The 144,179-nt window shown below is 40.0% G+C and overlaps 2 protein-coding genes and 2 long non-coding RNA genes across 6 annotated transcripts; 2 read left to right on the forward strand and 2 right to left on the reverse strand.

Moving 5' to 3' along the window:
• Window positions 1-25,934: 25,934 nt before the first annotated feature.
• Window positions 25,935-28,532, reverse strand: LOC113016239 (uncharacterized). The gene is made up of 3 exons (XR_013906937.1): window positions 28,185-28,532; window positions 27,786-27,834; window positions 25,935-26,321 (listed from the first exon to the last, which is right to left on the reverse strand). It is a non-coding gene; the product is annotated as an uncharacterized LOC113016239 (long non-coding RNA).
• Window positions 28,533-37,112: 8,580 nt separating this feature from the next.
• On the forward strand, window positions 37,113-51,271 carry LOC113015817 (mitotic spindle assembly checkpoint protein MAD2A). 2 transcript variants are annotated; one of them, XM_080299770.1, is made up of 6 exons: window positions 37,113-37,353; window positions 43,298-43,363; window positions 47,313-47,459; window positions 49,174-49,294; window positions 50,565-50,668; window positions 50,742-51,271. In XM_080299770.1, exons 1-6 carry the CDS (start codon window positions 37,197-37,199, stop codon window positions 50,912-50,914), a joined length of 768 nt encoding a protein of 255 aa, XP_080155896.1. In that variant the 5' UTR covers window positions 37,113-37,196; the 3' UTR covers window positions 50,915-51,271. The 2 variants fall into 2 exon arrangements, with proteins under 2 accessions (XP_080155896.1, XP_026013952.1); XM_026158167.2 differs by lacking the exons at window positions 37,113-37,353; window positions 43,298-43,363 and adding an exon at window positions 46,648-46,841.
• Window positions 51,272-51,513: 242 nt separating this feature from the next.
• pde5ab (phosphodiesterase 5A, cGMP-specific, b) lies at window positions 51,514-119,524 on the reverse strand. 2 transcript variants are annotated; one of them, XM_026158134.2, is made up of 22 exons: window positions 118,899-119,524; window positions 115,134-115,656; window positions 114,151-114,324; window positions 108,583-108,672; window positions 107,815-107,886; window positions 107,415-107,504; window positions 107,184-107,321; window positions 94,246-94,328; window positions 80,715-80,823; window positions 80,551-80,635; window positions 79,423-79,598; window positions 74,405-74,464; window positions 71,997-72,143; window positions 68,783-68,908; window positions 67,706-67,800; window positions 67,525-67,612; window positions 60,139-60,239; window positions 59,369-59,446; window positions 58,916-58,979; window positions 55,513-55,587; window positions 54,606-54,689; window positions 51,514-54,491 (listed from the first exon to the last, which is right to left on the reverse strand). In XM_026158134.2, exons 1-22 carry the CDS (start codon window positions 118,994-118,996, stop codon window positions 54,372-54,374), a joined length of 2,676 nt encoding a protein of 891 aa, XP_026013919.1. In that variant the 5' UTR covers window positions 118,997-119,524; the 3' UTR covers window positions 51,514-54,371. The 2 variants fall into 2 exon arrangements, with proteins under 2 accessions (XP_026013919.1, XP_026013930.1); XM_026158145.2 differs by having other exon boundaries at window positions 74,414-74,464; window positions 118,899-119,515.
• A 3,444-nt stretch (window positions 119,525-122,968) lies between these two features.
• LOC145426214 (uncharacterized) lies at window positions 122,969-126,974 on the forward strand. Its single transcript, XR_013906938.1, has 2 exons — window positions 122,969-126,397; window positions 126,506-126,974. It is a non-coding gene; the product is annotated as an uncharacterized LOC145426214 (long non-coding RNA).
• The last annotated feature ends 17,205 nt before the right edge of the window (window positions 126,975-144,179 follow it).

Genomic DNA, 144,179 nt, shown 5'->3' on the forward strand with positions numbered 1-144,179 from the left:
GCAGGGATCAGCTGACACAGATCCCTTGCACAGGCTGGTTAGTTATTTAGTGGTTTCAGCTTAGTTTATTTGATCTAAGACTTCAGTGCACGTTCACAAAGATCAGCTGAAACAGATCGCTGGCACAGATCCCTTGCACAGGCTGGTTAGTTATTTAAATGGTTTCAGGTTAGTTTATTTGATCTAAGACTTCAGTGCATGGTCGCAAAGATCAGCTGACACAGATCCCTGACACACGCTGGTTAGTTATTTAATGGTTTCAACTTAGTTTATTTTCTCTAAAACTTCAGTGCACAGTTGCAGGGATCAGCTGACACAGATCGCTGGTTAGTTATTTAATGGTTTCAGCTTTGTTTATTTGATCTACAACTTCAGTCCACGTTCGCAGGGATCAGCTGACACAGATCTCTGGCACAGGCTGGTTGGTTATTTAATGGTTTCAGCTTAGTTTATTTGATCTAAAACTTCAGTGCACGGTTGCAGGGATCAGCTGACACAGATCTCTGGCACAGCCTGGTTGGTTATTTAATGGTTTCAGCTTAGTTTATTTGATCTAAAACTTCAGTGCACGGTTGTAGGGATCAGCTGACACAGATCGCTGGCACAGGCTGGTTAGTTATTTAATTGTTTCAGCTTACTTTATTTTCTGTAAAACTTCAGTCCACGTTCGCAGGGATCAGCTGACACAGATCTCTGGCACAGGCTGGTTAGTTATTTAGTGGTTTCAGCTTAGTTTATTTGATCTAAGACTTCAGTGCACGTTCACAAAGATCAGCTGAAACAGATCGCTGGCACAGATCCCTTGCACAGGCTGGTTAGTTATTTAATGGTTTCAACTTAGTTTATTTTATCTTAAACTTCAGTGCACGGTCGCAGGGATCCGCTGACACAGATCGCTGGTTAGTTATTTAATGGTTTCAGCTTAGTTTATTTTATCTAAAACTTCAGTGCACGGTCGCAGGGATCAGCTGACACAGATCGCTGGTTAGTTATTTAATGGTTTCGGTTTGGTTTATTTTATCTAAAACTTCAGTGCACGGTTGCAGGGATCAGCTGACACAGATCGCTGGCACAGGCTGGTTAGTTATTTAATGGTTTCAGCTTAGTTTATCTAAAACTTCAGTGCACGGTTGCAGGGATCAGATGAAACAGATCGCTGGCACAGGCTGGCTAGTTATTTAATGGTTTCAGCTTAGTTTATCTAAAACTTCAGTGCACGGTTGCAGGGATCAGCTGACACAGATCCCTGGCACAGGCTGGTTAGTTATTTAATTGTTTCAGCTTACTTTATTTTCTGTAAAACTTCAGTGCACAGTTGCAGGGATCAGCTGACACAGATCGCTGGTTAGTTATTTAATGGTTTCAGCTTAGTTTATTTGATCTAAAACTTCAGTCCACGTTCTCAGGGATCAGCTGACACAGATCTCTGGCACAGGCTGGTTGGTTATTTAATGGTTTCAGCTTAGTTTATTTGATCTAAAACTTCAGTGCACGGTTGCAGGGATCAGCTGACACAGATCGCTGGCACAGGCTGGTTAGTTATTTAATGGTTTCAGCTTAGTTTATTTGATCTAAGACGTAAGTGCACGGTTGCAGGGATCAGCTGACACAGATCGCTGGCACAGGCTGGTTAGTTATTTAATGGTTTCAGCTTAGTTTATTTGATCTAAAACTTCAGTGCACGGTTGCAGGGATCAGCTGACACAGATCGCTGGCACAGGCTGGTTAGTTATTTAATGGTTTCAGCTTAGTTTATCTAAAACTTCAGTGCACGGTTGCAGGGATCAGCTGAAACAGATCGCTGGTACAGGCTGGTTAGTTATTTAATGGTTTCAGCCAAGTTTATCTAAAACTTCAGTGCACGGTTGCAGGGATCAGCTGACACAGATCCCTGGCACAGGCTGGCTAGTTATTTAATGGTTTCAGCTTAGTTTATCTAAAACTTCAGTGCACGGTTGCAGGGATCAGCTGACACAGATCGCTGGCACAGGCTGGTTAGTTATTTAATGGTTTCAGCTTAGTTTATCTAAAACTTCAGTGCACGGTTGCAGGGATCAGCTGACACAGATCGCTGGTTAGTTATTTAATGGTTTCAGCTTTGTTTATTTGATCTACAACTTCAGTCCACGTTCGCAGGGATCAGCTGACACAGATCTCTGGCACAGGCTGGTTGGTTATTTAATGGTTTCAGCTTAGTTTATTTGATCTAAAACTTCAGTGCACGGTTGCAGGGATCAGCTGACACAGATCGCTCGCACAGGCTGGTTGGTTATTTAATGGTTTCAGGTTAGTTTATTTGATCTAAGACTTCAGTGCACGTTCGCAAAGATCAGCTGAAACAGATCGCTGGCACAGATCCCTTGCACAGGCTGGTTAGTTATTTAATGGTTTCAACTTAGTTTATTTTATCTTAAACTTCAGTGCACGGTCGCAGGGATCCGCTGACACAGATCGCTGGTTAGTTATTTAATGGTTTCAGCTTAGTTTATTTTATCTAAAACTTCAGTGCACGGTCGCAGGGATCAGCTGACACAGATCGCTGGTTAGTTATTTAATGGTTTCAGCTTTGTTTATTTGATCTAAGACGTAAGTGCACGGTTGCAGGGATCAGCTGACACAGATCGCTGGCACAGGCTGGTTAGTTATTTAATGGTTTCAACTTAGTTTATCTAAAACTTCAGTGCATGGTTGCAGGAATCAGCTGACACAGATCGCTGGCACAGGCTGGTTAGTTATTTAATGGTTTTGGTTTGGTTTATTTTATCTAAAACTTCAGTGCACGGTTGCAGGGATCCGCTGACACAGATCGCTGGCACAGGCTGGTTAGTTATTTAATGGTTTCAGCTTAGTTTATCTAAAACTTCAGTGCACGGTTGCAGGGATCAGCTGACACAGATCCCTTGCACAGGCTGGTTAGTTATTTAATGGTTTCAGCTTAGTTTATTTGATCTAAAACTTCAGTGCATGGTCGCAAAGATCAGCTGACACAGATCCCTGACACACGCTGGTTAGTTATTTAATGGTTTCAACTTAGTTTATTTTATCTAAAACTTCAGTGCACGGTCGCAGGGATCCGCTGACACAGATCGCTGGCACAGGCTGGTTAGTTATTTAATGGTTTCAGCTTAGTTTATTTGATCTAAAACTTCAGTGCACGGTTGCAGGGATCAGCTGACACAGATCGCTGTCACAGGCTGGTTAGTTATTTAAATGGTTTCAGGTTAGTTTATTTGATCTAAGACTTCAGTGCATGGTCGCAAAGATCAGCTGACACAGATCCCTGGTTAGTTATTTAATGGTTTCAGCTTTGTTTATTTGATCTACAACTTCAGTCCACGTTCGCAGGGATCAGCTGACACAGATCTCTGGCACAGCCTGGTTGGTTATTTAATGGTTTCAGCTTAGTTTATTTGATCTAAAACTTCAGTGCATGGTCGCAAAGATCAGTTGACACAGATCCCTGGCACAGGCTGGTTAGTTATTTAATTGTTTCAGCTTACTTTATTTTCTGTAAAACTTCAGTGCACAGTTGCAGGGATCAGCTAACACAGATCCCTGACACACACTGGTTAGTTATTTAATGGTTTCAACTTAGTTTATTTGATCTAAAACTTCAGTACACGTTCGCAGGGATCAGCTGAAACAGATCGCTGGCACAGATCCCTTGCACAGGCTGGTTAGTTATTTAATGGTTTTAACTTAGTTTATTTGATCTAAAACTTCAGTGCACGGTTGCAGGGATCAGCTGACACAGATCGTTGGCACAGGCTGGTTAGTTATTTAATGGTTTCAACTTAGTTTATTTTCTCTAAAAATTCAGTGCACGGTTGCAGGGATCAGTTGACACAGAGCGCTGGCACAGGCTGGTTAGTTATTTAATGGTTTCAGCTTAGTTTATTTGATCTAAGACTTCAGTGCACGTTCGCAAAGATCAGCTGAAACAGATCGCTGGCACAGGCTGGTTAGTTATTTAATGGTTTCAACTTACTTTATTTTATCTAAAACTTCAGTGCACGGTCGCAGGGATCAACTAACACAGATCCCTGACACACGCTGGTTAGTTATTTAATGGTTTCAACTTAGTTAATTTTATCTAAAACTTCAGTGCACGTTTGCAAGGATCAGCTGACACAGATCGCTGGCACAGGCTGGTTAGTTATTTAATGGTTTCAGCTTAGTTTATTTTATCTAAAACTTCAGTGCACGTTTGCAAGGATCAGCTGACACAGATCGCTGGCACAGGCTGGTTAGTTATTTAATGGTTTCAGCTTAGTTTATTTTATCTAAAACTTCAGTGCACGGTTGCAGGGATCAGCTGACACAGATCGCTGGCACAGGCTGGTTAGTTATTTAATGGTTTCAGCTTAGTTTATTTTATCTAAAACTTCAGTCCACGTTCGCAGGGATCAGCTGACACAGATCGCTGGCACAGGCTGGTTAGTTATTTAATGGTTTCAGCTTAGTTTATTTTATCTAAAACTTCAGTGCACGGTTGCAGGGATCAGCTGACACAGATCGCTGGCACAGGCTGGTTAGTTATTTAATGGTTTCAGCTTAGTTTATTTTATCTAAAACTTCAGTGCACGGTTGCAGGGATCAGCTGACACAGATCGCTGGCACAGGCTGGTTAGTTATTTTGTCGTTTCAGCTTAGTTTATTTTGATCTAAGACTTCAGTCCACGTTCGCAGGGATCAGCTGAAACAGATCGCTGGCACAGGCTGGTCAGTTATTTAATGGTTTCAACTTAGTTTTTTTGATCTAAAACTTCAGTGCACAGTCGCAGGGATCAGCTGAAACAGATCGCTGGCACAGGCTGGTCAGTTATTTAATGGTTTCAGCTTAGTTTATCTAAAACTTCAGTGCACGGTTGCAGGGATCAGCTGACACAGATCGCTGGCACAGGCTGGTTAGTTATTTAATGGTTTCAACTTAGTTTATTTGATCTAAAACTTCAGTGCACGGTTGCAGGGATCAGCTGACACAGATCGCTGGCACAGGCTGGTTAGTTATTTAATAGTTTCAACTTAGTTTATTTGATCTAAAACTTCAGTGCACGGTTGCAGGGATCAGCTGACACAGATCGCTGGCACAGGCTGGTTAGTTATTTAATGGTTTCAGCTTAGTTTATCTAAAACTTCAGTGCACGGTTGCAGGAATCAGCTGACACAGATCGCTGGCACATGCTGGTTAGTTATTTAATGGTTTCGGTGTGGTTTATTTTATCTAAAACTTCAGTGCACGGTTGCAGGGATCAGCTGACACAGATCGCTGGCACAGGCTGGTTAGTTATTTAATGGTTTCAGCTTAGTTTATCTAAAACTTCAGTGCACGGTTGCAGGGATCAGCTGACACAGATCGCTGGTACAGGCTGGTTAGTTATTTAATGGTTTCAGCCAAGTTTATCTAAAACTTCAGTGCACGGTTGCAGGGATCAGATGACAAAGATAGCTGGCACAGGCTGGTTAGTTATTTAATCGTTTAGGTTTGGTTTATTTAATCTAAAACTTCAGTGCACGGTTGCAGGGATCAGCTGACACAGATCGCTGGCACAGGCTGGTTAGTTATTTAATTGTTTCAGCTTAGTTTATCTAAAACTTCAGTCCACGTTCGCAGGGATCAGCTGACACAGATCGTTGGCACAGGCTGGTTAGTTATTTAATGGTTTCAACTTAGTTTATCTAAAACTTCAGTCCACGGTTGCAGGAATCAGCTGACACAGATCGCTGGCACAGGCTGGTTAGTTAATTAATGGTTTCGGTTTGGTTTATTTTATCTAAAACTTCAGTGCACGGTTGCAGGGATCAGCTGACACAGATCGCTGGCACAGGCTGGCTAGTTATTTAATGGTTTCAGCTTAGTTTATCTAAAACTTCAGTGCACGGTTGCAGAGATCAGCTGACACAGATCCCTGGCACAGGCTGGTTAGTTATTTAATGGTTTCAGCTTAGTTTATCTAAAACTTCAGTGCACGGTTGCAGGGATCAGCTGACACAGATCCCTGGCACAGGCTGGTTAGTTATTTAATGGTTTTAACTTAGTTTATTTGATCTAAAACTTCAGTGCACGATTGCAGGGATCAGCTGAAACAGAACGCTGGTACAGGCTGGTTAGTTATTTAATGGTTTCAGCCAAGTTTATCTAAAACTTCAGTGTGCGGTTGCAGGGATCAGCTGACACAGATCGCTGGCACAGGCTGGTTAGTTATTTAATGGTTTCAACTTAGTTTATTTTATCTAAAACTTCAGTGCACGGTCGCAGGGATCCGCTGACAGAGATCGCTGGCACAGGCTGGTTAGTTATTTAATGGTTTCAGCTTAGTTTATTTGATCTAAGACTTCAGTGCATGGTCGCAAAGATCAGCTGACACAGATCCCTGGCACAGGCTGGTTAGTTATTTAATGGTTTCAACTTAGTTTATTTTCTCTAAAACTTCAGTGCACGGTTGCAGGGATCAGCTAACACAGATCCCTGACACACGCTGGTTAGTTATTTAATGGTTTCAGCTTAGTTTATCTAAAACTTCAGTGCACGGTTGCAGGGATCAGCTGACACAGATCGCTGGTACAGGCTGGTTAGTTATTTAATGGTTTCAGCCAAGTTTATCTAAAACTTCAGTGCACGGTTGCAGGGATCAGATGACAAAGATAGCTGGCACAGGCTGGTTAGTTATTTAATGGTTTCAGCTTAGTTTATCTAAAACTTCAGTTCACGGTTGCAGGGATCAGCTGACACAGATCGCTGGCACAGGCTGGTTAGTTATTTAATGGTTTCAGCTTTGGTTTATTTAATCTAAGACTTCAGTGCACGGTTGCAGGGATCAGCTGACACAGAATCGCTGGTACAGACTGGTTAGTTATTTAATGGTTTCAGCTTAGTTTATCTAAAACTTCAGTGCACGGTTGCAGGGATCAGCTGACACAGATCGCTGGCACAGGCTGGTTAGTTATTTAATGGTTTAGGTTTGGTTTATTTAATCTAAAACTTCAGTGCACGGTTGCAGGGATCAGCTGACACAGATCGCTGGCACAGGCTGGTTAGTTATTTAATGGTTTAGGTTTGGTTTATTTGATCTAAAACTTCAGTCCACGTTCGCAGGGATCAGCTGACACAGATCGCTGGCACAGGCTGGTTAGTTATTTAATTGTTTCAGCTTAGTTTATCTAAAACTTCAGTGCACGGTTGCAGGGATCAGCTGACACAGATCGTTGGCACAGGCTGGTTAGTTATTTAATGGTTTCAACTTAGTTTATCTAAAACTTCAGTGCACGGTTGCAGGAATCAGCTGAAACAGATCGCTGGTACAGGCTGGTTAGTTATTTAATGGTTTCGGTTTGGTTTATTTTATCTAAAACTTCAGTGCATGGTTGCAGGGATCAGCTGACACAGATCCCTGGCACAGGCTGGTTAGTTATTTAATGGTTTTAACTTAGTTTATTTGATCTAAAACTTCAGTGCACGATTGCAGGGATCAGCTGAAACAGAACGCTGGTACAGGCTGGTTAGTTATTTAATGGTTTCAGCTTAGTTTATCTAAAACTTCAGTGCACGGTTGCAGGGATCAGCTGACACAGATCCCTGGCACAGGCTGGTTAGTTATTTAATGGTTTTAACTTAGTTTATTTGATCTAAAACTTTAGTGCACGATTGCAGGGATCAGCTGAAACAGAACGCTGGTACAGGCTGGTTAGTTATTTAATGGTTTCAGCCAAGTTTATCTAAAACTTCAGTGCGCGGTTGCAGGGATCAGCTGATACAGATCCCTGGCACAGGCTGGTTAGTTATTTAATGGTTTCAGCTTAGTTTATCTAAAACTTCAGTGCACGGTTGCAGGGATCAGCTGACACAGATCGCTGGCACAGGCTGGTTAGTTATTTAATGGTTTCAACTTAGTTTATTTGATCTAAAACTTCAGTGCACGGTTGCAGGGATCAGCTGACACAGATCGCTGGCACAGGCTGGTTAGTTATTTAATAGTTTCAACTTAGTTTATTTGATCTAAAACTTCAGTGCACGGTTGCAGGGATCAGCTGACACAGATCGCTGGCACAGGCTGGTTAGTTATTTAATGGTTTCAGCTTAGTTTATCTAAAACTTCAGTGCACGGTTGCAGGAATCAGCTGACACAGATCGCTGGCACATGCTGGTTAGTTATTTAATGGTGTCGGTTTGGTTTATTTTATCTAAAACTTCAGTGCACGGTTGCAGGGATCAGCTGACACAGATCGCTGGCACAGGCTGGTTAGTTATTTAATGGTTTCAGCTTAGTTTATCTAAAACTTCAGTGCACGGTTGCAGGGATCAGCTGACACAGATCGCTGGTACAGGCTGGTTAGTTATTTAATGGTTTCAGCCAAGTTTATCTAAAACTTCAGTGCACGGTTGCAGGGATCAGATGACAAAGATAGCTGGCACAGGCTGGTTAGTTATTTAATGGTTTCAGCTTAGTTTATCTAAAACTTCAGTTCACGGTTGCAGGGATCAGCTGACACAGATCGCTGGCACAGGCTGGTTAGTTATTTAATGGTTTAGGTTTGGTTTATTTAATCTAAAACTTCAGTGCACGGTTGCAGGGATCAGCTGACACAGAATCGCTGGTACAGACTGGTTAGTTATTTAATGGTTTCAGCTTAGTTTATCTAAAACTTCAGTGCACGGTTGCAGGGATCAGCTGACACAGATCGCTGGCACAGGCTGGTTAGTTATATAATGGTTTAGGTTTGGTTTATTTAATCTAAAACTTCAGTGCACGGTTGCAGGGATCAGCTGACACAGATCGCTGGCACAGGCTGGTTAGTTATTTAATTGTTTCAGCTTAGTTTATCTAAAACTTCAGTCCACGTTCGCAGGGATCAGCTGACACAGATCGTTGGCACAGGCTGGTTAGTTATTTAATGGTTTCAACTTAGTTTATCTAAAACTTCAGTCCACGGTTGCAGGAATCAGCTGACACAGATCGCTGGCACAGGCTGGTTAGTTAATTAATGGTTTCGGTTTGGTTTATTTTATCTAAAACTTCAGTGCACGGTTGCAGGGATCAGCTGACACAGATCGCTGGCACAGGCTGGCTAGTTATTTAATGGTTTCAGCTTAGTTTATCTAAAACTTCAGTGCACGGTTGCAGAGATCAGCTGACACAGATCCCTGGCACAGGCTGGTTAGTTATTTAATGGTTTCAGCTTAGTTTATCTAAAACTTCAGTGCACGGTTGCAGGGATCAGCTGACACAGATCCCTGGCACAGGCTGGTTAGTTATTTAATGGTTTTAACTTAGTTTATTTGATCTAAAACTTCAGTGCACGATTGCAGGGATCAGCTGAAACAGAACGCTGGTACAGGCTGGTTAGTTATTTAATGGTTTCAGCCAAGTTTATCTAAAACTTCAGTGCGCGGTTGCAGGGATCAGCTGACACAGATCGCTGGCACAGGCTGGTTAGTTATTTAATGGTTTCAACTTAGTTTATTTTATCTAAAACTTCAGTGCACGGTCGCAGGGATCCGCTGACACAGATCGCTGGCACAGGCTGGTTAGTTATTTAATGGTTTCAGCTTAGTTTATTTGATCTAAGACTTCAGTGCATGGTCGCAAAGATCAGCTGACACAGATCCCTGGCACAGGCTGGTTAGTTATTTAATGGTTTCAACTTAGTTTATTTTCTCTAAAACTTCAGTGCACGGTTGCAGGGATCAGCTAACACAGATCCCTGACACACGCTGGTTAGTTATTTAATGGTTTCAACTTAGTTTATTTTCTCTAAAACTTCAGTGCACGGTTGCAGGGATCAGCTGACACAGATCGCTGGCACAGGCTGGTTAGTTATTTAATGGTTTCAGGTTAGTTTATTTGATCTAAAACTTCAGTCCACGTTCGCAGGGATCAGCTGACACAGATCTCTGGCACAGCCTGGTTGGTTATTTAATGGTTTCAGGTTAGTTTATTTGATCTAAGACTTCAGTGCACGTTCGCAAAGATCAGCTGAAACAGATCGCTGGCACAGATCCCTTGCACAGGCTGGTTAGTTATTTAATGGTTTCAACTTAGTTTATTTTATCTTAAACTTCAGTGCACGGTCGCAGGGATCCGCTGACACAGATCGCTGGTTAGTTATTTAATGGTTTCAGCTTAGTTTATTTTATCTAAAACTTCAGTGCACGGTCGCAGGGATCCGCTGACACAGATCGCTGGTTAGTTATTTAATGGTTTCAGCTTAGTTTATTTGATCTAAAACTTCAGTGCACGGTTGCAGGAATCAGCTGACACAGATCGCTGGCACAGGCTGGTTAGTTATTTAATGGTTTCAGCTTAGTTTATTTGATCTAAAACTTCAGTGCACGGTTGCAGGGATCAGCTGACACAGATCGCTGTCACAGGCTGGTTAGTTATTTAAATGGTTTCAACTTAGTTTATCATAAAAAACTTCAGTGCACGGTTGCAGGAATCAGCTGAAACAGATCGCTGGCACAGGCTGGTTAGTTATTTAATGATTTCAACTTAGTTTATTTGATCTAAAACTTCAGTGCACGGTCGCAGTGATCAGCTGACACAGATCGCTGGCACAGGCTGGTTAGTTATTTAATGGTTTCAGCTTAGTTTATTTGATCTAAGACGTAAGTGCACGGTTGCCGGGATCAGCTGACACAGATCGCTGGCACAGGCTGGTTAGTTATTTAATGGTTTCAGCTTAGTTTATTTGATCTAAAACTTCAGTGCACGGTTGCAGGGATCAGCTGACACAGATCGCTCGCACAGGCTGGTTAGTTATTTAATGGTTTCAGCTTAGTTTATCTAAAACTTCAGTGCACGGTCGCAGGGATCAGCTGACACAGATCGCTGGCACAGGCTGGTTAGTTATTTAATGGTTTCAGCTTACTTTATTTTCTGTAAAACTTCAGTGCACAGTTGCAGGGATCAGCTAACACAGATCCCTGACACACGCTGGTTAGTTATTTAATGGTTTCAACTTAGTTTATTTTCTCTAAAAATTCAGTGCACGGTTGCAGGGATCAGTTGACAAAGATTCCTGGCACAGGCTGGTTAGTTATTTAATGGTTTCAACTTAGTTTATTTTCTCTAAAACTTCAGTGCACGGTTGCAGGGATCAGCTGACACAGACCGCTGGCACAGGCTGGTTAGTTATTTAGTGGTTTCAGCTTAGTTTATTTTATCTTAAACTTCAGTGCACGGTTGCAGGGATCAGCTGACACAGATCGCTGGCACAGGCTGGTTAGTTATTTAATGGTTTCAGCTTAGTTTATTTGATCTAAAACTTCAGTGCACGGTTGCAGGGATCAGCTGACACAGATCGCTGGCACAGGCTGGTTAGTTATTTAATTGTTTCAGCTTAGTTTATCTAAAACTTCAGTGCACGGTTGCAGGGATCAGCTGACACAGATCGCTGGCACAGGCTGGCTAGTTATTTAATGGTTTCAGCTTAGTTTATCTAAAACTTCAGTGCACGGTTGCAGAGATCAGCTGACACAGATCCCTGGCACAGGCTGGTTAGTTATTTAATGGTTTTAACTTAGTTTATTTGATCTAAAACTTCAGTGCACGATTGCAGGGATCAGCTGAAACAGATCGCTGGTACAGGCTGGTTAGTTATTTAATGGTTTCAGCCAAGTTTATCTAAAACTTCAGTGCACGCTTGCAGGGATCAGCTGACACAGATCGCTGTCACAGGCTGGTTAGTTATTTAAATGGTTTCAGGTTAGTTTATTTGATCTAAGACTTCAGTGCATGGTCGCAAAGATCAGCTGACACAGATCGCTGGCACAGGCTGGTTAGTTATTTAATGGTTTCAACTTAGTTTATTTGATCTAAAACTTCAGTGCACGGTCGCAGTGATCAGCTGACACAGATCGCTGGTTAGTTATTTAATGGTTTCAGCTTTTTTTATTTGTTCTACAACTTCAGTCCACGTTCGCAGGGATCAGCTGACACAGATCTCTGGCACAGCCTGGTTGGTTATTTAATGGTTTCAGCTTAGTTTATTTGATCTAAAACTTCAGTGCACGGTTGCAGGGATCAGCTGACACAGATCGCTCGCACAGGCTGGTTAGTTATTTAATGGTTTCAGGTTAGTTTATTTGATCTAAGACTTCAGTGCATGGTCGCAAAGATCAGCTGACACAGATCCCTGGCACAGGCTGGTTAGTTATTTAATTGTTTCAGCTTACTTTATTTTCTGTAAAACTTCAGTGCACAGTTGCAGGGATCAGCTAACACAGATCCCTGACACACGCTGGTTAGTTATTTAATGGTTTCAACTTAGTTTATTTTCTCTAAAAATTCAGTGCACGGTTGCAGGGATCAGTTGACAAAGATTCCTGGCACAGGCTGGTTAGTTATTTAATGGTTTCAACTTAGTTTATTTTCCCTAAAACTTCAGTCCACGGTTGCAGGGATCAGCTGACACAGATCGCTGGCACAGGCTGGTTAGTTGTTTAGTGGTTTCAGCTTAGTTTATTTGATCTAAAACTTCAGTGCACGGTTGCAGGGATCAGCTGACACAGATCGCTCGCACAGGCTGTTTGGTTATTTAATGGTTTCAGGTTAGTTTATTTGATCTAAGACTTCAGTGCACGGTCGCAGGGATCAGCTGACACAGATCGCTGGTTAGTTATTTAATGGTTTCAGCTTTGTTTATTTGATCTAAAACTTCAGTCCACGTCAGTGGCGTGTCTAGAAAATTTTTGTTGGGGGGGCCAGGTAGGGGCACAGATTTGGAGAAGGGTGGCAGATTTAATTGGCAGATAATGTTTAAAAAAAAAATTCTACCAACCCTTAACCATAATTCAATAATCCTATAAACCTAATAACCAAATGCACTTTTAACTCTTATTAGAATGAGATTTTAACCACTACGGTGCAAAGTTTTTAGATACTGCGTTGATAAAGTACAAGAGATACAATCAGTGCTTTGTCAGTGCTTACTCAGCATTCAAGGACAGCAATATTTGCATAGTATTTTTACTGACATATAGTGCACATATGTTTTTGGCAAAAACATTTTTGAAAATTAAAATACGAACATTTGTAACAAACAATTGACAAATTAGCCAATGCCAATGCAAAACTTTATCTGCCTGTTAAAAAAAGAAGATAATCTTCTCACAAACTGGTGTTTGATTTTGAAACAGGAAAAAAGTGGGGAAACAAATGAAAAGACTAATATTTGAATCAAACCTGAAAGCAAGTAAATACTTTCTATGCTGCCTTATGGTAAACTTTGGTAATATTGATAAAGAACAACACTGGCTGATGATAAAATACAGTCAGCTGGCATGGTGACACTGCCAGTATTAACCTGCAGGGCTGGACTGGGACAAAAAAATTGGGCATTTTTACTACAGACCGGCCCACCAGGTATTAAAGCCATAAAGCCTTTGAATGAAAACAAATGCTGTTGTGACAGTGATGTACAGTCTTGTTGGTATATGTATGATTTCTATACATTTTACGTCAGATAAAAACTTTGGTTGTAAGATTTAGATAATTATTTAATAAAAACTAGGTATTTTAAATGAGAATAAGAAAGAAAAGTATTTCTTTGTGCCCACCTTTCCCTGTTAATGCCCTACCTGGCCCCCTGGCAAAACTTTGCTAGACCCGCCCCTGCACAGTTACCAGCTGTCAGCTACATAAAAAAGGATCCTGGTGTTATTTATCTCTCAGAAACAGTTCATAACTTCAACTCATTCATGTCACCTAAAAGGTAAACCTGTTTCTCCATCACCTGTTCAGCTCTGATGGTTCAGTAAGGACATCTCCTGGTTTCATCTTCATGTTTCCCTCTCACCACATATCTAAACAGACATCATGACCAGCAGCTTTACAGCTGTGGCTCCAGCAAACATCAGCTGATACTAGAAATTAATATTAAATACATTCTAACAACAGCTGATCAAGCTTAAACGTGCTGCTGTTGTTTAGCGCAATATCCGCTGGTTTCCTCTTTCTGGCGCAAAGTGGGCGATAAACAAACAAGAGAGAAAAGCCGATCAGCTGATCATTGATCAGTTTCATGATTGAAGTAGCAACAGGAGAGGGAGGGGGGAGAATGAGAGAAGAAGAGGCAGCTGTGCAGCATAAAGACAGAATAAATCCAGCTTTGTGTCTTTTTTCCATTCTAGCTAAAGTCCGGGACAAACTGCGTCTCTTCTCAGCTCAATACGAAACGTGTAATATTTTCTCTGAATGAGGGACCATTCCATTTTTAAGGAGCCGTTGGCAACTCTACTAACCTTATGAATAAAATAAAGTTCACTATCAGTAACATCATAGCACCCACCCAGCTGTATAGAAACTCTGTCAAACTGGCTAGAACGCAGTATGAGTTATTGCAACTGACAGTAAAAAGTCAGCAACATGAAAATAAACTCCACCTAAACTTGGTTTATATCTGACCCAGATAGACTGCAGGTCATAACTTCTTACCTGAAGTTCAGTTCACCTGACACTCGGACTGGCGGCTGCTTCGGGTCTCTCCTCCTGCCTCCCCTTCCCTCATCCACCTGCTGGCCTCTGTGGAAGCCCCGTCATAGCCACCACCAAACAACGGAGTTATTTCTACACATCGACCTGCATCTGGCCAATCCACCACCTCTCATTGTTCATGCCATTACAAAAAAAATAAGTCACTGGGGATATGCCCGGTATGCCCGATGGCCAGTCCAGCTATGTTAACCTGCAACCAAATCTGCAGCTCCATACAGCAATGTTACGACTTAGATTATATCTTATAACTCATAACTCTTATGTTAGCTGCCCTCAGTAGCATACTGTCTGAAATATTCCACAGCTGCAATAATTCTTTAAGTGTTATTTTTTTCCTTGGTATTCTAATTTCACCGAAGTTTACTAAATTCAACAAACTTGATATTACTTACCGGGACATTTATTCTGTCCTCATTTTTTTTCACCGAAAAATTGTTTCCTGCAGTGCCGTCTTTCGCGCTTGGCTCTCCTACCTTTGGTAACGTGATGCTGCATTCACTTACACTCGGATATCTGAGCGTCACCGTGAAAACATAATCGGACATTTGATATTTGATTGAATTTTATTGTTTTGCCTTTGGGGTGGCACCTGGGGTGGCCAGTCTGGTTTGGGGGGTGGCCTGTGCCCCCCCCACGCCACCCCGCTGGACACGCCATTGGTCCACGTTCGCAGGGATCAGCTGACACAGATCGCTGGCACAGGCTGGTTAGTTATTTAATGGTTTAGGTTTGGTTTATTTAATCTAAAACTTCAGTGCACGGTTGCAGGGATCAGCTGACACAGATCGCTGGCACAGGCTGGTTAGTTATTTAATGGTTTAGGTTTGGTTTATTTGATCTAAAACTTCAGTCCACGTTCGCAGGGATCAGCTGACACAGATCGCTGGCACAGGCTGGTTAGTTATTTAATTGTTTCTGCTTAGTTTATCTAAAACTTCAGTGCACGGTTGCAGGGATCAGCTGACACAGATCGTTGGCACAGGCTGGTTAGTTATTTAATGGTTTCAACTTAGTTTATCTAAAACTTCAGTGCACGGTTGCAGGAATCAGCTGACACAGATCGCTGGCACAGGCTGGTTAGTTATTTAATGGTTTCGGTTTGGTTTATTTTATCTAAAACTTCAGTGCACGGTTGCAGGGATCAGCTGACACAGATCGCTGGCAAAGGCTGGTTAGTTATTTAATGGTTTCAGCTTAGTTTATCTAAAACTTCAGTGCACGGTTGCAGGGATCAGCTGAAACAGATCGCTGGCACAGGCTGGCTAGTTATTTAATGGTTTTAACTTAGTTTATTTGATCTAAAACTTCAGTGCACGATTGCAGGGATCAGCTGAAACAGATCGCTGGTACAGGCTGGTTAGTTATTTAATGGTTTCAGCTTAGTTTATTTGATCTAAGACTTCAGTGCATGGTCGCAAAGATCAGCTGACACAGATCCCTGGCACAGGCTGGTTAGTTATTTAATGGTTTCAACTTAGTTTATTTTCTATAAAACTTCAGTGCACGGTTGCAGGGATCAGCTGACACAGATCGCTGGCACAGGCTGGTTAGTTATTTAGTGGTTTCAGCTTAGTTTATTTGATCTAAAACTTCAGTGCACGGTCGCAGTGATCAGCTGACACAGATCGCTGGTTAGTTATTTAATGGTTTCAACTTAGTTTATTTTCTCTAAAACTTCAGTGCACGGTTGCAGGGATCAGCTGACACAGATCGCTGGCACAGGCTGGTTAGTTATTTAATGGTTTCAGGTTAGTTTATTTGATCTAAAACTTCAGTCCACGTTCGCAGGGATCAGCTGACACAGATCTCTGGCACAGGCTGTTTGGTTATTTAATGGTTTCAGGTTAGTTTATTTGATCTAAGACTTCAGTGCACGTTCGCAAAGATCAGCTGAAACAGATCGCTGGCACAGATCCCTTGCACAGGCTGGTTAGTTATTTAATGGTTTCAACTTAGTTTATTTTATCTTAAACTTCAGTGCACGGTCGCAGGGATCCGCTGACACAGATCGCTGGTTAGTTATTTAATGGTTTCAGCTTAGTTTATTTTATCTAAAACTTCAGTGCACGGTCGCAGGGATCAGCTGACACAGATCGCTGGTTAGTTATTTAATGGTTTCAGCTTTGTTTATTTGATCTAAAACTTCAGTCAACGTTCGCAGGGATCCTCTGACACAGATCGCTGGCACAGGCTGGTTAGTTATTTAATGGTTTCAACTTAGTTTATTTGATCTAAAACTTCAGTCCACGTTCGCAGGGATCAGCTGACACAGATCGCTGGCACAGGCTGGTTAGTTATTTAATAGTTTCAACTTAGTTTATTTGATCTAAAACTTCAGTCCACGTTCGCAGGGATCCTCTGACACAGATCGCTGGCACAGGCTGGTTAGTTATTTAATGGTTTCAGCTTAGTTTATTTGATCTAAAACTTCAGTCCACGTTCGCAGGGATCCGCTGACACAGATCGCTGGTACAGGCTGGTTAGTTATTTAATGGTTTCAGCCAAGTTTATCTAAAACTTCAGTGCACGGTTGCAGGGATCAGATGACAAAGATAGCTGGCACAGGCTGGTTAGTTATTTAATGGTTTCAGCTTAGTTTATCTAAAACTTCAGTGCACGGTTGCAGGGATCAGCTGACACAGATCGCTGGCACAGGCTGGTTAGTTATTTAATGGTTTAGGTTTGGTTTATTTAATCTAAAACTTCAGTGCACGGTTGCAGGGATCTCTGACACAGAATCGCTGGTACAGACTGGTTAGTTATTTAATGGTTTCAGCTTAGTTTATTTTATCTAAAACTTCAGTGCACTGTTGCAGGGATCCGCTGACACAGATCGCTGGCACAGGCTGGTTAGTTATTTAATGGTTTCAACTTAGTTTATTTGATCTAAAACTTCAGTGCACGGTCGCAGGGATCCGCTGACACAGATCGCTGGCACAGGCTGGTTAGTTATTTAATGGTTTCAACTTAGTTTATTTTCTCTAAAACTTCAGTGCACGGTCGCAGGGATCCGCTGACACAGATTGCTGGCACAGGCTGGTTAGTTATTTAATGGTTTCAACTTAGTTTATTTTCTCTAAAACTTCAGTGCACGGTCGCAGGGATCAGCTGACACAGATCGCTGGCACAGGCTGGTTAGTTATTTAATGGTTTCAGCTTAGTTTATCTAAAACTTCAGTGCACGGTTGCAGGGATCAGCTAACACAGATTCCTGACACACGCTGGTTAGTTATTTAATGGTTTCAACTTAGTTAATTTTATCTAAAACTTCAGTGCACGGTTGCAGGGATCAGCTGACACAGATCCCTGGCACTGGCTGGTTAGTTATTTAATGGTTTTAACTTAGTTTATTTTCTCTAAAACTTCAGTGCACGGTTGCAGGGATCAGCTAACACAGATTCCTGACACACGCTGGTTAGTTATTTAATGGTTTCAGCTTAGTTTATCTAAAACTTCAGTGCACGGTCGCAGGGATCAGCTAACACAGATTCCTGACACACGCTGGTTAGTTATTTAATGGTTTCAGCTTAGTTTATTTGATCTAAAACTTCAGTCCACGTTCGCAGGGATCAGCTGACAAAGATCGCTGGTTAGTTATTTAATGGTTTCAGCTTTGTTTATTTGATCTAAAACTTCAGTCCACGTTCGCAGGGATCAGCTGACAAAGATCGCTGGCACAGGCTGGTTAGTTATTTAATGGTTTAGGTTCGGTTTATTTAATCTAAAACTTCAGTGCACGGTCGCAGAGATCAGCTAACACAGATTCCTGACACACGCTGGTTAGTTATTTAATGGTTTCAACTTAGTTAATTTTATCTAAAACTTCAGTGCACGGTTGCAGGGATCAGCTGACACAGATCGCTGGCACAGGCTGGTTAGTTATTTAATGGTTTAGGTTCGGTTTATTTAATCTAAAACTTCAGTGCACGGTCGCAGAGATCAGCTAACACAGATTCCTGACACACGCTGGTTAGTTATTTAATGGTTTCAACTTAGTTAATTTTATCTAAAACTTCAGTGCACGGTTGCAGGGATCAGCTGACACAGATCGCTGGCACAGGTTGGTTAGTTATTTAATGGTTTCAACTTTGTTTATTTGATCTAAAACTTCAGTCCACGTTCGCAGGGATCCGCTGACACAGATCGCTGGTTAGTTATTTAATGGTTTCAGCTTTGTTTATTTGATCTAAAACTTCAGTCCACGTTCGCAGGGATCAGCTGACACAGATCGCTGGCATAGGCTGGTTAGTTATTTAATGGTTTCAGCTTAGTTTATCTAAAACTTCAGTGCACGGTCGCTGGGATCCGCTGACACAGATCGCTGGCACAGGCTGGTTAGTTATTTAATGGTTTCAGCTTAGTTTATCTAAAACTTCAGTGCACGGTTGCAGGGATCAGCTGACACAGATCGCTGGCACAGGCTGGTTAGTTATTTAATGGTTTCAGCTTAGTTTATTTTCTCTAAAACTTCAGTGCACGGTTGCAGGGATCAGCTGACACAGATCGCTGGTACAGGCTGGTTAGTTATTTAATGGTTTTAACTTAGTTTATTTTCTCTAAAACTTCAGTGCACGGTTGCAGGGATCAGCTAACACAGATTCCTGACACACGCTGGTTAGTTATTTAATGGATTCAACTTAGTTAATTTTATCTAAAACTTCAGTGCACGGTTGCAGGGATCAGCTGACACAGATCCCTGGTACAGGCTGGTTAGTTATTTAGTGGTTTCAGCTTAGTTTATTTGATCTAAGACTTCAGTGCACGTTCGCAGAGATCAGCTGACACAGATCGCTGGCACAGGCTGGTTAGTTATTTAATGGTTTCAGGTTAGTTTATCTAAAACTTCAGTGCACGGTCGCAGGGATCCGCTGACACAGATCGCTGGCACAGATCCCTTGCACAGGCTGGTTAGTTATTTAATGGTTTCAGCTTAGTTTATTTTATCTAAAACTTCAGTGCACGGTCGCAGAGATCAGCTAACACAGATTCCTGACACACGCTGGTTAGTTATTTAATGGTTTCAACTTAGTTAATTTTATCTAAAACTTCAGTGCACGGTTGCAGGGATTAGCTGACACAGATCGCTGGCACAGGCTGGTTAGTTATTTAATGGTTTAGGTTTGGTTTATTTAATCTAAAACTTCAGTGCACGGTCGCAGAGATCAGCTAACACAGATTCCTGACACACGCTGGTTAGTTATTTAGTGGTTTCAGCTTAGTTTATTTGATCTAAAACTTCAGTCCACGTTCGCAGGGATCCACTGACACAGATCGCTGGCACAGGCTGGTTAGTTATTTAATGGTTTCAGCTTAGTTTATTTTATCTAAAACTTTAGTGCACGGTTGCAGGGATCCGCTGACACAGATCGCTGGCACAGGCTGGTTAGTTATTTAATGGTTTCAGCTTAGTTTATTTTATCTAAAACTTCAGTGCACGGTCGCAGGGATCCGCTGACACAGATCGCTGGCACAGGCTGGTTAGTTATTTAATGGTTTCAGCTTAGTTTATTTGATCTAAGACTTCAGTCCACGTTCGCAGGGATCCACTGACACAGATCGCTGGCACAGGCTGGTTAGTTATTTAATGGTTTCAGCTTAGTTTATTTTATCTAAAACTTTAGTGCACGGTTGCAGGGATCCGCTGACACAGATCGCTGGCACAGGCTGGTTAGTTATTTAATGGTTTCAGCTTAGTTTATCTAAAACTTCAGTGCACGGTCGCAGGGATCAGCTAACACAGATTCCTGACACACGCTGGTTAGTTATTTAATGGTTTCAGCTTAGTTTATTTGATCTAAAACTTCAGTGCACGGTTGCAGGGATCAGCTGACACAGATCGCTGGCACAGGCTGGTTAGTTATTTAATGGTTTAGGTTCGGTTTATTTAATCTAAAACTTCAGTGCACGGTCGCAGAGATCAGCTAACACAGATTCCTGACACACGCTGGTTAGTTATTTAATGGTTTCAACTTAGTTAATTTTATCTAAAACTTCAGTGCACGGTTGCAGGGATCAGCTGACACAGATCGCTGGTTAGTTATTTAATGGTTTCAACTTTGTTTATTTGATCTAAAATTTCAGTCCACGTTCGCAGGGATCCGCTGACACAGATCGCTGGCACAGGCTGGTTAGTTATTTAATGGTTTCAGCTTAGTTTATCTAAAACTTCAGTGCACGGTTGCAGGGATCAGCTGACACAGATCGCTGGCACAGGCTGGTTAGTTATTTAATGGTTTCAGCTTAGTTTATCTAAAACTTCAGTGCACGGTTGCAGGGATCCGCTGACACAGATCGCTGGCACAGGCTGGTTAGTTATTTAATGGTTTCAGCTTAGTTTATTTGATCTAAAACTTCAGTCCACGTTCGCAGGGATCAGCTGACACAGATCGCTGGCACAGGCTGGTTAGTTATTTAATGGTTTCAGCTTAGTTTATCTAAAACTTCAGTGCACGGTTGCAGGGATCAGCTGACACAGATCGCTGGCACAGGCTGGTTAGTTATTTAATGGTTTCAGCTTAGTTAATTTTCTCTAGAACTTCAGTGCACGGTTGCAGGGATCAGCTGACACAGATCGCTGGCACAGGCTGGTTAGTTATTTAATGGTTTTAACTTAGTTTATTTTCTCTAAAACTTCAGTGCACGGTTGCAGGGATCAGCTGACACAGATCCCTGGCACAGGCTTGTTAGTTATTTAATGGTTTCAGCTTAGTTTATTTTCTCTAAAACTTCAGTGCACGGTTGCAGGGATCAGCTGACACAGATCGCTGGCACAGGCTGGTTAGTTATTTAATGGTTTCAACTTAGTTTATCTAAAACTTCAGTGCACGGTCGCAGGGATCCGCTGACACAGATCGCTGGTTAGTTATTTAATGGTTTTAACTTAGTTTATTTTCTCTAAAACTTCAGTGCACGGTTGCAGGGATCAGCTGACACAGATCGCTGGCACAGGCTGGTTAGTTATTTAATGGTTTCAACTTAGTTTATCTAAAACTTCAGTGCACGGTCGCAGGGATCCGCTGACACAGACCGCTGGTTAGTTATTTAATGGTTTCAGCTTAGTTTACTTTATCTAAAACTTCAGTGCACGGTTGCAGTGATCAGCTGACACAGATCGCTGGCACAGGCTGGTTAGTTTTTTAATGGTTTCAGCTTAGTTTAATTCATCTAAATCTTCAGTGCACGGTTGCAGGGATCAGCTGACACAGATCGCTGGCACAGGCTGGTTAGTTATTTAATGGTTTCAGCTTAGTTTATTTGATCTAAGACTTCAGTGCACGGTCGCAGGGATCAGCTGAAACAGATCGCTGGCACAGGCTGGTTAGTTATTTAATGGTTTCAGCTTAGTTTATTTGATCTAAAACTTCAGTGCACTGTTGCAGGGATCAGCTGACACAGATCGCTGGCACAGGCTGGTTAGTTATTTAATGGTTTCAGCTTAGTTTATTTGATCTAAGACTTCAGTGCACGGTCGCAGGGATCAGCTGAAACAGATCGCTGGCACAGGCTGGTTAGTTATTTAATGGTTTCAGCTTAGTTTATTTGATCTAAAACTTCAGTGCACTGTTGCAGGGATCAGCTGACACAGATCGCTGGCACAGGCTGGTTAGTTATTTAATGGTTTCAGCTTAGTTTATCTGAAACTTCAGTGCACAGTTGCAGGGATCAGCTGACACAGATCCCTGGCACAGGCTGGTTAGTTATTTAATGGTTTCAGCTTAGTTTATTTGATCTAAAACTTCAGTGCACTGTTGCAGGGATCAGCTGACACAGATCGCTGGCACAGGCTGGTTAGTTATTTAATGGTTTCAACTTAGTTTATTTTCTCTAAAACTTCAGTGCACGGTCGCAGGGATCAGCTTACACAGATCGCTGGTACAGGCTGGTTAGTTATTTAATGGTTTTAACTTAGTTAATTTTATCTAAAACTTCAGTGCACGGTTGCAGGGATCAGCTGACACAGATCCCTGGCACAGGCTGGTTAGTTATTTAATGGTTTCAGCTTAGTTTATTTTCTCTAAAACTTCAGTGCACGGTCGCAGGGATCAGCTGACACAGATCGCTGGTACAGGCTGGTTAGTTATTTAATGGTTTTAACTTAGTTTATTTTCTGTAAAACTTCAGTGCACGTTTGCAGGGATTAGCTGACACAGATCGCTGGCACAGGCTGGTTAGTTATTTAGTGGTTTCAGCTTAGTTTATTTGATCTAAGACTTCAGTGCACGTTCGCAAAGATCAGCTGAAAAAGATCGCTGGCACAGATCCCTTGCACAGGCTGGTTAGTTATTTAATAGTTTCAGCTTAGTTTATTTTGTCTAAAACTTTTGTGCACTGTCGCATGGATCAGAAGTCAGGGGGAGTTGCAGTGACGCGCCCGTGAGCTCCGCCGGCCCCCAGCTGCGCCTGAGTGACCGAGCCCCAGGCCGAGAGGCCGGGGGCACCCCACCTCCAAAGGGGCCCGAGCGAGCCCCAGGCCCCGACAAGCGGCCGCCAAGGAGTGAGCCGGTGTGTACCCGGACGCCCACCCCCAGACACAAAGAACCACCAACACACCGACACCTGAGGGAGTCCGCCACCGGCAGGGGAAGTGGTGGTGGGTGGAGATAGGCCTCCAAACCTTGGAGGGCCTGAGGTGTCCCCAGAGAGGTGGCATCTGATACCCAACCTGACATATAGACACAGACATACAGGCACACACAGACAGAAACATCCATTCCCACCCTCATGCTCTCATCAGAAAGCTTTAATGAGCAGCTGGATTTGTCCCGCATTAACTGGCTGGACACAGAGGACATCCAAATGCAGCTGATTGAACTAAAGAGCTCGACTCTGTGGGGGTCGAAGTTTGCAGAACTACGAACGCAGCTGGAATCCACAGCTGTGTGTGTTCATGGAGCTGCATTTTCACCTGCTTGACATCACTACCTGACAAGCTTAACTGTCTTTAGAACATTGCAGAGGCCTCATTGACAGTATTTGGCTCTACATATCTGTGTGAGCAGATTTTCTCTCACATGAAGAGTGTCCTTAGGCAGCCGTCTGAATGCTGGACACTCGGAGACCTGTGTCTCTGAGTGGGAGACCAGAGATCACATTAACATGTGTATCTCTGTATTAACCAACATGCCATATTGGCTCAGTTTATTTTTCTTATCATTATTGTGAGGAGACCATAAATAGCATTTGCATTTTCTGCTGTACAGTTCATTTGCTGTTATAGATTTCTTGTTATGGATAAAAAGTGTATTTTTTTGTTTCAAAATAGCTGATAACTATTCGCTGATAGCTGCAAGTGTGACAGGTTGAAGGACTACTGCATATGCTGTTCAGTTAATACAAATTCATATCAGTTGATATGAGGACGAAAATAATGTAAATATGGTAAGAAAATGGTTAAGAGTTTATTATTTTTCATGTTATATTAATTGCTTTCATGTTACTTAAGAGAACTACAATCTATACATCAGTGATTGGCTAGTAAGCCTTTTCTGGGATCGATTAGTAGTGTCTCTATTCTCCACTAGAGGGCTTTCGCGCGTTCTCCTCACTGCAATAAACTACTGCATGAGAGACGCAAGTCATAATCACTCTCGTAATTCTTTCCCCCCTGTTTTCAGGGGTGTAACACCAACATCTACGAACAAATATAGTTCTATAAAGTTGTTTTATATAGTGTGTGACTGTTAATATAAAGCATTATTAAATTTATTGCTAATACATCATATGGCACATTGACTTCTGAGAAAATTTTAGATGGCTTTTAGATAGTGTCAATAGGAAAATTGTACTTAGTAGTCAGTATAATCTTTTAATGATATAAGTTTGCATATGGTAGAATACTGCATGTAATCATTTGTGTTTAGAAGTATATAGTTGGTGGCATATTGAAAGAATGTCTGTAACATTCCAGGGTGTTCACACCCACATCCTAGGAGTATGGGAGAGGTCGTACCTTGTCTTATTGTTTTACGGTAGAATTAACGTAGCTATATCTGTCTTAGTCTAAGTGCCTTTTGGTTTGATGAACTGCTGGACTTCGAGACCAGCAGGTGTAGGGAAGTCATTTATGGGGTCACACTCTGACCCACCACACACACTACACACACCACACACACGTACAGCTCCACATTTCAATGTATGGAACAAACGCCCACTGAAGCATATAAATAAAGACCGGGGCAGTTTCTCAGTGCGAGTCTGTTCTGGAGACTGCCCTTGCTAGCAAGAAGTTCTGTGTGTTTCTCTTCTCTGAGTCTTTACTGAAGAAGTGTTTTAGAGTATATTTCTTAACAGATAGAAAGGTTGCCGACCCCTGATCTAGCCAAAACCAATCAATAAACAGCATCACTGTGCCTATCCTCAGCTATCGATATTATGACAAACCAATTCAAGGGACTCATCTAAGCTTTGCAATCCCATCTGTTAACACATACCCACTAGACATATAATACACCATGCATCCTTCTACTTGCCCATTCATCTAAGCATCCACCGATCTGCTCCAGCTCGGTAATCATACGAATAATAGCCCCTGTGTTGTTTCCATGGCAGTTATGAGATTGATGTTGTAATATTCAGAGAGTATGCTTTCATGTACGAGCACAATCTTCAATCATATTTAGGCATCCATGTTTGTGGTTTGGGACGTTCGTGGCTTACAGTAAACGTCTGAACAGAAACAGCTGTAAGGATATCTGGCACCTGTAACACACTAATTCCACTGGTACAGTTTTAAGACCTTTGCACTTCTTGAGGCCATCCTTCAGCAGAAAATTAGGTGTTACTACAATAAACACGCATGGTTTCACCTGAGGAATGCAAATCTTTTCTCCCAGGCTGAGGTGTGCCGAGAGATCTGCAACACCAAACTTCAGAGCTTGAAAAGCCAGTTATCAGGCTGTGAGTGTTGACTCGAGTCAGGTTTAATGAAAAAAAAAAAAGAATTAGAGCATCTTCATTTGGAGCAGAGCACAGACAGTGCAAGGGGAAAATGTAAACATTTGGTTCAGTTAGTTGTCTGATAATTAATTTGTCAGCACCTCATCCAGAATTGCAGCACAAAATCCTCTAGTCAAACAAAATCCTCACAATTCTGCCAAGTTGCAGAGAGTGAAGCTTTGATCAGTGCATCTGAAAACTCTATCAAAAGAAGCAATAACTAAGACACATGAGACATGCACTTAGAAAAGAAAGAAAATATCTCCCTGTCATTGGCTTTCATTTGAAAATGAAATTAGAATGACAACATGTTAATATGCTTGCAAATTATTTTAATGGGTTGATAAACATTTGTGGAAGTGCCGATGTAGGGCAGGATGCTTCCTACACCTGTGGCATGCACTTGTGTTTCTGTAAATGAATTGCTTGGACGAAGCGTTTTCCACAGTTATTACAGGGGAATGGTTTTTCTCCTGTGTGAATACGCTGGTGCATTTTCAAGTTCCCTAAGTGAGAGAACCTTTTTCCACACTCATCACAGGGGAATGGTTTTTCTCCTGTGTGGGTGTATTGGTGTCTTTTCAAAGGACTTCGGTGAGTGAAGGTCTTTCCACACTCTTCACAGAGGAATGGTTTTTTTCCACTGTGCCCAAACTGATGCACCTGAAGATGAACTAACTGGGCAAAGCTCTGGCCACACTGATCACAAGAATAGGGTTTTTGTCCAGTGTGCAGACGCTGATGGACCTTCAAACTTAATAGTGTTTTGAACATTTTCCCACACTGCTCACAGAGGTATCGTTTGGTGTGAACTTTTGTGCGCAGATCCAGCTGTTCTTCAGTTGAATCTACCCCCTTCTTATGGTGAGGTCTTCTTTGCATTTTCCCGGTCTGTATATAAAGAGAAAGAAGAGATGGACAGAGTAACAACAATCTACAACCATTTGATCTGATAGACTTCCTCCTTACAAAGACTGAGGTGTTGTGAAAAAGTGGAAATGGGAAATTACTGAAGAGTTGTTGTGTCCTTCTTTCATAAACTCCTCCCGCCAGGTGAGGGATGAAAAACGTGTTTGTAGTCAGAAGATGTTTTGATGCAGTCAGCATGCTCATTACCCCAACAATATTTTGCATATTAATTATACATGTTTTTTACCCATTTATATGTAACTTAAACAGGCTATTTACAAGTAAGCAAAGTAATCCTGTTCACACGTCACCAAATGCAAACACAAACCCACTATTCAACAACGGAAACTCTGTGCTTCCCCATCTGATTCCATAATTGGAGTCAGCAGGGAAACTGCAATTTTAGTGAAAGGTAAGTAAAAATATATCCTGGCTGTACCTGTAATGCCAAAAATGCTAAATTAACTGTTCCCCTGGCCCCTTTGGGAACATTTTTATGTCACTGTGAAGTTTACCTTTCACCTTCACATAAGATAAGATAAGATAAACCTTTATTAGTCCCACACATAGGAAATTTGTTTGTTCACAGCAGAAAGTGGACAGTAAAAAGTTAAGAGCAGCAAAGTCTACTCTTCATTCTATCAGAAACAGTTATCACAGCTCGTACATTTTCTTTTTACACATATATGTAAGCACTGAGCCAAATTTAGTAATGCCAACACATTAAAAGAACAACATTTGTCTCTTATGTATGATACATCTATATATACACTGTAACAGATACTTGTCTTTGAGTGAAGATTTAAGGTGATATAAATAAATAACTGCAACTTGAATCTTTACTGAAGCTCAGTATTTGACACAGAGTTCAAACTCACTGCTGTAATAACTAATAATGATTAATATAATAACTATAATATTGGCCATATTATAGTTACATTACCAAAGTGAGATGATTTTAGTCTCATGAACAACACTATCTAATTGTTATTTACTAGCTAATCTTAAAATGACTGTTCAGTACAGAAATGAAGCCCAACAATCATGTTTGTACAGTCCTGTGGTCTCAGCCTCAGATTCTTATCAAATCACACAGAGCTCATGTAGAAACAAATGTACAAAATATGTTCTCCTTCATTTCTGTCAAACAAAGCTGTATGAAACGTTTCCAAGCCTCGCACTTCCGGCCTTAACGGTCTTTGAGTACGCGGACCTTGAGGACCGTTAAGGCTGCGTACTTTAAAGCTGCAGACCCCGAATTGGGATACAGCCTTAACGTCGTTTTCCTTCGCTATTTAAATTCACAAGCACTACATAATCTCATAGTGCCACCTACCTGGCATTCCTCGGGATCAGCAGTTAATTTTCATGAGGCAATTTTAGGTGGGTTACACTTGGAATGCCATGTCTCTTCCTTATCTAATGTGTCACGTTAAAGTGACTTACCTCTGCCACTGTGAGCATTTGGCTGCTGGTGTTACTCAGTGAATCAGCTCTGACAAACATAAAGATAATAAGTTTAGAGAAAAATTATCCAAATACTGCCTTAAAAACAACAATGATGTTAAGACTTCTCATCCAAGCACATAAATGAAAAACAACATATGTACCTTTAAAATTTAGCTTGAAAATATGATTAAATACTTTAAAGTAGCAATAAGAAAGATAATCAAGTTAGATACTACAAATTTACAGACATTTCGTCTCGTGTTTGTGCCTAGTTTTAAAGATAAACTGGACCTGAAACATGAATTCAATTGAAAATAACACAATTAAAAGGAAAAAAAAACACTGAATGTCCTTTGATTTACTAAAACTACCACTGACCACCAGTTTTTTTCTTACCCTTGGCATGTGAGGGACATTTGTTTTGGTCCTGCTTAATGCTTGCCTTCACTGAACTCTGAGAGATGCACCAATGGTTCCCATGGTATCCAAAGCTGACTCCACTTCATAAGGTTCCAGAAGTGAATTTAAAAATCAACACCAAGTATTTAATGAACCACAAATCCCAGCAGGATAACAACCACTGGTGTTTTTTCCTCCAAACTTTATTTATTCAAAGTCATAAACAAAACAAAATAATAACTAACAACGAAATCAAAAATGACATAAAAGAAATAAAACCCACTCAAACTCATTATTGAACAAAATCAGTTACATTTACATTTCATCTTGTCAGAATATAATACACACAGCATATTAAATTCAACAAGATGAAGTTGTTCATAGTGTATTTGTATTGAGTATTACATAAGATGTATGTAGTTTAAACTCAACTTAAACTCTAACAGATCAACAGATCATGCATTTATAACAGCTCTCCACACAGCCCTTTCTCTAGCATTTTATTTTCATTCATTTTCACTTTCATTAGCAGATGTAAAGAGGGTTTTTTTATATATATATCTTATTAAAAGCCCCTCTGATATGTTATATATATCTATAAAAAAAAATCTGTCTCGCTCATGTCTGCAGTAGGCTCACTTAGCATAGGGGGTCTAGCCTCAGGACCCTTACTGGATACAGACATCCCAGGCGGGAATGAAACTTGCGATCCTCGGCTCCAAAGGCCTGTAGATATATATATATATATATATATATATATATATATATATATATATATATATATATATATATATATATATATATATATATATAAAGATTGACCGCCCACAGGGGCGAGCGGGGAAAGAAAAAAAATAAAATAAAATAAAATTATATATATATATATATAATTTTATTTATTTATTTTTTCTTTCCCCGCTCGCCCCTGTGGGCGGTCAATCTTATATACATATATATATATATATATATATATATATATATATATATATATATATATATATATATATATATATATATATATATAATTTTATTTATTTATTTATTTTTTCTTTCCCCGCTCGCCCCTGTGGGCGGTCAATCTTTCAAGCTCGAGTCCTCTACCAGAGGCCTGGGAGCTTGAGGGTCCTGCACAGTATCTTAGCTGTTCCTAGGACTGCGCTCTTCTGGACAGAGATCTCCGATGTTGTTATATATATATATATATATATATATATATATATTGTCGAGAAAAACATCTTATTTTACTGTCACTATATATCATGCATAAAGCACCGTCATTATTTCATCATTACTTCATTAGTCTGCATCACTTATCATCAGTTTATCATGTATCATTTATCATTTATTTCAGAGCACGCAGGATAAAACCTATTCTAGAAGTAATACTCTATGATGTGGCGAAAACACCAGCAGAAGCTGTGGGTCCAGTCAGGCCCCAGTAAAGTCATATGAGGACACGGTGAACTTTTGTTGGCCGGAAATGGACACTCTCACACAACTACACATTCTACACACTATTGGTTAAGTTCCCAGAAACCCGGAGTGGAAACATCTGGAACATGTTGTTGTTCTTAGCCATAGAAGGACATAGAAGTGAGAACTGACTGATACTTATCATGTGACTTGACGTCATCATTGCAATAAAAACCTAGTGAAGAGACTGTTCGGGGGAGATCGGCTCCAAAAGGCTTGTGATGCTCATCTTCCCCATATGTACATATGTATAATAAAAATCACTATTTTGACATCTACTGAGAGACCATGCAGTCGTTTTGTCTCCTCCTCAAAAACTCGAATCATGACAATATATATATATATATATATATATATATATATATATATATATATATATATATATATGTGTGTGTGTGTGTGTGTGTGTGTATATAACACCCAGCACGCCCCTGTGGGTGGTTTATCCTTCAAGCTCGGGTCCTCTAACAGAGGCCTGGGAGCTTGAGGGTCCTGCGCAGTATCTTAGCTGTTCCTAGGACTGCGCTCTTCTGGACAGAGATCTCTGATGTTGTTCCCGGGATCTGCCACTCGCCTAGCTTGGGAGTCACCGCACCTAGTGCTCCGATTACCATGGGGACCACTGTTACCTTCACCCTCCACATCCTCTCGAGCTCTTCTCTGAGCCCTTGGTATTTCTCCAGCTTCTCGTGTTCCTTCTTCCTGATATTGCTGTCATTCGGAACCGCTACATCGATCACTACAGCCGTCTTCTTCTGTTTGTCTACCACCATTATGTCCGGTTGGTTAGCCACCATCGTTTTGTCTGTCTGTATCTGGAAGTCTCACAGGATCTTTGCTTGGTCATTCTCCACCACCCTTGGGGGCATCTCCCATTTTGACCTTGGGACTTCCAGGTTATACTCGGCACAGATGTTCCTGTACACTATGCCGGTCACTTGGTTATGGCGTTCCATGTATGCCTTGCCTGCTAGCATCTTGCACCCTGCTGTTATGTGCTGGATTGTCTCTGGGGCATCTTTACACAGCCTATACCTGGGGTCTTGCCTGGTGTGATAGACACCAGCCTCTATGGATCTTGTACTCAGAGCTTGTTCAACATCTGCCAGAAAATGCTGAGGATTTTCTATGAGTCTGTGGTAGCCAGTGCGATCCTCTATGCTGTTGCATTCTGGGGGAGCAGGCTGAGGGTCGCAGATGCCAACAGACTTAATAAACTGATCCGTAAGGCCAGCAATGTTGTGGGGATGGAGCTGGACTCCCTCAAGGTGGTGTCGGAGAGGCGGATGCTGTCCAAGATAAAGACAATGTTGGATAACACCTCCCACCCACTCCATGACATGTTGGTCAGTCACAGGAGCTCGTTCAGTGAGAGACTGAGATTACCGAAAAGCACCACTGAACGACACAGGAAATCATTCCTGCCTGTGGCCATCTCCCTGTACAACGCATCCACTTAACACACTGTTTGCTGCTACAACTACACATGTTTCTTTTCCAAATATTTATTTATAAGTGACTTATGTATGTATGTATGTATATATATGTATATATTGTACTATTCTTAGTTAGCGTATTGTCTGTCTTGTCTTAATGTGGGTTTAAAATGGAGCACTGTAACAAAAAATAATTTCCCCCAGGGATCAATAAAGTATTCTGATTCTGATTCTGATTGTTCTCGTGCTGCCATGATTAGTGCCTGTGTGCTGTCTTTCAGTCCAGCTTTGTCCAGCCACTGGTAGGATTTCTGGATATCAGCCACCTCCTCTATCTGCCGGTGGTACATACCGTGCAGGGCCCTGTCCTTCCATGATGGTTCCTTGTCTCCCTCCTCTTTCTTGGGTTTCTGCTGCCTGAGGTATTCACTGAGCACTCGGTCAGTTGGGGCCATCTTCCCAATGTATTCTTGGATGTTCGTTGTCTCATCCTGGACTGTGGTGCTGACACTCACCAGTCCCCGGCCCCCTTCCTTCCGCTTAGCGTACAGCCTCAGGGTGCTGGACTTGGGGTGAAACCCTCCATGCATGGTAAGGAGCTTTCTTGTCTTTATGTCAGTGGCTTCTATCTCCTCCTTTGGCCAGCCTATTACCCCAGCAGGGTACCTGATCACGGGCAGGGTGTAGGTGTTGATGGCCCGGATCTTGTTCTGACCGTTCAGCTGACTCCTCAGGACTTGCCTGACCCTCTGCAGGTACTTGGTGGTTGCAGCCTTTCTAGCGGCCTCTTCATGGTTCCCATTCGCCTGCGGGATCCCCAGGTACTTGTAACTGTCCTCTATGTCTGCAATGTTGCCTTCTGGTAGTTCAATCCCCTCAGTTCTGACTACCTTCCCTCTCTTTGTTACCATTCGACTACACTTCTCCAGTCCGAACGACATTCCAATGTCATTGCTGTATAGCCTGGTAGTGTGGATCAGTGAATCGATGTCTTGTTCACTCTTGGCATACAGCTTGATGTCATCCACGTACAGGAGGTGGCTGACAACTGCTCCGTTCCGTAGTCGGTATCCGTAACCAGTCTTGTTAATGATCTCACTGAGGGGGTTCAGGCCTATGCAGAACAGCAGTGGGGACAGAGCATCTCCTTGGTAGATCCCGCACTTGATGGTGACTTGTGCTATGGGCTTGGAGTTGGCCTCTAGTGTTGTACGCCACATACCCATTGAGTTCCTGATGAAGGCTCTTAGGGTCCTGTTGATCTTGTACAATTCTAAGCATTCCAGTATCCAGCTGTGGGGCATTGAGTCATAGGCCTTCTTGTAATCAATCCAGGCAGTGCACAGGTTGGTCAGTCTGGTCTTGCAGTCTCGGCTGACTGTTCTGTCTACCAGTAGCTGGTGTTTTGCGCCTCTGGTATTCTTGCCAATCCAAGGCCTCAGGTATGGACAGTTTGCTGTATTTCTTATGCACTTTCTTTGCCGCACCCTTCTGCAACTCCGTTAGTTGGCTAACCTCCCTCCGTGCTACTTTGATTTTGCTCTCTAGCCTCCTTCTCCATGGAGGGTACTGCCCCTTGTGGCTGTTCAACTTGTAGCCAAGCATCTCACTGATCACTGCTGCCGTATTGTAGATCAGCTTGTTAGTGTCGGTAATCGTGGTTGTAGGTATAGTCCGTAGTGCTGCATTAACATCATCTAGCAGACCTTCTGAGGGTACTTCACGTAATCTTGGTAACCGGCTACAGGGGATCCAGGTTTCAAGCTGTATATATAAATCTATCTATATCTATATATATATATATATCTATATATATCTATATATATATCTATATATATCTATATATATATATATCTAGATGGATAGATGGATGGATGGATGGATGGATGTGTGTATATATATGCACATACATATTTCTGACAAAGGACCCACACAGGATTTCTGTGCTAGTGAAAGTTTTTATTTTGCTTGAACAGCAGTTTCTCCTGTGTTTCAGCACAGGTAACTCTATGAGCTTTTACTTCCCTAGCTGCTCGACTCACATTCCTCTCTTGTCTGTTTTTGTCATCACTGTATATAGAGGAGAGAGAGTCATTAGTCCCAGTACACACACCTCTGTCCTCACCTCGACGCCTGTGGATTAGGTTTGTTCCAACACTCGGCCAGATTGGACTTTAACAATTTTGGAGGCAGTTGCAGTTTTTGTGGTGTGGCAGGTCATACTTTCCTGCTGTGGAAAGCTGTGAGGGGGCGAGCTTAATTTGGAACAATGTCTGGTTGAGTTTTAGCCAAAAAAGAGAGTTTTTCTAATTCTCTTTTGGGATGGTTGAGGGGACGACTTGGACACAGTAAAGAGCTTCAACTCCATTATTTTGGGCTGCAGCTGGTAGTCCTTGTTTTACTTGTTAGCCTTGGTGAGCATGGCTTACCCATTTTGCTATTTGCTGCAGGTTCTACAACTCACAGCACAGATCCTCTTTGAAGTAGGGTCTCTGAGTGAATGATACCGAGCACAGCTAAAATCTGGCTAACAAGCCAGCTATTACGAAACCAAAATAAGCAGTGCTACCTGGTTAGGAGGGACTGAACTTTAAAAATAAGAAAGAAGGGGGCATTGTAGGTAACTTTGTCCTGTCAAAAACCTGAAAAATGCTAAATGAAAAATACATCTCAGAGGCCAGTATTATACCTGGGCAGCCTGTGTGGGAGAACCCCATCAGTATTGGTTGGAGTTTAATTTTAATTTTAATTTTTTTTTAGAGGTTTCATAAATTGGTCCATCGATGGTGCTGATCTCATCTCAGTGTTGACTTCTAGTGGCTGTAATAAAACAGATGGTCTGATATTTTTTTCTCTGAAATGTTGAAAGGGTTGAAGGATTAGGGCCAAACTTTCCGATTAAGAGCACATTAGTCTGGTCTGAATTTCCTTGTGCTGTCTGTGTAACAGTGTCATCAGTTTAAATCACTGAAGGATCGGTGCTGTACATCACCTGAAAGTGTATTTCCTGTCAGAATGGATCTACAGAGCCTCACGGCCATCAGTTACTATAAGTGTAGGGTTTAAAATCATCACTCATGTGAATTTGTGACTCTACAGGCCTCAGATTACTGAGGCCTATAAACCTACTTATCTTCATTAATATGTCCTCAGAAAGCCCAAGTCCTCATGCAGTTTACAGGCTACATATGAAAGTGTCACTCCTGCAGTCATTCATTCCCAAAACCTGCATCTTCCATGTTTGTTGGCAGGGTCCCCAACCATGTGTTCATTTCTAACTTAACTATAACACACACACACACACACACACACACACACACACACACACACACACACACACACACACACACACACACACACACACACACACACACACATATTTGCTTTCTAATGCATCATTGAATGTGCTTTATAAATAATACTTGTTTTTCTCCATCTACTCATTGCATTGTTTATTTGATTATACCTCTTCTTTGCCTTGCAGTGAAAGAATGAATGAACAACATTCCTCCCTTTCTGTGTTCCCTTTCTCTGCAATCAGTGTAAGCCGGTGCTGTGGCTGAGCTTCGCCAATATACCAAGAAACTACGAAATCAGGAAGGGAAAAATACATTTTTACTGCACTGGGTTTACTGATTTGGTTGGACTAATGATTGCCTGATTATCAAGGGGCAGCTTTGTTATCCCTTCAGGTTTCATGCAAGTGAAGCAGCGATCAAAAAGTTACCCGTCTTGCAAAGAGCTGAAATACTTTTTTTCTACAGCTCATGGAACAGAAAAGGCATTCAGACGTCTTTTTGTGCAGCTGATGTTCTCTTTGTTTTTGATTATCTTTACCAGTCAGCTCCTTTGTTCTGGTGGCGCAGGAATAAGATACAGCTCCTCCCTGCTCCCATCAGATCCACACCAAATCCAACACCAACTATCCTTGCTGTTCCCCCTTTTTTTTCCTCTGGGGGTTTCAATTCTTGCATTTTCCACTCAACATATACTTAAATCCTTAATCTTTTACCATTGATAAGATAAAAGCTTATCACAATAGAAAGGAACACAGTTTTATTTTTTTTAATCACAGGTTTGCAGGAAAAGCCTGCACCAAAGGATGAAGGGAAACAGTTTCTGACCATCACTCAAAAGCTTAGTATTGTTTCTGTAAATTGAGTTGCACCGTGCTCACAGTAGAATGCAGAATGACTTCCTCCCATGAGTGATAACGTAAAGCCCGGGTTTAGGCAGGATATCTTCTTCCGTCCTGGAGGAACAATAAATGGGGATTAATATGCTGCGTGACAGAGAAATGGAGGACTGAGGTTGCTGCCTCTCGTAGCGACACATGATCAGCGCAGGGAATTTATTCCTGCTTGTGACACTCAGGTATGTGCGTGTGCTATTTGTCTCATCTGGACTCACACTTCAAGCACAGACACACAACAAGTTACTTCATTCCCCCTCAGCTGATTATGGATACAAATACATGCAAATTCAACTTGGCCTTGGTTTGTGTCTATGGCAGTAAGGACGGACCCGACCACATAGTTCACACTTTTGACACCCTTTTTTTCCCAGTTGCAGCTTTTCAGCCGCCAGCCACACATACACACAACAACAACAACAAACTCATCAGGTCCCAGCACGTTGAATATGGGAGGCCTCCCTCACACCCCCACGTGGGGGTCGCATCCCTTTCTTTGTTGTGTCAAAGGGTCTACCTTGCAATGTAAGGCGCCTTGAGGCGACCTGGGTTAGGCTTTGTGGTAAAGTTTGAGTTTAGCTGATTCTCACTCGTTACAAGACTTCATTTGAAATGTAACATCCTTTAGCCTTTTTTCCTGTTTCCCATGTGTCTAAAACAAAATGTGACCATAACCTGGATTTTAACACTAGCTATTTAAAACTCATACCAAAAACCTGTTAGACTTGTAAAGGTCCTTTCATTCCTAAGCTACAATTCTTGCTTACATTGGAATGCAGTCTGGGTAGCGATGTCACTCTCTAGGCAGTGAAGATGGCATCACTGTTAACACTGTTAACACTGCTATCGCATAAATTATGCTCTGTATGCTTCACGTCTAAAGTGCATAGTGCATGCACATCTCTAAAAGTGTGCTTAAAGCCCACAAATTGAATTGGCTTTCTAGTCTGACTGATATCCAGATAGCAGAGACATTTAAACCTAATCTGGGCGATGTTTGGCACTTAGTTACAGCGTTGAAAAGTATCCTGTTGGATCTGTGGCTGAACTGCTGCCATCAGTCAGTTTGGGTCCATAGAAAACTAGGCCACATTCATTGCTACTGTTGATGGAGCAGCCTGACATTTATTGAACTGGGAGGCTCTTGTATTGCAAGGGTGTGTTCTTTCACATACTTTTCTGCTCTGTAAATAGTCACAGCTGCTTTTGACATGTTTAAACAGTTTGATCAATTTGTTTGTTAGTGTTAACTAAAAGATGAGCAAATATTAGACTTAAATGTATGTGCTTAGTACTGCTCTATTTCCAAAATGTGCCATCTGTACATGGACATGTTTCTTGCCAACAGGTTGATATTTGTTATACTGAGTAATAGTGATGGCACAGTTTGTGAGATAATCCAAGGGGATAGGTTGTGTCATAAAAAATAATTCAAGTAATATTCTCTTTCTCATGTTTTCCTCTTGTGGACACAGGGAATCCAATTAAGCATAACAATACAAAATGTTAAATGCAATTTTAACATGATTTTGCCAGGTGTGCCACTTAAAAGTCAGGAGCAAAGCATGTTTTCAGTCAAATGAATGAACAAATATGTCTGCCTTCTTTTTCCACTTTTTCACTTTATGTGTTTTTGTTCAGTTCAGATTTTTTTCAGTATCTCCGGCTGGCACCCGGAGAACCTTGTGGAGAGTCCAAACTGAAGGATAATCAAATGATTTATCTATTGAGGAGTACGAATGTAGAATGTATATTTTGCAACAATGTGTCTCTCTGGCTTTGCAAATGTTTTCTTAGTCTGATTTATTTTCCTCTTTCAGGAGTCTCTGTCAGCATCTCCAACTTAAGCCTGGTGGCCATTGCTATCGAAAGTTACAGTGCCATCTGTAACCCACTGAAATCCCGTGCATGGCAGACCCGATCTCACGCCTATCGCGTCATCGCTGCTACCTGGGTGGTGTCATTGTTAATCATGGTGCCCTATCCGGTGTTTCCCAAGGCATAATGGTACTGTGGGCCGCATGTGCCGCTTGGACTGGCCCAATCCACAATCTGAGCAGGCCTGGTAAGTGCTTATTAACATGTTATGTTAAACTATTTGCTGCCAGAGAAAGAAATATAAAAGATAGGTAGAAAAAAATCATGGTCTGTAATCAGTTTATCAGACAAATCTTTATGCAAAGAAAAAAAATATGTGTGTGGGCTGGATGACTAGTTTGGAAATGATGACTGCCAGCTATTTTAAAGCAATAATATCTACCATTCTCTTTTTTTTTTTTTTTTTGAAAATAAGTAATCAGTAAAGTAACGGGATTACTTTTTTGGGTAAGTAATCAGTAATTAGTTACTGATTACTTTTTTCAAGTAACTTGACCAACACTGCCTATGAGCAAAGCCAGTGTTGTGTATAGTAAATTTCGATGGTGCCAATAAAGTACAGTGTTTCATTTTTTAACTTTTTACAATTGAATCGCTTTTTGAAAAGTCCCTCTAACTTGCTAACTGGATTGCTGTTGTTTTTTTTAGCTTGTTTGCAAATCTGACAGTACTTTAACATTAGCATTTCTTCTTTCAAGCTGCAAGTGTTAATTTTAAACATGAAGTCAAACTGTCAAAAGTCAAGCAATTCTATACATCATTATAAGAAGAGTTGTTTGTTTTCAGATTATAGCCTGCCTACCCAAACATGTGGTAAAAGACCACATACTGGAGAACACATGAGCAAAATGCTCGATATTAAACACTTCAAATTTACAGTGTTACGTTTTCTGATGCAAGCTGAAATATCTTAATTAAAGCACTCAACAGTGGGCAGAAAATGAAATGAAGCATATTGAATATTCACCCACTTTGGAATCTTTCAAAACACAGATCATTTAAACACAAGTTTAAATTCATTAAACACAATTCATTAATAAATGAATATATATATATGAATAATAAAAGAAAGCATTTTTAATTTCAATTGTATTCTAAGGTTTTAAGATTTACCTTGTGAAATACATTTTACTTTTTGACCATATGACATATATCAATTTGGCTAACCTGTATTAATAAAAGTTCATCCTAAAGAAACTGAAATATTTTCCTAAATTTTAAAGGTTTTTGTTGATTTATATATATATTAATGACATGTATTATATGCATGTAGCACCCATAATAATACTTCACAACATTTCACATTTCTTTTTCTTTCTGAGCTGTTCCTTGCTGGATTTGCTACCATGATTAGCATTGTTATCCTGTTGAAAGATCCATTTCAGGTTCAACTTCAATTTTCAGACAGATAGCTTCCCAATATTTTCAAGCACTCTTTGACATGATCCAGAATTCATAACTGACTCAGTGGCTGCTAGCTGGCCAGTCCCTCGGGTAGCTAAGCCACCCCAAACAGTTTCATTTTCACCTCCGTGCTTCACAGTTCTTCACCCAAAAAGCAGCTATATATTTCTACTGATCCATTTGTCCTGAGCGTGCTATTTGCCTTCAAGGGCAAACTGTATTTTTTGTTGGACAGCAAAGGCTGTTTCGTGATATACCCCGCATGCAGGCCATATTTATGAAACCGGATTCTGACAGCAATAGTTGCAAGGGTTGTCTGCATGTCCTCTGTTTTCTAGAGGCTTTCTTTGTATCAGACAGTCTGCATTACGGCTGAAGACATCAGTTCCTGACAAATTATCTATCTGTGCCAGATTTTAGCACATATGTAACTGACTTCTCTGTACACACTTCAAAGGCAAAAAGGACACCAAGGAGCTCTTGGAGGGGATTTTAAACTTAAGAAGTTTATAGACATAAGCTAGTATATCATACAGTATAATGTCTAAATCAGCTACAGAAGTGGGAAGGAACCAAAAGATGACAGAGGCACATCTCAAGGCTTTCTTTTATGGTTGCTGAATGAACTATTCGTTGCCATTTTTACGATTAGCCGAAGCTAGGGAATATTATCTAAATGTCTAAATGCTGGAACAAAAACAACAGCATTAGCAACAAATCCATATAAAAGAGAGATGCTGACAGTGTGGTTAATTGATTGAAGTTTGAAGCCTTGAATTAGGCATTGTGGACATGACCATATATAGAAAATCGGGTCTAGCAGGAGGCTATTAGCTTATTGTAACACTGCATGGCTAGCTTGATTATCAAAATGTCACAGATATGACTGTAATATTGACACCCTTAATTATGTTCCTTTAGGCCTCAACACAGTCCTCAGTGGAGACTATGGACTCATTCAATGACTCTAAAGGCCTAACAGACCAATAAGAAATTAAATATTCCCCACCATTTGTTCTCGCTTTCAAAGTAAAAGTTGCACCAACAGGTTGGGGGATATAGTTTTCTTGCTGGTGACCTGTGGCTCCAAGGAGGTCACTGACTGGTCTCCAGTTCTGCATGACTGGGCTTTAGCAATTAATTTCAGAGTGACTGTGATTCATCCCCAGTGACCACTCACCAGCGAGCTAGGCTCTCCCTCACTGATTGGTGATTTCCAGATAATCAAGGACCCCTCTATAGGCTCGAGGCCTGTTTAATGCAGCCACTGTTTGAGCTTCTTGCAGGACTTTTTGGGATCTTTACTTTTGTTTCCAGACTTCTTCTTTTCACTGCAAACTTTGCTGTTCAAGTTCATCATCCCAGAATACAAATGTTCTAATATTTGTTTAACCTTTGGTAGAACCTCAAAATCCCATCCTTTCGTGAACCTCGGGACCAAAAATGGTCCCGCCCCAAAAGTGCTCTAAAAATGTTATATATCAATATTTTTTTCTACTTTAAATTAGTCAATCTTTTAAAACTACTTCCGCTTAAAATATCCATGTCAAGTTTTAATTATATTTTCATTGTTTTAACCCTTTAAATCCCAGTTTTATTACATGAGCGCCCTGTTTTTTTAGCCCCAAAAAACAAAAAAACTAAATATTTTCCAAAAAAAACATTTGAAGTAATATTTGTTTGTTATTATAATTAGGCCTTTAGATGGACTAAAGATTGGCACCAACAGTCATTTCGATCGCCTTTTATTTTTTTTCCAGGAGCGCATTTCATAAAATGCACACTATCGACCACGCCCAAAAAGTGCTATAAAAAATTTATATATTAATATTTTATTCCACTTTAAATTAGCCAATCTTTTAGACCTACTTCTCCTTGAAATATTCATGTCAAGTTTTAATTACATTTCGCGGATTTTAACCCTTTATATCCCGGTTTCGTCACATGAGCGCACTGCTTTTTTTGCCCCAAAAACATAAAACATAAAACATAAAATATTTTCCAAAAAAAACATTTGAAGTAATATTTTATTGTTATTATAATTAGGCCTTTAGATGGACAAAAGATTGGCACCAACATTAATTTCGATCCGTTTTTAATTTTTTTTGCAGAAGCCGAAAATGTCCCCAGGCGGCGCTGCTGCTCCTGCTCCCCCGGGGAGGAGTGCCTCTGCCGCGGGTGTGTTTCGCGCAGCGCCGGAGCATATGGTTCGGTTCCCGTGTCTGCAGCACACACTTCCGCTACCACGTGAAAACAAATACGTCATTTCCTGTTGATTAAAAAAAATTAATGCACCCTCAAACGATCCTAAGGGCAGAAAATGGTCCGGAACGAGCAGCGGGCCAAGCTGCTGCTGCACGTGGGAAATTAGTCTGCCTTTTCCGGGTATCTGTCTCGAGCAGGCCGCTGGAGAAGGTGTGTATGTTCCAGCAGGCGTCACATGTGGAACAAGGGCGCCACCCGGTGGCCAAATAAAAAATTACAATTCTAAGGCCCTGAGTCCAGAATGAAAGTGAAAGTTAAGCCATCGCCACTACGTTAATGGTAATAATTGTACAGTGAAAAATAGCGTTTATAATGGGTTTCAATGGGGCACAAATCGGCCACGAGGTTCGATAGTGGATGTATGCCTTTTATTCAGCCATTTAAGCTCATTTAAAAAACTCAGACTGAAATTTTAAAATAAAATGGGAAAAAAATACATGTTTGAAAATTTGGCTATACTCCATTAAACACAGTGGAAATGGCGTGGAATTAAAAAACGGAAAGGCCACGAAATGGTCCCAGGTTCTAAATAAATGTTTGTGTGGCAGGATGAATGTTATTTCTCGGTTCAGCCCACTTTCGGCCTGGCACATTAGGGAGGCGCTAGTATAAATAATGGCCATTTGAGCATTCCTGGATCGCTTACCTGTGATCTCCTTCTTGGTCACCTGACTTCCCTTGGTGTTGCAGAGATCATTTGCAGGTTACCCTTCTGAAGCCTCCATCGTGGCTGGTAGGTGTTTACTCATTTACTTGGTCGTAAACAGGTATTGTTTTTAGGTCGTAGCTGTAGAAGCCTGCTATGAGCCACTCCATTCATGATTCATGACGCTGTTTACTCAGTACGTAATTCAGTTTTGTTACGATCTCTGCCTTTTATTGTTCTTTTATTGTAAATACTTATTATGCTTTGCAGGAAGTGTGGTCCTTAGTTTTACAGAACGCTACGCTAACCGAAGTGCTGCTGCTTTGCTTTTACTGTCTGTTCCTGTTGCGAGGTTACTTTTCCTGCTGCTGCCAGCTTTTTAAAGTGGACGTTGGCGTGGACAGCGGCTATATGCATGCCGGTTATGGGAGTCGGTTGGCGTGCATAGTGATTGACTGGATGATTAACTTATAGTCGGGCAGACGGCAAGTTGGAGCAATACAGCGATTCTGCCTGCTCCATATTTTAAAGTTTTATCTAGATTGTATGTTGTTTTTCTGTTGTTTTGATTTTTGTTATGCCACTGGTGGGAGGCCCTTTTTCTAGCTGCAGATCACCAGTGTGGTCCTGCAGTTGGGTTATATTAGTTTTGTTGTAATATATTAAAATTCTTTGTTTCTTTTATCCAGATGCGGAATGCCGACGTGGAGGAGACGAGGGTGCCTTGGTGGTGGGATCCTTTGAGTGTCCACACATGCCTTTTTTAGTTTATTAGTGTGAGTGTGTGATAGTGTGCTGCACTTGTGTCTTGGTGAGTTTTCTTTTTTTTAAGTTTGTGCGTGGCATCCCTGCCCCTCCACTGGTAAGCCTCGGCTCTGAATACCCTTTTTTAAGCATATTTGTACATTGATATTTATGATTGTGCTTTTATATGTTGTTTTAAATAATTATTAATAAATTGTCCAACTGTTTTATCATTGAACCTTGTCTCTGTACTGAGTATAGCGAACCTAAGTGCCTTCTTGATGATTAGTGTTACATCCAGTATTCTCTGGGTGAAATCCCCAGGGTGGCGTTGTCTTTTAAACTGTGAAGAATATTTACTTTATTCCCACCTCGTGCTGCCTCATTTGCTATACAAATACAGCTAGAAGCACACCTGGATTGTCACACTGACAAACCTGCCACTGACTTCCTATTGTGGACTTTGTGGGCATGTAACAGTGTCCTCACAGCTCACACATTTGGTGTCTCTCTCTGTCATGCACAAATGTACTTTGAGCAGTACTTGAAAAGTGCTCTTGCACAACATAGTGAGGTTCATGATTTTATGGATTTTGTGGCTTATTGTCCTCTCACATGGCTTATAGATTTGTTAATTAGTTAGTACAGCGATATTCACTGAGTTGGCTCTTGTTGAGGACATATTAAATCCCTGCCATGAGTGTTGTGATTTAGAGGTTTTCACACAAGTAGCCTCTGCTGGGGTTAATCTATTTTCTTTAACCAGGCAAGTCACTGAGGACAAATTGTTATTTATAACAACGTTTAGCTCTCTCACCAAGAAAAGAGTAAATAAGTGTTTTTCCTAGAATTTCCAGTGCATTTAAAGGAACAGCTACAAGGCTTTTGCTCTGCAAGTATTAATGCTCGATGTCACAAACATTAGGCTTGACATGAGCCTAAGTTGGCTCTAAAGTTTTGGACCCTAAATTCACAACCCAACAACAAGACAGACTGTTGTCAGCAAGTTTATTTACACAATATTCTGAGGTGTAATTGGAAAACTTTAATCATGCTTCTTGCTGTTTTCTAGAGACTGCACTGGGTTCCTCAGATAACTTGGAGCACCGGAGGAAGGACAGGCAGGTGCGACTGGCAGGTAACTTCCCTTAGTTCCCTTTTCATTAAATACAGACCATCTTGTCAATCCTGGGATAAGTTTTTCTCTTAGATGAGTTGCTCAACATGTAATTCAAGGGTATGAAGACAAAGAAAGAAGATTTTAGTGCAGGAATAGCAATCGAGCAATCTCTGAGAGCTAGTGTAGCCTGATTACCATGATGATTGATGCAAATCTGATGGTCACTGATCACCAGATGGTCCACAAGCATGATGAGCAAGAAGCGTGAACAGGGAAGGCTCCAGCACTGGGTGAAGCTCGGAGCAAGAGCCACCCATAGTCAGCTGCAGGGGGGAAAGCTGAAAGCCCACAGAAGAAATCCAGGCAAACCCTAAACCATGACAAGGTTCCCAAACCCAATAAAGACTCCAAGGTAAAAATGCCCCTCCATGGGTGAAAATGTAGCTCTGACCAGAATAACACCTGATGAAAACCAAAAGTGAAATGTGGCAGCTTCTTTCTTATCTCTATCTCTGTCAACAAAAATCCCATCAGGTGTCTTGGGATGCACAGAAGAACTAATTATTTTTTAAATAAACCAGCTCCTCATTTGTGTATTTAGTTCTGCAGACAAGCCATTGAACAAATGTTGATCATCTCAAGACAACAGAGAAGTTCTTATGTAGTGCTTTTCTACTCAAAGGTGCAAAGTGCTTTACACAGCTTACTTGAAAACATCACAGAGCAACTTGTAGTTCAGTATCTTGCACTTTAGCATGCAGACTGGAACAGCAAGAGATTGAACCCCTAACCACCTGCTTAGTAGATTTCTTGCTCGATCTGCTGAACCACAGCAACCCCGAGTTGTTCTCTAAACTGGAGGCTGTGGTGTTCACAGAAGTCTCTTCCCTGGCGATGGAAGTGTAACCTCACGTTGGTGACAAATCTTTTTTGCTTTGCGAGTTTTCAAATCACAGCTGCTCATTTAATAGTTTCTTCAAGCAACAAGTAATTAAGCCTAAAAGATTATTTGCCTTTTAAGCAGCTCATTATCATTTGCTCTTAGTTAACCTCTCATTAGAGTGATTTTAAAATTTTTCCTTTAATTGAAGGATTTACTTGCTCAGAGGGAACTTTGCACACCTTGACCTTACTTGCTGCAAACAAAGCTGCCTTTCTCCATTCTTGAAAAGTTACAGTCTTTTCAGCCAGCAGCAAATGCTGGTGAAGCAACCATAACTAAATTACTTTCTCAATTATTTATAATGCCTTTCTGGAAGATGGCTGCGAGTAAAACATGCCTCTGCTGGAGTTTTATCATTTTGTTGATATGCGTGCCCGCAGGCTCTGCCGGCAGCCAGTTGTGCCAGAGTGAACCGAGCCGCAGGCCCAGAGGCCGGAGGCCCGAGGGCCCCATTTGCCCCGGAAGAGGCCTGACCGAGCAACAGGCACCAGGCCCTGCCAAGTAGTCACCGGGAGTGAGCTGGTACATACCTGAGCGCCCAGCCCCGGACACCAAGAACCACCGACCACTGAGGGCATCAGTTACCGGCAGGCAGTGTGGTGAGGGGAGATAGGCCTTTCAGGGCCTGGGAGTTCCCAGAGAGGTGGAGTGTAAGACCCGACCTGACATATAAACACAGGCACACACAGACACAAACATGCATTCCCACCCTCATGCACACATATACAAATATACTCAGCACTCACCCAATGTAGGGATAGACATACATGGACAATGTACAAATAATCACACTCCCCAAACAAACTCTATACCCCAGGTCCAGGTACCCTCGTCCCTGGAGGGGGAAACGGCACCTAGACCCAGGAGATGTTACACTTTCCCCCGGGGTGGAAGCAAGCAGACCGCCCCAGGCTCCGCAGCAGCAGGGAGGCCCCGCATCCCAGATCCCAATCAGACGGCCAACACCTCCTCCCAGCCCCCCCGCCCCGATGGCAAGCAGAGAACAGGGGGTGTGTGAAGACCCCAAACCACCCTCCTCTCGCTGATGTGTAGTGTTGCTGCGTGTTGTTCTAAGGTGCATTTAAAACACGGGAGAGCATGGTGCTGCTGCCAGAGAGCAGCAGGTGTTAGCACGGCCCCTCCCGAGAACCCTCAATGTCTAAATGGATTTAAAATTGAGGGGTGGGCACCGGCGCCAGAGGTGGGGTTGAATACACAGACCGTCCACTGGACGCCGTTAACGTGCCCACCCCCAAGGGGGGAGGGGGGGGGGAATGCCTCCCCTGCACCCTGGTGACACACCTGCACCCCAAGGCCCTACTTTTGTGGGTGGGTGTGTTGGAGCGGGAAGAGGGAGGCAGCCGGGGATGAAGTGCAGCCTTACATGTTTTGTAAGGCTGCACTTCCTCCTCTGAGGTTGACTTACAGGAAAATGAGAACAGATTTCTTTTTAAAATCTTCCGAGGGAGCATGTGTAGCCAGTGTAATGTCTTCAGGGAAATAAAAGGATTCCACCAGACTGAAGTGTTGAGGCAGAGAGAAAGCACAGAGAAGAGGTGATTAAATCAGAAATTAAGCTCTTGTTAGCATTGGTAAACCTCGGCTGATGTGTTTGTGCATCTACATGTGACGAATGTTTGCAGAAATCATCTGAAGACTAAAACGCTGCCATGTTTGAGTACTGCAGGGGACACAAAAAAACTGTATAAGAGGTATATATGTGATTGCTGATGTCTTACTTTCACTGCATCTGCAGGAGAGTGCAATTATAGAGAAACATTTGGTTTAGGGTGCTCTGTGTTAATTATCCAACAAAAATAAACACATAAGAGATGATAACTGTATTCCGTTTCCTGGATTAACTAAGCTGAAACCATTAAATAACTAACCAGCCTGTGCCAGCGATCTGTGTCAGCTGATCCCTGCGACCCTGCACTAAGTTTTAGATCAAATAAACTAAGCCGAAACCATTAAATAACTAACCAGCCTGTGCCAGCGATCTGTGTCAGCTTGTCCCTGCATCCGTGCACTGAAGTTTAGATCAAATAAACTAAGCTGAAATCATTAAATAACTAACCAGCCTGTACCAGCGATCTGTGTCAGCTGATCCCTGCGACCGTTCACTGAAGTTTTAGATCAAATAAACTAAGCCGAAACCATTAAATAACTAACCAGCCTGTGCCAGCGATCTGTGTCAGCTTGTCCCTGCATCCGTGCACTGAAGTTTTAGATAAAATAAATTAATATACTGTCAATTACAAGGTAGAAAGGTCTTTAATTATTCTACACTGCTCTCTAGTGTAGAAAAATTGTAAGCGTAACCTAAAACGTCATCAAAATCGCGCCGCAATCTCACACGCATGCGCAATAGTGTGGAAGGTGACAAAATTCAAACTGGGTGGCGGGTAGTTGAAGTCGGAAGACCTAGAAGAAGAAAATAAAGAGTACAATATATTTACTGTTGAGAGCTAGACCAAAGCGTTAAGAAAATGACAAGCACGTTGAAGGGAATTACTCTCAAAGGAAGCGCGGAGTTAGTAGCCGAGTTCTTTTGTAAGTATTTCTGTTATTTCGTCTTTTAGTCGCTCGTTTTCGACACGCATGCATGTAACGCTAATATGCTATTGGGCCTACATAGTGCCCGATAACATATTAGCATCAACGCAGCATGTATGCACTCACATGGCAAGCATAGCTCCAGTTGATGAAAAATAAAGTGTTTAAGCCTGATGTGTCCTATAAGCGTCAACTCACAACTTCAAACCGAATAATTTGTAAAGACTGTCTAGTTGTCTGCCCTTCTATTGAGAATCGTGAACGTACACCATACATCGTTTCTATTCTACCGAGCTAATATATTAATTGATTCCCAGTTAGTTTTCTCTCGTGTTATTCGCTTTCTTGTGTAGTTGTTTTTGTAATCTTCTGTGCCTTTCAAGTTTGAATCATATAAGCCTCTAAAGTTTACGAATACTGGAATTCCGGCGTATTTGAAGCCTTTGATTTCCCCATTGTCATTCACAGCTTTCGGCATCAACAGCATCTTGTACCAACGGGGCATCTATCCTCCAGAGACATTCACCAGAGTTACCCACTATGACCTGAGTCTCCTACTAACTACCGACCCCAAGCTGAAGAGCTATCTGACTAACGTGGTGTCTCAACTTAAAGGTATCTCAATAGTGGGCTTCCCCACTCGTGACACAACTAAGGAGAAAGTGGAATAACTGTGGAACTGAGTGAGCTAACCAACTGCGGTCTGAAGGCACTCCAGTTGTAGTTTTGGGCTTCGAGTTCTGTAGCTATATCTACAAGGCTGCTGGCTTACGGCAAGAAATCTTACTCACGGTTATTTTGGTCACTATGGAGATGCTTTTTTTCTTCGTTTTACATATTTACTCTTAGACCTTGAAAAAAATGTGGACATATTGTACTTAAGAAAAAAAGCAAAACTTCAGTCTACTTTACTTTAAGTGGATTTCCTTGAACACCAGATCGAAAAGAAAAAACGTAATTGGTGAGAACTGAGCTCACAGCTTGGTGGGGAGTGACTTTGGATTTTTATGGAGAAGGCAAAGTAAAGGCAAAATCCGTAGTGAAGTACAAAATAAGATGATGTTTGTGAACAATGAATGATTTTGTCAATTTATTTTGCTAATTCGGTGATCGTCTTTACTCAATAAATAGTAACTTGTTAGTTGCGATTGCTGAGTAGGGCCACGTGGTGGTGCATTTCCCCCTCCCCTTTTTTTTGCGTTGAATTAGATCAGAGTCAGAATCGGAAAGACTTTATTTATCCCCAAGGGGCAATTAACGTACAGCAGAGCAGCATGATGTTGAAGATGAACGCAGATGCCTATGAGACTCGTGCCTGAGATTTTAATTGGTATGACCTGGCATCTTATGATCAATGTTAAGTAACATACAAAGCAGCACACGTGAGTTTCCATTCCCATGTTACACAAATTTGTGTTAAGCTACTCTTAGGCTCTTGTCAGGTGAACTACAAGCTATTTCTGGTTAAAAACGCTAGATTTTTAATTTTTGATTTACCAATTTTTGATTTTGCCATAAATACTTATGTATGTGAATGAGGAAGGAGATCGGTGCACCCTTTTCTGTCCAAGGTGATGCCATTGTAATATTTTATTTTATTTTTTTCCTAAATCCAATGCCCGCAACTGTTGATGGCTGCCTCCTCAGGTTTCTTCCTGTTAAAAAGAAGTTTTTTTTTTTTTTTTTTTTTTTTTTATTCCCATCAATGCCTAGTGCTTGCTGTTCTGGGATCCTCTGACTGTTTTTCTTTTTAGGCCTGTGGGGTCTTTACTTTAAAGTATAAAGTCTCTTGAAGCAACTGTTGTGATTTTTAGTGCAATGTAAATAAAACTAAATGGAGTAAATATCTCTGGATTGTCAGTTCAAGTTTAATGTAATTCGTACCAGAATATTCATATTTTTGGGTGCATATGTCAAATCACTCAAGCTCTCAATTGTGTAAGGCTAAGAGTAGTGAAATTACAGAATACAAATCAATCATCATTTTTCTCACAGAAATTGTGATCTCTTGGATACTATATAATAATGGATTGGATTTATATAGCGCTTTTCAAGGCACCCAAAGCGCTTTACAATACCACTATTCATTCACTCTCACATTCACACACTGGTGGAGGCAGCTACGGTTGTAGCCACAGCTGCCCTGGGGCAGACTGACAGAAGCGAGGCTGCCATATCGTTGATATCCAAGAGATCAATATTTTGTATCCACAACTATTGTGGATACAAAATTCTGTGCATGTTTGTATTATGTTTTTAGGGTATTTAACTACCTCTCACTTTGCATAACAAACTTTAATAAGTGTTGTTTGCTCTTTTGGTGTTGCAGAGTGGCTGTTTGAGTGCACTGTGCAAAAGCTGGTGTTGGTGATCACGTGTCTGGAAACCAACGAGGTGCTCGAGAGATGGCAGTTTGACATTGAGTGTGACAAGTCTGCTAAAGAGAGCAGGTCAGGACCTCTATTACCTTTTTTGTTTGTTTGTTTTGTTTTAAAGGCTCCATGCTAATGGTCATTAATTTGCTGTCTCCTAATTCCAACACCTGGCATGTTGCACTTGTACTTCCCCCACCGTCAGTTTGAGTGGAGTGATATATTATATAAATTGTTTTGAGCTTCAGGTAGCTTCAGGACAATCATCAGAGCCGAACAGGTGATGGAGAAACAGGTTCACCTTTTAGGTGACATGAATGAGTTGAAGGGAAGTTATAAGGGAAGGAAGAAATACACAGATACATCTGTAGATTCGAGACAGAATTCACAATGTGTTTTTGGGACTTTCAGGTGTTTGGACCAATGTTTTATTTTCTGATCAAACCAGAAAGCTTTAATGAGCAGCTAGACTTGTCTCGCATTAACTGGCTGAGTTAATGCAACATCGAAGCAGCTGGAATCCATATATGTGTGTGTTCATGGAGCTGCATTTTCACCTGCTGGACATCACTACCTGACAAGTTTAACTGTCTTCAAAACATTACAGAGGCCTTATTGACAGTATTTGGTTCTACATATCTGTGTGAGCAGATTTCCTCTCACATGAAGAGTGTCCTCAGGTAGCCGTCAGGTAGCTGGATGCTCGGAGCCCTGTGTCTCTGAGTGGGAGACCAGAGATCAGAGTGTATTAACAAACATGCCATATTGGCCCAGTTTATTTTTCTTATCATTGTTGCGAGGAGACCATAAATAGCATTTGTATTTTCTGTTGTACAGTTCATTTGCTGTTATGGATGAAAAGTGTCTTTTTATTTTTTTGTTTCAAAATAGCTGAAAGCTATTCGCTGATAGCTGCGAACTATAAAGTGGTTCTATATAGTGTGTAACTGTTAATATAGAGCGTTATTCAATTTCTTGCTAATACAATCATATGGCACACTGACTTCTGAGGACATTTTAGATGCACTCATCATCAGAAAGGTTGCCTACCCCTGCTCTAAGGCATCTGGACAGATCTGTTTACTTACTTATTGACAGGAGTTGAATGGTGCAGACTTTGGGTTGGTTGGCTGATTTGTCAACACAGATGTGAATTTGTATGTTTGCAGTGGATTAGTTTTTTTTTGTTTTGGTTTTTTGCAATAAAATGACATGAAATTTGTACTTTAGAAGAGTCTTTACAACAGATTATGTAATTTGGTTAAATGAGCATCTGTCATTACACTCAACTGACTATTGTTTGACTAATAAATAATGCATGTTAACTGAGTTCTCATGTGTCTCCCAGTGCACCCAGAGAGAAGTCCATTAAGACAATTCAGCATGAGATCCGCTCAGTTATCAGACAGATAACAGCCACTGTTACTTTCTTGCCCCTGCTGGAGACGCCATGTGAGTAATGAGACTTTTGACATTTGAGCCTTTGATGTGGTGGTTGGGTAATAATTTCAACTCCTCCCCTCAGGTGCTTTTGACCTCTTGGTTTATACAGACAAGGACCTGGTGGTTCCAGATAAATGGGAAGAATCAGGGCCGCAGACCATTGACCAGCCAGAGGAGGTGCGTTTGCATTCCTTCACCACTTCGATCCACAAGGTGAACAGCATGGTGGCGTACAAGAAGACTGAGTCAGCTTAAACTTCTAAACCACATGAGCTGTTACAGCACCGACCACTGATTCTCATAGAAACCAGTAGATCTAACACTGCCGTGTCTTTGTTCACTGCCTGTGCGTGACTGGACAACGAGGACCTGTTTTCCTTTGTTGAGCTTCACTGTGTCTTATTTGTCAATATGATAAGGACATGAAGGAAATGTGTTCTTTCTACATTGATGTAAATATTTCTGCCACGTGGCATTTGTCTGTAGAAAACAACTGTCTTTTCTTTAGTCTTTTGCTTTCTTTCATTCTTTCAGTCTGTTTTAGAAGATAGTGGTATATATGTTGAACTTTTATAAAATGACATAAATAAATGCATTTTGCTTTTTCCCAAAGAAGTGATTCTGTGGTTTTCTTTTGTTCAGGAGGTGCCAAGGTTTTTCATCGTGTTATTTATTTTGGAGCATTATATAAAAGATATCACATGGTTTTTGGAGCCTTGAGACGATGCCGTCTTGGGGTGCATTTCAATAGTATAAGCTGACCTTTTCATCAAGGTCAAGAAAGAGAAGTTAGTTTGGAATGCACTCTTTTTGTAATGTGTTTTAATAACTGGAAAGCACACTGACATCCATCCATCCATTCATTGCTTGTTTAGTACATTTGAGAAATTATAGACAGCACACAGGAGACATAGTAAATAAGTATTATTTAATGGGACATACTATTCACTTCGCTCACAGTGTTGAAAGGTGTCGACAGTTGCAGATGTGTAACACCATCATAGTACCGTATCAGCATATTACATTTTGCAAAAGAAAACCCACAATTCTCTTACCTAAAATCCATCCATCTGTCGTGTAATGCCCTCTCATATACATGCAAAAGAAAAAACTGACAACCAAGCAGTGAGGGTTTTTTTTTTTTTTTTTTTTTTTCTCCAGAGAGCACAGAGGCACAAGTAAAATAGTCCTGGAGACTTATTCAATGTACAAATGACAACCACGGACACAAATTAACTTTCTGAGCATGTACATCTACAAAAGTGCTTGAGTTTAAATGAGTCTGTCATGTCCATTAGTAAGCTGTTCATTAAATGCACCTATGTGGCTCCTCATCAACAGTTTATTGGCTGGACAATTAACTGTTTTACCAGTTCTGCTGATTCAGCAGTTTCATTTACCAAAACATTTCAGAACTTTTTCTTTTCTGCATTAAAAAAAAAAAAAGTTCTGAAGGGTAACAGTAGCATCCTTCAAAACTAGATATTAACAAACATTCTAGGTGTAGAGAAAAATGTCATAGTAATGTTGCATTTTCTATTTATTCCTAGTGTGGACATGCTGAAATCACTTTTATTGAGGAGTAATTGTTCCCTCTTGCAGGATCAGCAAAAACCTGCATTTCACAAGGTCCAAAGGTACCAGATTGTTCTTTTAAATGTGTTGGTGATGACACCTCGCCTCTGACTACAGACTGAAAACCTCTGCCTCTAAAGGGTGGACAGCAGTGAACCCAAACACATCAAAACGCTGAAACACTTAATATCTTATCTAATGAAAAAGTTGCTCCTGGATACATTCTGGGTTACACACTGAAATTTTCTGCCAAATTCTGTTGTTTAGTCAGTCTTTGTAGTGCAACAGAAACTGCTCTAAATGTTAAAGAATCCTTTTTGCCCCCTTGTAGCAAATATCTTGTTTGAACAGATTTTTACATTTACCCATCAGAGAATCAGGTTTACAGAAATAGAAATTATACACCGTCACAATGTATCAGAGCTAGATGCCACCCTCGGTGAGTAAATCATACTTTATATTCTGTAGATATTACTCCGTCGTTCAGTTTGTAAAATTGGTATGCATAAACAGCATTACTGGACATGGATAAATAAAAATAAGTGGTTCTGTAAAACTGAATTGTCTACTTTATCGCAACAAGGCAGTGGCAACATCTAGATCCATTTTCCTTTGAAATCACAGATCTAATCTTTGGCTCTTCCTACAGCTGGAAAAATAGAAAATCTAAATTCCAAATAACACAATACAGTACATTTCCAAATGTCATCAGAAGAAGCAGTTGTTCCTAAGAAAGGGCCTAAAAAAAAAGACGGGATTTTTTTTCCACATATGAAAACATTTTCTAGATAATTGTGTGCTTTGACAAAAGAATGACCTTACAATATAGACTCTAATAAATATATAAAACAAAAATAAATATGCAATAGTTAAGACAGTGAATAAAATGTACGAAAGACTCAAACCCACGTCGTGTGTGTGTGTGTGCCGTGAAGACATATAACAAGTCTATAAGATTATGGTGACACTAGTATACTACTAAGTATATAGTAGTTGCATTGTTTTCATCCCACTAGAATGGTGCTAATGGTGCTAAAGCTCCATGAACACTGGAAGCGACATACTGAATACAGACCATTCCAAGTGAATCACATCCCACAACTTCAAGTGATCACAGATGAAATAACCACAGGCAAATTCTTTGAATGTTCAGGCAGAGTAGAAAAGTGCTAAATAAGAATCAGTCCGTTTACCATTTCCTATTTGCTAAGGGAAGTTTTTTTTTTTTTAACCGAAGCAACTACCAATAGGAATAAAGAATACATATGAACTGGAAGTAAATATGTAGAGCTTCCAGTGTATGCAGCTTAACCATTCAGTGTTCCCTAAAGTTCACTACCTGTCACAGATAGTGTAGGTGAGACCATCAATATGAAAGCCACTCTATGCAAAAATAACAATGTCTATGGTAATAAATATAGCTTAGTGCTGACTTTGTTATTATCTCTGGTGAGTGAGGAAAAAATGGTGGTGACAGGATAAAATGACCATGATTTCTTGTTATGGACACATTTCATTCCTTTCTGTTCATGGTAGGGCTTAGCTGTAAAACTAGCATACAACTTTTTAACGAATGTTTGATAGTGGGGGTGGAAAGGTACAACTTTGATGTTATTTCATAGTTTATCTATTTTTATCTGTTGTGAAAAGTACTCACAAGAATTACTGATACTCCGGGAGACAGGAAAAGTGCTGACAAGTCTATGCAGATTACCAACAAGTCAACTCACTGACTTGTAGATGTTTTTACAGTTGTTTTTCTATCTTACTTTATTTTTTAACTTGTACTCATTGGCATGGCTATGCATGATCGTTTGTAATTTTCCTATATCTGAGCAAACGCTTTGCCGGGTGAGTAAACTCCAGATTACAACAAGGAAAAGAAAGACAAACTGTGAAACCTGACTGCGGCACCTCAACCGTAATAGATTAAGTCTTAAAGTATTAAGACTGCTCAAGGCAAGTGACCTCTTCTATTATCAGACCATAGCTAGTGTTTTATTTCATGATAGGAAAATTACTTTTCTACCTCACTGTCAGTCCACACAATACGCTATTAGATAATTTTAATGAGAATAGGTTGAAAATGTAGAACTCTGGAAATCTGAGTTGGATGAAAACCAAACTGGTGTTTGGATCACACCAAGCCGTTGACAAGCCCCTTCTCACACTCCTCGGCTAAACACTTCCACTGCTGCCGGTTTTTCTGACATCCTTCCAACAACGGGGAGCAATACTCCGATAAGCCAGCCAAGGTCTGTGACAGTGATAAAGACAATTCAGCATGGGAAATCAGAGGCAGAACTGAATGCAGGAAGAATTGCTATTCATCAGCTACACTGGTCAGCAAAAATAGCAAGGGCTGAATTACCTCATACAACTGAATGCAAATGGCATCAATGAAGGACACCTGCATGCTTGGTATCTTATCCCTTTTCTCACGATTCATCAGGTCCTGTGAAAGGATTGAAAAAATGAGATGTAAACTTTATATAAGTTAACTGTTTATCCCCAAAACAGACAAATCTATGAGAAAAAAAAAAATATATATATATATATATATATATATATATTTATATTTATATATATATATGTATATGTGTACACATACACATACACATACATACATATATATATTGCTATATATAGCTATCTCTCACTCTCTCTATATCTTACATATAGAGAGAATATATATAGAGCGAGGGAGAGAGAGATTACCACAAAATATGACAATTAGTTAAATTTATGTGTGTCCAACATCATTTTACAAACAAAATAACTGAGACAATTAAAGACACAGGTATTTATAGTCATGTAAAAAAGAAATTTGTCACATAAATGCACCGTCTGTGAAGAATGAGTACCCTCCCACTGCTTCAATAGGAATTAAAAAGGTAATTAAAAGAGTGAGTAGAGGCCAGGTGCTGCTTATCAAATGCAATTGATTAACTAATCATGACTGTAAATGCAAATGTTTGTTTATATAGTGTCAAATAACAATAACAGTGATCCCAGGGCACTTCATACTGTAGGACAAAGATCTTCCAATACAGACTGCATAAAGTCCTAAGAAAACATTCTTTTCACATGGCTGTAACATCAGCACAGTTCTTGAAAATGTGTTGTGATACTTCATGATTTGAAAGGGAATATATTTAAATGCAGTAGGATGAAATACCAGAGGATTCAGAACAGATTCCTGGGCACTCGATGGCAAATGTTGCACTGTTGAGAAGGATTTATCCAATATCATTCAAATGAACCCTGAAATTACTTACAATTGGTTCAATGTTCAGCTCTTGCCTCTCCTTATCCCCCTGCTCGAAAAACTCAGTGGCCACCAGCTCTGCTATCTGCATCAGAAACCAAATGCAGAAACATTGAAACATTTTATGAGCTTTTAGTTCTTAAAAGGCAAATTTTATAACACTAAATGTAAAACCAAAGATAGAAGCAAAGTAAGCTTTTACGATGGGGTGGCTGTAGCTCAGGAGTTAGAGCAGGGCATCTACTAATTGGAACGTTGGTGATTGGATCCCTAGCTGCTCTAGTCTGTGAGCCAAAGTATCCTTAGGCAAAATAGCGAATGCAAAGCTGCTCTCTGATATGTTCATTGGAGTGTAAATGTGTATGAATTAAATAGAAAGTAAAGAAAAAGTGCTTGTGTGAAGGGATGAATGACCGTTTTTGAATACTGTATTTATATAGCGCTTATATATTTTATATATATATATATATATATATATATATATATATATATATATATACAGGTCTGTGAGAATCAATCCATTTATAATTTGCTCTGAAAGCATCAATTTTAAATCCTCATTTATTGTTGGACAGAAGACTAAGTTGGGTGAATTGTATACTATGCAAGTCATAGTGTCATTGCAACCTTGGAAACCTTGTGGCATAATTGTGGCAGTTTGAGTAATAAGAAAGAGGTCTCCTACATGGAAATAACAAAATGCTTATACTGCTGCTGGAGGCAGCATCGTTAGAACATTAATCTTGAGGAAATGACTGGGAATGACCCAGACAGACTGACAGCCTGTGTGACAGCTGGAAGGAAGAAGGAAAATGAAACAAGTGAATAGCAATAGCAAGAGCTCTCCCAAAAGCCCCACACAAAGTTAGTGTTCTCAAGTTTTTAACAAAGAGATAAAGAAGATCAATCAACATCACTCTGTGTGAACGTGTTGCTGAAGCCGTCTTCAGCTCTTGATTGAGTCGGTGGTGCTGCAAGGAACGTAAGTACTATGATGCAGTTGTTAATTGTTGAGACTAAGAAGCTTTGCCTTTACTTCCTCCATGATCTATGAAAATATTTTAGCAGTGCTTATGGAGGTTACTTTCATAAACTCATATCATTTCTTTAACCCTTTCATGCATGAATCATAACAACCTCAATCAGGATTATACTTTATTGTTAAAGTATTTTTGTTTAGGCATGAAAAAAAGATTTTTGAAATAAATTTTTTTAAACAGGTACTTTTTAAATAGTTTTTTACTTGTCCACTTAGGTGAACAACATCACTTTTGGAGTGTGTGGCAGAGTATGGAGTGACACATCAGTGTCCAATGTAGTGGTTTATGTGCAAATATACCATCAACACTGACACTTATTTAAGGTCTTCAAAATCAAAAGTGGAAACCAACCAGAATGTATTTCTTAAGTAAAAAACATGGCATGATATTAAAGAATGCTATATTTGTAAATCGTGGTGACTTTACTGCATTTTTTAAATACAACTTTTTCGTTATGATATTTTATGTTGTTAAGTCTCAGTGATAACCTTAAATGATTATAATGACTTTACCTGACTGAAAAAAGTATGACTGGAAGTTTCAGATTTAGAGCTAGTCTAAAAAACAAAAACAATATGGCAGATCAGCCTAAATGCTAGGAAAACACCATTAGAATCAGTCCAGAATCCAAAACCATTGGGTGATGTCACAGTGAATATGTTAATCTTTATATAAAGTCTATGGATGGAGGCTGTGAAAGTAAAACAGACCAGGGAAGGAGGGGTATGGGTTTAGCGCAATCTGTTAATGAGGAGCAGGTGATTTGCCAGAGTGTGTGTAAGCCAGGGAACGTATGTACTTGTTTGCTGCCCTGAATGTTTTTTTTTAGAGTTGTCATCTGAGGACAGGGCCCAGCTGTTTTTATTAACAAGCTCTCATTTATCAGCACTCTCATACACACACACAGAATGTTTATCTGTATAACAATTCCTCTGGGCCTGAGTTTCCTAACAAGACACAGACTAATGAAGGTCACTGGGGGACAGCAGGCACACTACAGCATTGAATATAGTGCACGCTCACGTGCGTGTGTGTGTGTAGTAGGTCAGTGATTAAGAAAAAAAGAGAAAACAAGGAAGAGCTCTGAAAGGTAATTAGAGTAAGAAATTGTAGGATCAGATATGAATAACAAAGAATACATTTTAAGGCACGTTGCACCTCAGGTCACAGTCAGCAAGGCTCTATTCCAGGAAGCTTGTTATATAATAATATAATATAATATAATATAATATAATATAATATAATATAATATAATATAATATATATTTTTTTTATGGTGTCTGCTGTTATCATTTACCCAACTTGAATTTTCATAAGATGAAGCTGGAATTCTGTTTCTTTATGTTTGATTTGTTAAATGTAATGATTCAATTGAGACAAAATGCAGGTGACAGAAACTGAAGATAAAACCTGAAGATCCACCCTCGAATCAGCTTTTATGAGTCTGATTATTTTCTTGTTCCAATAATTAATCAGTAAAAATGTAAGAAATGTGTTCCTTCCATCCTTTGACAGAATTGTACTTACTGAATGAAAGTGCTCCATGAGATTTAGAGAAAAACTCTGCTTTAATGTTGCCCAGTTTAACCATTTATACTGATATAAAGCTTTCAGCTTCCAGGCCTGGATTTCTACATTTAAGATAAAACTTGAAACTTTTCTTTTTGATAAAGCTCATAGTTAAGTATGGATCAGGTGACCCTGAATCCTCAGTTAGTTACACTTCAATAGGTCTAGGCTGCTGGGAGTTTCTCGTGATGTACTTCCTGTTTCTTCTTTACTCACCTTTTTAGATTTCATTTCATTTAATCATTAGTTATTATTAATCTAATGAATGAATCAGGATGTCACACAGCCAGCTCAGAAGGGGAGGAGTCAGAGACAAAAACTTAGTTCAGACTCTGTTACCCCAGTAACTGACACAGAGTTGAAGTTAACTCTCTTTCCCTGAGTTTCTCTCATCTTCTGCAAAGCAGAAGTGTTAACTGTCTTGATACTAAGGAACTTAATTATTTTTGTATCATCAATTTAACTAAGATTTTAAATTACATTAAACAAATTAACTAGCAGTTATAATCTATTTTTAAAATTTGGTTTGTTTGCTTCATTTTGAGTTTTTGATACATTTTTATATTTTTTAAATACATTTTAATATTTTACTCATTGCCATTTTCCCTTTATATGTAAAGTGAGTACAGTTTCAGCTGTTTTTTTTTTTTATATCTCATAGAAACACTATGTAACTATAGAAAACAGAAATGAGGGGATGTGTGTGTATACCACAGTAAAAACATAAATACACAGAAAAGCAGCGTACCAACATACAGACAGGTAAAGGTTGCGGGGTTTTCTGCTTGTTTGTTTGTTTTTTACCCTTTTTTGTACTGGCCAGGGCTTAGTGATGGCAGAGATGTCACATGCGGTCATCAGCATTGACCTGAAGGGGGTGACAAAGTTACAGACATTAAATTTCCACAGACACACTAGTTTCTCATAGCAGGAGAAACTCTGGACTTGTTACCATGGTATTGCCAGGTTTGAATATAAGGTTTGTATAGCAAAACCTAAAACTTTGGTCTTAACCCATATCTGGCAACCTATAATGCAAAGAATGCCTGCATTGATGGCTAAACCATTTTTCTTGAAGAAATGGTTTCAACACATAACTTTTACAACTATATGTTGATCAATAGAAGTGTTAATCATCACGCTGTCATGATGCTTTTTTACTTTTCAGACTTTGCACAGCAGGTGGCCTGTCCCTCACGAACATTTATCTTATGTTGATGTAAATGTTAATGCAGGCATCTGAGACTCTATACTCACCTCAGCAGGTCTCTGTGGTGTTCATCCTCCCAAACAAACTGGTTGTTCTTGGTCAGCTCAAAGAACTCCCCTCGCCTCCTGACAGCACACACCCACATGAACAATGTCACAGCAGGTAATTATCCTCATATATAACCCACTTAGCCCCCAAACCACCCACTGTCTAGACTAAAAGTGGGCTAAGATAAGAGCTGAAGTCACTGAGTAGGAGGGAGTTAAGAAAAAACATGAATGCATTAAGATGTAGTAAAAAATTGTCACCCCTCTTTTCAGAAGACTGGGTATAACAACCAAAACTGTGAAGACTGAAAAACTATAAATTTTCTGTGAAGCCACCCTTAAAATCCCACCAGTTCAAACGTACTTGGCAGGTAAATTGCTTGAGTACTTATACAGTCTGTATTTTATTTTCATTTTAACTTTTAGCTGCTCTGGGGCTGTAGACATACATGAGTTCTAAGCCAATTATATTACAAAGAAAGAAAATACCCCCTTTCCATCCACCCACCCACACCACCACACCCACACACAAATGCACACTCACCAGAAGAAAGACACAACTTTTAAACACGAACTTGTATCTAGACCTACAGAATTACTATAAGGAGTGAGTAGAACTTAAGTGATGAAGGCTTTAACAGTCACAAGGTGAGTGTAATCTCAATTGTACTCAATTTTGCACTGATTAAAAACCTTTAAAATACTGCTTTTCTTCTTCCGTTCTTTTCCTCTCATTCAGTCTCCATTGAGGCTTGATGTTTAGTACTTACTTCATGTACAGGGCGAGGTCGGTGGCCAGAATAGCCCTTTCAATCATCTTCAGAGTGGCCTTGTACTCGTCCAGAGAAAGGCCGCTCAGGATCTGGTTTCCCTGGAGAGAGAGGGACAGAGAGAAAACAGTGTAAGTGCAGGAAAAGCTCTGCATGCTATATCATGAGTTATACTCATACTGAGTTGCTGGATGGGAGTTTAATTTTCATGTCCTCGCAGTAAGGTAGCAACAGAGCTAACTGCAGGTTTCACTACTAAGGTTTTACTGTGGCAATTGCAATGATTGCACAAAAACTATAAACAGAGTGTTTATATGCAAATGTTGACACATCATTACATGTCCCTTCAATGCTGAGCACTGTTTAGTGATTACTTGCATTACGGCTTATCACACTACATATGATAAGGTGTCTGTATCCCTCCATCTGTGTTTATGTGTGCAGCAGCAGTGGCCTTAAGTGGTGTTTGTGAAGTTGGGAGTGCATTTAGAGTTTGCTTTGAGGCCATAGAAATCAGAGCAGGGTGTACTTCTCTGCATTTTATTGGACCATTTGAAAGATATGTGGTAGGCTAGCAGCTCAAAAATGACCGGAATAATACGCGTAATAAATAAAATGGGGATATTCAGCAGAAGAGGGCAATGGCATTAAAATAGCTATCCACTATCAAGCAACTGGGTCTACAGTGTAAATCTTTTGTTAAAGGTCAGGGTAGGGTTAGCTGTCTGATTCTGTCTGATTCTCTACGTAATTATTAAAACTAAATGATACTGTGTTCAATGCAATTTTCTGAGAAAAGACTGAAAGTAGTGAAGCTGCAGTTCTACAGCTAATAAATAGTTAGCCGCAGTAATACACAGTCCCATTTGTAATATTCTCAGGCAAGTTAGCACCTGCTGCACATTTGATTTCCAAAAAGATTTTTAAAATATTAAAAAACTGTAGTACTCTGTAGTACTGTGCAGTGATTCTCGCATAATAAAACAAGGTTCATTGCAAGAACTTTAAAATGATTTTCCTCCCAACAGGTGCAGCAGTGAAATGGTAAATGTATATGTGTCTGAGCTTCACTGAATTACGCTATGAGCATGGGCAAAAGTTTGTGGAACATCTAGGTATCTCAATAAGGAAAGCTGTTGCTAAGGAGGTTGAACAGGTCTTCCACCAATTAGAAGGTTGGTGGTTTGATCCATGGTCTCCGTGCCTGCCCGGCTGGCCCCACAAGGCTACATGTGCTGTTTTGGTTCTCTCTCTCTCTCTCTCTCTCCCTCTCTGCCTGGGCTGAGCTCACTGTGGGCTCCTGCCCTTGGCCCACACACCTGACAACAATCACCTGTCATCACCGGGAGCACTATTTGAGGCTGGAACACAGATCCTCTCGTCGCTGGATGATTGTACTACTGACGTTAGTGTTTCTCGCAGCTCCTGTAGACTTGTGCTTAGTAATTTGAGATTCGTGATTAGTTTGTGACTTCCCTTCTCTTCTGCTTCAGACCTTTCTCCCCGGACCTTTGACCTCCCTGCCGTGTGAACATGTGTGAGTGCGGGCAAGAAGACGTGAGCGAGTGTGAGAGAGCTACCCTGTGATTCCCTGGAGTTTTGGATTCCCTTCACTGTATATACTGTGCACTGGTGCTGTAAATAAACTGTTTTTTGGAGACGTCTAACCGCTCTGCGCCTGAATTCCTACAACCAGATTGTGACACTCTGCATGCCAAAGTATTCTTGAGCAAGATAAAGAACCCCATTTAAGATTTTGATTTGGTATCTATGTCTTCATCCCAGTGTCTGACTTAACCCTGAGAGAGGGGAGTTTACACTTTGAGATTTTTCAGGATATGGAGTTTGTTAGGATAATGCTATCTCCTATTGTTCTCTACACATTCAGGGTGAAACAGTCATGTAAAACTGAAATATATATTCAGTTCTCTGATAAGATAAATATACCTCAAGATTCAATAGCCTGTAAAACCACCTATAGCAATAAGTTAAAGATTATGACTTTATCTGTCTGTCACATAGTTGTGGAGGAATTTTCCCCCAGTCTTCTTTACAACATTGCCTCAGTTCATTGAGGTTTGTGGGTATTTGATTACATATACAGTAGGTTTCTTAAGGTGTCACCACAGCATTTCAATCAGGTTGAGGTCTCGATTTTGAGCCACTGCAACACCTTAATTCTTTTATTTCTAACCCTTTTGTTGTATATTTGCTGGTGTGCTGGGATCACTGTTCGCTTGCATGCCCGAGTTTTGCCCAATCTTTAGCTGTCAGACAACTAGCGTCATATTTGACTCTAGAATAAAGCTGATTTAATGACTGCAAAGTTCAAATCATTACCCTTCCACCACTGTGCTAGGCAGTTGGTATGACATGTTTATGCTATATTTACCAAATGTGGCACTGTGCATTATTGTCAAACATCTCTACTTTGGGCTTATCGGTACATAACCTACAGGACAACCTAATGTAAAACTCCCAAGAAAGATAACTACGCATTGGATCAACGCAGCCCGAAACTATAGTGATTACACTATTCAGTTGATTCCTTCTGTCTATTTCTGGGTACTTTTTCACAATTTTTAAATTTATCAGTGAGAGAATAACAATCATTGCCTCAATATGAGAATACTAATCATAGCATCAATATAAGGACTCACAAATATCAGCAATTTATTTCAGAAACAAAGAGTGGGCACAAGGGTGGCAAAGGTCCCAGCATCTTATTTGTTTCTATGAGGCAGCACCGCATGTAAAACACTTGATAATTAACACATAATACACCACTCACAACCATAAATGCAATAGCGTCGGCCACTTACATAGCTTACATCGTAGGCTCTACAATGTTTCCTACCAGAAATCTAAATCAGGCCTCACATGAAACACAGATCAAAATTCACAGGACTCACAAGAGTTGACTTTAGTCTTTGGCAGGAAGTCATAAAACCTGGCCAGGGTTTGTAGGTGGAGGGTGGGAAGCCAGTTAGAGATAATATCCTGTTTTTACACTAGGAACTTTCGCCAGTTAAGGAAATGAGCCTAGATGAATGTTTCCTTGTGCTAAATTTTTTCAGTGAAGACACACATTATGCTTATTGCATTACACATAAAAATGTATTACTTTATATGCTCAGTATTTTTATTGGATTATGGGCATGCTATTGCATTACCAGGAGGTAGTTATTAAATTATCATTTTCTTCTGTGACTTTTTGGCAATTTTTTTCAGTGTTCCACAAAAGAACATAAATGGGAGACTTTGGACATCCTGATCTTGTGGGACATAACACAGAACCTTGTAGATTATAAAGTTTGAAATTATTTCTGCTGGCAGGGAGCCATGTGGGAACACCAGAGGGTGGAGATGGATTCTCTGGACTGAGTCTGCCAAGAGCTCAGCTGCTGCATAAAGAATGAGCTGCAGCTGTGAAAGGCCAGCTAAAGCCATGTTTTACATAACAGTATTGGGGTTAAAATCTGGGTGTGGAAAAAGATCTAGATTTGCTCCCTCTGTCTTCCTAGTATTGCTCTTGTATTAGTGATGCTAGCTACAGTCTGTATTTCCATCTATCAGTATGCAGTGCAGTTTAAAAGAGGAGGCATTCAGGTGTAGGCAGAATAGCTAGCGTTTAGTACCAAAGAACAAATTTGTAGGCTTCTTTTGTTAATGCTGGTTCTGCTGCCTGTGGGAGTTGATGAATGTCTGATTATCTAAATGGGCTATAAAACACAACAATACAGTAGAAGATGGTACACGTTAACAAGGGCTTTAGAAGTACAGGGAGTGCAGAATTATTAGGCAAGTTGTATTTTTGAGAAACAATTTTATTATTGAACAACAACCATGTTCTCAATGAACCCAAAAAACTTATTAATATCAAAGCTGAATGTTTGTGGAAGTAGTTTTTAGTTTGTTTTTGTTTTAGCTATTTTAAGGGGATATCTGCGTGTGCAGGTGACTATTACTATTGTCATGGTCCTGGGTCGGTGACCCAGCGCTTTTAGTTTGTTATCATTTTCTAGATGATGATTGTTTAAGTTCTGTGTTATATTCGGTCTGCCTCTGAGTCTGCGTCTGTATCTGTCTGTCTATGGTGTCACCCCATCTGTTTGTGAATCTGTCTGTTTAGTTCAATGTCTTGTCTGGTTACATGTGTCTGAGTTTCCTGTTTTATTGTGAAGGTCCGTGTCGTATGTAAGTGTGATCAGTTTACGTTTCCCCTGTCCCGTCAGCCCAGATTCCTCCCAGCTGTGTTGCCCTCCTGTCTCTCATCCCCTGATTACTGGTGTGTGTATTTAAGCCCTGTGTGTTCTCCTGCCTGTTACCGGTTTGTCTGTGTTCCTCCGTGTCAGTCTGTGTTACTCGGTGTCCTGCTCGTCTCTCTGCCTCTCATCCCTTTTTGTATCTTCTCAGGTTTGTCATTTAGCTTTCCCAGTTCAGGTCTTTAATTTTGTCTTCCCTCTTGCCTGTTTTGCCTTCTCACCACTGTGTAAATAAATCATCACCAGCGTTATCATCAACTGCCTGTGTTTTGGGTCCTTTTTCCCTTCAATTCCACACGGCTCGTCTCAGCAGCCGTGACAACTGTGCATAATTATTAGGCAACTTAACAAAAAACAAATATATACCCATTTCAATTATTTATTTTTACCAGTGAAACCAATATAACATCTCCACATTCACAAATATACATTTCTGACATTCAAAAACAAAACAAAAACAACTCAGCGACCAATATAGCCACCTTTCTTTGCAAGGACACTCAAAAGCCTGCCATCCATGGATTCTGTCAGTGTTTTGATCTGTTCACCATCAACATTGCGTGCAGCAGCAACCACAGCCTCCCAGACACTGTTCAGAGAGGTGTACTGTTTTCCCTCCTTGTAAATCTCACATTTGATGATGGACCACAGGTTCTCAATGGGGTTCAGATCAGGTGAACAAGGAGGCCATGTCATTAGTTTTTCTTCTTTTATACCCTTTCTTGCCAGCCACGCTGTGGAGTACTTGGATGCGTGTGATGGAGCATTGTCCTGCATGAAAATCATGTTTTTCTTGAAGGATGCAGACTTCTTCCTGTACCACTGCTTGAAGAAGGTGTCTTCCAGAAACTGGCAGTAGGACTGGGAGTTGAGCTTGACTCCATCCTCAACCTGAAAAGGCCCCACAAGCTCATCTTTGATGATACCAGCCCAAACCAGTACTCCACCTCCACCTTGCTGGCGTCTGAGTCGGACTGGAGCTCTCTGCCCTTTACCAATCCAGCCACGGGCCCATCCATCTGGCCCATCAAGACTCACTCTCATTTCATCAGTCCATAAAACCTTAGAAAAACCAGTCTTGAGATATTTCTTGGCCCAGTCTTGACGTTTCAGCTTGTGCGTCTTGTTCAGTGGTGGTCGTCTTTCAGCCTTTCTTACCTTGGCCATGTCTCTGAGTATTGCACACCTTGTGCTTTTGGGCACTCCAGTGATGTTGCAGCTCTGAAATATGGCCAAACTGGTGGCAAGTGGCATCTTGGAAGCTGCACGCTTGACTTTTCTCAGTTCATGGGCAGTTATTTTGCGCCTTGGTTTTTCCACACGCTTCTTGCGGCCCTGTTGACTATTTTGAATGAAACGCTTGATTGTTCGATGATCACGCTTCAGAAGCTTTGCAATTTTGAGACTGCTGCATCCCTCTGCAAGATATCCCACTATTTTTGACTTTTCTGAGCCTGTCAAGTCCTTCTTTTGACCCATTTTGCCAAAGGAAAGGACGTTGCCTAATAATTATGCACACCTGATATAGGGTGTTGATGTCATTAGACCACACCCCTTCTCATTACAGAGATGCACATCCCCTAATATGCTTAATTGGTAGTAGGCTTTCGAGCCTATACAGCTTGGAGTAAGACAACATGCATGAAGAGGATGATGTGGACAAAATACTCATTTGCCTAATAATTCTGCACTCCCTGTATATACCATGTCCTGACTGCGGGGTTTTGGAAACAAATTAAAACGTACAGCTCTGTTATCACTTCCAACATAAATGAAGACAGAAAACTAAACAGCAGTGACATTTGTAGGGTTACTGAAGTTGGGCTAGCTGGTATATAATGATGTGCTACGTGACCGCTAGCGACACAGCTATGTTAGCATAATATAAACAAGCTAACTTTTTTTCCACTCGATAAAAGTTAACGTGAGTGTCAGGAACAAATGTAATCGCATGGCAGGATGCTGTAAAAGGACCAAACTTCAGTCAGGAGAACAACTGAGATAATCCATCCACAATACGAGGTTAGTCATTCATATACTGCTGCATGGGCTGGGCTGTAGTTACATCCTAAGGTTTTAAAAACTGAGCTTAAATAAATGATTAGCGGTAATAAAAGCAGAGGGAGGTCAACAGTGATCACTGACTGTTTTAGGAGCTTTTTGAGATTAAATAGAAGAAAATACAAAACATTAAACATGTTAACAACACAAAAGCCATATTAAACGCAGACTACTTTAGACCCGGAAGTAGGATTCGTCGCGTCATCACTTAACGACGGGATAACAGGACTGACTACTCGGCTGTCAGGTCTCCAGCTGTTTGTGTCCATGACCAAATATCCAAATGTCTACATTCCTGGCACCAAAAAATGTGTTTCTGGATTTTTTTTCTTTTTTCTTTCTATATATTTTACGTTTAGGACAGCACGGTGGCACCGTGGTTAGCACTGTTGCCGTACAGCAAGAAGGTCCTGAGTTCAATTCCACCATCAGGCCGGGATCTTTCTGTGTGGAGTTTGCATGTTCTCCCCGTGTTTGCGTCGGTTCCTTCCGGGTACTCCGGCTTCCTCCCACCGTCCAAAGACATGCAGCTTGTGGGGATAGGTTAATCGGATAATCCAAATTGTCACTAGGTGTGAATGTGCGAATGAATGAGAGTGCGAATGGTTGTCTGTCCCTGTGTGTTGGCCCTGCGACAGACTGGCGACCTGTCCAGGGTGTACCCTGCCTCTCGCCCTATGACAGCTGGGATAGGCTCCAGCGCCCCCCGCGACCCTGAAAAGGATAAGCGGAAGCGAATGGATGGATGGATGGATTTTACGTTTATTTTGGGAAATTTTTAATTAGCATTTGTGGATGCAGTGTGAGAATTGTATTGTGAGGCAATGGTTGAACCACACCACATCTTTATTCCTGAAGGCCTTTCTGAAGGGATGTAAAAAGCCCACAATATAAGTTGTCTGCTGCTTATTAGACAAAGTAAGAAGCCATTCTGTACTAATGTTTTATGTAATTACACAGGTGGCAAGTAGAGGGATAGAGTAGAGAGAAGAATGATAGTCTGACTAGAAGGCTTCCTACATATGAGCGCGTGTGTGAGTGAGCAAGTGAGTGTGCTTACATGGCTGTTGAGGATCATGAGGCACTGATCGAAGTGGTGATGCTCCATGGTGGAGTGGCAGTAGAGCTGGGCCAGTGGGTGGTCACTCCTGGAGAAGAAGAAACCGAGGGTGAATAGTGTGCTCCCACGCATGCATATATGATCATGCACACACCTCTGTGACTCATGCTCTCTGATGTACCTCTGTATGTAGGAGTTATTGACTCCTCTGTGGTCCAGGTCGTGGCAGAGTGTTGCAATCATTAGAGCCAGCACCTCCAAATCACTCATATAGCTCTGTTAGGAGATGAATAAGTACATTAAGGCAAGGAAGGAAGGCGGGAAAAATGGCAGCAGGTTAACAGATGACATACTGCCTCCACAACCAAACCAAAAAATACAGTTGTGTACACAATGCTGTTATAATACACTTTTGGCAGTGTGTGTGCTCAGCATGCACCCTGGAGTGGACATCAAAGCTGGTTCTGCATATGACACAAAAGCTTTTATGCAGCCAGCTGCCAAATTTGGACACAAAAATCACTAGTTTTTATAATGTGAATTATTCCCGAATCAAAAATTATTTGATATTGGTATTCTGGAGTCCTTGCCAAGGATTCTTAATTGGAATTTAGGCTCTTTTTAAGAGAGCTGGTTTTTATGTCTCACCTCACCTCAAAAAGAGCCAAAAACGCACAAATAACTGAAAAAAGGTGAATGAGGGGGTGTTAGCATTTTACTTCATTTTAAGTTTTAGACTTTTGTTTTGGACTTTGATTTCATATTAAGTTTGGTGAGGTTTGATTTGAATTTGTCAGGCAACGACTACCGGTACTTTTTACATTTTAGCACCAGAAGCACTTAATGCATGGTCAGAAAAAAGAATGGTTTGGGTTAAAAACAACCATTCACGGCTTTATTAACTATCTGAAACAGCAAAGTTCTTGCATCTGCTAAAATATTCTCTATCATTTTTCTTTACCTCAGTACAAGTTCTGTACAAGAGGACATTTGACTAGTGTCACATTGCATTACTACACATTAAAAATTTATTTTAAAAAGGTACACTTTGCTTTCAAATGTAGTAGCAAGTGGCTCTGACAAACTGTAACTATGTAAAATGTCAATAAAACATGTTGGATTACTTAGAAAAAAAGTGGTTGCCCTTTGCAGCAAGATTACTGTTACTGTGAGATGCCTTGGAAAATCCTCAGTATGTTACTTATTGGGAATGAGAATGCTCTGGGAATCAATGACTATATTTTTTGACTGCACTTACCTGTAAGTGCCCTGACTTGAGGACAACAAACATGCACTGGGCTGTGTTGAAGGCATGTCTCCAGTTATGATAGGCCACATTCTTCCTGTAGTTCTTCTTAACACTCATAATCCACTGACATAAACTCTGCAGAAGAGAGCCAGTGTTATAAAAATGTTGCAAAGTAAAAGCATATACAAAATTTAATTTGGTTTTGTTCTTTGCATCGCCTGATTGTAGAGACAATCATTCTAAATTGACTGCTATTTGTATGCAGAATACTACCCTGCTTCTATCTGTCTGAAAGTAAGTTTCCTACAACAAGGGACACATTTCTAAGGGGTGAAAAAGGCTAAGGCCACAGCAACAGCAACCAGGGATAATTTTTAAATTTGTGTCCACTGAGATACAAACTGTGACACAGGTTAAAATAAAAAGGGTTGACATTTATGTCCATGTTATGTCAATAAGATCTTACTACAGTCAGTGTGGTTTTAATGTGCTGAGCACTTAGAAGATGTCTGACACAGACAGCCAAGCCATCATGTCTTTACGAACTAATACTAGTACAAACTAATTTAAGTTAAGAAAATAATAATGAATTATAAATTAAAGTTAAATTATTCTCTACAGAATTTATGCTAGAGGAACAATGTTTTTTCAAGAACACAACACGTACAAGATAAGATACGATAAGATAAGATAACTCTTTATTGTCATTGCACAGTCATACATAGTACAGTAGTACAATGAAATTGGAAAACTGTCCTACATCGGCACTACATATAAGACAACATGACACGATATGAAACATCACAACGCAACAAACAACACAACACAGTATATTAACTTAGTATAAAAAAGAAGAATAAGTGTATGTGTATCGCACACTGTTATTATTGCACCTTGTTATAAATATTAAATATTATTATTGTTATTACAATGGGACCAAAATGAAAATGAAAAACAAACTAAAGCAGTACATTGTAAGTGGGGTACAATTTTAGCAATTGAAAGTAAAGGCAAATGTGACAAGCACAGGGTCATTTTCTTTGCCATTTCCGAAAGTGAACACTTAGCAGGAACAAAGCAGAGAGCCCTGATCTGCTGGCAGGGTGCTAAGCTGCACGCTCGTCATGACCACACTGTGAATAAAACTAATTCCAATCTGAGGCACCACGAGAATCCAAATTATTATTCATCTAATCAAATCGGGGCTCATTTTCTCTATAGGAAAGATTATAATTTGATCTCAGACTTGAATGAGTGTCTGTATAACATGTTAGGATTGCAATCAAATCATGACTTGGTGTGCAGTTCAGCTTCCAGGGTGTGATGCTCTGGGATGGCCAGTTTGTCAGCTATTGGTGTGACAGTTAAACTGACAGCCTGCACTGCTGGAGGGCCATAACTTCCTCCAGTCAAAGTTTCTTTTTGTGAGGCCTCTCCCCGCAGGCACCCAGGGGTCAGCCACCAAGAGCACCTAAAGGTGGAGAGCCAATCCTGCCAATGATCTGCTGATGCTGGCGCCAATTAAAAGTCAGATGAGCAGAGAATTGGGTTTAACAGACAGCGATGACAGAGTCACCGACACAGTCTCGTGTCGGTGACTTTTGGAGGGGTATTGTTTTATGTGCATGATACTGTTGTGTGATACTGTTGTGTGATGATACTTCTTCAGCTGTAAATGCATTTATTTGTCCTCCGACACATTTGCTCATAATGTAATGGTTTAATGTTGCTGACAAAAAGGAGGTTGTTTTTTTTGCAACAGTTCATCATATACACTGAAGATATTGGTTGTTTCTGTGCTGCCCTTTTAAAGTCAAACCTTCTACTCTGAGTAAAATATCTGTTGTTGCACAATAAGAGCTATTTTAAGGCTAGTTCTCTTAAGATTATGAATGGTTTGGCTTGCAGTGCATGTACAGTAGCTGAGCCTTTAAAAAAAACCCAAAAAAACCCAAAACGCTTTAACTCTATTTAAATCGTAGGTCAAGTTGAATGAGCACCAAGTCACCTCCTGTACAAGCTGTATGCCAGTATTGAGCAAGACTCACTGATCCACCTCAGATGGGGAATGCCTAGCTGAAGCCCTGGTCCACAAGAGCTTCAACTCTCACCTCTGTTAGAGCTTCGGCAACATTCTGAGGGAGACTGGGGACACTGAGTCCGAATGGAGCATGTTGAGCGCCTCCATTGCATGATGTTGTAGGGCTGTCTTGGTTAACATGCCTTTGCAATGTCTTGAGGAGATCTGGGGCGGTACCTCTGGATTGGCAGAGTGAGGTGGTGGTTTCCATGTTCAAGAAGGGGGACCAGAGGGTGTGCTCCAAATATAGGGGGATCACACTCCTCAGCCTGCTCAGGAAAGTCTATGCCAGGATGCTGGAAGGGAGAGTCCGTCAGTTAGTCAAACCTCGGATACAGGAGGAACAATGCGGTTTTCATCCCGGTCGTGGAACACTAGACCAACTGTTTTTATTCTGTTCCACGTCCTGTCACTCTCTGTCTTAAGCTGCCTGAGGCATTTTGTAGCAGCTCAACTCAGGGTGTCATCTTCCTGATTTATTTGTGCATGATCAGTGTTTCATCCTGAATTGTAGCTTGGACATCTTCCGTTGCTTGTTGCTTGAAGACTACCATGCACTGTGGGGAATTCTTGTGCGTTGACATAGTAATAACCTCCTTTTGGCAGCTTATTATTGCAGGGTATCTGATGACTGGTAGGATGTATGTACTGATGGCTCAGATTCTTATTCCGAACACTCAACTGGCTTCTCAGCACCTGTCTTACCTTATTTGGCTGTGGCTTAACTTAGTGCATATTCATCATGGTTCCTGTTGGCCTGTGGGATACCCAGGTAGTTGAAGCTGTCCTCTACATCTGCTATTCTCCCTTCTGAGAATTTCATCCCTTCAATCCGGATCCCCTTTCTTCTTTTTGCAAACATTTGGCTGGTGAGGTGAATCAGTAAGTCTTACTTGTACAGGAGGTAACTAGTGGTCACTCAGCTTGACCTAAATCAGTACTGAATCTATATCTGTATTCATTCTTAGTGATGAGCTGGCTTAGGTGGTTGAGGCCTATGCAGAAGAGCAGTGGGAACAGAGCATCACCTCTGAAACAAAGGCCTGAGTGGTATTTTTAAAGCAAGTTTGCAGTTCTCATGGATTTTAATGGAGCACATGTTAAGTCTAACCTGTTTGTGTAAAATCCCAGGTCAGTTCTTACCGTGTACTTCATCTGAAAGTTTTGGACCAGGTGGAGGTCAACAAACATCCGCACAGTAGCCAGCGTGGTTTCACTATCTGACAAGTCAAAGTCACTGAAGCTGAAGTCCAGAAGATGGAGCGACTGGGCTGATGGAATGGTTGCTAACTTCAAACACACACAGAATATATACATGCAAACAGCAGGAAAAACAACAGGCTTCAAATTCAGAAATTCTGCATTATATAGTTGAACTAAAGACTAATGATTAAATATTAATCAGATTCAAATCTCAATTCTTAATTCTGTTGCTGTTACAGAAGCAACTTTAATTTAAAATGCAGTTATGAGGTGTGCAATGTGCCAAATATACAGTATGTAGCTACCTCTTGAGTAGAGACTACCAAAATAATCAATTCTGTGTCCTAGTTACCAAGTGACACATCCTCTCTCTTGTGCCCAAGGGAGGACACTTAATCAGGCTACGCTATTAGTTCAGCCAGTTTGCTATAAGGAGAGAGGAAGAGAGCAGGATCCTTTCAGATGGTCAAGCAGTGCCACTGTTAGTGCTGGTGGGGAAGATGGGTTGCTCTAATTGGTTCATATTTTAAGAGGTACCTTGAAGTCAATGAGCCAGTTAGATGCTACAAATGAGCTACTCAAAATCACTTGGAATATCCTTTATTCTTTTTTTGGTTGATTTGTGGGGTTCATTCATACACGATTTGCTCAAAAATATTTAAATTAGACACAAAATACTAATAGTAGAAAGAATCATATTAATGATCCAATCCCAATGAAGAGAAGTATATATTATCACCAGATATATTACCACCAACATTATCAAATTAAGTGCTAATGTCCCCATAAACAAGACACATGGATTCAAAACTCCATCCGTCCATCAATTCATTCTCCTCCATGTGTTCCAGGGGGATACTGTGGCTAGGGATGGGTATCGAAACCCGGTTCTTGTTGAGAACCGGTTCCCACTGTCAATTCCTTGGAATTGTTTGCCATTTTTGCAAACGATTCCCTTATCGATTCCAGTCGTTGCGGAGCGTCATTTACCTGACAGGAAACACGGCGCCTAAGCTCAACGCTCAAAAGTTTGATTATACTTTACGAGAACGGATGACAACAGGGCAACTTGCAATACTTGCAAAGTAAATATTTCATTTAAGGGAGGAAACACTACGAATATGCAAAACCATTTGCTCACAAAACACGTGATAACCTTAAATGAATGTCGTGTTTTTAATTCCGCTCCAGACTCGTAAATCTCAACCCAGCAGCAGCAGTAACGTTTGCACGTCCTCTCCCGTTAATGTGGCAGATAAATAATCAACTAACAGTGCATATTATGTTAGTGAGATCTGCCTTATTACAAACCTGCCATTACTGTGCATTTAGTGACCATGATGAGAGAGACAGACAGAGTCTGGCTGGCTCAGATGCTGGCAGTTCTCGCTGCAGTCTACCGGTAGCGTCTCCTTTCAGGCAGGATAGACGAATGTCACCGAGCAGTGACTAAGTTTGTGGTAAAAGGCTTTGCCACAGCAGATGCCCCCGATTTTCAGTAAGTGAATGTGTTTAATTGTAGGCAGGGACATTACTGGATATTCTTGTGTAATTGCTACAGAATAATTTATGCTATACTTTGTTATTGCTACAGAAGAATATTTATTTTATTATTTTACATTTACAATTTTTTTCCTGGGGACCCTGTGACACCCCATTAAAGAGCCGTAGGCTGTGGATCTCTTAAGATCTCACTGTTGGGTTTGTAAGGCCATGTTACTCCTAAATGTCTGTCTTGTTCAAAGAGAAGATATAAAACAAAGTTCTAAGCTAATCGACCTTAGTGTTCTCCTTTTTTAAAAATAAGAATCGATAAGAGAATCGATAAAGAATCGAATCGTTAAACAGAATCGAAAATGGAATCGGAATCGTGAAAATCTTATCAATACCCATCCCTAACTGTGGCATTACAAATCCCACTGATAGATAGATAATCTATCCAGCATATCCTTAGCATATCCAAAACATGTCACCTAAGAGGAATCCAGGATATGCCAGAACCATCAAAAGTGGCTGTTTTTGATGTGGAAGAGTAGCCACTCTACTTTAAGCCTCTCCCAAATGACTGAGTATCTCAGCTTATCTCTGAGATACTCAGTCATGGATGGCTGTAGCTCAGGTGGTAGAGCAGATCACCTACTAACTGGAAGGCTGGTGGTTTGATCCCCGTCTGCTTCAGTCTACATGCCAAATATCTTTGGGCCCATGTAGTTCCCATACTTTCTTACTGATTCAGCCAAAGATGTTATTTCTACACGAAGCCTTCTTTCTCTTAACAACATCACCTGCCTGTGTTTCTCTCTTTCCATGCTAAGTATATAATGTTAAATTAATGCATTTCAATTTACTTCAGCTACCTGGAGTTCCCGTGATTCTTCATCTGCAGCAGAGGCATGATACGACAAGACCTGCAACACATGTATTTAAAAAAGATGAGTTTTGCAGAAAAAAAAGATATGATTATTGCACGAGTAATTATTTCACCAAATACAAATATGTCTGACTGACTGGACATTCTGCATGACCTTTCTTTTATTTAGCAGGCACAGTGCATGTTAATAGACATCAGTATAAAAGACAAGATGTAAACATGCCATGTTCAGAGACTTTTGGAAATTATAAAGAAAAAAAAGTGGGCTCTGATACTTGCAGGCTGTCAAAATGAAACGGACAGCTCAACAGGCTTTTGACAGGCTATAAAAAAGAAAAGTGGCACTACTCATCAACCAGATGTCAGTCAAATCCAAAATAAAAAAGAATCCTTTATGAAGAGGAGTGCACTGTCAAACACAGCGACTAAATCTTGTGTTTACTATTTTTAGTTACCAACAGATGAAAATACAATCAGTGTTTTGTGCAGTGCTTGTCGGTCGGGTGGACCTTCTCCCTTCTGAGTGTAGGAAGCTCCTTCCAAGTCCAACAGCAGTTGGACCAGGGGATTTGTATAAAGCAATCGATCTAACAGATACTTCCTTTCAAGTGGCCATAGATCCAGACCGCAAACACTTGCTGATATGTGCATATGCATTCAACAGCATAATCCTACAAATTCCTGGTGCTGCTGCCTGGTGAAGTTATCTTATTGCTCCCTACATCTTTACGAAGATAGCATTAATTCCTCACTGAGAGAGGAGCACCTTAGCCTTTCTGCATGATAGGACTCATAGCAGCTTCAGTAAGTACGCCTTTCCCTGTTAAAGCTGTATCACTCTCTGCTGTGTGCATTTCCCCCAGTGTAAATGATACCACCAATTCAAAGGAGAGTGTGTCAGCGGAGCTGTTTTCTGATTCTAAAGGCTTGTCAGTGGCCATGATATGCAGAGATAATCAGTCTCTACAGGGACCTCCTCTCTCAGGTGGGAAGAGGGATGATCCACCCAGAACTGTGGTGGCTGTTTACCATTTGAGAGGTGAAATTTATAAGGGTCAGCCCCCAAGTGTGGGGGCAACGACAACTCATTTCTCTCCTTTAGGGGACAGAAATCATAGTCATAACATTTCATTTTGCTGTGTGTTTCTTGCACTTGATGCATGCATGTTGTCTTGTTAATTTTGGATCCATACACATTACAGCTCTTCTTTTTGTTGATACTGGATCTAGGACCCTAAAGAAGATCAGAGAACATCTTCTGATACGTGTCATTGTCTTGGGTCTTCGACCCAGTTTTTAAGGTTGTTCTGGACTCTTTATTCATTCTTTTAAATGTATTAATTGTTTATATTCAAATTTTGTATTAGGTTTGAGTTCTGTATTTCACTAGTGTTGCAAGTTTGTTATTTTAAACTCTTGGTTCTTGTTTTATCTTTCTTCCCATTCGTTTCCAATCTATCTCTGTCTCATCTCAGTATCCTGTCATCAGTGTCCCTGTGTTTGTTTACTTCCTTTCTCCCCAGTCATGTCCCTGTTTCTACCTGGTCTCTCTGTGTTCTGTCTCTGTGAATACCTTTGTAGTCCTGGCCCTGTGTTTTCTCCCTTCCTGTTCCCATGTTCATCTCTTTGTGTTTCGCCCCTTTGTCTCCCCAGTTTGTAAACGTCTCTGTGTATGTTCCCAGTCCCAGTGTCAACGTCACGTCTTAGTCTTGAGTGTCTGTGTGTGTGTGTCTGTGTCAGTGTTACTTCCTGTTTTCTTTTGAGTCTCGTGTCTTGTCATGTTCTGTTTTGCTTCCCCTGTCTTGTTAGTTATGATTCTTTTAAGCTGTGTTCTCCAGGTGTGTCCGCTTTCCTTAATCACCCTCCGTGTGTATATTGTTTGCATCTCCCTCTGTTCATCATCACATTCTCCCTCATTGTGTGTGTGAATTCAGTTTGTTTGTCAATTCAGCTTGTTGTTGGTCTGTAGTCAGTCAGCTAGATCCTTCCATGCTCTGTTATAGTTTAGCTTTTTTCCCCATTGCCTTTTGTGCCAGCAATAAAGCTGTGGTTTCTAGTTTTATCTGCCGCTCGCTACATGACAATACAGGTGAATTTCTCAGAGCTCATCAGCTTTTAATTAGACATGTTTTTTTGTAATATTTCAGTATCATGTGGCTTTAATTGGAGCAAATTCATTGACTGCTGTTTTATTACAGAAGCCATGTAGACGTGTTGTTCCTTCTTTTGCCCGTAAACATAACATGCACTGGCTGTCACTGTTATAACTGATACAAATTTACAAATAAAGATCTTTCACTGTAGCTTCTTAGCTCAGAATGGAAGTGCATTTTTATGAAAATGTCATTGTCTCACATATATTATCACATATTCACATATGTGAAAACACAATGGCATTCTCCTAAAAATAAGAAGAGCTCCTTTGTTTTGTTCAAGCTTAAAAACATAAAATAGTGTGATTAATGGCTCAGTGAGAACATGATGAAGGACATGGAACAGGGTTATCCATTTTGTTCCTACTCATGCCCTGCAGCAAACATTGCAAAACTTATTATTTCTCCCTGCCTGTAATCCAGTGGCTGCCTTTCATATGCTTTCAGAACTGTCCACATAAATGTGTTGTTGTGTCATCAAAGCCTCCCCACTGTGACAGTGATCTCCTTTAGAATCAAAAGTGTGTCTGATGTCACGTGATTGCTGACACTGGAACTTGGACAAAAATGTTTGTTCTAGTAGAAGTGCTCATTGATCCTCTCTATGTGGAAGAGATATTAAATATTAAATCATGTCTTTGAAGTCCAGAAAACATGCTGTGATTGCTTGTGTTTTAGGACAGAGCCGACAGTTAAATGTCACAAAAGATTAATCTGCTCACCTCCTCATCAACACAGCTCACTGCTGTGCCATCTACAGCAACTGACTGGCGTCCTGACTCAGAGTCCAAATGACCAGTGTTCATTTTGGATTTGTGGACAATTTTGACTAATTTGAAATGATTTCATCTCCTGTTTGTTGCATTTAAAATGTAATATTTTTCAACATTTTAAGGCTACAGCTGTCTAATACTTGTGTGGTTTTAACTCATGTTTACAGTTCAAAGTTCACTGGTAACTAACTGTCATCACCAGCCAACCAGCTGCTGAGTCAAATACCAACATCTGAAAAATGATCCACATTACATCGTGTGATTTTGGGCATAAAGAAGAAGATCTGATTGCAGTCTTTAGATGCAGAACAAATTAAGATAATTCTAGTGCTCCAAAAAAAGTGGAATGTAAGAGATTTCAGATGCAGTTTCTGTGATTCTGCAGTGAACTAAGGGGCTGACAGCCATCGATAAATGCAGTTCACCAAAATTAACATCAGCTTAGATACTTGTGTCTCCAACAGAGAGATGAGAAGATACCTCAGGGTTTCACTTCACTAAAAAAATGAAGGGAAATCTCAGAACACTATACAATATTTATATATAGGTAATGGTTGTCATCCCTTTTGATAGCAAGATGAAATTCAGTTTTTTCAAACAAATTATCTTTACTCATCTAGAGAATGTAGTGTGAAAGACTTTTTTCCCCCTGAAAAGTATTCATGTGAATTAAAGTTCTACAAAGATTCATTTTAGTGAAAATGGGGCTTAAAATTCCTTTTTTTCGTTCCTTTATTTTTTTTGTAACGTCCTTTCAAACCACTAGTTGAAACAATGGCCTTGCAAATGCAAATGCGAGGCTGCTAACAATAAGAAAATCTACAATATCCTTCTAAGAGTTGGAAAGGAGGAGAAACAGACTTGTACAATATGTGTGTTTATGCTAGGGCTGCCACGATGAGTCGACTAGTCAAAATCGTCGATGACTAATTCAATAGTCGGCGCGTGGTTTGAAGCTTTCTAAGATCCCAAAAGACGCAGGAATAAGTAGAAGGATTTAAGAGCGTAATAACGGACTGAAACAGAAGATGGCAACACTGCATGTACAAGGATGCCAGCTGCCGTTAAACCCCGAAGAAGAAGAAGCAGTGTCCGGTATCGTAGCTGTGTCCAAATTAAGGAACCGCATCCTCCTGTGCCCGCATTAGTAGGGCGTTTATGTTACAGCGACACGACGAAGACTGTCCACATTCGAAGACTCCGACAAATGCGGCCGACAAATGCGCCCTTCATTTCCCCAGATCTGAAGGATGGGTCGGGTATATACTTCGTGGCCCATCCTTCATAGCGCAGTCCTGCTCAGTTTCCAACAATGGCGGCAGCTCCTTAGTTTTAATATTACTCTTATTATTCTTTCAGGCAAGAATGTAGCTGTGTAAACTTCAAATATCTGCTCAGTTTATCAAGACACCACATATTTTCAAAAGCGCTCCAACGTTTTCGGAGACGTCTGTTACCCACCAGCTTGATGCTAGCTGGGGTTCAAGGCTCACTAGAGCCGGTGAGAACACCGGACTCCCGGGAAATCGTTTTCAAACCCACCGCCGTTTTTCGCTACTCAGGTTAAACATGATATATAATACACTTAGATAACTTAGAAATGTTATTGTTTGGCTTTTTTCAGTAATTTATTTGCTCCTGAGTAAATCGGTTTGGCTGAGATTAAAGTTATTACATTAAGTTTTCACACAGCTGAATAAACGTCAAGCAGACAACTGATTATCAGAAGTGTGAGATGCTCGAGAATATACTCCGGTGTCCTGTTATATGTTAGATAGCAAGGAGCATACGGCTGAGTTTATTAAACTCCACTGAAACAATCTGCAAATTTCATTAAAATTTAATAAATTATCATCTTGTCTTTATTTTTAGTTAGCACATACCTTAAACACTTAAAGCTGTAAGCTAATAATAGTTATATAAGAGCAGATGCTGCTGGTGCAATAAGCTGTACATTTTACGTCCAATGGATGCATGATCTGATTAGCCAACTAATCACAAAAATAATCCGTGACTAGTCAACTATCAAAACAATCGTTTGTAGCAGCCCTAGTTTATGCTTGACTCACCTCCAGCGTGACCTCTTGCTTGGCCATAGCTCTCTCTACGGTTTCATACATCTGTGTGTTTTGGATGCCGAGACCACAGAAAATGGCAAACGCCTCCAGGAACTGGTCATCATTTCTGTTGAATGCCTTGACGCTGCCTGACACTTCATCTATTTTGTTCACCAACTGACAAACACCTACATGCAAACACAAACACATTACTGTTTATATTTGGTAATGTCTAGTATAGAACACTTCACTTTAAATAGGCCTTAATATAAAGGTTAGTTCAGCAAACCTTCAGGTAAGATTATGAGCTTTAGAATAACAACAATTTTATCTTGTCATTGGATCAGTTCATTCTTCCAGAATTGGAGTCAATGAACAACGTCCAACAAAATCTGTAAATACCTAACATCTGACTCAGGGTCATGAGTTTGCCCATAGTTATCCCATCTCATGATGGTTTGTACCAACTAACAAACAACTAGCTAATAATTTAGGTAAGAACGATCTTGAGAAAAACTTGCTGAGAAAAAACCCCTCTCTGATCAGAATTTCTTAGGGATTGCTTCCATATTAATGCAGGATCTGTACTGTCCAAATCTTATTATCATTCTGTGTTATGTAATTAATAAAAAACAAACAAGCATGTTTTAAAATGGAAACCATAGTACCAGGAGAATGTCCCTGCAAGCACAAAACACAAGCACTTCTACAATGCTACCAGTTAGTCAGTTATTTCAAAGCTTTCAATTTAACTTTATGCTTTCATTTGTTTTGAGTAGGATAATGGTCAAAGTCTACACTAATTGTAAGGCCATTAGTATTCTCCTTGCATGCATGCAACTGACTCAGGGTGCAACTCATAAAATCTAAGGTTAGCTAATGCTATAGCTTCACAAAACAGAAATAATTTATATTACTTTTAAAGAAAAACAAAACTAAGGTATTAATTGAAGACAGTGATAAGCCACTTTGTCTACAGTACATGCTGTAATGCAAAAATCTTTTCCTGATTACATTATCAAAAAAATATATACAATTATTATTCCCTTTTATGTATCTGGACATAGAACACAATATTACTTTCTAACTGCTAATGCTTTCAATGCTAACATTGTATTCGGGCAACAAAGCAAAGCCTACCAATGACTTTGTCCTTCTTGCCATTCCTGATGGGAGTGCAGAGCAAACTCTTTATCTGATTGCTGGAGTGAGCTGGGTTTTCACTCTGTGAGAAAAAGATGGATAATTACTCACTTTTGGAAAAGGAAAAAAAGAGAGAAAAAAGAAAAGAAAAGAGTACAGACCGTCCAAGGAAAGCGCTGGTCCTTGGTGACATCGGCAATGTTCAGAGGCTGCATGGTGTTTTTAACATACTGGGCGTACATATAGTTAATCTGGCTGTTATCGTGGCCCCTGAGAAGAAACACACAAAGAGAAAGAGCTTCACAACTAAGCATTTAGTATCAAGCTCACTTGGAATAATCCATTGAACCCTTGTGGACACTATGATACCATAGAAGGGCTATCCTCAAAACCAAACATAAAACACAAAAGAGAAAAGGCATAATATTCCCCCAAAATGAAGACATTTTCCAAGAAGCGGAAATAAATACAAACATCGTGCAACAACTGTATAAAATGTTAAAACATTTGCATTTCAAGGGTTTAAGACTAAAAAAGAGCTGAAACATTATGGTCCCAGTCATGATAATTCCATCATGACTGGGACCATCTCTGCCATGTGACTGTTAATTTGACTGGCTTTGCAGCCTGTGTTTTGTCACTGACTGCAATGCACTGACCATATTAGCTCCCAGTTGGAGCTGGATTCGTCTAAAAGGCTCTGTTTAAATGTACAGCTACCAACAACCTGACTAATGTTGTTGGTTTCAAGTGCTCCAAATGAAATGTAAAACAGATGTTAAAAAAATACATTTGGGGGGTGGAGTGGGATTTATTACCCTGCCAGGTTTGCCACCACCCTGCTGGCAGCCTGTTGGGCAGATGGTGAAACTGGTGTTTGTCAGGAAATATTTACACCATTTAACTGCACTTAAAACCAAAAACTGAAAGTTCTACATTACTGTTTGTGAAAAGGTAAATAAACAAGATGTGGGCGGTTAAGTAAATGTGCCTGACGACCATTTTTAAAAAAGCATTTCTTTTAACAGACACAGCTTTGTCCAAAAACTGCTATGGTAGAACGGTTTATCACATAGGCCCACATATCACTGAAAGCAGAAGACACATTTTTCGGTCACTCTTATAATTTCTTATACATTTACCAGCAACTTTGTTAGGTATATCCAGTTCATCTACTTATTAACACAAATGCGTAATAAGCCAATCAACTCAATGAATTGAGGGACGCTGATATCAAAAGATCTCCCAAGCAACAGATTGGAAAAAGAAGGGGACTTGAGTGATTTTGAATGTGGCATGTTTGTTCTAACCAGAGTTTTTCAGAAACCACTGACCTACTGGGATTTTCCCACACAACTATCCAAGTTATACAGAGAATGATCAAAAAAATAGAAAATATCCAGTAAGAAGCAATTGTCCGGGAGAAAATGCCTTATTGATGCCAGAGGTCAGAGGAGAATACCCAGATGACTTTGAGTTTATAGGAAAGCAAAACACATTCAAGATATGCAGAAGAGCATCTCACCAAAATTATGCAACAGAGGATAGGAAAGACATTCTCTGGGTTGATGAGTCTCTGTTGCAATAGGGAGGGTCAGAATTTGGGATAAACAACATAAAATGGATTCTGCCTTGTATCAATTTTAATATTTCTGGCAGAGAAATAACAGTTATTAGTTCTAGTATGCAGTTTCTATCATACTTTGCTACTGGTTATGGGGTGGCAACATTTATTATGTGGTGGTCATGGCATAATATGCATGCATAATGTGTATTAAGTATTTTTGCTTCCTCAATTAATAGGTTTTTTTTTTTCTTAAAATGCGCAACCTTTTCTATTAATTCTACTAGGGGGGACTTTGTGGTGCTGTATCAGTACTTTGACTTTTAGAAGTAACAGCAGCCCTGAGTATTTTCAACAGCCAAAATTAGCAACAAGCAGTTAAGTAGTATGTATAGTATCAACTTTGACATAGTAGTGGCACACTACTATGTATTTATACATAGTACTACTTTATATTTCAAGATCATGATAATCTTCCAATTTAGAACTACAAGTTAAATAAAAAATAAATAAATAAAAAGAACTAACACAAATAAAATACACTTCAGCTAAATACTTTTACAATTTATTTTCTCAAACCAAGGAGCCGCAGTCTAAAGACTAAAGAGCTGCAGGTTGCCGACCCCTGCTCTAGGCTAACAGCACTGAATAATAAAATAGCTGCTGGCTAATAAAAACTAGGGGAGCTAGAGAGCCGCACCTGAGTTCAGTGTGCCCTGGCTCAGACCTGGGAGCTAAAGCCATCAGTCATGTCTGTCACCACTTAATAACCCTGTTTGTTATCTTTTGTCTCTCCAAGTTTAACCACAGAGTCCAGCTATAATACTGCATGAGAAATGATGGAAAAAGGATATATAAACATGGCACAAGCTTAAAGTCAGCTAAAGTTAAAGCCAATGGATTTTGGCTGTAGTGCTGTGGTGTAAGTGGTGTGTGAGTAAGACTGGGAGGGAATATGAGCATGTGTTAGCAAATGACAGAAAGGACCCCATGATGAGAGACACAAACTGTTAAGCATGTTTTGATGAAATCTAGCAATTATATTATGAAAATGATCAAGGATGGACCTTACAGATTTTTCCTTATAGTCAACAGTGAACGTGGATCACTGGAAAGTCTTTATTTAAGTTTCTGCACCATACTGGACAGTATATAAACATTTAATGTGCTCTTTCATTTATGTTTTTTCTTCATTTTAGCTACTTTCTACATTGTAGATATGTACTACAGACATCTAATATATGCGGAAAGATATATGGAATTATGTAGCAAAGAAGAAATTGATAAATAACTCTGAATATAATAATGGATTGCATTTATATAGCGCTTTTCGAGACCCTCAAAGCGCTTTACAATTCCACTACTCATTCACTCTCACATTCACACACTGGTGGAGGCAGCTACAGTTGTAGCCACAGCCACCCTGGGGCAGACTGACAGAAGCGAGGCTGCCATATTGCACCATCAGCCCTTCTGCCCAACACCAGTAGGCGGTAGGTGAAGTGTCTTGCCCAAAGACACAACGACCGAGACTATCCAAGCCGGGGCTCGAACCGGCAACCTTCCGGTTACAAGACGAACTGACAACTCTTGAGCCACGATCGCCCCTAAATATGTTTTTTTTCCTTAGTTGACAGCACTACAAACCCTCGGCCCTCTTTCAATGAGCTTCATGACATAGTCAGCTGAAACGGTTTTCACTTCACAGGTGTGCCTTGTCAGGACTCATTTGTGGAATTTTTTGCCTTCTTAATGGGAAGATGGGAACAGTCAGTCAGTCCGGAAAGTTGCTAAACTTGAATGTGTCCCCAAGTGCAGTTGCAAAAACCATCAAGCACTACAACCAAACTGGCTCACACGAGGACCACCAAACGAAAGGAAGACCAAGAGTCACCTCTGCTGCTGAGAAGTTCATCTCAGTCACCAGCCTCAGAAATCACCAGCATCTGAGATTAGAGCCCAGATAAATGCCACACAGAGTTCCAGCAGCAGTTACATCTCTAAATCAACTGTTCAGAGGAGACTGCGCAAAGTAGACCTTCCGTGAAGACCGAGTGTGAATGCATCATGGACGAGAACGGTCTTGGATGATGGAAGCTCTTGTCCTAGGCTAATATCTCAGAGTGCTCTATCTAAAGCAGGGGTCGGCAACCTGTGGCACGCGAAAGGTTAACTGATGGCACGGCCATAGCTGGACTGGCCATCAGGCATACCAGGCTGCTTGCTCGGTGGGTCGATGATTTTTTTATTTATTTTTTTGTAACGGTATAAACAATGAAAGGTGGTGGATTGGCCAGATGCCGGTCGGTGTGTAAAAACAACTCAGTTGTTTGGTGGTGGCTATGGCGTAGCTTCCACAGATTCAGTAACATTAGCAAGTGGTGGAGGCCAGCGGGTGGATGAGAGAAAGGGGAGGCAAGAGGAGAGACTCGAGGCAGCCGCCGCTCCGAGTGTCGGGCGAACTGAACTTCAGGTGAGAAGTTATGACCTGCAGTCTATCTGGGTCAGATATAAACCAAGTTTAGGTGGAGTTTATGGCTTTAATACCTGGTAGGCCGGTCTCTAGTCAAAATGCCCGGTAATGCCAGTTAATGCAACATCAAAGCAGCTGGAATCCATATATGTGCGTGTTCATGGAGCTTGCATTTTCACCAGCTGGAAATCACTACCTGACAAGTTTAACTGTCCAAATACTGTCTTATTGACAGTATTTGGTTCTACATATCTGTGTGAGCAGATTTTCTCTCACATGAGTGTCCTCAGGTAGCCGTCTGAATGCTGGATGCTCGGAGTCCTGTGTCTCTGAGTGGGAGACCAGAGATCACATTAACATGTGTATCCCTCTATTAACAAACATGCCATATTGGCCCAGTTTAGTTTTCTTATCATTGTTGTGAGGAGACCATAAATAGCATTTGCATTTTCTATTGTACAGTTCATTTGCTTTATGGAGTTCTTGTTATGGATAAAAAGTGTCTTTTTTTTTGTTTCAAAATAGCTGATAACGATTTGGGTCAAGGAGTATTTCAGTAATTCATTTTCTTAGACTAGATCTAGCAAACTTATCTACTTCACACAAGGGAAACATAACCCAGCCAAAGGAAACAGCAGAAGTAGTCTATTATAATGGGTGTAGATAGGTCATATCAGTTTGTCCAGTTAAGATATACAGAGCTTCTGGTTTTGTGTTATGTGCCAAGACCAGAGCATTTAGCATCAGTTGATGATCAGACAAGACTATCTGTCATAACTGTACAGGTAAACCTTTTACAGACCTGGTAGACCTTCTCCTGTTTGTCTATTGTAAGTTTCCTCAGGTTTCTACAGGTTTTTCACCTTTTGTGTTTCTGTTTGCCCATCAGGTCAGAGGTTTACTAGAGGGAGACTTGGGAGGAAATGGATCAGGTTAAGGACAGAAATATAATCTCTTACGTCCTTAAAATGAGAAACTCAAAATAAATAAATAAAAATTGTATACTTTCTTGATCCCTGTGGGATTAACCCATTCACTCAGTAAAGCAGTGAGAAGCCACCGAATCTAGCGCCTGAGGAGCAGCGTGTAGGTACTTTGCTCAGGGGTACCTCAGAGTAGCTGTTTAGGAGATTTGAAACCCCGATGTTCCGATCATGGGACCACCACTCTCCTTACCGAGCTATTCCTGCCTCAACTGAGCTATCCCTGCCAAAGACCACAACCTTGGCAAGAGAGAAGCTTAAATCTCAAAGGAAGCAGAAAAAAATGGAGTGATCAGACAGCAAGGTGAAAGCAGTTTTGAGGTTAGCCTCAAGTCCCGTTGCTGTTGTTGTGTAGTAAGGTGAGACCGTTCCATCTCCGGTAGATTACTATATAGCTTTATAGTGTTAAATTATTTCTTTGCTGTAACACTGTCAAAAAAGTGGACACAAACACTGGCTGGTTTCATGTTCATGTGGTAAAAGTTAGTTAAAGAATTTGGTTCTTTAACTAACTTTTAAGAGCATTGCATAGTCTTTGCATCCGTTGTGTTAATCTGCTATTAATGTCCAACAAAGTACAGTGAAATCTATGCCTACTTGTGAATTTTCCAATTTTCTTTCAAATAATCCAGCAGAAAAATCCTGTGGATGACCCAAAAAACAACGATTGATTAATAAATAAATAAATAAAAAACAAAAAACTGAATATTGATGTATTTTGTGTTTTGAACTATTTAGAAGCCCATTATACATTATGCAAGGCTTTACTGGCAAATGATTAATATGGGGCACTAGGGCAAGTGAACATCTCTGTGGACCAGGAGAAGACATTCCTCAACCAGTGGGTGTTCTTCCATTGGCTGGCTAGGGTTAGAGGTAAAATTATGGGCAAGTGATTCCAGCCAACTGTGCCCACAGATTCTGAGACTCTTTACACTCTTAACCATCCAGTGAAGTAGACCTGAAGTACACTTACTGGCAAATTCCTCCCAACACAGCAGATGTCTGCCTCTCCCTAAGCCTGGTTCTACTAGAGCAGGAGTCTCAAACTCGTGGCCCGGGGGCCACTTGCGGTCCACGACACCCCTACTATATTGACGTAAAGAAATATAATGTATTTGGCCCTTGAAGTTACTTACTTAAATTATTTGTCTAGTTTTTTATTAAGAGCAAAAATAGAACATTTAACATTAAAAAATGAATTTTGTAGTGTGTATGTGTGTGCAGATTTGTAGCACAATGGAGTGTTTAAGTCTCTGATAGTCATTCGTTTACTCAAGTAAAAGTGAGTCTTTTAGTGTTTTTCTTTGATTTCCAAGATTTAATGCATGGTAGGCCTTTAAATTTGGATAAATTTGATCCTTCAAGCTAATTACCTCAATGTGTCCTATCCAAAGTGACCTCAGTATACACCCACACACAGATGGAAAAGGAGCAGACTATGTGCATTTGTGTTTGGGTTTAATCACTCAAACTGAAATCCACACTAAAATCCACCCTTCCTCTCCCTTGCCCTGTGACTGACTTAAACAAGGTCATAGAAAACCTGCCGGCATCATGTAAACCATGACAGAAAATTTTGGGTTTTGATTCCGGGCAACAATCAAGCTCCAGACCTACACAAACTTCATTGTCCCACTTTGTCTGCTTGAAATCATCTGCCTGCCATTCCTGTGAGCTGTATCTACAGCATCAGTTCAGCATGACTGAACTTCCAGCTTTAGCGAAAAAGATTTCGTGTCACTGGGAAGCCACAGCCGTGGCAGTTAATGTCACTATAAAAAGCCTCCAGCAGTTCCAGACAGTCAAAGCTAACATCCTGCACTGCTCCTCCCTCCCTTCCCACATCGGCCCAGATGGAGTTGCTCATTTTTGCCATTTCGCAGCTGTCCCAGAGGAAATCTAGCACATACACACAGCAGCATTTAAACAGAATTATTAGATTAGGAGAAACTGGAATGAAAGTGGGATATACAAAATGAGACCCTATAGAAGACAAGGCAAGGTCTGGTTTGTGTCTGGTCCATCTACCAATTATTTCAATTTCAGACACAAAAATAGGAGGCCTGGAGAGCAGAATATCTAAAAAATAAAAGACCTAGTAAGAAGAATATCTGTACGTTGGGTTTAAATCAGTCACACACAAGAAAAGGATGTTAAAACTCTGTTTTGAAACTCACAGGTCCATTTGTTTCACCAAACTTTCCTTTACTGTGTCCTAGCTGTGTCTTAGCTATAAAGATATAGCTAAGAGACACAGAATGGGAAAAGTAATGGAAAAAGTGATTAAAGTCTGATCAAAAGCATGTTTTATGTATTACCTGATCTTTAATAATAATAAAATAAAAATATACCAAACCATGAATTCTCTGTATTTTTAGTTTTCTTTATTTTAAATGCATTAAGGTTACATTTAAAGACCACTTACATTATTATCGTCACCAAATCCTATGAACATTAATCAGTGTGTTATTCCATTTCTCAGAATCTTATGACATGCCTTTCTTGTTGTGATTCTCAGCACAAAGAGCTTTGGCCCCTCCTAATATTTGGAATTAACCCACAAATATGTGGTTCAGATTTTAAATTAATTTTCAAAAACGTTGTAGTGAGTCGTTGAGTAGTGCATGACATGCTTTTGATTTTTATTTGGAGTAGCATAGCTGAATTCAAAATAATTTGACTTCTTTGTTAAAAAAAAAAACTTAAACTTGTATATTGTAGGAAATATATGTAATGTTGTCACATCAATTTGTTGTCCACGCCATAAAATATTTTTCAACTTGAATATTTCAGTCAAAATCTCATGTGTGATTTGAGCTTTCCTCTCGATTCTTGAGCTGTATATTTTCTTATGTAGATTAGCTTCAAATTGGGTCTACAAACTGCAGTGTTAATACATTACATAGCATGTTATATTCAGGCTTCATTTGTTTGCTTATATTGCAATTTTACAGTTAGGAATGTTTATGAAATATGCAATAAAAAATACACACATTACTAAATAATATCACAGAATTAAAGAGTTACGTTAAAGTTAAGGAACTACTTTAAAGTTTGGTTAAAGTTTTATCTACGTTCATGTACTGTATATTTACTACCACAATACCTGCATTCATTTTAAGCTCCCTATTGAATCATATTTAGATCTTAATTTATTAAGCTCCTAACTTTTCTGTATTAATATTTTACTTATTGAGTTGGTTTGTTCTGTCATATTGTATTTATTTTCATAAAGCTACATTTTTAATGTTTTTTGGTGGAAAATAGTAATATCCCTACTTTTGGGGTTTCACACTTCTCTTAGCAGCAGAGTGTTGGTGAATTTTATGCACTATATGACTCAGCACTTGACAATAATGCTCTGTCATTTTATGTGGGTTTCAGCCTTGTGTCTGAGGTACTATGCCTCCTAAATACTTTCACTTTGCAGTAATACTATTTAGAAAGTTGATAGCACAATATCTAGGAATAGCATCCCGTTATAGTACCACACTCAATCTCAGTGAGCTCTTTACACTTATCCATGGCTGCAAGCTGATATGGCTGCACTTCATGCAGAGTTTATTTTCAGAAACTTGTCATTAATTAGAAACTTATCAGAAACTAAAATCCAATTTTATCTGCTTCTTATTAGTATAAAATCTTATTCTCACTTCTCCTATAAATATGCAGTCCATCAAACTATAGCATACCTCTTTTTCTTCTTCTTACCCCAGGCAAACCAAACTGACTAATCAAAATCACATAAAGCACTAACATATATGCATAGGTTATATATGGATATGTTGATACACAGAAAATGTAGTGAATGCACACTTAACTGCACACACAAACACACACACACACACACACACACACACACACACACACACACACACACACAAATACAAACATGCAATCCAATTGTATTGCTTAGGATGAGATTAAGATTGAATTTTAGATGCTACATAGCAACTGTGGAGGTCAGGCCGCCCTAGAGAGCAGCATGCCAAAAGACGAGTGAGTGGGAGGGAGTAAAGGGGAAGGATCTCTATCTCATTGTATCTTAAATCAGATTAGTTCTTATTCACCCCTCTTGGCTGCAACCCAAGTCTACAACTGCAGATTCCCAAATCCTTTCCCTTGTACCATGGCCCTCTACTCATCCTGGCTGTAAATACTAAAACCATTTAACCCTGTGTTGGGAACTCAGTCTTCACCTCTTTGTGTTTCCTTTCTAATCATTTCACGACTCTTATTTTCCCGTTTCTCCCTTACAAATGACCATTATACTATTTGCGACATTTTATCATTTCTAGAGAACAAACAGGACACAGAGATAAAAACTACTGATCATTAATTTTTTCCTGCCATGGCAAATATATACACAACTTGCTAAAGTGGCTTATTTGTAAAGTTTATGCACCTGTAAGACCTTATAAATGTATAAAATAATTTTAATATCACAAAAATAACTTCCAATTTAGACCCACAAAACCTTAATTATGCATGACATATTATAATTGCATCATATTAACAGGCAACCAGTGACGTAGCATAAGAATGCACTAGTAGTCATAATGTACACAAACTTTTAATGAGCAACCAAAACCATATATAGAACAGTTCAATAGTTCCCCTGTCAGTTGTTTCAGCTCATCCGAGGGAACATCAAGGCATTCCTTGGCCAGCTGAGAGATGTAATCTTTCCCAGTGTTCCCTGGGTCTACCGTGTGTGAGGGTCCCTGGGTCGTTGACCCAGTGTTTTGTGTTTTTGGTTCTTTGATTTTGTTATTTCATTATATTCTAGCTTTGCTTTACGGGTCTTAGGATTATTCTTAGTTAAGGTTCTCTGGGTGGGGTTTGGTTAGAGTTTTAGTGTTCTGGTTTTCTGTCTGTGTAATCCTTAGTTGCTGTCTCCCCTGTCTGCTATATCCCTGTGTCCAGTCAGTGTCTGTGTCTGCCCTGGTCCCACGTCTCTGTTCCCTCTGTTGTAGTGACTGCATGTGAGTCTGTGTCTTTTGTTCCATCTCTGTTATGTTTCCTGTTTTACTTTGAAAGTCCATGTCTCATGTTAATTTCGTGTTTTGCTTCCTTTGTCTCGTTAGGCCTGATTTGCCCCAGCTGTGTTTCCCTCCTGTTACCCATTCCCTGATTGCTCCCTCTGTGTATTTAAGCCCTGTGTTTCGCTGTGTCCGTGTCGTGATCTACCATTTATTTTGCTGTGTGTTTTGTCAGTCCGCCGGTGTTAGTTTAGTTTGATTTTTTCCAGTTATGTTATGTTTGAGTTCAGCATTAAAGCTGTTTCGGTTTAAGTTTGTCTCTGGAGTCTGCACCTTGGGTCCTATTCCTGTCTGCACACAGCCGTCACTTAACACCGTGGGGACTCCTATGAGTAGGATATGCACAGAAAACCTTGCCCAGAAGGCACCCAAGAGGTATCCTAGTCAGATGCCCAAACCAACTCAGTTACTTCCTTTTAGTGAGGAGGAGGAGTGACTCTGAGTTCATCCTGAATGACTGAACTTTTCACTCTATCTCTAAGGAACGGCTAGCCTTCGGAGAAAGCTAATTTTTGCTTTTTGTATCCAAAATGTAATTCTTTCTGTTATTGCTCAGAGGTTGTAAATCCATCTGTTTCTTAATGCATGCTCAATCATCTAGGTAAAGAAATCCAAAAAAGTTTGTTCCGTTCATCTAGCAATTTTAGTTTTCCCACTAAAAAACCCTACATCCAGATTAATAGAATCTACTTTTTCATGAATCCATCTCTCAATCACCTGCTCCTCTCTCCCTTGACTCATGACCAACAGACCAGGACAATTAAGTGTAAGTCAGCACCAACCAATGAAGCTGACAGGACCACATTATTCACCAAAAGCAGAGATGAGGCCATCAAAGTGGAAGCTTTTTGACATGGACGAGTCACCCCCCCCCTCGTCACCAGACTCTGTTTCCTCTCCAGAACATGTGTCAGTGGGATTGAGGAGACCCTGAAAGTATTCCTTCCACTGCCCAAATACATGCTCAGTGGAAGTCAGCAGCACATCATACACTGTGTGAGTAAAGCACTACTTTTCACTTCTTAGTTGCTTGGTGGTTTACCAGAATAATTTCAAGGCCAATCAAAAGTCTTGTTCCATAACCTTACCGAGCTCTTCCCACACCCGAGTTTTTGTTTGAGCTATTGCAAGAACTGCACTCCACTTGGCCTGCCAGTGCCTGCCAGCTCCCTCCAGAGTTCTACAGACAATCCGAGCCCCCATACAACCTCTTCTTCAGCTTGATGGCTCCCGTCACCTCCAGCAACCTCTATCTGATTTGAAATGGGACCATGACAGGAGGAGGTGCAGAACATGTTGGAAGTGGGAACCGAATACCTTGCTTACTGGGCCTCTTCCAGATGAAGCCAGTACACCCTCACTATATGTCTGGATGCACCAGGCCTTTCCTTCACCACATGAGCCAACTCACCACTAGGTGATGATCAGTTCACAATTGAGTGCCTGTTTACACTTAGTGTCCAGAATATAGCTTGCAAACCTGCTTTTACAAAATTGATTGTCGACCTGCAACTGTCCTTTTGCCACATGTACTTATGAACACCCTTATGGTTAAATTTGGTGTTTATAATGGACAAACTGTGGTTAGCACATAAGTCCAATAAAAGAACGCCACTTGGGTTTAGGTCCTTCCCAGTCACATCCCTTCCGGACACACTGTTATTACCAATCACCCGTCTTCAAGTCTCCAAGTTTGAGAATACTGTGAATGAAATTGTTTATTTAGTTGGAGTGAGATTGTCACGGCTGGGGCAGCAGTCGTGTGGTGGAGTGAATGTTGCCGACAGCGGCGGAGGTGTGAGTGAGTTTATTTACAGTGCACAATAACAAAAGCGAGGGCAGAACTTAACATAAACCTAAACTGGGGAACACTAATAATAACAAAACACGAAACCATAACTCACAAAGTCACATGCAGGGAAAGACATAAGGAGGTACACAGGGGATGGAGAGCTGCAAATGGAGAGCAGAATGTGGAGCAGAGAGACGCAAAGATGACCCAATGACGCAGAATAACACAGACGAACCATTGGGGAACACAGGTAACCAGACACTATGTATGCACACGCTGAGGAACACAAAATGGCAAACCGGAGGGAGGCACAGCTGATCCTAATTACACAGACGAGGCAGGGAGAGCACAAAACTGAACACAGAGGAGTCATACATGGATATACAAAGTAAAACAGGAAGTATACACTGACGAAACCTAACCGGGAGCATAAACTATAACCAAAGACCTAGAACATCCAACCCCAAATACATATAGACAGAACCCCCCAAACATATAATAATAATAATAATAATAATAATAATAATAATAATAATAATAATAATAATAATAATAATGAACACAAAATGCTGGATCAACGACCCAGGACCATGACAGAGATGTCCTGCTATGGATGTGACTACCCCTAATGACTGTTAAATGGTAAATGGACTGGTTGATTCTGTTCATCTGGACGCAGCGTTTTCAGCAGGAGAAACTTTTCGCCACTCATCCAAGTGACTTCTTCAGTCTCAGCTGACTGCAGGTTTCCCCAATCTTATCAACAGTATATTTTCACAATGACTGAAACAAGCCCACTAAATGAACAATGGGCTGTGAGGTCAGTTCCTCGATCATTAATATGCAAATTATCATGACCACTGGTCAACAACCACTCATCAAACCCCATTGATCAATGGTACTAACTGGAAAGTTGCAGGTTAAATGGACTGGTTCTTATATGTCACTTTTCTACTCTATCTGAACACTCAACACGCTTTACACAACTTGTACATTCACATATTCACACCAAATTGCACAAGCACTTTTTTCTATGCTGTTCCTAAGTGCTTCCCATCTAACATTCCGGTTAGTAGGTGATCTGCTCTACCACCTGAGCTATAGACCAAGCACACAGCTCATGGAAATGGCAGCTGTTTCCACCAATATGACCATGTGCCCTACAACGCCACAAAAACCGCTAATTCAGGGAACACAACAAACTAACAGCAACCAAAATCTCCATCATCCACCTGAGTTGTCAGATGTAATAGGAGTGCACATGTATCTCAAAACAATGTTCATAATGGATGGTGTCTGAGAAAGGCTTCAGATGGCCTCCAAGTCAGTAAAAGCGTCCACATCATCATGGTAAATGGGTTGTAACCCAAGATCTGTCAACTTTAACCTAAGGACAGTGCAATGAAGCCAAAAGGTCCCAGCTAATGAGGACCAAAAGCTTTGTACTGAAATCCTGCAGTTGAATATCTAGGAACATGGCAGGTGAAGAATTTGGATTACCTTAAAAAGATCCCAACAGGCTGCAAATCAGCTCAGCAAACTTAAGAGTATTGAACCCCTCGTTCTTGTCTACACTGTATCAATTCAGTGTGACTGAAGGGGCATAATAAGACTTTCATTACTTCCAAAACATCTCCTTCTACATGATGATAATAGATCTTTGTGCAAGTGCCCATTATGCAAACATCATCTAAAGGCCTCTTAGGGAGAGAGAAAGGACAGTTTTCAACATTGCAAAAATACTGATGAAAATAGCTAGAGTATGCCTGAAGGCATAAAGTCATTAACACTCGAATGCCATTTTAACAGGCTTGTGCTGAGGGTGATCCTCTTACCTTTTTGGGGCATCTAGGACTTCACCAGTAAAGTCCTTCACCAGTTCCTCATAATCCATGTGAAAGACGCTGGAGAAAGTGTTCTGCAAAAAGAATGAAAGACAGTTTACTTCTCTGAGATGTCAAAAACATGACTAATTTGGATGGTGGAGTTTGGTGAGGTGTAGGGGATAACAAGAGGTAGAAGTTGCTATTAGAAGCAAGATTATAAAAAAAACATTCAGAATTTTGTGTGGTTTAATATAAACATAAACATTTCTATGACTTGCTGCAGGTCTACTGTGTGTTTTCTGGCTATATTGATTTCCTCTTGCCCTTCAGTTAAGCTACTAAAGCAAAACCCAGCATCCAGATGCCTCAAGTTAAACAGAGGTACTGTGCACAGCGCCTAAAACAGATTTCCTAGCATGAAAAAGGGATGTTGATCTATTACCTATGAAGCCTTGCCAGAATGAGAGTTTATTTTGACATTCCAGTCCTCTTTTCTCCTTTCCCCCCTTATAGGGACTTGTTTCTCTCAATCTGCACTCCCAACCCTTCACAAAGGATACTTTTTTTTCTATTTTAAAAAGGTTGGGACAGGATGTTAAAGACGAATGATCTTTCTTCATTTGGAAAGATTGCCCCCATTATTGTACATACTTACACATAGTTTTGCTCTTGGGTAACTGATCTTTTTAGGTGAGTGTAATAAAGCTGTTTTAAACATAAATAGGACCAAACGATGTTATGACATTTATTGGGGTCTTTGGCAAGTGGAATAGTTTATAACAGGATGACACATGATAGTGGAATGTTTTCCTGCATGTGGGAACACTGGAATAAATTAGGTTTGTCTTATATTCATTCGAAGCATCATCATGTGAAGGAAAGACGAAGAAATAGTTAACTACAGCAGATTATAGATTAAACAGATTAAACATACAAGTCATTAAAGAAATCATAGTGGTGGTTTATGTTGATATAAAAAGCCCTATTTTGTTGTTCAGATAGGAAAATAATAAGACGGTCGGAAATGGGAAAATCAGAAAATGATAAAAAGAAAGTCTAAAACATTGGCTGGTTTCTACGCACACAAATTCACTCACGCTAATGGCGTAATATGTTTTTAGGAAACAATTTCAGATTTATTTCTACTGGGGAGAGCTAAACTATACAGAACAACAACATAGTTATGGTGGTGTGCCAAATGTCAAACCCTATCACATTCACGCACCAAGCCAAACATCCACATCTCCACACTATGAACATCTACTGTGCACATATTTACATGCAAAATGCTAAACACCATACAAGTGCATGCATTCGAGAGCCCATATATTAGATATGGGCGCTCACATACAAGCAGACTCTCTCTCTCTCACACACACACACACACACACACACACACACACGCACACACACACACACACACACACACAATATATAGTATATATTTACTGCAGTAAAATGAAGTGAGCTAATGCAGGCTCACATCTTAAAAAGTTCCATGTTATTGTTGGTACAGTCAGTGTTTAAGAACAGCACTTTCATTTAGTAGACTTCCTACAGGAAAGCTCCTTTCCTAGACAAAATGTTATGTTAAAATCCAAAGACTTGTGTGTCCTGCTTGAAAAAGTACAGATATCTAACACTGACACGTGTATACAGAGGGCTGTCTTGTAGATAAGGTTAGAAGAAGTCTCTTCTCAGAGTAAATGTTTAGTAAGAAAGGAAAGAGGTAAGAGAGAAAGGGGGATTGGTATAAAAGAAAGGGAGACAGCTAGTCTGACAACTTGTGAGGTCAGGAGAGGGACAAAGACACACACACATGCCCAGAATCTATACGCAAACTTAAGCAGTGGTTTGTAAAAAGGAGTCACTTTACCCAAAAACATCGAGAGCACCTGAGAGAATTGCGGGTGAAGTGGTTTTGACATATTAATCACTTTGAGATACTCTTTAACCCTTGAAATTCAGTTAATCATTGTAAGGTTATAAAGCCATTTCCACACTATCTGAAGTCCATCTTGATGCACGCTCAATCATCCAGCTAAGTAAATCTCCAAAAGTTGATTCTGTTCATTTGGACGTAGCGTTTTGTGGGAGAAACGTTTCGTCACTCATCCAGGTGACTTCTTCAATCTCAGCTGACTGCAGGTTTCCCCAAATCTTATAAACAGTACATTTGCATAATAATAATAATGGATTGCATTTCTATAGCGCTTTTCGAGACCCTCAAAGCGCTTTACAATCCCACTATTCATTCACTCTCACATTCACACACTGGTGGAGGCAGCTACAGTTGTAGCCACAGGTGCCCTGGGGCAGACTGACAGTAAGAGGTAGATGAAGTGTCTTGCCCAAGGACACAACGACCGAGACTGTCCAAGCTGGGACTTGAACCGGCAACCTTCCGATTACAAGACGAACTGCTAACTCTTGAACCACGATCACCACAATGACTGAAAACAGCCCACTGAAGGAACAGTGGGCTGGGAGGTCAGTTCCTTAATCTTAATTATGCAAATTCTCATGACCATTGATCAACAACCACTGATCAAAGCCCACTGATCAATGGCCATGAGTACCATTCACAGAGAGTTGGGTAATGGCTGCAATCACAGTCCTGTAGTCTGTAGTCTGAAGTCCATCATTTTACACTGTGAAAGATTATTCACAGATAGTTGCCAGTCTTTCAAGGCATCAACATCCCAGCAAAGTCACCCCAAAGTCAGTTGATGACTGCAAAAAAACCCCCCAAAAAAACCAAAAGCCGCACCTCAGACTCTACAGGCCTCAGTTACAATGTTAAAATTTGTGACAGTAGAATTATAAAAACACTGAACAAGAATGGCTTGTTTGGAAGGGCTGCAAGGAGAAACCCTCTGCTTTTCAACCTTCAACATGACTGTAGTCTCACCACAGTGAGACCCAAATGACCACAAACTTCAACGAACTGAAGCAATGTTATAGAGAAGATTGGACCAAAATCCCTCCCCACTGATGTGAAAGTTTTACAGAAAATTATTATTTCAAGTTAGCTCAGATTACTGCTGCTAAAAATAGTTCTACAAGCTAGTGAATCTTAGGTTAGTTTTTCACTGCTTTTGTAGCAGAAATCCAGAACCTGGTAAGTAAAAGATTATATTTTTATTATCTTCTGGCCTTTAAATTGCAAGAGGACATACTGCATGAGGTCTCAAACAAAGTGAGGGTTTGGGACCTATTGGGTAATCTCTCCCTCTGTGCAAAGTAATTTTATTATACTCCTCATAGTGAAGTCCAAGGTAGACATAGCTTTACACTATTTTCCATACAATGGTTATTCTGAAATCGTTATGACAGCTGCTTTCTTTGTCTGGATAACATTCAGAACAAGCAATCATCTTAATTGGGCTAACTGGGTTACAATAAATACCAGACAAAGTAAAGCACCAGTGTTTTGTAACCTAATGCAAACCATTTCAACATTCCTAAGCCAGTTAAATCAGGCCTAAACACAATCATTAAACAGTGAACTGACTGTGCAGTTGATGCTTTACAAAACCAATATGTAGAAAAACTCAACATTCAGTACAGTTACCCACTAGCCAGATGGAAAGAAATATAAAACTGATCTGTTGATGTTGGGACTGGCAATGAGATTGGAATTGCACTGCTTAGCCAAGTGCAGTGATGTAGGTAAGTGAAGATAAATGAATGCTGAAATCTATTTCCTGAAAAATATCTCTAATGAGAAATATAAGACATTGTACATGCTCGGATCGTTCCTGAAAAATAAACCCAACCCAGCAGTCCACCCAACACATCTGGTGCTCCGTCATCCACTTCACTATATATAAAAGTATATACATATCACAGATATCAACAAGACAATATATTCTGACATTATGGTGACAGGTCATAAGAAGAGCACATGAGAGTATCCATCATGTTGTGGCTGTTTAAAGGTTGCATTGGTGCTGCCTTGACTTGAGTGATTTAAAGTATTAATGGTTTCAGCTTTATCCAGATTTAGGCATGCACATAATGTTTACACATTAGTACATACTGTTAAAAAGCTGTTATATTACTAAGTATGGGTTCATTTTACACATAAATGAAAAAAATATAGCAATTAATTAAATATTAAATAAAATAACTAGATATTATAATAGTTAGAATGTTGTGCCTAAATGTGGTTTATATTATTTTATATTATTTTTTAGCCTGCAGCTGCTAATATGTATTTTTATAGAGTGAACATATCATAGATTACTACCAGGTATATTTAATGATGGAAAAGCTATTCTGATGAGCCTTACGTCTGCTGGACAACGTTAAGCCCCAAAAGATTATTTTTTCAACAACAAAATTAGATCTTTTTATTTTCTCCTCTCTGAATCACCCTGAATCACAGCTTTCCTACCAAAGAATTCCTCCTTGTGGTCCCTGTAGTAACATCTCTTTCTGGCATCATCTTTGTTGTTGTCCACTCACTCACTGCATCAACCTACAGTGGTACTAGGGGGAAAAAGTGGTTGGAACATGTGCAACATGACCAAAATTAGTGCAACCACGTGCAATGAACTTGATTCCTTATTTCAAAGGAAACAAAGCTTTGCTTTGAAGACAGAGAACCAGGTCTCTGAGCACTTCCAGTCAGTTGCTGTCTTCATAGCAACTTTGGTGCATAAATCTGTGAATGTTCTCAGTCATCCAGGTCATCGTAGTCAAAGGAGTTTGCAAAGAAAAGCGTCTGGACTTCTTTAAGTTGCTTGAAGACGTTTCACCTCTCATCCGAGAAGCTTCTTCAGTTCTAAGGTCAAATGGTGGAGAGTCCCAGATATAAACCTAGTGGGAGTTTCCCCCCACAGAGGGACAAAAGGACCCCCGATGATCCTCTAATCGCCTGAGCCAAGGTGGGAAACTGGGCGTGGGTCCCAATCAGCCAGAGTTTCGGGTGCGTTCATTGTGAAACCTGGCCCCACCTTATCATGCGAATTCCTGAGGTCAGATGGCCCAGGATGTGAGTGGGCGCCTTAACGCCTTAGAACTGAAGAAGCTTCTCGGATGAGAGGTGAAACGTCTTCAAGCAACTTAAAGAAGTCCAGACGCTTTTCTTTGCAAGCTCCTTTGACTTTGGTGCATAAAGATGGTAGAAAGGAGGAGTCAGTCTGGAATCAATTTCTGATTCAGTCCTGTCAAGTAACTAATTATATGGTGATGAACTGTGATTGCAAATCTGCTGCTGTTTTCCGGAGGAAGAAATTAGTGGCACAGTCTACAGTCTGGACATGAACATTTTATTTATATTTTATTGCACTCAAAGATAAGAGTGCAATGATAAAGTTGAAAACTGTATCCAGGCAGAAATATCTGCATTATGCTGATAAAAAAACCTCGGCTCTTTGCAAGCACTTCCACACACCTCATGCTAACGCTAAGCTAGCCAAGAACCCAGAGTGATAGAGCTGAGTGAATGCCAACCACAGCCCAGTAGCCAGACCTGGACTTTCAACAGGTAACAAAAAATAGTCATTAGCAGTCAGGCTGGAGCCTCTGTTTCTACCTGTTCTTGTTTGTAACATAGAATCATTGTGGTGATCACTTTAAAGTCTCTTTGTGCTGTTTTTTATTTTTGCTTTGTGCTGTTGGCTTCGTGTTCATACATAAATACTAAGAGAAAGACTATTTGTGTGTCCTCATTAGCATAGAGATTTTTGTTGGTGCCTAGAACTGTAGCCTACAGGTATATAATGTTAGATGGTAATTATGAGACAACTGAATCAAAGTGATATCGTAATGGATTTTGAATTTTTATCAATTTTCCATCCTTAGGTAAAACTCCCTTTCTTACCTCAGGTTAAGAGCACTTCTTTTCTGCAATTGTTTTTAAATTTACTAGAGTAAGGTGATATTAGATCTGCTCTTTAGGAATGCACCTGGTCAGCACATAAAGAAGCTGGATAATGTCTATTCAATTCTATACAATTCACTTTTATTTACACAGTGCCAAATCACAACAACAGTCGCTTCAAGGCGCTTTATATTGTAAGTTAAAGACCCAACAATAATATATACAGAGAAATACCCAACAGTCATATGACCCCCTATGAGCAAGCACTTTGGCGACAGTGGGAAGGAAAAACTCCCTTTTAATAGGAACCTCCAGCAGAACCAGGCTAAGGGAGGGGCGGCCATCTGCTGGTTGGAGTGAGAGAAGGAATAAAATAAAAGACGGAATAAAAGACATGCTGTCGAAGAGAGCCAGAGATTAATAAGAACTATAATTGTGCTTTATGTTTTATTACTGACTGTCAAAATCATGTACATCATTGTTATGCTGCGGCTAAGCTGTCATCTCTGCTTCCAGACTTGCCTATTAGTTATTTTTGTAAATACATCTCTTTTTGGGAATGGTCATTCTTATCTGTGTGTTTATATGTGTACAAAAGCGAAAACAGTACTACCTACACTCTCACAATACAGAACTGAATTAGGAGAAAACACTTTTAAATACGCTACCTCTTTTTCCTGGAATAATAAACAGAAGGATCTGAAATTTTCAATCAGAACAGTTCTCTTGGTCAGTGTGACTGCTTTTAATGTTGCTCTTGTAATGATCTGACTTCCAGTCAGATCATTAACCAGGGGTTAATCATACAGGTTTTCACTGCTCTGTTTTTCCATGACCAGTGGAGGTCACTGGCCGTCAGCCCCTAATCTTTGGATGTTTGTGTGAATCTGCTGATAGTAAAACAAAAATTTCAGTTTGTGTGCACCCACACATTGTGATTTGAGGTCCTTGTACCTTTTGAGATGCAGAAATTCTGGAACCATGGAACCCGGGCTAGTCAAGTGACCAATTGCAAGATATAGAAAAGCTAAGAAACAATTCAAAGTTTGGTAAAATACATCTAATCAACCTTTTTTGAATTAAGCCAAAATAATCTAATCTAATCCAGAACAACAGACAGCTCCAACTCCAAATCCACAGTATTGAAGTTCTTCTGTCCTCCTGGGCAGCTCCAACTCTGGGTTTTGGTGTGTGTGGTGGTTTTTGCTCGTCCTTGCTCGCTCTCTGTCTCGCACTCCGTCACTCTCTCTTTGGTTCTCTGTTTAATTGTCTCCGGAGGTTCTGCCTTGCTGTGCCCTGTGTCCACTTTTATTGGACACACCTGGCAGCAGGCCTCTGGTCTCAGGTCACTCACCTTTCTCCCAGCATTCTTAAGGCTGTGGAAATTCTCCAGTTGATGCCATTTTGTCGTGTTATCACCTGTAATGTATTGACAGGCCACCATTTGACCATCGTGAATATTCCTCATTTACCTGTTTAACATCTACCAAGGCCCTGTTTCAGTGGGAGCTGACGGCCCGACGTACGTTTAACTTCCCGAAGGACAAGTTCTCCTTTGCCCTGGTCCTCACAGAACCCAACATCCAGGGCAAGTTCATCGTGGCAGGGGAACCCCAAAATCAGGTCCTACACCTGATCCTGATCCTTTCCCTTGTCAACATCATCATAACAAAAATGCATCCCTAGGCCTGCTTTTCCTTTTGTTTGACTTCCAAGGAGCAAAAATTACAGTGTGGGTGATTGTGAGCTGTTGACTGTAGTAAGTTGGCATCAGAGGAGTCAAGGCACTGGCTCGAGGGTACAGAAAAACTATTCAATGTCTGGACCTAGCATACATCCAAGCAGTCAAGCATCTCAATTCTTGTTAGGCCAGGTGGGCATTGCTCTGTACCCATTTAAATTTCAAAATAACTTACCGCCAATGTTCACAAAATGTAAAGCCAGATGCTCGATATTCCCCCAAGGACACCTCTTCCAAGCCAGAAACTATCCTTTCACCAACGTCTGTGGTGGGAACTCTTACTTGGGAAACTGAGTGCCAAATAAGAAGTGATTAGCTCTCCAAACTACATCCTGGAAATGGACCACCTGGCCACCCTATTCTGCTTGCAAGAAGGAGAACACCACCTCTATCGCTGCCATCATCAATGTAGAATCACACAGGCGGCTCTCCTCTGTACGTACAAAAAAAAAATGCCTGGACGATTAGCACCGGCTTGCTGCTCATGTCTACCGTCCTGGTCAGAAGATGGGTAACCACAGTCAATTATGTGCTTAGTCCAGAAAACAATCTTGGAGTTTTGTAGGCCCCTTTGAAGTTAATTCATAGATTAATCCTGTGACTGTCCATTTAAAACTTCCTAGACACATAAAGATCCACACCTTTTTCCATGTGTCTTAGCTAAAGGCAGTGCTCTCTTTTCAAACACCGGTAACGCATTGACAGGTCACCATTCATCCTTCGTAAATATTCCTGTGACTAAAGCTTCTGTGACTTCTTGTATAGACAATCCCACTGTGCCTGCCCAGTCACTGGAACCCCTGTAGTTTAATACTGTGTGTTTTGCTCAGCTGCCAGCCTGCCTGCTTCCTCATGCTCATTGCTCCAAGTTTTCTTGTGTTATCTTTGGATTATCTTCCAGCCCTAGGGTCTCATTCTGTGCTGCGCATTGGCAGGGACGATGGTGGCAATGTGATTACCACATATATTCGACTGATATATATACTAATATATCTATTAAAACCTTTAATTCTACATTAAAAATACAGACATAAAGATGAATGTCATGCACCAAAGGCCATTTTCTACTCATCAGAACCCTGTGCCATCTTAGTTAAGTAGCATAGTCATGTAATATTAACTCTAATTTTTAAAAATAACTATTACTCATAAAAGCATAGCTACAAATTAACAAGTTACACTGATGTAGTGATTTTTGATATTACAGTATAGGTCACTGCTTGCATATGTACTGTGACATCAATGCATCTCTTTAGAGTTGCACTGGAGGTGCATTCAGCTTGCTCCTCACTTTCTAACAATAGGTGTCATTGCTCAAAAAAAAAAACAAATTACCACTTGACTGCTGGACAGAAATAAAAGTTGAAAAAGGAAACAAACTAACAAAAAAATATCAAAACTTCTAATTTTCTCCAAAGTTTGCACCACTATGATTAAAAAAATGAATTTAAAAAATTATTCCACTGCCTATTTTTTCTTGCTTAAGAATATTTTACATGTTTTGCCTTACTAAAAACTGAATGGTCTTGTTCAAGACAGAGGAATGGGAACACTAACAAACCACTGTTTAATGCAGTGTTTCATTCAGCAGTGGAATATTTCCCTGGAGCACCTGCTTTGTAAAAGTTTCTTCCATCTCCCAAAATATCTCTTGTTCAAAGGTTGATCTGCCACATTCCCCACTGTACTAATGTTAACATAAAGCACCTTACATAAGGCCTATATAAGCTACCTGAAGTGTCTGTCAGTAGTGTTAGCTTTGAAAATTTCTGACCATAAAAGGAACTCCATGATAGTTTTAAAAAAGGTGATAAAAATAGCATGTAGGGTGTAACATGATGTTTTGGAAGCAATACCACACCTCTAATCTTCTCAATGAATTACTGCTCTTGGATAGGTCAAGCAAAAGGACAGAGGGCCTGTTCAAATAGACACAATATGAAAAGAGAGTATCCATTGCACTTCTTGAGGACAACTTGCCTGAAAACATACACAAACAAGAAAAATAAACAAGAAGCACTCAGCGAGTGCAAACCTCCACCAAGGCTGCTCACAGCAGCTTTTACTTTTGTTTTATTTTTTAATATGTATCTTTAAAAGTTTGTAGTGCAGTAAAATAGCACGTTTTGGGGTCAACTTCAAAGAAAGGCAGATGTCAGATATTTGGTCAAAGTTGACATGATACTTATAATGTGATATTTAAAATCGCCATATATCTGTATCATTTCCTAAATGTTACCAATACAAACAAAGGCATTTTAAGCATAGTTCTAAATGTAATATATTTTATGAAAGGTTTAACTTATTTGACCTTGAAGGAGGGGTCAGAGGTCAAATGTGACATGATATTTGAAATCCTTAATTATTTATTTATATCTTTATGGTACTTTCTATATGTTGACAATACACACCACAGTTGTAAGAATCATAGTTTGTAAGTTTTAGGGCTCTTTGTTAATTTTTGACCAATAAACGATTTAGCTGACCTTAAAGACCTTGGGTGCTGCAAGGCCAGTTTTAATGAATTGCTATAATGAACACACTGTAGAACCATACAAAGTTTTACCCAAACTCATCCAAAACTTTTAGAGCGATTCTGTTTACAGACAGAACGATGATTTGCATGCACGCATTACTAAAAACATGTTGGTGGAGGTAAAATAACCACAAAGATGATGACTAGAGCCTAAAACTACATATAAAATAAATTTTAAAGGTGCTAAACAAGAATTAGCATTTTCTTTGAGGTTGACAGTGATAATTTGTGACATGGATAGACACAATATGTTAAGGTTGCTAACTGCAACCCTTTTTTCATTTGTGTAAACCAGCCAAGTAAATATCCAAAAAGTAAATATGCATGGTGCCCCTAAAGGTGTGCCAATAATCCCCTTAGAAATAGTGTCAAAGCTTGACTTAGCAACACTTCAGGTAATCAGGCATTTGTTACACCAGGTGGATATCTTTTTATGAAGAAAAGGTAAGGGAATAAGGTGAAAAAATAAAACAGTCACCACACTACAAAGTAGTGCACAGACAAAATCCTGAAGAAAGGCACCAATCTGTCTAAAGATCACAAAAAAATGTAAAGCAACTAATAATCCCAGGTCATGGAAGGTAATAAGAGATATTTCTAACACGAGAATGATCACAAGGAGCCAAAAAAAAAAGACAATGGAGAATGCAATGCAACAGATTTCCATTTGAAAGCTTGACACTGTGAGTCTTTAAAACAAGGAAGTCAAAATAGCCAATTTTGAAATCTAACTATTTTGAAACAGCTATTTAGTACCAGATATATCTTTAAAAAGATATAAAATATATAAAATATGATTTGTCCTTCTTAAAATCTACTCTGACACGCTGCTTGCTGGAATTAACAATTAAAATAGAATTAGCGCTTTGCCATATCATACCATTCACAGTAATTACGGGCATAATGTTGGGCAACGATAAGAAAATGAAATATCGTGATAGAATGTGGGTAAAACGCACATGCACAATGCCTTTGTTTTCATACGCACATGGCAGAAAAAGCATGTTGGCGACGCAGAATGAGAAGGGCGAAAGCGGATTGTTGAATGAAACAGATGAACCAGAACTGGTTTGTAAAAATGCTGCAGCTTCAGTGGTGTGGAACTGGGTTAGCTTTCGTCCGTCAGATACACAACAAAGCACTATTTTTGGTAGAGCATGCCAGCGGGCCGTCATTATTACCGTGTTGTTTGGAAAATACGGCACACTTAAAATCAATCCTTTGATTTTTCTGAAAATCGACAGTGTTATAAAAGTTATAATCCCGTGTGCCTCATGTATGAACTCTGGTTGTGTTTACTGACCTTGAAACGATTTTATGTACACGGCGCTCGAAAATCTGTCAAATGTTTCAGTACGACTTTGCTAAGCTTCAACATAATATTACCGTGTTGTGTGTATAACCCCTTTTTAAGATTTGTGGATATTATACATGGTTATGCTGAGGATATGTCGGCCAATTTCCACTGGAAATGCCTTTTGGTTAAACTGTCAGCAAGGAATTTTCATTTGCACTGTTAAATTTTATATAACTTTAATGCACTTAGAAAACAGCTGCTTGTTTAAGTGGTTTTTTTGCACTAATAAAGTTGTGGAGTTGTAAAGTATTTTGTCTAGTGTCAATTATATTGTCAGTTATATCGTTATCGCAAATTTTCAAATGTATATCGTGATAAATAATTTTGGTCATATCGCCCTGCTCAAAATCACACTTTGCTGTTTTATAACCTTAACTTGTTTTGTCATCTACAGTTAGAGACAAAGCACAACTGAAAATGTTTTAAATATTTTAAGGAATATAGCAAACAACAAGGTAAGTTTACAATGTGTTTGTACTTGATAGTAAAGCTTATTATTTATTTAATATCTCACTATACTGTAAGTGTATTCTTCCTCCAAATCGCTTCACTGCACTTTCCTGTTTGGTGCATTTGTCATTTTTTAATTTTGACTTTATTCTCTGGAGGCTGTGTACTGTAGTTTAATGTTTGCACAGATTGGCACTAAGAAATGTTCACTTTGTCTTTCTTTGTGCCACTGAATTATTCATGAAATTTTTCCTGCCTTATCAGATTGTATTTTCTCTCTGACAGTAAATATGGGACATGTACTAAATTGTTTTCTAATTACCATGAAACACACTTTTTATTGCACTAAGTTTATATCATAAGAAGGCATTCTGCAGCATCAGTTCAATGTATGTCTATTTTAACTACACATAAAACCAGAAAGAAGTTTTACATGCTGATAAATCTATCATTAAACACTACGCCACTTTATGTGGGAGTTTTGCTCTCTCTTCTTTTTTGAAATCTCTGTGATCTAGTAACTGACACTAGAAAGATTCAAATCACTCAAACCAATAGCTCAAGTTCTAAAGTCTAACTACAATAGGATTTTTAAAACGAATTTAAAAAATCCAATATTCCAATATATCATCTGATATTTCTTCTTTGTCAGACACGCACAGCCAATATATTTGCCAGAATCTATCACACACAAAATGTCCAGTTATAATAAAAAATGCAACCAGCTAAAATAATTTACACATATTATATATGACCTGTCTACAAGATATCAATCATGTCTTGTAATGAAACACATGAACTCTTTGAGGTGCTGCTTTTTTGTAACCTCACTTTAAATGATATCAAATCAAAATCTTCCTGCCCTGAGCTCTTAATGCGCTGCATTCAAACAACCACTATCGTACAGATCGAACATCCATTTAGCCAGTAAATCGTATCACCTCAGTTTGCATTCTTTGAAAATAGATTTTGCACACCAAGTACAGAAACATTAGCATGTTGCGAGCATGTGTGTTAGTGTGTGTGTGCTGACCATTGAGTCCTCGTCAGCGATGAAGACGGTACAAGCCTGGGCCTGCATGAAGGACAGGATGGTTCCTGCAATCTTTCTCAGTAAAACCTCCAGACACTGCTGCTCCTCAAAGATCAGACTGGCCAGGTCCAGCAACACCTACAAACACATACACACACATAAACATCATTTATGGATCTGAGCGTGACTGTATGTTCACGCTAACCTTCAGAAAAGCACATTCGCACACACCTGATTGCGTCTGTTTTCCAGCTGCGACGTCTCATACAGCTGTGCGTTGTGTAGTACGATGCCTGAAAACGCCAAATAAGCTGAGAAGTCCTGTTGGAAAGAAACAGAGCAACATCTGAGTACCAGAAAGAGAGGAAAAATAAAGGGAAAAATGTACGCAAAAAGATAAATTAGCAAATTAGAGAGCAACGAGAGGATGGCATGAGCAGGGAAATATGGAGAAAGAAGGATTTTATTAAAGGATGGCTTCTTAAAATCTGATCCGCAGTTATATTTTAACAGATATAAGTCATATTGTCCAACACAAGTACAAAGTAACACACTTTGATGATGTCTTGGTGAAAATTCAAATGTTTTTAAATTGAAAAAAGTGTTATTTTAGGTGGAACCATGATGTAACCTTTTCATCCTGCTCAGTGAAGGCTCCACCGTCCCCGCATTTCTTGTTTATAGCCTGAGCCACTCCAACTACCTGCGATAAATTAAAAGAAAATGTTAAGTGAAAACCAGCAAAATAACATATTAAACTAGTATTGCAATAAGAAGGGAAACATCATCAGTCTGAATGTGCACTGATGTGAGCATACTTCATTCATATTACATTTAAATTATCTGCTAATTAATGTTATTAAAAGTTATACTAATAGGAAAACTGAAAGTTTGGTTTGGATAAGACGTATCAAGGTTCTTTTTAAATGGAGAATGGGGGCACAAATCTATGTAATGTTTTAATGGCTGCAGAGGCTCACACAACTGCAAATCACGAGTCATGTCATAATGCATGAATTATCTTTAGCTTCTCTCAAAGATGCATGCTCAATCATCGTCCAGATGCATGCCCAGTAAGGGGCTTCTCTAAAAGAATTAAGAAGAATTAAAAAGAATAAAAGAATGTGCCTTTTAAACGAATAAGTACAGTAAACTCTGCCAAACTGCTAAGCTGTGTGTGGAGAGTCTTATTGCTAGTACGCTGGAGAAAAAAAAGAAAAGGTTGTCAAAAAAGAAACGCTTTCTCAAGCAGATAATTCGAGATCTCAGATTTGATTGCTGTAATAGCCAGCACACACTGGACAAGAAGCTCCACTAGAATTTAAACATCTTATCTATGTAAAGGTAAAGTAAGGTTTAAAACAAACCATAACAAATTATATTGATCATGGCATCTCACCTCGTCTCTGTGGTTCTTGATAGGCAGACAAAGGATACTTTGGGTTTTGTAACCTGTGATGTGGTCGACCTCAGCGTTAAACCTGGGGTCCTGGGGGAACAAGAACATGCATATAACCCTTTTCAAAGAGCTGCTATCAAACATTTTGATACTTACATTAGCTTTCAATAGACACTGTTGTGGTTTTTTGCGCTGTAGCTTTTGAATGAAAATGCAAAAGCAATATTGTGATCCTAACCCTGTGAGCCAAAAGGTTTATGCTTCAAACATCTCTGAATGCTCAGCTTTTTGTGTTTTTGTAGTGTATCAAAGTACAAGCTGTTGAACAAGCAGGCGTGAGGCACTCCCATCTGTTGAACAACCAGTTCAGTGACCTGTACTCACCACAACTGGGTGTCCAATTTGCATAAAGAAGCAGATACTCTGTAGTAGCTGAACACCTGCAGCTACAATCATTATGCAAACAAATGCCTCGCTCTTCTCCAAAACAAACACCTCACGTGCATTAGAACTCTTATTGTTTGGGATCAGTGACAAAGAGGCTAACAAGAGCATACTAGGACCGCGGATGGAGACATGTTTTGTTTAGAGAACTATTCCCCTGTTTGCAGCTCTGCCACCCACCAGCTGACCTTTAAACACTCGGCTTCTATGTCCATTTCTATGATTCTCTAGACCCAAGAGATTTGTGTGTTTGTGTGTTGACAAAAACATGCATACAAGAGGAGTCCTACACTGACTTCACAGTTACACTCTTAACACAGCAAGTAATGGATTATATGACTGGCTCAGCCCTCAGTGGTGTACACACCGCCGTGTGTTGATACTATGAAAACAATACAGGCACACAGTGCATCATGCAAACAATGTACAATCTGTAGTAGCTTCATGTCCAGTGCTGCAATACAAAGTATAATAGGGAGCGCCAGAGCACTTTGGTCTCAGACTGCATTCTCTAAAGGTAGAATGGGAGGCAGAGCTGTCAGATATCAGGACCCTCCCAGTTTGGGTTCTGGAGACAAACACCTCTATTTTTAGGATTTCTTTTACCCTTCTTCTACCCTCGCCTCTTTTTGCTACCCATGTGTTTTATATACAACTACTGCATGCCCTCAATTTTTACCTTTTCTCTCCCATAGTTTGTGTTTAGTCCTTATCTCTGTATACGCTCCTTTTTTCTCATCTCTCTTCACTTCACCGCTGCTCCTCCCTTCAACTGATTTTACCAGGGATCTCTTTGTGTTAAGAGGGGGATACTAATAAGGAAGAATTCGTTAAATTGCTGCTGCTTTCTCTATAACATTGTAGGCTTTACCTTACAATACAAAGCACCTAGAGGTGACTGTTGTGAATTAGTGCTATATAAATAAAACAATAAATAAAAGTTTAAAAAAAATTGAATTAAATAGTATTACAGGTTGTATTGCTTTTTGTCAGCATGTGTTCGAGCTGTTCAGTAGTTTTTTTGAAAGAATTATCACCTCAAAACTCAATCTGTTGCTTTAATTTTCTCAGAAATCCTTAATTTCAGTATAAATTATATGACTCATTTTCTACACAGTGAAAGGCCATTCAGTGAGAAACAGCACTTTGGCAAACATTTGGTTCCATTCCTGAAAAGGTGCTCCCAGTTTAATTCAGCAATCCAGCACGCAGCACTAATAAGCTGATCACCGTCCACACACACACACAAGCTCCTTTGTAAATTGGTTTGGTCCAGGCTATTTCGAAAACACATTATTTAGTCCACTCCACAGAGAGCTGTATTAATATAAACGGGCAGAGGTGGAGCTGTTTTGGCCTGTGCTGCTGAAGTCAATGTAATCCTGTGCAGACTAATGGGAAGTTAAAGATCCAATCAGAGGGTTGGGGACTCCGTCAGATGATGTCGATAGACTTCCTGGAAGCAGTACGAGGTTCTGCAGCAGCACACAGGCATGTGTGTTCACACACACACACACAGCTTGCCACATCTACACTGACTGTCAGACTAACACACTGCATTTACCAACACAGCTGCAGTTGTGGCAGGGAGGCGATGCATACACAAACATTACGCATTATTATATTTGAACACAAATACGAGGAACTATAAAGCAAATAAGGTCAGCCATAGAAGCACAAATTAAATCTGACCTGGAAAACAAATCTCATATGTGCACTTTTTTTTTTACATTTCATGACACAAATCCATGCAGGCATTAATTATACACAATTATAATTTCTTCTGGGATTAATAAAGAACTCTGATTCTGATTCACACACAGACACACTCAAAAACACTTGAACCCCCAAGTGCACACTTAGCAGGTACACACACACACACACACACACACACACACACATGCACATGCACATCCCATAAGTCATTCTTGATCTGTTCCTCTCTCTCTTTCTCTTCCAGCTCCATAATCATCATCTTGTGGTTGGCAGGCAACCAGATGACAGTGTTATCAAAGGAGGATGGTACCCAGCAGGAAATCTTTTTTGCACACACAGAATCACACCACACCAGTCCATCTTATTTGCTGCTGTGCATGTTTTGATTTACAGTGTCATGCAAAAAGTCTTGAGCTTCCCTTCATTTCTTTATTTTGCTTCAAGCCTACCAGACCATTTTGTAATTTTTAAAGTGGTCTTGGGCAGCAGTATTCCAGGCTTTTGGAAGGTCTTTCAAAGGGTTTATTTGGGCATTGGTGGATTTTTTTTTACTCTAGTCCTTGTACCGGACTATTTTCAGAGGAATGGTTCTATATTTATTGAGACACTTAACAGAGATTATTAATTAAGCCTGTCACAAAAACACATAACACAGTTATTCCAATTTCTTTAGCTGAATCTTTGAAAAATTACAAAGATAAAACAGTCTGACAGGCATGAAACTGCATTTTTACCCCAACAACATTATTATCAAAGAACTATTAGCTGAAAACTTGGCATATCTTATCATGGTGTGTGGCGTATAGTATTTACAGCAGATTGACAGAATCAAAAAATACAGAGAAACAACAACAGGGAGATGCATTTGGCCCTTCAGATGCATCTACTCATAGCTAAATTTCAGCGAGTGGTGTTGGGCATCTTGTCAAAATTGATCAAATTATGAATGCAATCTGGAAAGTATGTGATTAGCAACATGCTCATTTTTCAGTATGACAACGATACCAAACACACTGCCAATGCAGTACAAGCATAACAGCAGCATGCTAACAGTCAGGTACTTGCTTCCCCTGTACTCGGGATTTGTCCTGTAGAACATGGATGCTTTTGTCCTATATAGCTGTAATCAGGCCTCTAATTTGCCTTTTATCTGTGCACAGGTGCAAAAAAGAAGAGCAGCTTATGCATGACAGTAGAAACAGGCATCTAATTATTCATGTGCCAAAACACATTAAGGTTCTATTGGCAAGAATTCAACAATCCAGCACCTCCACATGGCATTCATGTTTTCTGGTTTACACAGCATCTACACAGCATTTATACAAAATGAGCTTTTGTTTAAAAGAAATGTTATTTATATTTTTATAAATATGCTCTATATAACGTTGTTATATTTTAACAACATGGTGCCTAATTTATGTTTGTAAATATATTTAGCAAAACAATTTTTAATGCAGTGGCAGTTTGGGGTCACTGTGCAGAAATGAATGTGCTGTCATTCATATCTGTAAATAAATGCTCATCAAACACTGATGCTATTAGTACCTGTCGCTTTGTGTTACATTACATAAAGCTTTACATAAAGCTTGCAAAAAAATAAGAAGACTAATTATACAGTAAGGGAAAAAATATTTGAACTGCCAGCTGATTTTGTAAGTTTTCCCACTAACAAAGAAATGATCAGTCTATAATTTCAATGGTAGGTTTATTTGAACAGTGATAAATTAGGTTACAAATTAATTTGCATTTTGATGAATGAAACAAGTATTTGATCTCCTATTAGTGAGCAAGATTTCTGGATCCTAGGTGTATTTTATACAGGTAACAAGCTGACACTGGGAGCCTTCTCAACTAGTTACCTGTATAAAAGAACGCTGTTCACCATGCCCAAGACCAAAGAGCTTTCTAAGGATGTCAGGGACAAGATTGTGGACCTACATAAGGCTGGAATGAGCTACAAGACCATTGCCAAGCAGCTGGGTGAGAAGGTGGCATCAGCTGGTGCGAACATTCGCAAATTGAAGAACCATAAAATAACTCCCTCAATCCGGAGCTCCACGCAAGATCTCACCCCGTGGAGTTTCAATGACAATGAGAACAGTCTGGAACCAGCCCAGAACGCTAGTTACCAAGAAAACAGTTGGTAACACACTATACCGTGAAGGACTGAAATCCTGCAGTGCCCACAAGGTCCCCCTGCTCAAGAAAGCCCATGTACAGGCCTGTTTGAGATTTCCCACTGAACATCTCAATGATTCAGAGGAGGACTGGGTGAAAGTGTTGTGGTCAGATGAGACCGCAATCAAGCTATTTGGCATCAACTCGTGTTTGGAGGAGAAGAAGGAAAACTGCCTATGAGTCCAAGAACACTGTCCCCACCGTCAAACATGGAGGTGGAAACATTATGCTGTGGGAGTGTTTTTCTGCCAACGGGACAGGACAACTGCACCACATCACAGAGAGGATGAATGGGGACACGTACCGTCAAATCTTGGGTGAGAACATCCTTCCCTCGAACAGGGCATCGAAAATGGGTATGGGTGGGTATTCCAACATGACAATGATCCAAAACAAGCGGCCAAAGAAACAAAGGATTGGCTCAAGAAGAAGCATATTAAGGTCTTGGAGGGGCCTAGTCAGTCTCCAGACCTTAATCCCACAGCTGAAGGTTCAAGCTGCCAAACATCAGCCACAAAACAATAATGACAAGGATAGGATCTGCAAAGAAGAATGCCACAAAATCCTCCCTGAGATGTGTGCAAAATTTGTGGCCAACTACAAGACACGTTTGACCTTCGGTTTTGCGACCAAGCACTTTTTTCAAAGGGATCAAATACTTATTTCCTGCATGAAAATGCAAATTATTAACTTTTTTCTGGATTTTTTGGTTATTGTTCTGTCTCTCGCTGTTCAGACAAACCTACCATTGAAATTATAGACTGATCATTTCTTTGTTAGTGGCCAAACTTACAAAATCAGCAGGGGTTTAAATAATTTTCTGACTGTATGTATTTCTTTTTTATTTGTTTGGTTGTTGTCAGCAGCTGTTTTGCCATGTGGCTATACAGAGTGATATGAAAAAACACAACCAATGTATGTTTTATTACATGACCAAAGCCAACAGGCACTGCAAGCCTCCCAAAAATTAAATCGCTAGTTTGTATTACGTCCATACGTCCACATGTGTGGTAAAAGCTGAAACTCGAGAGGAGCACTTTGACCTACTCACCCTCTTTGGTTCCTCTCATATCCACTGAGCTCTATCAGCAAGAATGATCAAACTAAACTAAAGCATACGTAAGTCTGTTTTTGAACACCCACATACACACGGTAAATCAGCTCATGTAAGATACTTTAACTGATGCTGCTAAAGATCTCTGTTTTTAAAGAAGACTTAAAAGTGCTCACCTCGTAAGCATTCTTGATATTGAGTGGTTGTCCCGTAGAAGCTACGTGTCCCACAATCCCTTTGTTCCACTCCAGTCGGATAGAGTTACTGGAAGATTCTTCCAGTGTGGTTCCTTCTGCCACATCAAACAGCCGGCTGACCAAGAACTTCCTGTTTGAGCTATCCTCACCCACCTGAGACCAAAAACAAAAAGTAGCAACACAACTGAAATAAAACTAATGACTGAAATAGAAGTTATAAGCCAATACTGTACATATGACAAAAACACAAATAATTGTGTTTTTTTTTTTGCATGTTCCAGTTTTGGTGACTGTTAGCATCTTATATTTAGAGTTTAACTTTTTATTCCAAAAGACTAAATCATAAAAAAATGATATAGAGGAATTTTTAGCATTTACAACATAGCATTTATAGCAAAGTAATATTGCTACACTCTTTTTTTATCACAGTGTTAAGAGAGCATCACAATAACTGTGAAATATGAAATAAACCACAGCCTGCTTTTGTTTTTACCAGATGACCGTGCGCTATAGTCACTTCCTTTCTTTCCAAGATGAGACAAGAACAACAACTGCGTGCAGAGCTAGAGCCAGAGGGTAATTAACTTAGCTAAGCATGCTAATCACTTCTAGCTTGCAACACAAGTACCTGATACCTGTATTAAAGCTCCATCCAACTCTGAAAAACACTGCTCAGAATCAAATTTTTAAATGTGTAACTACTGCTTTAAGCTTACCGCTAATGATAAACTTATGAAATGAAATAACATTCATGCATACATGTAACTTTTTGTTAGGGAGCACAGTGACAGGCTTAGTGACAGGAGATTTACGTTGTTCTACATAAACTGTTAAATAAAACGAGGGTGGCAATGTAATACGCTTCTTGTAACATACTAGTGAGCATATAAAGAGGCGTATCTTCTTTTTGTGCTCTGCAACAGTTAAATCAGTTACAACTGTAGCTTTCTTTCCTGACGTACCAGAAACAGTGAGTAGCGGTCTGCAGCAATCAGCTCATTGATGTGGAGGAAGATCTTATGGCAGAGCGCTGTCACATCCAGATGACTTGATACATCCTTCACCAGCTCCAGCAGCCTGGCACAGCGGTCACCCTCAAGACCACCACCACCTCCATTCCCACCTCCCCCACCAATACCACCCTCACCCATCACCAAGCCCCTCACAGGGACAATTTCACGGTCAGCGTCACTCAAAAATGTCAGCGAGCCCTCTGAGTCTTTAACCACAATGGGTCTGAGTGGGCGGTCAAACTCTGACGCTGAGATTTTGCGAGTTGGGGTACCAGGGGCCGGGCTGGAGACTGTAGCTGGGGATGGACAGCGGTTGTCCAAGTGGCTGAGGGTAGGTGGGAGGATGGTTGAGGCACAGGAAGGGCCAAGGTCAGTGGTGGGCTGGTGGGCTCGCTGCTGTGAAGGACTTTCTTTGGACACAGATGGCTGAAAGGAATGGATGCGTTCAGCAAACCAGGCATTCACCATCTCCCTGTCAAAATTAAAAAGAAAATGTCCGTCAGAAGTTTTTAGAATATCTCCAAAACATTATGACCACCCACAACTAAAAGGCTGTTGGCACTTGGCATGATACCAAAACAGCTTTAGACCACATAAGCCTTGCCTGCACAAGTACACATATTGACCAGAAGAACTGTCTTACTTACCCACACATATATCTCAAACCTTAATATGCTCCATTGTTAGATCTATTGTTAGGAGGTAATCAGTCTAACTTGCTTCAACTGTGACTAGACATACTGTTTTGGCTCATAGGGTTAGATTACCTGCAGATATACTATATTATATATGAAGCCTTTTTGAGTAAATGCACAAGGCAAATTGATTGACAGGTAGACTGTGAGTAGTGCTGTGTTGCTAATCAAAGCCAAACTCCTGCACAAATTCTTGTCTGCTACTGCATCAAAACAAAAACAGACATTAATCAAGAACAGTTTGCCGAAATTTATTCTGCAATTAGAATAAAAATGGAGAACGATACGAATTCAAATCATTTGTTAGGCATCTCATTACAGGCTGAATTTTAAATTTTTTCCATCATGAAATGAGTTCCATGCCCGTGTAGTGGAAAGAAGAAGAACATTAAAATTTAACCAGATGATCACATTATACACACTTTAATCTAATAAAAATCTCTTCTTTGTACCTAATCAAAGCTCACAAGCTTCAACTTCAAAAGGACTTAGTTGAGATGAGGATCACAGAGCTTCCACACCAAAAGAACAGGATCAGCATCGACTGAACATAAATTACAGAGGTTCCATAAAACCTGTTTACATCAACTAACTGAAATCCAACTCAAATGAATGAAAACAGTGCAAAAATGACCAAAGTTACAAAAGAATTGTTGATTATGTACAAACAAACATGCGTCTTCAGCTGCTCTTCATTCAATGTAATAACTCATGAAAACTATTCCTTCTTATTCCTTCTTGCATTTTAAGTCTGAAGCTGATGCTATCCTTTAGGGAGAATGGAAGTTTTGCTGACCAACATTCATGAGGGCACGTGGGACAGAAAAGAGTCAATAATTTGCTGGAGAAACAAGCTGTTGGTTCTTAAGTCTACTTCTAAGGATGCAATCTAATCCTGACTCAAGAAAGCTGGACAGGGTCTCAATGACTGCTGGGAGATTTATGAAATTCAATTCTATTCTCTGCATTTACGACATCACACATCAACATCAACTCAGTATCAGCAGACACCTCGACATAAAAGTGTCAGGAGTTTACAGATGTTTAAATGCAATGATAAAACACTGAATTCCAAAGTCCTCCATGGCTCTACTTTTGCAAAACCCCATGTGAGCCTATATATCTGAGAAGACTACCCACGCTGACCTGCCAATTATTTCCAAGTACACTAACAAACAGCATACAGTAAGTTATACAACCTGCAATATTTCTTATTATAAAATTAACCACAAACTTTATGCAAAAGAAATAACTAAAAGCAGGCTGTCTCTCACTGTGGCTCAGGACACAAACAGCTGAAATTGTGTTCATAAACAGCCAGACCACCTTCAAAATGAATCTCAAATACTTGAAAGTATTCAGAGTTAGCCTTTAAATTTAATAAGAGAAAGCTTGCAAAAAGATTTAGAAATAAATGTACAAGTGAGAGTGAGAAAGAGATGAAATGTTGAGCAAGCAGAGTGCTCTTTACATGCTTAGAAGATGAAATTATTATATGATATTAAATAACAGTAAACAGTGATAACAATGTAAATTGAATGAATGTAAATGCAGCAGTAGCCAGAATACTTTTATCAAGGCTATGTGTTTATGTGTGTTTGTGTGTGAGATAACCACTGGAAGCCTCTAATGATGACATTTACTGGAACAAATCAAATATGAGTGTGTGTATTAGACAGAGTGTATGCTAGTGTGTAAACAGAAACATTAAATTGAATGTGATTATGGAGAATCTCTCCAATCAGCCAACACATTGTCTAATCAACCCACACACATTTCGAGCATGCACTCCACTTCAGGTCCAGTTTTCAAACGCGCCGAAGGTCATGTGACTCATTCTGTTTCTATGCCTGTCACCAAAGCTCTGTTCACCTGAACAGGAAGGTCAGAACCTTGAGAAGGTGATAAAAAGTGCTGGCTGTGAAATTGTCCGTGGTATCTTGGGCATATCCAAGCAAGTAAAACTTTGTAGGAGACAAAGTGCTCGTTATGTGCAGTTTCTCAGAGGTCCTCTCCTCAATCTCCCATTGAGCTGCCTGACTCCCCACAGGGCTGACCCTAATGTATCCAGGGGATGTGTGGCTGAATCAATACCTCTCTAAGAAATGCCTCTCAACCAGAACTGCAGAATGGCTGATGTGTGCAAACCTCTTGCTCCAAGCCAATCAACTTTTTTGCTTTAGTAATGTGGTCAAAAAATGCAGGAGGGAGAGAAAAAAATGTCCTCTGACAATGGAAAATATTTCAAGATGGACTTGGGATGTTGTGACAGATGAAAAAACACTGAGTGACATTACCTTGGTGGTAGTGAATAAATAGGTCTGAAGGGGTTTGTCACTAAAGCAAACACAGACATAAAGTGCCCTGATGAAGTGCACTGATGAAATTCCCAGGTATGCATGCTGTAAAAAAGTCTTACACAGCCGCTACAGTTCCAGAAAGACTGCTTTGGATTCTGTGTTTGCCGAACAAATTGAAAGGCTAATTTGTTCCAAACCACACTCTCTGAGGTTCAAAAACTGAACGCTACAACACAAATGAAGTGCTTTCTTTTATATGGAAGGTAAGTGTAATTATCACTGAACAGCAAACTATGAGAATTAAACAGAATCACTGGCAGCAGTAAAAGTTAATGATTAAAGGGCTCAGTCTAACTCTCAGAGGTGTTGTGACGTGGACGGTGAAACGAAATAAAGTCGTAGACTGAAAGGAGCTCGCCAGCACAGCAGCTCTGTGACATCCAAAACACTGCAGGTAGCGCACCTGAGCAGGCTCACCTCCACTGCACACGATGATTGGTGTCAAGATACGATCAGTGCAGGTTTTACAGTCTTCCTGAATAAACAGCGAGGTAAAGTGACACCTACAATGGAAACAGTCAGAACTAACAAAGGGAATCTGATTGCCTGCGCGGCTGCACATAAAATAGTTTATTTGCAGAGAAAAGCCCTGGAAAGTCACATACACCCGGCTGAACGTACACTGACCTCTCCACTGTTATTTTTTTTCTTATTTTTACCTTGACGCCTTTCTGACAAAGTAGGAATGGGTGAACTCCAAGTGGTCGTCCAGCCACGCTTCCATCCTCTCGTTTTCCAGGGAACAACAGTCCTCCATGGTGGAAAAGCGACAACAGCGTCTCCCCACTGTGAGCTCCGATTACATTTATCCGCGGAAGACCCGGTACCGAATATATGTGGAGGAATAAAGAGGGAGCAAGGCGGGAGAGAAAGAGGGGGATCCGAGAGAGAGCTCCTCGCTAGCCGGTTGGTAGGTCGGTGCGCGCGGATCAGAGCTGTGACTGCGCGCTTCCTAGTTGGTCAAGCGACTCTGAGTGAACTGGAGAGAGAGAACGAGTGAGCGAGGGAGTGAGGAGAGAGGGGATAGCAATCGAAAAACCCAAGTATGAGAGATGTTATAGTTTAGTTTCGTTTGTTTGTTTGTTTTATGTAGAAACCACATTGTTAGGCTATAGCCTGACAAAGTTATTTCTACTAACTATTGTTGTTGTTATTATTATTATTATTAGATATAATATTAATAATGCTTAAGGTTATTTTAAATTGGAGGACGGCAAACACGACAACAATTGGTCTATATATATATAAGTCTAATGATAATTTAAGTAAAGAAATAACAAATGTAACCTACTGCTACATGGGTTTGATTTGTATTGTTGAAATATTCTGCTTTGCTTCCAGTCACTGATGTTTGCCATTAGATGTTTATATGTTTGCTTCCATGGGTCAGCCAATCAGACTAACTCTGCATCTAAAATAGCATCGTGTGGCCATTGTTCCACACACTTCTGCGTAGATAAATCGTTGTCTTTTATTAACTAGTTAGCCTATTCTTGCTACTTCCCTAGATTTTTTCAACCTGGGAACACATTACCAAACTAGCCCAACTTTATTCTATCTGTACTGTAACAATGGGCATCAGCCTCTGGTTAGTAAGGTCCCATATTTGTGGTGTTTTGAAACTGGATGTAGAACACACTGTCTGGCTCTAAATATTCAGCTGTGTTTCAATCAAATGGGTAAAGTCTAATCTTGTTTATCCTTCTGTTTGACAGTAATATTTCCAAAATAAACTTCATATTGTATTCAATAAGACGTGTGAGCTTGTGACTGAGATCATAAAGTCATAAGGAATGTGTTTATTGAGGTCATAGATAAGGGAGGCAAAGGGCTATTTTCCCATAAACTTGCATACAACCAGCTTGTTGACACCAGATGTGGCATCCTTCACTGGCTATTAGGTTTTAAGCTTTTTTTTTGCATTGGCGCCACCTTTCACACTAAGAAAAGTGCACATTTATTAAACATTCTTTGTTTAAGAGAACCCAAGTAATAATTACCAAATGTTAAAACATTTGATGTCAGATCCCTGTCTGTCAGTGTTTACTGTAGACACTGCAGTGTGTGATATGTACATCAGTGCTGTGAATAAAGTACTTGTCTCAAAAGCAAAACTACTATAGGATACTAAAGTTTCAAACTAGGACTGGGCGACCTATCTAATATACTAATTGTAAGACAGGTTTTGCCGCGTACCATGGTTAAAACAGCTTTATGGTAACCATCGAGTTAAAATAGTTAAAATAAAACATTTCTATTAATTCAGATTTTGTTGTATTAAATGTAGAAAAAATACTGAGTGGTCGATTTGAATGAGTATACCAGTGCAATTTCAGGCACAATATGGTTTAAATTACATTTGTTTTTGGAGGTTATTTAAACATATTCTGATATATATTGTATATTGTGTTATAGCCCCAAGTATCCTTTAACAGAAAGAAGCAGTAATGTATGTCAAATATGGCTTGTCATTTGTGGTTCACATTGTAAAAAGATGTGTTTTAATTTTTTTTCTAACTCTAACCAAGTACTTTTTGTGATTCAAACAGAAATATAAACAAACAGCAATAGGAAAATGACACCAAAGCCTAAAAATGGCCCCAAAGCAAACTAGAATTCCTGTCCGCTAGTCAAAAGTCAGATCATGCTCACCACATCTACCACATTATTCTGACTAGATCTCAGTAAGACCATATTCTGAACAAAAAACAACATTTCATTACAGTCAGAGATTTTACAGCTTGCTTCTTTCTGGTAACTCATGCTGAGGAGAAAGAAAGTTGTGCAAAGTCCAAAATTGCCTCAGGTTATGCCAGTTGAATAAAACTGGTTAGCAGTGAGGACTACTAGCAAGTAGTGATGTGTCGGTCGCGAACGAAATGGCTCTTAGAGCCGGGTCTTTGACGTGAACGACGCGAGCCGGCTCCTTATCACGAGCTGTGGGGTTTTTTTCTCTTTCTTTCTCTCACCCTCTCTCTCGCACTTTTTTCCCCTTCACTCTGCACACAAGCCTTGTGTTTTGCGCTGGGAAGAGGGGGGAGGGGCCGTAGTTACACTGGCAGTAGCACAGGAACAGAGCGGGAGGGAGAGAGAGAGAGAGAAAGAGAGCAGGGGACAACAACTTCACATTAGAAAGGTATAGTAATCATCCACAACTATTTTCATTTGCAGATGATAAAGGATTCAGAAAGTTTATTCATGCAGGCCCATATGACAGAGAATATGCATCTTCTTTTTATTTTCATATTTTAATTTATATTTAATTGAGTTGTGGTTTGCAGTGTTTTCTGCTGTTTCACTTTAAATTTGTTTAAAAGGAAAAAGCTGAAAATTTAAATAGTTAAAAGTTGAAATATGAATAGTTGGTTTTTGTATTATATGATTTATTTATTAGATTTTATGTGGAGTGAATAAATAAAAGTATATTTATGGTGGCCCCTAGAGACAAAGCACGTACAAACACGTACGCACTCCGAAGCACGTACAAACTCCAAAACACGTAAAAACTCAGAAGCACATAAAAACTCAAAACACGTACAAAACACAATGCTCCAGGATGCTAGTGTCAGTGTTGAGCTTTTGTTACCTAGTGGCTACACAAGTACCAACGACCAGATTTGGTGTGTGGTTGTAACAGGTAAATGAACTTTTTTTTAAAAAAATATTTCAATACATATGAGTGCTTGTGTATAAATACACAAACAATACACACATGCTTTCAATTGTGTAATTTAAGTGATCTAGGTAGCTCTGTTTTGGAAGTTCAGTTCATGCTAGAAATGTGTTTTGGAGTTTGTTCGTGTTTTGGAGTTTGTACGTGTTTTGTCTCTAGGGGCCACCGCATATATTTATATATAAACATATATAAATAAAACCACTTTTTTTACATTAGTAATTCCTTTTGTGCATAATTTTATATTATTGTTAATAATAAATTAATTAAAGCAACAAGACAACCTGAAGAGCCAGTTGGGAGCCGAAAGAGCCGGCTCTCTAAAAAGAGCCGGAAATCCCATCACCATTCACCAATGTTCCCTCTAAGCTGCACGCATGCGCAGTTGCGCACTGCGGGCTCGGTCTCTGCGCACAGGAAAAACTGCATTGTGAAAAAAAAAAATCTAACCTGAATTGAAAATAAAACTTGTAACAATTCTGTTTTGCAGTGTTAGTCAGTAAGTGACTGGCTGCTCCCTGTATGGGATTAGAACGATGCCACCTTATCCTGTAGTCCAGCCGATGATGCGATTCACATTCGTATATAAGCAGTTAATCAGCGTGGTTGACAGGCTATGACAGCGTCCTTATGTGCGACACCGGTGTTTTAGCTAGCAAAGCGTCGTGGCTGATGTGGAGTGAAGCCACGTTAATGACAACGTGTACAACCATTGGAGATGTGAGCAGGACAGACGGAACAATTGACGGAAAAAGTGTGGACTTTATACCAGTTTTTAAATTGTGTTGATAGGCCACGTAAAACCAGAGTTATGATAAAAATATCTGCAATGTTTGTTTTTCCTGAATGCTATGTTTGTTTATATTTACTGTGGTAAGAAACGGTAAAAACTGCATTTTATAAGGAAAACGTTCGAAAACACTCTCCGCCTGTAAGCAAAAACAAAACCAACCCCCCCCCCCCCCCCCCCCCAACCACCCTTTCCTATTCGTCGAAAAAATTACCATGTTGACCAATCAAAAAATTACATGGCAACGTGGCATTTAGTTGTTTAGGAAAGGGGGAAGTTTTAGGAGTGACGGCGGTGTTTTGAGATGAGAGATTTGCCACGTTTAGCGCAAATCTTGTGTAGTTAGTGTGTAGTGTAGTCAATAGTTTTGTTGTGTGTGTCAGAACAGTGAGGCAACTGCTGAATGTTACAGGTGTTACAGGAGTGATACATCTCCTGTTGTCAGGCCTGAAGGTATCAGGCTGTTGTTCCCCTTTATCTCATAGTGGACAGAAATTATTTTTTGGAGTGACACAAATAATTTGTGTGGCATCAAATTTGATGCAGAACAGCTGATTTTTCTGTAAATAGTAAATAGAAGTATCAATCAAAGCTATTTCCTCTTCTTGTACAATAATCTCACTAGTGTTTAGCTTTTGACTACCTGCCTATATTGCAGGATTCCACTATCTTATGGCTGGACACATCAAGAGCTGCATACATAATGGAGCAGAAGTTACCCTTATTTTACTGCGTCTATTTACTCTATGACTATTTGCTTGTCCATTTAGTAGAAGGATGCATATGCCAGTGAGTAAAGAATCAGTCACACTAGTGTAAAAACAGGATTGCAATCTCGTTGTCGTGAAATTGTCATTAATGCTCTAATTTCCTCCCACTTGACTACTGCAGTTCACTTCACACCAGACTCAGTCAGTCTTCTCTTTCCCATATTCATCTTGTCCAAGATACTGGTGCCAGCTCCTCACAGGCACCCAAAAAAGAGATCATATCCCACCTCTTTTAGTTTTTCCCCACTGGCTGCCAGTGAGGTTCAGAATCAATTTCAAGATCTTCCTGTTTGCCCCTTCATGGTTTGGTTCCAGGTTCCAGGTTTAAATTCATAGGAGAGTCAAATCTGTTCCCTCCACTGAGTCTACCCATAAAACTTATTTTTACTGACTGGCATTTAAGTCTGTCTGTTTGTCTCTCCTGTGCATTTGATTGTATATGTTTAGCACACAAAAATAATCTCTATTTATTTCTTATTTCTTTGTTTTTTATACGTTGTGTACGTTGTGAATTTGCAGTCAGTGGTTGTTTTTTTCCCTGCTTTTTGCAAATGGTTGCAAGTAGTTGTGGCATCCAATTGGTCATCTGGGTTGAGGGTTTCTCCACATAACTGCCATCCAACTTTGTTATCGTGAAAGGACTGCCAACTGCCAGGACACTGCAATGTTTAAAAACACAGGTGTATCATTATCACACCCACTGGTGATGATGTACATATTAAAAGAAAAGTATTGATGTATTTTACTCTATATATTCACTTTTACATAGTTTTGGGGGTTTTTTGTACACTGTTATCTTAGTTATCTATTTTTTCTATTTATAATTTTTTTCTTATGTATTTTTAATTAACCTTTTCTTGCTGCACCTTCACAAAGCTGCTATAAGAAGTGAATTTCCCCAGTGTATGATTAAATGCAAATGATTTCCAAATCTAAGTCAATGCATCTGAGTCTGCACCAGAGAGTACCATTTATCTGTGACGTGTCCCTTTGCAAAAGAGGACTCTACTTAATTGGGTTTGCTATGATTATATAAAAGCAAGTCTGCTAAGTGTTTTTATTATGTTGCTGTTAATTACACAACTATGTCACTATTTTTAGAGGAGTAACTCTTTTTTTTTTGCCAATTTTTCATAGTTAAATATCATTTAATTGCAATGCAATCACCAACTTGAATTACAAACTGATGGTAGACTGATCTTTATTCTTGTTATCTGACACACCAAAGTTACTTTGAAGGCAGCAACTAACTGAGAGTGGTCACAGGCCTGGTCTCTGTCTTCAAAGTAACCATCTCAAAGGTCATGCTCGTATTAATTTTGCTTCCACTGTGGTTTCCAAGTAGTTTTCCCTTGTGTGACTGCAGCATTGGTTCATTTGATCAGAGTACAAACAGATGTCCACACAAAGGCTTCCACTCACCTTGCAGCATATCTTAGCATATTATTGGAGAAAATATTTAACTATTTGTTTAACCTTTTGAGTTTTAAGTTATCATCAGTGATAACCCCAAACCTATCTCAGAACCTTTCACCCTTTGTTTTTTTCCCCTGACTGCCAACGCTTGGAAGATGATTCTAAAAAAATATTTCAAAAACTACAGATGGTGACTTTAGACCTCAGCTTGTTAAACGACTGAAAACTTATACAGTACACTGATAGTGTGAAATTACAAGACACTTCACAACTATAAGCTACAGACAGATTCTTAAGTCACAGATGTTGAAATATGTCATGTAAAGATCCAATGGAACAATCAGCATTTATAACAAGTTACAGTAAATACACATGCATGAGTGTAATATAATCCTAATGCATAAAAAGCTGAGAAACAAGCAACAAAGAGTTTTTATACTAAATTATAATGAATTATATCAATGCATTTTTTTCTAAGGAAGAAACAGTCACCAAGATTTTCAGTATTTTGTTTAAAAGTGATCATTTCTATCAGTTAAAACTGGTGTGAATGAAGGAAAATACAGAAATTCCTCAAGGTTCGCCTCAAAGTATGCATTGTTTATCTGCCCTGATCTTTCTTAACCTGTGCATTGTAATAAAACTACTAATTCAAAGTTAAACTACACACAATCAACTCTCCCAGTAATTAGCTTTTCAATTATTATAGCAAATCACATGCCTGAAGGAGCTCCAGATTTTATTGATAAAATCTAGTGTGTCTGCTCTTTGGTCTCTCGTGTCCCTCCCAGCTGGACACTTGCACCCCATTGGTGGTGTCATCTTACCAGCAGATGGTGGTTGTTCATCTACGGGGGATCCATCCCAACCCCCTTTCAACCTCCCACCAACCGCACAGCACACACACCCAACCAATCAGAGACAATATAACCTCTGGTCAGTCAAATGTTTCTTTTTTCTTATTTATATCTCTATTCAGTATTTAATAATAAATAAATCAATTTGACTGCATTTGAGCCAACAGTATGTCTCTGAACACTCAGACTTGGATGCTTCTGTCCTTTATCACTAGTGTCCCAGTGCCACTGGCAGCCATGCACGCCCAAGTCATTACACTGCCTGTGCTGTGTTTTCAGATGATGTGCTATGCTTTGGCTTATGAGCTGTTCCATGCCTTCCCCATACTTTTTTCTTACCGTTATTCTGGTAGATGTTGATCTTGGTTTCATCTGTCCAATGAATGTTTTCCCAGAGCTGTGCTGGCTCCTTTTGATGTTTTTTTTTTTAGGTCAATCTAGCCTTTGTATTCTTGAGGTTTGTGAGTGATTTTGGGCTTAGAGTGAATGCTTTGTATTACTTCAATTTTCTTCTCTTTATGGTAGACTTGGGTCTCCTGGAGTGTTGCTCACTTGGCTGGCTGTTGGTAAGGGATTTCTCTTCACCATGGAAATGATTCTGCGATCATCCAGCACAATTGTCTTCTGTGTAAGTCCAGGTCATTTTGTGTTGGTGAGTTCAACAGTGCTTTCTTTCTTTCTCAGGATGCACCAAACTGGAGATTTTGCCACTCCTACTATTGTAGCAGTTTCTCAGATGGTTTTTTTTCTGTTTTTGCAGTTTAAGGATGGCTTGATTCACCTGCATGAAGAGCTCCTTTGACCGTATGTTGTCTGTTCAAAGCAAAATCTTTCTAATGCAAACACCACATATCAAATCAACTCCAGCCTTTTATCTGTTTAATGGATAATAACATGGCAAAGGAACTGCCCACACCTGACCATGAAATAGCCTTTGAGTCACTTGTTGAATTATTTTTTCCCCTGTAAAAAGACGGTGGCACATATTAAAGAGCTGAAACTCCTAAATCCTTCATCCAATTTGAATGTGGATACCCTCAAATAAAAGCTGAGAGTCTACACATTATTCCCATGCCCATTTTATAACTATAATTGGAATATGTTTCAGTAAACTGGTAAAAAAAATAAAATAAAATCTTGTGTCAGTGTCCAAATATATCTGGACCTATCTGTATGTGTGTGAACATTAAAGTGGAATGTTTGTGGAAGAGGAAGCCACCTCACCCCCACCCGACTCCTCTTTCTCTTTGTCTATCCCCTCAGGTCAGATCAGAACTGACATAATTGAAAGGCTGCCTGAGTGTGTGTGTGCCGTGTGTGTGTGTGCCATGTGTGTGTGTGTGTGCAGTGTAGAGAGAGTGTCCAAATTTGGGAGGCATTGTAGATGCACATTTGAATGCTAGAATAAAAAATAAATTTTATTTTCACAATCATTGTTAAGTGTATCCCTGTAATGTAGTTTCATGGATAGAAAAGCTGCTAAAACGGTCGTGGCTCAAAGAATCGGCAGTTCGTCTTGTAACCGGAAGGTTGCCGGTTCGAGCCCCGGCTCGGACAGTCTTGGTCGTTGTGTCCTTGGGCATTACACTTCACCTACTGCCTACTGGTGTTGGCCAGAGCGCGATATGGCAGCTTTGCCTCTGTCAGTCTGCCCCAGGGCAGCTGTGGCTACAACAGTAGCTGCCTCCACCAGTGTGTGAATGTGAGAGTGAATGAATAGTGGGATTGTAAAGCGCTTTGAGGGCCCCGAAAAGCGCTATATAAATGCAATCCATTATTATTATTAAAACATAACATCACAAGTAGGGCTGCTCGATTATGGCAAAAATGATAATCACGATTATTTTCACTGAAATTGAGATCACGATTAATTGACGATATTTATTTAACCCTTTAAGATCTACCATAGAACCAAGTCCGCCAGAGCTTATAATATTTTTTTTACATGCTGTAGTGCCATTTGTGGGAGCATTTCAAGTTGCTATACATCAATACAACTGTTATAGCCCATATTTTAAAAATGTGTATGTATTAAGTCCATAGTAACTACATTAATTGCAAAAAAGTGCAATAAACTACAAAAAAATTGAAAATCGTTTTTGTTTTTTTTACATATATTTCTACTTGGAGAAATTTAAGAGGCTTATCCCTCAAAACTTTAAATACAAAAAAGTTGCAAAAAATAGTTTACAACAACAGGAAATTTATTTTGAGTGTCTTCATAGTTTTATTTTTGGAGATACAGCAATTTTTATATACACTGCAGGAAAAACAAAAAAACAATCCTATGATGCAAATTTGCAAAGAATGTGCATGTGCATCAAAATAAACTATTTCCAGCAGTGCAATTCGAGTTCTAAGGCCTACAAGTAAAAAACTACATTTTCCGCGAAAATGATGTCACTTGCGATAGTTCGCGTTGACGTCTTTTTCAATGTGGGAAGTGTTAAGAACAGCTGATCGGATCGGCAAAGCGTGTTTCTGGAATATTATGTTTTTGTTCCTGCAAGCGCTTTTTATGCAATTTTTGCAAAGCTATATGTGGAAGGAAACCGTGACCTAGGACAAGCTGATGGCATAAGATGTAAGTACAACTCCTCTGGTTTCATATGGAAAAAAATTTATTGTGCTAGCTTAGCGGTTCAGGTTCTACAGGGATTTAAAAATAGTTATACAAAACGAGCATGCTGCTCTGACCGGCTTTAAAGGGTTAACAATAACAATGTATTGAATAATGACTTTAAAAAATAATATAAAATAGTGTGCAAATACTGATAACAGTGCAAATGTTTGCAATAAAAGAAATAAATGAAAAATGTAAACTTTGCAGTGTTGCTCTGTGGTGCAGCTACGACACCATAGCAAAGTTTACACACTGTGTCTACTTGATCCACGTCTGACTCCGCGAACCCATAATGTTTCCACACCACTGAAGTTTTTTTTTTTTTTTACCTCTCTTTTCAACCAACGGCAGTCCACTCCTCTCCAAATAACTTCTGCTTAGCTTTCCGAGCTTCCCTCGGGTCCTCTTACAGTTTTTTCTGATTGCTTAAGCACATTTTTTGTAACTATTGGCTAATTTTGCAAAACTCTTCACACAAATAAGAAAACCTGTCACCCAATAATCAAAACATTGTAGTTCTCTTGCAAAAGCAAACACAGCTAGATTAACTCTTCACACCTTTGTAAAAATGGTGTTTCCGTATCAAACAGTACACACAAGCCATCATCTACTAAGCACACAATGCGCCAACTGCACACTGATGGTATGAATACAAAACACATCTGGCTTTTGCTTTCTCTGTGCACAAGGTAGGCTATGTCAGTTTGAGCTCATACTTCTGTCATAGATCCATAAGCATAGAGGGATCCAAACTTCAAGTACTGGTGTTTATTCAAACACATCAAAACAAACACAAGTGTTTATTTCCAAGTATAGGATTATTTGCAATCGCCATAATGACTATATGGGTTACTTGGTCTGCAGTGAACATGCTTCCTCTGCCCCAGCATCTGGTCATCTAGCAATTCTGTAAAGTAACAATTTCAGTATTTTTACATCAATGGTATTGGTGTGTTTCTCATTGGCATATGGCAGTGCTACAAATCTTTGTGCGAAGTGACTGTACTAACCGATTCTCATTTCAAGATGTCCTTATGGTGCTTGCTACAGTGTAGCGGCTCGAGTTAGGCTGGACCCGTTGGCCAGCTACCCTCAGGGTCATTCCACGGTTGATTACATGGTTCACTATTGTAGCTCTGATGTCATCAGCAATTCTATTTCTTACTCTTCCTACCCTTCCTCTCCCCCTCCTCATCTTCCTCTCCCCCCTCCTCATCTTCCTCTTGCTCCTCCTTGTCCTTGTCGTCCTCTTCATCCTACTTCTTCACCTCCACATCCTCTTCCTCGGCCTCCTCTACTTCTCACTCTTTCTGCTCCCTCCATTGTACTCCGCACACACAGCTTACCTGTATTATAGTGCTTAGGCTGATTGCAAAGTGAACGAATTATCTAAGAAAGTTTTCACATGTGAAAGTGTGCCAGACAGTTGGCAAATTAGTGTTAATGATAGCCATACATGTGTATACTTTTGCTAGGAGTGTGTTGGAAATTTGGTAATTGAGTGTTGTGCAGTGAATTGTGCCTACAGTTTTGCAAAGTGTGTGTTACAAAATTGCAAACTGAGAGCAAAGCAGTTTTTGTGCTTTTAGTTTTGCAAACTCAGTGAGTGGTTTTGCTATAAGTCTGACTAGTTTTAGAAATTGTGCTACAGGAATCACAGTTAGGGTTTAGGCATTCGGTAAAAACTGTAATTGTTGTGACGCGTGTTCGAAATGCAGAGCAGTGTGCTTGATTTGCCACACGGAGCAGCGCGAGAGTAAAGCATGAGGGAGGGGCTAATAATCGGCTCAGTCATTTTTAATGATCGTTGAAAGCCCAGATCGTAATCGTGATTAAAATTCGATTAATTGAGCAGCCCTAATCACAAGGCACTAAAGATTTAGTCATGCAAGCTTTCTGAATGAAAACCAGAATATTTGGAATAAGTTACATAAAATAACTGTTTAGTAGAGTTTTCGTTACAGCAGAACAATCACAGAATTTTCATCCATTCACGTTTTTTGTTATTCATTTTGAAAAATAATAGTTAGGTCCCTAATTAGTTGGCTGAAGGCAGTTTTGTTAGTTCTACCTCTATAAACTGGATTTTAAATCAAACAATCAAGATGTGACTGAAGTGCAGACTTTCAGCTTTAGTTCAGCTTTAGTTCGGCTTTAGTTCAAGGGGTTTAACAAAAGTATTATATTAATTGTTTAGCAACACATTTTTTAGAGACTCAAAAGTTACTGGAATGACTGAAAAGCAGTTTCAGTCAGTTGCTTTCTTTTTCCTCGACTGCTCAGTTGTTGTTTGTTTGTGGGTGCTCTGTTAGGTTGTAATCATTTATCTGACTAAAGAATATGCTGTTTCGTTGCCTTTAGAAATCTTTAGGTTACTTTCTTACTCTCCTTTTTCTTTCATGACAAATGAAGCAGACATACAGTAACATCTGAAGTTAATATGTTTTTATAGCTTTTCACTGAGAGTTAAGTGCATGTGAGAGAGGCTGTTACTAGGCTGAAAAAAAAAACAGAAAAGCAAATAAACCTATCAGAGAGATAACAAACACTTTAAGAGTGGTCACACCAACAATCTGGTATATTCTTAGAAAGATTTAATGAACTGGCAGACTCACCAACACCAAGAGGTCTGAATGACCATACAGGACAAATAAAGCGTGTGATGACAGAATCATTGCCATGGTTAAGAAAAATAATCCACTGTTTACAAGAACAGGAAGGCCATATTAGATTAATATAACGTCTCAAATAACGTTCAAAGAGCCTGCAGCATTCTGAAAAAATAAATAACTCATACCAGAATGATGTATAGCCGCCAGTGGAACTACGTCACTAATGTTTATTAATGTGAGAGCTGGCAGAAGAAGCAGGATTAACTGTGGAGTCTGTAGAGCTTTACCAGTGGCTGCAAAACTGATCACACAGTGCTTCATAGTGCAAGTGAATAACGATCTAAAGCAAGAAAGTTTGTAAAGGATCTCTAAAGGCAAAGAAATAGGACATTCTTCTTCAACCATAAACAATCAGCAACTGAGCAATCAGTTGAAAAGAAATGCAAGCAGAACACTTGATTTGATTTGCCTAAATCTAGTGTCTGCCCTGCTCTCAAGGGTAAAACTAACAGCATAGTAAACCTGACGCATAACAACAGCAACAATATCAAAATGTAGAATTTCCATTTTAGGAGTGGCAGTATGTTGGTAATACACATCTGACAGTAATGTTTGGATCACAGGATGTACCAAAAGAAGTTTCAAAGACAACTTACAGTCTTGTACTGAACTGAAGGTTGGGACAAACCGACACTGTCATTTGTCAGCTAAATGGAATGAACATAGTCATGTTCAAGTGTGTTAAACTTTAAAAAGCAAATTCAAGCTGAACAATGAAACATATTTCATTGTCTGTTTTCTGAGCTGATGCATCTAGCAAGGATGTGACTTGTTGCTACCTCATCTGACACTGTTACTTTTAAATCCTTATAGAATTAGGAATTAAAAGCCCTGGTTAGGGTGACCTGTGATTTGTTTACAGTGTGTCTAATCTGGGTGCTTGTGTTTATATTACTTTTTATTCTCTGCCATAGTCTCAGCACATGTTGGTGAGTAATGTATCATTCAACTGTATGAGTATGAAAGTGAGACTAATTTTGGATAAACTGGAATTGTCCTTTTAAGGCTTCAGGACCACAAAACGTTCCAGTTTAATTCTTTCCCACAGAAGCAGAAAAGCTTTGAGATGACTTCAGCTGTCACTCTCCCATGAAACAAGGACTGAGACGCCTGCTGTGGGATAGAAGAAGGTCACCACTGTAAGCAGCGCAAACTATGAGTTAACATTTACAGTATCACGCATAAACACACACACGTCAGGTGTTGCTATCCTAGTGCGGACATCTCATTGATATAATGTTTTCCCTTACCCTAACCCTAACCATAAAAAACGAATCCCTAAACCTAACCATTAACTAACTGTAACCCTAACACTAAAAGACATTTTGAGCCTCAAAAATGCTTTCAAGCACATGGGGACGGGTATTTTGGTCCCCATAATGGGACCAAATTTACACAGGTACACACACACACACACACACAAATACACACACAATCAGTTTTTTTTTACAGTTTTTGCCCGTTGCTTGAACACTATAAACCCAAGCTTAGACTAAAGTAACACAACTTGAAGCTTTTGTTACCATACCTCAAACACATGTACCCATACCTTAAACAAAAGCGCTGCTTTGCACCCTAGTTGCAATTATGCAACACACTTACTCCTTTATGCAACACACATGGTCCTGCATACTACACTCTATTTCATACATAAGACACTTCGTTCACAAAATGAAATTTCAGGGTGCCATTTGGAAAACACATGTATCCAAAATACAAAACACATCGGGTAATTGCAACCACTCAAATATACACCTGAAGGCACTTACTTGCAAAACTGAACAACAATTAGCCAACTACAAAAAGCCCTCAGCGTAGCCATTTCAAGAACTTTGCAAGCATGGATGGAGGGAGAGAAAGAGGAAGAGGTAGAGGAGGAGGAGGAAGAGGAGGAGGAGGCCGAAGAGGCCATGCACGGACCCATATTTCTGATGAAATAAGAGCAACTTTGGTGGACCATGTCATCAACCATGGCCTGACTATGAGGGAAGCTGGGCAGAGAGTCCACCCACATCTAAGCCGCTTCACAGTGGCATCTGTAATACGAACATTCCGACCAGAAAACAGGTATGTCTTCACCTCCATACCTTCTGCTCTACTCAGATGGTTTCATAGCACTGTTCTACAGTATATCACATTACCATATCAAGTGTACGGGGTGCTAATGCTCCTTTTGCAGCCAAAGTGGCTGATTCCTTATATTGAAGTACAGTGTTGTACAGTGGATGACACAGTACATACAGTAAAGTACTGTAAGAAAAATAAGCAAACCGATGACAATATGTGGTTGTATTCCTCCAGAATGACCCGAAGACCTTCTGGGGGAGGACGGCAACGCCTGTTCACACAACAGCAGGAACTTGCCGTTGTGGACCTAGTGAGGGCAGACAATGCCATCTGTCTCCACCAGCTACGACGGAAAATACTTGCAGACAGGCAAGTGTTCAACAGCATAAACCATGTGAGCATCACCACCATCAGACGCATCTTGGGTAAACACAGCATCACCATGAAGCAGCTCTACAGAGTCCCATTCGAGAGGAACAGTGACAGGGTCAAAGGACTTCGAGCTGAATATGTACGGGTACGTGTAACTGTCCCTTACATTTACAATAGAGTATTGGTGAAGTCCAGTAGCAGCTGAATATGTACCATATCAGTACCACATGGATCTATTCTGAGAGCTACACAGGTACCTGTGTGATGGGGTGAGGGTGCTGTATGTGTAGCACTGTAGTACAGTGATATGTTCCCCTTTTTTCTAGAGAATCTTGGCCATGGATGGAGCTGCACAGCCTCATGAATACATTTTCATTGATGAAGCTGGATTCGACCTGAGCAAAACAAGACGACGGGGTCGTAATGTAATTGGCCAAAGGGCAATTGTGCACGTCCCAGGGCAGCGCGGGGGAAACATCACATTATGTGCCGCCATATGCCTTCGAGGGCTTCTGCACCATCATGCAATACTAGGTCCATACAATAGCCAACACATACTCACATTTCTAGATGCTCTCCATGATATAGTTGTACAGAACAGAGCAGATCAGCCCAGGTTTGTGGTGATATGGGATCATGTCAGTTTCCATCGGGCTGCTCTGGTCCAGGCCTGGTTCTCCAACCACAATCAATTTGAAGTGGTTTGTGGTTGGCTAATTGGTGTTCAGTTTTGCAAGTAAGTGCCTTCAGGTGTATATTTGAGTGGTTGCAATTACCCGATGTGTTTTGTATTTTGGATACATGTGTTTTCCAAATGGCACCCTGAAATTTCATTTTTGAACGAAGTGTCTTATGTATGAAATAGAGTGTAGTATGCAGGACCATGTGTGTTGCATAAAGGAGTAAGTGTGTTGCATAATTGCAACCAGAGTGCAAAGCAGCACTTTTGTTTAAGGTATGGGTACATGTGTTTGAGGTATGGTAACAAAAGCTTCAAGTTGTGTTACTTTAGTCTAAGCATGGGTTTATAGTGTTCAAGCAACGAGCAAAAACTGTAATGGGTTCCCTCCATCCAGTAAAGTTGGAGAAAACACAGATGTGTGTCTGCACAGTGTCAGCACAGAGTGAGGACAGCAGGAATAACTCTCACAAGAGAGTCAGAGTGACAGAGAGCTGCTCTCCTCCAGCTCAAATGGAGCTGTTTTTCTCAGAAATAACAGAGAAGCCTTTGATTGCACCGAGCTAAAAATGACAATTACTGTACAAATATCACATAATCTTCCCCTATCCTGTGCTAGAAATGAGGACCACATTACTAAACTGAACTACCGTCCCCAGAAACACCACTTTGTTGGTGTGTTGTTGGTCTGAGTCTACATACAGAAAAATGGATGCACCCAATACTTAGAAAAAAAAGGCAAATTCCTACGCAGCAGAAAAGAGACAAGAGAAAATGACTCTTTTTGTAGAGGAATATAATTCATTCGCCTGCTCTGACTGTACTTTGGCAGGTTTCCAGTTAGACAGCACAGAGTGAAAATAGACGGAAATTATAATGACAAAGACAGAGGGTGTATATGTGTTTGCACAGCAGTTTCATCTTAGAAAAAAAAGCTTTCTGAGATGTTTCATCTACTTTCAGAGTGTGAATGCATTTAGAATAGGGATTTCCGGCTCTTTTTAGAGAGCCGGCTCTTTCGGCTCCCAACCGGCTCTTCAGGTTGTTTTGTTGCTTTAATTAATTTATTATTAACAATAATATAAAATTATGCACAAAAGGAATTACTAATGTAAAAACAAAAGTGGTTTTATTTATATATGTTTATATATAAATATATGTGGTGGCCCCTAGAGACAAAGCACGTACAAACTCCAAAACACATTCCTAGAGTTAACTGAACTTCCAAAACAGAGCTACCTAGATCACTTAAATTACACAATTGAAAGCATGTGTGTATTGTTTGTGTATTTATACACAAGCACTCATATATATTCAAATAATTTGAAAAAAATGTTCATTTACCTGTTACTACCACACACCAAATCTGGTCGTGGGTACTTGCTGGCTTGTGTAGCCACTAGGTAACAAAAGCTCAGCACTGCGCCCAGCATCCTGGAGCACTTCTGTTGTGTTTCGTACCTGTTTTGAGTTTTTACGTATTTTGGAGTTTTTACGTATTTTGGAGTTTTTACGTGTTTTGGAGTTTGTACGTGCTTTGTCTCTAGGGGCCACTGTAAATATACTTTTATTTATTCACTCCACATAAAATGTAATAAATAAATCATATAATACAAAAACCAACTAGTCACAGTTCAACTTTTAACTATTTAAATTTTCAGCTTTTTCCTTTTAAACAAATTTAAAGTGAAACAACACAAAACACTGCAAACCACAACACAATTAAATATAAATTATAATATGAAAACAAAAAGAAGATGCATATTCTCTGTCATATGGGCCTGCATGAATAAACTTTCTGAATCCTTTATTGGATGTGGATGATTACTATACCTTTCTAATGTGACGTTGTTGTCCCTGGCTCTCTTTCTCTCTCTCTTCCTCCCGCTCTGTTCCTGTGCTACTGTGAGTGTAACTACGGCCCCTCCCCCCTCTTCCCAGCGCAAAGCACAAGGCTTGTGTGCAGAGTGAAGTGCAAAAAAAAGAGAGAGAGAAAAGGAAAAAAAAAAACCCACGGCTTGCGATAAGGAGACGACTTGCGTCATTCACGTCAAAGACCCGGCTCTAAGAGCCATTTCGTTCGCGACCGACACATCACTAATTTAGAAGGCATTATGTTTATCTTTATTTCCATTACAACTAAAATAAACTAGAAAAATTTGCATTTCCTGCGAAAATGCTGTGTGGATGCCTTAACGCTGAAGATGTCTGCTGAAAAAAGCAGAAAAGGTTGAAAAAAAAAAAAAAAGTTGCCCTGAGCAGGATTCGAACCTGGCCCTTCTGGTACTCAAGGAAGGCACATATCTCACTGCGCCACACTCTTTCTCACAAAGAAGAGGTGGAGAGACTGATAATTGTGCTGAAATGAGCAGAAGCTGCGGAGAATTGGGCTGATAAGAGGTGGAAAGGCTGAAAATTTTACAGAAGAGGTGAATAAGTAGAATTTCTGCTGAAAAGAGATGAAAATTCTGCTGAAAAGAGTTCAATCAGCACAATTTCTACTGAAAAGAGTTGAATGAGCAGAATTCTCCTGAAAAGAGGTTTTTGCTGAAAATAGCAGAAAAAACTGAAAAACTTTTATGAAAAGAGTTCAATCAGAAGAATTTGTGCTGAAAAGAGTTAAATGAGTAGAATTCTGCTGAAAAGAGGTTTTTGCTGAAAACAGTTTAAAAAGCTGGTATTTGTGCTGAAAAGTGGTGAAAAAACTGAAAAATATGCTGAAAAGGGGAGAAAAAGCTTAAATTTGTGTTGAAAAGAGTTAAAAAAGTTTAAGTGTTGACTGAAAGAAATGTTGCCATAAGCGGGATTTGAACCCCGGCCTCCCAGTCCAAGAACGGATGCTCATCTCACTGAGCTAAAACACAGCTCAACCCGGCAAGGAAAATCAGTGAGGCCACTGTTAATATGCAAAAAAGCTCAAAAAGTATTGAAAAGAAAAATCAATATCTCAAAAAGTATAGAAGTTATGAGCACCAAAAGTCATAGCTGGAATTAGCAGAAAGAGCAGAATTTTTTAAGTAGTTAAGTAGTTAAGCGCCGAAAAACGTACGGAAGCAACTTGAAGATGAAGAAAAGATAAAGAATAAAGAGAAACAGGATCTCAATTGTGTGGATGCCCTTGAGGGCATCCACACAATTACTTGTACTTGATTTCCTACCCTTTTTTCGGCCAGTGTACACTGGGGTAGGCTTCGCCCTAAAGGACACAGAAAACTGTGCATTCCTGTAATCATCAAAGCAGCTAACCAGCAACTTACAAGACACAAGATGACCTTTGAGTGCTTAATTGGGGGACATATCTTACTTTTGTTTGCTGTATTGCAGTGCAACAATGGGGTTTAGTTGGACTGGATGTCATAATAGTTTCACCTCACAGCAAGAAGTCTCCTGGTTCAAATCCACCAGCTAACCAGGGTCCTTCTGTTTGGAGTTTGCATGTTTTCCCTATGTGGGTTCTCTGCGTATTCTGCCTCACTCACAGTCACATATTAACCCAGAGACTAAGGTAACTGATGATTTTAAATTAGTCTCTCAGTGTTTGCCCTGTAATAGACTGGCAATCTATTCAAGGTGTATCCTCCAGTGACCCTGAATTAGTTAAGTGGTTGGGAAAATTAATGCCAAAAAGGTGAGGCACCCTAATAATTACAGTTCAAGCCTGGTAAATAACCACATATTCTGTTCAGACCTCAGTAACATGCTTAGCTTAACCTATCTTAATGGCACCCCAAGGTGCAACAGCCACTACTATCGGATGAACTACGATGCAGCTTCAATATGCCAAAACAACTTAAACTTAAAACACTGTTCAATCTGCAAAGAAACTGCAATAAAAGCCAAAGGATCTGACAGTCCAATTCCCTAGAGCCAAAAGCACATGGAAAACTGGAGAACTGGCAATGTGTGAAAAGGCCAACGTGCTAAAAGCTTCAAGCACAGCTTAAAAGTGATTAAACTTAGCAGGTATCAGGTTCAGCTGTGTAGGTTAAGGGTTTGAATTTCCTGGTGACAAAGCCTTTTTGGGAAGAGTTGCTATGATATTCCTGTGGGTTGATTTTCAGCTTCCTCCACAGCCCAAAGATATTGATGCTGGAATAACTGATGATTTTAAATTAGCTAGATGTCTGGCTGCGTGGAAAAAGTGCTTATATGCACAGAATAAAGGTATGAATAAATAAATAAAATAAAAGGTAAAGTGCGACTTGTAGTGTAAGTGCTGTGTATGGTTAGCAAGACTAGAAAAATAAATGAATCCTGCCTTAGTCATGAGAAACTTCCAAGAGGCTAAAATTGGGTATTACTAAGAAATTGCAGCTCTTATGTTCATTAGACTGGGATTGTCTGGACTATAAGGTATTTGAAAGGATGGTTCTTTTATGTACAATTTCAAGGTTCAAAAAAGGCATAACTGGTTGAGAACTACAGAACTACCACACCAAGCAATGCAACTCCCTCTGGTCTATACTTTTTTCCTCATGGGATTACCCTACAGCAAGAAGGCAACCTAGACAATACCTCCATAATGTGTGTGAACTACTACTACAAGAAAAGAACAGTCTCGAGACTTAACTGCCGGCTAACGGAGTATAAACAGAGAATAATCATTTTGGTAATTTTTTGTGGAACTTGTTTTTAGAAATAACACTTTTTGCACTCAACCTTTTACCTTTGAATCTTTATACTTGTAAGTCAAATAGCTATGTTATCAAATAATTCTGGCATATTGTTAGAATAGTTTTAAGCTGATGAAATTATTTGCTGTTTAAAAATGCTTAAAGAGACCAATTTGGAATTCCAGGGCTTTCATTGGAGATTATGTATCGGAATTTCAGGAGCAGGATCACGCCCCCAAACACGTTCTTTCCGGTTGTCATCTACATAGGCTCCCCCAGTTCTGCAAGCTGTTCATTCTTGTTTACGTGCCTCATTTCTATTTAGTGCATGGGGATCTGCCAGGCCTGGGAGCCGTCGCCAGTCCCCTTCGAGGCCTTCCCCAGTCCCACAGCTCAATTCATGTCAAAGCATTCGCCTTTACCTACTAAAACGCTGTCAAACCTAGAATGAGGACGTGGGCTCAGCTAGTGAAATGTATAGTTTGAAAAGAACTGATACATATTTAACACAAGTATGTGAACCAGCATTGACCCCTGTGTCTCCTAAAAGCACTTTTTGCCTTACATCGGGCAGTGCTTTCAGTTTCCTGTTCATCTACCTTGTGTAACAAATGCTTGTCCTGATTTCAGTTACTGTCCAGATTTATGGCTGTTTCCACAGTCATACTGGCCTCAATAACTCAGCAGATATAGGCTTACAGTAGGTGTTCCCATCTAGACTGCATGTATTAGCCTAAATAGATTTCCCCTCATATTTTATGGCATTCTTCGCCAGTGATCTCATTCTGAACTTTGTATTTTGTTACTTAATTACACAAGGCTATAGTATCATCTACTGCCCTGATTGGGAAGTAACATGATGAGTTATATAATTTTTCTGACGCTGATACAACAAAAACCAATACAGTTGTCTTAGCAGCCATGGTTATTACAATGAGCAAGTGCTGGAGGTGTGCCACTAAAAGATGTCAGCATGTAGTAAGCTGAATTTGGCCAAAAGAAAAATATTTCATGTGTTTATTTAGCACTTAGAGGAGAAAGATAACCCTAGCTGTTTGGCAGGTACTTGGTCATTAGTAATAATTTAATGATGAGTTGAAATTGGGATCCGATGATGATGACATTGACATATAACACCATCTTCATCATGATGAAATAGATATCTTTGAGTCAAATGCCATGGCAATCAGTGTATTACTAGTTAAGATAACAACTGAGTGTTGATAGGAAAAACATTTAAACTCAATGTCCATTTACCCTAGATGTCACAGACTCTTCATCAACAGAAAAAAGCTGTCCATGTTGGCATTATTAATAAATGTATTTATTTGTGGCCCCATTATGCAGTAGACTGGATGTGTGATTGTCAGAGCACAGTAATAGAAACAAGTAGAACAATTTGAAAGAAAGCTAAGAGAAATAATGATTGATGTTTAGGTCTCGATACAGTCTGAGACTAAACTTTAGTCCCTGTAAAACATCAAATCACAGAACACAGCAAATGTTCAAATGGAAAAATTAGATCCACATTAGAATGAATCATCAGTGGTTTTTAAATTAAATTCCTCAATAATTTATGTCGTACTTGCCTTTAAAGTACATGTGTGCACATGTATGTGGAAAAAAATGACCCTATGGAAAAGATCTCTGATGAGCGGAAACACACTCATTAAAGCTGTTTGTATAGGTGTGTAGATCTCTGTGTTGTGTTATTCTCCAGGGTTGTTAGATGATGTTTGGTTGCTAACCTATAAACACACACTGCAAACAGTGTTTGTCACATTATGTGCATGCAAATGCACTTATCCCTGATTGGTAAGACTGCTGATCATGATCCCTGGTCAATAGTTATGTAAGTTATATTTATGGTGAAACAACTGCTTAAACTGATGAGCAACAGTTGCATTCCTTTTCAGTGTTTATGTTTTTGTTTCTTTCTGGGAAACTCAAGAAAAATATTCCAAGTTCAGACTGTGAAAATTTCAGGACAATGAGACAATAGTATCAACTGTTACAGATAAGTGATTTATTTTGTTTTATTTTTGCGGCTAATTGTTGACTTCATTTAAATTTAAACTGTGTTTTTCATCAATAATTTTCATATTTCTTTAATGATTCAACGGCGTCTCTGGTATTCGCTATGCTAGTCCTTTTGCAGCGGCATCACATGTAGCTCCATGATGAAGCATGTATTACATATTCTGTGCTACAAAAACTAATGGTTTTATGAAGACATAAACAGTGAAACTATCGGTACCTTTTTATGTGGGTGCTCTAACAAAATCTCTTCATTATTTTGAAAGTCTGAGATTTCCTTAAAGAATATGAATGCAATGTTTTGAATGTTTTGAAACGGTAATGGAAGCGGGGGGGAAATGCTGGTGAATTGTGGATACACTTCTCTCAAAATCCACATTGTATGACTGTTTTAGGTACATTTGGTACCAATATTGATTGGATGTGCTGTCTTTCTGTAAGACAAATGTAATTTCTGTCCCAGACTAAGGTAAACACAATTCACTCTTGAATCTGAATCTGTCTCCACTATTTGATTTAGTCTTAATATAGTGGGGAAAATTACATGAGAACATGACCTCAGACTGTAGAACACATTTACAGTTACATAAGCTTCGCTGTTTGAGCCTACAGACGTCTATAGTTCTGTAATGTACACTATAGACTCACCAGTTCTCACTGCAGTTCTGATCACTGAGACCACAGCTGATCTTTCGAGGTTAAATTGAATTATTCTAGCTGCCTCAGTCATTGACCCACCATGATTTATGGCGTGGTTGACATCTATTTTTCCAATCTAAAGGGATACTGTTGGTGGTGTCCCTGTTGTTGTCTGTGGCCTGTGTTCTTGATCGCGTTTCCCCAAATCTCTCAAATGAGGCCAAGTTCACCTCTAAGGTGAGGCCCACAACTACCTGGCAAATGTGGAGTTTGTCCCCAGATACTCCTGTGACCACCACACCTTTCTCATTCTGGTTAACCACCTGACTGCTTCCTGTTACAGTGTGTTGTTGTAGATATAACTTAGATGCACTCATATCACAAAGTGAAATCAATCATCAGTAACAAACTGGTGCCATGGAAACTTTCATGACATGGACACTTTCCTGAAAACTATATTTTAAGTGGACTGGAATAGTTATCAGGAATAAAATTAGATAGGGCATTTTAGAACATATATATATATATATATATATATATATATATATATATATATATATATATATATATATATATATATATATATATATATATACATATATATATATATATATATATATATATATATATATATATATATACATATATATATATACATATATATATATATATATATATATATATATATATATATACATATATATATATATATATATATATATATATATATATATATATATATATATATATATATATATATATACACATATATATATATACACATATATATATATATATAAAAAAAAAAACACCCAGCACGCCCCTGCGGGCGGTTTATCCTTCAAGCTCGGGTCCTCTACCAGAGGCCTGGGAGCTTGAGGGTCCTGCGCAGTATCTTAGCTGTTCCCAGGACTGCGCTCTTCTGGACAGAGATCTCCGATGTTGTTCCCGGGATCTGCTGGAGCCACTCGCCTAGCTTGGGAGTCACCGCACCTAGTGCTCCGATTACCACGGGGACCACCATTACCTTCACCCTCCACATCCTCTCGAGCTCTTCTCTGAGCCCTTGGTATTTCTCCAGCTTCTCGTGTTCCTTCTTCCTGATATTGCTGTCATTCGGAACCGCTACATCGATCACTACGGCCGTCTTCTTCTGTTTGTCTACCACCACTATGTCCGGTTGGTTAGCCACCACCATTTTGTCCGTCTGTATCTGGAAGTCCCACAGGATCTTAGCTCGGTCATTCTTCACCACCCTTGGGGGCATCTCCCATTTTGACCTCGGGACTTCCAGGTTATACTCGGCACAGATGTTCCTGTACACTATGCCGGCCACTTGGTTATGGCGTTCCATGTATGCCTTGCCTGCTAGCATCTTGCACCCTGCTGTTATGTGCTGGATTGTCTCTGGGGCATCTTTACACAGCCTGCACCTGGGGTCTTGCCTGGTGTGATAGACCCCAGCCTCTATGGATCTTGTACTCAGAGCTTGTTCTTGTGCTGCCATGATTAGTGCCTCTGTGCTGTCTTTCAGTCCAGCTTTGTCCAGCCACTGGTAGGATTTCTGGATATCAGCCACCTCCTCTATCTGCCGGTGGTACATACCGTGCAGGGGCCTGTCCTTCCATGATGGTTCCTCGTTTCCCTCCTCTTTCTTGGGTTTCTGCTGCCTGAGGTATTCACTGAGCACTCGGTCAGTTGGGGCCATCTTCCCAATGTATTCTTGGATGTTCGTTGTCTCATCCTGGACTGTGGTGCTGACACTCACCAGTCCCCGGCCCCCTTCCTTCCGCTTAGCGTACAGCCTCAGGGTGCTGGACTTGGGGTGAAACCCTCCATGCATGGTAAGGAGCTTTCTTGTCTTTATGTCAGTGGCTTCTATCTCCTCCTTTGGCCAGCCTATTACCCCAGCAGGGTACCTGATCACGGGCAGGGCGTACGTGTTGATGGCCCGGATCTTGTTCTTACCATTCAGCTGACTCCTCAGGACTTGCCTGACCCTCTGCAGGTACTTGGTGGTTGCAGCCTTTCTAGCGGCCTCTTCATGGTTCCCATTTGCCTGCGGGATCCCCAGGTACTTGTAACTGTCCTCTATGTCTGCAATGTTGCCTTCTGGTAGTTCAATCCCCTCAGTTCTGACTACCTTCCCTCTCTTTGATACCATCCGACTACACTTCTCCAGTCCGAACGACATTCCAATGTCATTGCTGTATAGCCTGGTAGTGTGGATCAGTGAATCGATGTCTCGTTCACTCTTGGCATACAGCTTGATGTCATCCATGTACAGGAGGTGGCTGACAACTGCTCCGTTCCGTAGTCGGTATCCGTAGCCAGTCTTGTTAATGATCTCACTGAGGGGGTTCAGGCCTATGCAGAACAGCAGTGGGGACAGAGCATCTCCTTGGTAGATCCCGCACTTGATGGTGACTTGTGCTATGGGCTTGGAGTTGGCCTCTAGTGTTGTACGCCACATCCCCATTGAGTTCCTGATGAAGGCTCTTAGGGTCCCATTGATCTTGTACAATTCTAGGCATTCCAGTATCCAGCTGTGGGGCATTGAGTCATAGGCCTTCTTGTAATCAATCCAGGCAGTGCACAGGTTGGTCAGTCTGGTCTTGCAGTCTCGGCTGATTGTTCTGTCTACCAGTAGCTGGTGTTTTGCGCCTCTGGTATTCTTGCCAATTCCTTTCTGTGTCCCGCTCATGTATTGACCCATGTGCCTGTTCATCTTA

The sequence above is a fragment of the Astatotilapia calliptera genome, chromosome 3 (genome assembly GCF_964374335.1).
Source record: "Astatotilapia calliptera chromosome 3, fAstCal68.1, whole genome shotgun sequence".
Taxonomy (NCBI): Eukaryota; Metazoa; Chordata; class Actinopteri; order Cichliformes; family Cichlidae; genus Astatotilapia; species Astatotilapia calliptera.

Excerpts from the sequence above, each read along its gene's own strand:
- LOC113015817 (XM_080299770.1), top strand. The coding sequence starts at position 37,197 with ATGGCAGACCCGATCTCACGCCTATCGCGTCATCGCTGCTACCTGGGT. Across the intron at positions 43,364-47,312 it reads CAGGCAGGTGCGACTGGCAG|CTTTCGGCATCAACAGCATC; the intron begins GTAACTTCCCTT and ends TGTCATTCACAG. Across the intron at positions 47,460-49,173 it reads CGTGGTGTCTCAACTTAAAG|AGTGGCTGTTTGAGTGCACT; the intron begins GTATCTCAATAG and ends TTGGTGTTGCAG.
- pde5ab (XM_026158134.2), bottom strand. The coding sequence starts at position 118,996 with ATGGAGGACTGTTGTTCCCTGGAAAACGAGAGGATGGAAGCGTGGCTG. Across the intron at positions 107,505-107,814 it reads TCACTGAGCAGGATGAAAAG|GACTTCTCAGCTTATTTGGC; the intron begins GTTACATCATGG and ends TCTTTCCAACAG. Across the intron at positions 59,447-60,138 it reads GACCTCGCCCTGTACATGAA|GAGGCGAGGGGAGTTCTTTG; the intron begins GTAAGTACTAAA and ends GTGTGCTGTCAG.